The following is a 144,179-nucleotide window of genomic DNA, read 5'->3' as shown; positions in this document are numbered from 1 at the left end:
GCCTACCTTTTGTTGCCAGTGCGTACGAAGTTGTACACAACACGCGCTGCTACAAATATGCCAATACTGTGAGATCGCTGAAGCTGGCAGCAACTGTAAACAAAGGGCGGTCGACACCAGAAGTTTTGGGTTTACCCGAAGAATACTCTGGGCGTAAGAATCCTCCTTCTTTCCGTAATCGTACTGTAGACTAAGTTTTTTAAAAACGAATTTTGCTAACCATTAATTTATCGCCTTATGATGTATAAAATCTTTACTCGTGGTCTCGGCTTTTAATGATCCTATCTGCTTGTGATGGTCCTATCTGAATATTTTACACAAGTTAAAGCAAATTGCATAAACCTTGAAGGCGCAGGATACCTCGGAAAGTGAGGCCATGGTCAGTGGCCACACCTTACTCAGCTTCTGGCTTCAGGAGATTTTATTTCATAATATTTGGGTGAAAGTATAATGAAACATACTTTTCCAAGGCTACACTAACCTTTATTTCAGTTTTGGACTGAAAAAGTTGAATTTAGTTGTGAAAAAACATTTAAGTGATAGTTTCGAAATAGCAATACAGAGATTATCCTTGTGAACTAAACAAAGCTTAAACGCCATGGAAGTAAAAAGAAGGGGAGATGCCGCTACAGACTTACCCTGTACATTATTTCAAGCCGGCGCCGCCATGTTAGATGCCTCAAAACATTAAATAACGTAACGTTAGCGGCAGCCCATTCACCCCCCTCCTCACCAATCCATAGCCTAAGCTCCGCCTACGGTCTGCCGCATGTTCCAACATCAAATTTGTTCGTATCACAGATACGCCAGTAATAACAAGGGAGAAAATCAGTAGTTAGTACGAAATACAGTTTTTACGGTACCATTTTGAAAAGAATTAGAAATATGTACATTGAATATTAGAGTTGAAAAATCATCAATAAGAAATAAAAATAAAAATGGTATCCACACTGTCTTTTTTTATTTCATGAGCTTTCATCTGCAGTATATAAAAAAATCTGATGCTTGTTAACTGCAGTGAGCGCAAATTTCCGTCACCTCGCATAGTGTAAGAAATTCTGTTGGGAAATATTAATTGGTAGTATCGCCAAGGATGCTGTCCATTATCTCGATTGTCTAAAGTCAATGTTGTGCATAAACAAGGCAAAGTTGATGTCTTGGTTTGTTTATGATACCTCATAAAAGTGACAGAATATAAGAGTGAGATAAGGTAGAAATGCGTAATGCAAGCAGTCAAGTATCTATACATGTGACATTCTTCATTAATATTTGCCTGTGTAATGGGTAAATTTTTACTTGTGAACGCTTATGACTGCTTGCTTATAGCAGACACGAGAGCTCCTCCGATAATTGTATTCATTTCCACAAATTTCACACTTAAAACTACTCGTTTTAAATACTTTTAATTACACTAACTGCTAAGAAGTACTAACAGCGCAATACTGCTAGTATGAACAACCGCGGTAAAACAAAAAACCACGAACAAAAACAAGTGCACCACGGTAAAACAAAAGACCATGAACAAAAACAAGTGCACTGCAAAAAGCGGGGAACAAGGAAATTCCAAATTCCCGCGCTCTTGGTTGGTGTGGCGGGGGGTAGGTGTGGAGGGCGGTAAATGGGCGGGCTTGTGCAAATGTCCGGGGCTGTCGCTAACGTTTCCTCATTAAATAAGAGATATTCTTTACACTGAGGTCATTTACGAGTGATTACTTTTTGTTCGTAATTTCTCTCATGTGCACGCTACAGCTGTTTTAAATAGTAAATATTACGGTGCTTATGCTAATAACACACTGACAGGAAGGCATTTTCAAACGGTTTTTGTGGTCTTAAATGATCCAGTAATACAAACACATTTGCCGTTGTAAATATAACTTTATTTTTGTTTACATATTTCAAATAACCAAGAAGACAAGGATCTGATGTGAAAAGGATGCATCCGTAAGTCAGTTAAATCCGCAGTTCTTGTATTTGCTTCGATAGGTGATAATGGGAGAACTCTGAAAACCACACTTTCTTGCGTGTTGGCACTAAATCTTACTCATTACATATTCAGCTTTCATCTAACATGCGCAACGTATTTAATATTCACGTTTGCAAAAAAGTTACCTACAGTTTGTCTCTTAGCTCTTACATGTGTCCAATGAGGAAAAGAGTAAGAGTGGTCATTCTTTAAAGGTCGAAAGAACAGGCTGCATGGAGGTATACATCTATGCCGAAACAAGTTCTTGTTTTATTATCCTGTCAGTGCGTCAGTGTCTTCGTAGTTTACGCAACGTCTCACTTTGAAATGTGAGCAATATCGATCAATTTTCGTGACGAACTACAACATAAGTTTTTAGTACCCCAGTACCGGGATGTGTTCAGTGTGAGACAAAACAGAAAAAAATGGTAAATTCATTTTGCAAAACGTGTTCCAGCATTTCAATAAATGTCACCAAAGAAAGTTCTGATGGTATTATTCACTCATTAATCATACAGAAGATCAAATTTGGTACAATGCATTACTTGCAGATACAATCACGAACACAAGCGTGCATAATGACAAAAGTTATGTATAATTATGAAGAGTGCACGAGAGTAATGATTAGATTCCATCAAAATACAAAATTTAGTTCATATTGCCACCTTATAGAGGAATGGAAGTACAATAAGGCGGCAAGGTTTTTCTTTTGTAAAAACGATCGAAGTACTCGAAAAGTTGTGCTTAAGTTTTGAGGTACATGAGAAAGCGATCAAAGTACACTTGGTACTGAGAAAGAACAATCAAGATCCATTTTCACCTTACATCTTTTTGTCATCCCTTTATGTCTCATCTAAGAGAAGACAAATTGTTCATTTTAACAAAAACAAATCAGACACTCGGTGTGTAACACAAGGTGTCCCACATGGTTCTGTGCTTGGGGCCTAGCTTTTCATAATTTGTATAAATGATTTGTCGAATATGATGCTATGTAAGTCCATACTATATGCAGACGACACCACCTTTGCTGCAGATGATAGTGCCTTGGATATGCTCAAGCAGAAAAATGCAGAACAACTCAGAATATCCAACATATGGATCAGAAAAAAATGAATTAGAAATTAACTGCTCTAAAAGTATAAATATTCTTTTCAGCCTATGTAACAACAACTGCAGTGCTCCAGTTAAGATTTGTAGCATTCATATTGATTCAAAATTAATTTGGTAAACACGCACTAACTATGTATGGAAAAAGTTAGCTGAAGTCACAAATCTGCTAAATAAACTTAGGACTTGTGTGATGGATAAGCTACTGCTGAACTCCTGTTACACCTTTTTTCACAGTCACTTCACACATGCAGTAGTGTCATGGAGCAAAAATAATTTTTATTTGGCGGGAAAATATCATTAGGTGCATTGCTGTAGTAAGAAACCGTGTATGATGGACAGAATACTTCAAAGAGCTCAAAATACTGACAGTTGCATCACTTTTTATTCTCAGTTGTTTGATACATATCAAGAAGAACCAAGAGAGCCATAAACTATTAGAGTCTATACATAACCATGGCACACATCAAAGGCAGATGATGGAGATCCCAGTTACTAGACTTAAAAAAACACAAAATAGTTACATGTACATAGAGATACCATTATTTAATTTGTTTCCACCTACAGCACCAAGTTTATCACTGAATGTCTTCAGAAACACTACAAACAGGTGGCTTGAACAAAAAGTCTTCTATATGATTGAAGAATTTAAAATATGAAATAAAAATGATCTACTCTACTAAAGCCGCTCTATGATATAACCACTACATTACTTGAGATATTCTGAAAATGTTATTGTATCATACTGTTGTGTTTTATTTTCATAATTCATTTATACTTAATGATTAACCTGCATCAAGCATATCTCATTCATATTTTTTAAAATATTTTACTCAGCATATGTTTTGTGTGACACATACTGTTTCTCCTTTCGTCATTCTGCATGACATATTTATATTTAATGATAACTGAATGTGTCCAGTATAAACTATATATATATTCGTTCAAAATGTTAGAAACTTACCACTTATTATTTAGCTATACAATATAAGTAAAATGATGACATCAATTGGGTGGAAAATGCTTAAAGTTGAATTAATAAATCAAATCAAATGGAAATCACTAATCAAAGCCTACCCATCGCGTCTTTCACACTTGTTCAAAAATTCACACAGGAACTACTTTCTGTCTCTACACCATTTTACTTTCATTACCAACAGCGTGCAGGCCATACAAAACAAACCAAGTTGTACACTTGTATCATCCCTAGCACTGCAAGCAATGCAACTAAGTTTAGTGACAAAAAACAAAGGGCATTGTATGCTTTCTCTTCCGTTTGCCCCAGTTTAAATGCTTATTCATAGTTAGAAGTCAAAGATTATGCACATAAGCGAACACCCTCTGCATGGAATATGAATGTGCATTCGAATGTTTTCGTTCGGCATAATGGGGCCTTTAAACTTCCACCAACTTTTACTGTAACAGGAGCTTCTGTGGCGCCCTAGCCATGTACTTCGACCGTGACATAGGTCCCTTCTGCGTCAAAGTTGTAGTGCTGTACAATGTGTACCATTCATTGTAGATTCCCTGACAGGGCATTTCTGGCTCAGTTTTCCATCCGGCGGCCATCACGCTGCCCTCCCTCCGACAATCTTCTCTCAATTAAAAAACGATTTATTCCACCATTCAGCCGCGATAACTGCTGCGTCCCGCTTCGCCAGATGCTAATTATATAGTGACTAACTGTTCCTGGCCACGCTGTGGCTCACAAGGAGAGGTTCCCAGCAGTGGGATTGAATTTTTGAAAACATACAGTTATGCAGGAACCATTCATCCCGGTGAGTCCTCATATGAGAGAAATGGACGAAAGAAATTTCGGAATTTTGTGTGACATTTAGTAGCGGTAAAAAAGGAGTATTACGTTACTTAGATGCATGGTGTAATGGATTAGGTAAGGACAGTAGTACGGCAAGGAGAGAATCATCACACATTGCGGACTGCCTACATCAGGGGCATGTATACGTTCAGGGGCAAACCTATTGTTCTCTTTTGATTGACAGTTCCTGAACCCATTGTTCTGTTTAAGAGGATTGTAGCTCCTCCCCGAGGGGATAATGCATCCTTTTGACTACACGTACTTAACCTATTGTTTGGTTAAGTGGAATGTCCATGTCACCCCTACCCCTACCCATCCCAGCATCACTTCCGATATCAAATTAATTGACTAACTAATTAAATTGATGGAAAGAAATTGGCAGGAAATAGCTCAATTGTACCACTTTTGGTATTCATGATCAATCTGATAGGCTAATTAATTAAATCGATATCTCTCACTTTTCCTTGGCTCATTCTCCCTTCTGCAAATATTGATTTATCGACTGCAGCATATGACATATTGTTCAAACAATTTAGACAATGTGTTGAACATTGTTTATTTAAATAATTTATGGCCGGTCGGGGTGGCCGAGCGGTTATAGGCGCTACAGTCTGGAACCGCGCGACCGCTACGGTCGCAGGTTCGAATCCTGCCTTGGGCATGGATGTGTGTGATGTCCTTAGGTTAGTTGGGTTTAAGTAGTTCTAAGTTCTAGGGGACTGATAACCTCAGAAGTTAAGTCCCATAGTGCTCAAAGCCATTTTTTAAAATAATTTATGAGATAAGATGCTGTGTATAGAATACAGTTTATTTCATCTACATCTGCATTTATACTCCGCAAGCCACCCAACGGTGTGTGGCGGAGGGCACTTTACGTGCCACTGCCATTACCTCCCTTTTCTGTTCCAGTCGTGTATGGTTCGCGGGAAGAACGACTGCCGGAACGCCTCCGTGCGAACTCAGATCTCTCTAATTTTACATTTGTGATCTCCTCGGGAGGTATAAGTAGGGGGAAGCAATATATAATCGATACCTCATCCAGAAATGCACCCTCCTGAAACCTGGACAGCAAGCTACACCGCAATGCAGAGCGCCTGTCTTGCAGAGTCTGCCACTTGAGTTTGCTAAACATTTCCGTAACGCTATCACGCTTACCAAATAACCCTGTGACGAAACGCGCCGCTCTTCTTTGGATCTTCTCTATCTCCTCCATCAACCCGATCTGGTACAGATCCCACACTGATGAGCAATACTCAAGTATAGGTCGAACGAGTGTTTTGTAAGCCACCTCCTTTGTTGATGGACTACAATTTCTTAGGACTCTCCCAATGAATCTCAACCTGGTACCCCCTACAAACACTTAATTTTATATGATCATTCCACTTCAAATCGTTCCATATGCATACTTCCTGATATTTTACAGAAGTAACTGCTACCAGTGTTTGTTCCGCTATCATATAATCATACAATAAAGGATCCTTCTTTCTATGTATTCGCAATACATTACATTCGTCTATGTTAAGGGTCAGTTGCCACTCCCTGCACCAAGTGCTTATCCGCAGCAGATCTTCCTGCATTTCACTACAATTTTCTAATGCTGCAACTTCTCTGTATACTACAGAATCATCTGAGAAAAGCCGCATGGAACTTCCGACACTATCTACTAGGTCATTTATATATATTGTGAAAGGCAGAGGACCCATAACACTCCCCTGTGGCACACCAGAGGTTACTTTAACGTCTCTCCGTCTGTTTGCTAAAAACTCTTCAATCCAGCCACACAGCTGGTCTGATATTCCGTAGGCTCTTACTTTTTTTATCAGGCGACAGTGCGGAACTGTGTTGAATGCCTTCTGGAAGTCGAGGAAAATCGTATCTACCTGGGAGCCTGTATCTAATATTTTCTGGGTCTCGTGAGCACATAAGGCGAGTTGGGTTTCACACGATCGCTGTTTCCGGAATCCACGTTGATTCCTACAGAGAAGATTCTGGGTTTCCAGAAACGACATGATACGGGAGCAAACATGTTCTAAAATTCTACAACAGATCGACATCAGAGATATAGGTATATAGTTTTGCGCATCTGCTCGACGACCCTTCTTGAAGATTGGGACTACCTGTGCTCTTTTCCAATCATTTGGAACCTTCCGTTCCTCTAGAGACTTGCGGTACACGGCTGTTAGAAGGGGGGCAAGTTCTTTCGCGTACTCTGTGTAGAATCGAATTGGTATCCCGTAAGGTCCAGTGGACTTTCCTCTGTTGAGTGATTCCAGTTGCTTTTCTATTCCTTGGACACTTATTTCGATGTCAGCCATTTTTTCGTTTGTGTGAGGATTTAGAGAAGGAACTGCAGTGCGGTCTTCCTCTGTGAAACAGCTTTGGAAAAAGATGTTTAGTATTTCAGCTTTATGCGTGTCATCCTCCCAGATAGCACAGTAAGCTGGTTTCAAACTTGTTTCCAGATGTAAAGTTCAAGTATATAAGCTTGATCAAAGCTGGAATATTCAAGCCTGTTAGTTGGATTCAAGGTTGAAACAAACATCAAAGTTGGCAGAGTTCAAGCTATATTTCAAGCTTGACTTATCAAGTTTGGCTCCAGCTGTATCTACACACGTGGAATACAGCCTGGTATTTACAGCTTGTTTTAAGCTATATAATTATTAAACTGAATTTATTAAACCTAATTAATTAAATAAATATCAGAATGGAAATGGTGTGAAAAAAAAATTATCAAGACATGTACGTTTAAAAATTTTTATTTTTTAAGTGTTTAAAATTGTTTTATTTTAAATTTTAATTATTCTGAAGCCCCTCCGGCCCCAGCACACAGATCAGAGCAGGATCAAATATCGCTGACTTCTGCTGGTACAATGATCCTGTAACAGGAAAAAGAAAATGTTAGCCATACTTAAACACAAAAAATGTAAAAAGTTGAAACTGATCAACCTAAATATAATTTATGCCCCAGATTAGCAAAATAACTTCAAACTCACTGATGTAGTAAGAATCATTAACTAGTATAAACGTCACTGAGTAAGCAGCTGCTTCTGGTGACTTCATTCCAAAGGGTTTTTAAAGTAATTTCAAATAACTTTTTGTTTGAAATTTTTAAAAGTAAAGATGACATTTGGGTAATTTTGCGATGACTTTATGAAGAAGCCACACATCACTATTTCTAACAGTTTCAGGGCCATTTAATCTGAATTATAAAGGAACAAGTACTTGAAATCATATACACCTCATACTGTAAGATTATAAGGAAACTACCGTTTAGAAAAATGTAGACGGTTTATTCTATCCACAATTATATTTTGGTGAGTAAAACTGAATCAAAATGAAATAAAAGATGAAATCGAAATGAATTTAAGAAATTACCAGTTCAGTGGAACTGAAATGTAAAAGAACAAAAAATGTTCTCCTTGTCATATTTTAATATTGCCTTTTATTAGATTTCAGCCACATTACAAATAACAATAAAAGTAAGAAGTACCAGTAGGCCTTGCAGTATTATTTCACCTAGGGAACAACAAAATTAAGAGCAATTGAAGACCAGTCAAAGCTACATAAATAAAAAATACTGACACCTATGTAGTGACTGGTTCTTGATGCACATTTCCCGTTCACCATGTCATTATTATTTGTATTAGCAAAGAAACTTTTCACACTTCACGATTATTCATTCATGGTGTGACACACGCGAGTATTTACAAGTAAACAAATGTAATAGGGCGATATATATAAAAAGGCGAGATTTTAAAAAGGTAAAATAACATTAAGTTTTAATTTATTAGTGCCACGTACTAGAGAGCTAGTTTAAAATGACCTTTTTGCTGAACAACTTGTAATATGTTTTCTTAGCTGGTAATCCATTTCACTTTCATCCAGGTTCAATTTTTCTATGTAAAAGAATATGATATTTCTTTACGTTACGTAATAATATTTAACATTTGTAATATGAGAAAAAATGCACCAGTGTACCTGTAATACACTATATATCTTCTTCAGACCCGGTGTAGCAGTAAGGCAGGGGACGCCACACACTTTCCGAATTATTTTCCAGTATAAAACAAACTTCACAACAGTCAACAATCATTAATGCACGTCACAAAAATAAAATGGCCATAAACCTAGCAGAGTCAGTGCAGCTGCAAGGCTTATAAATGCTTGTGGCGCTTCCTGTGGACGTCTATGGAAGCTATGCTGCACGCGCATCTGCTGTACAGCCTCCCAGAGAAATTACAGTTTATTTCAAGCTTGGGAAAATTATTTTAATTCAAGCTAAATTTTTACAGCTTGATGTAAACTGTGTAACAGGTTGATTTTTCAATCTTGAATTTTCAACTGAACCTAAACTCGATATCCACCTTGAAATAAGCTGTGTAACAGATTGATTTTTCAATCTTGAATTTTCAACTGAACCTAAACTCAATATCCACCTTGAAATAAGCTTGAGTGCTAGCTGGGCTCTGTTTCAATGCCATCATCATCCCGGAGTGTCTGGATGTGCTGCTTCGAGCCACTTACTGATTTAACGTAAGACCAGAACGTCCTAGGATTTGCTGTCAAGTCGGCACATAGAATTGCACTTTAGAAATCACTGAACGCTTCACGCATAGCCCTCCTTACGCTAACTTTGACATCGTTTAGCTTCTGTTTGTCTGTGAGGTTTTGACTGCGTTTAAACTTGCAGTGAAGCTCTCTTTGCTTTCGCAGTAGTTTCCCAACTTTGTTGTTGAACCACGGTGGGTTTTTCCCGTCCCTCACAGTTTTCCTCGGCACGTACCTGTCTAAAACGCATTTTACGATTGCCTTGAACTTTTCAATAAACACTCAACATTGTCAGTGTCGGAACAGAAATTTTCATTTTGATCTGTTAGGTAGTCTGAAATCTGCCTTCTATTACTCTTTCTAATAGATAAACCTTCATCCCTTTTTTTATATTCCTATTTACTTCCATATTCAGGGATGCTGCAACGGCCTTATGATCACTGATTCCCTGTTCTGCACTTACAGAGTCGAAAAGTTCGGGTCTGTTTGGTATTAGTAGGCCCAAGATGTTATCTCCACGAGTCGGTTCTCTGTTTGATTGCTCGAGGTAATTTTCGGATAGTGCACTCAGTATAACGTCACTCGATGCTCTGTCCCTACCACCCGTCCTAAACATCTGAGTGTCTCAGTCTATATCTGGTAAATTTAAATCTCCACCTAAGACTATAACATGCTGAGAAAATGTATGTGAAATGTATCCCAGATTTTCTCTCAGTTGTTCTGCCACTAAGGTTGCTGAGTCGGGAGGTCGGTAAAAGGAGCCAGTTATTAACCTAGCTCGGTTGTTGAGTGTAACCTCCACCCATAATAATTCACAGTAACTATCCACTTCTACTTTACTACAGGATAAACTACTACTAACAGCGACAAACATGCCACCACCGGTTGCATGCAATCTATGCTTTCTAAACACCGTCTGTGCCTTTGTAAAAATTTCGGCAAAATTTATCTCTGGCTTCAGCCAGCTTTCCGTACCTATAACGATTTCAGCTTCGGTGCTTTCTATCAGCGCTTGAAGTTCCAGTACTTTACCAATGCAGCTTCGACAGTTTACAATTACAATACCGATTGCTGCTTGGTCCCCGCATGTCCTGACTTTGCCTCGCACCCTTTGAGGCTGTTGCCCTTTCTGTACTTACCCGAGGCCATCTAACCTAAAAAACCGCCCAGTCCACGCCACACAACCCCTAGCCGCCTGCTGCGTGTAGTGGACTCCTGACCTATCCAGCGGAACCCGAAATACATCAGGAAACCAATTGCATTGTGTGGAATATTTAAACAACTGCTGTGTTTTTTTCATTCTGATCCCGTAAGGAAACACATAATGGCCCTGTCACATGTTGTTTAAACTTTTCTCAAAAAGTTTCTTGCGTCCCACCACCAGTGCAGGCTGCCCCAACCACACATCCTGGGGCCTGGACTGTTGCCTCACTGTGCAGGCCCTTGCAGCAGCGTGCTCTGACTTATGCCCCAGAGACTTGGTACCACCGGTGTCCGTGCTGACTGCTACAGCCAGCAGCCAGATAAGCCCTCCTCGAAGAAAAACACACTTCCTGTCGGCGTCCATCGCCATCTCAAGTGGTTTGCATGCATGAACCAACCTGTCAATACTGGCACATGTGAGACGCTTTCCTTCCAAAGCAAATACCTGACAGGGAATTGATCCAGAAACTGCTGAAGTTAATAAATAATTAATTTCCAGGCACTTGATGATGATGTAGGGGAACTAATGCAAATGTAGTAGCTACTTCACACGCACACATTGATGATGTCCCAAAGCTAGAAGCAGGCTGGCTCGAAATACAGTTTAAAAAATGATCGTTGCATACAGAGAGAGAGAGAGAGAGAGAGAGAGAGAGAGAGAGAGAGAGAGAGAGAGAACTACAGCTTTGCAAGTGACATAGGAACTAGCATGGGCTATTTCATTCCACTATGGGCTCTAACCTGTCCCAGCCTTCCTGGCGACTTTCTGGTGTTGCCATTCCTGAACTGCTTCACGAGTTATTAAATATGGTGCGGAATATCACATCTTGAAGATGTCAAAAAAGTTGCTTTAGAATTCTTGACACAGGAAATGTTAATTAAGTCGTTAATATAGGTGTTTATAAAATTTGTTTGCCACATAGGGTAACCGTGCGGTCTGAGGTACCTTGCCACGATTTGCATGGCTACCCCTGTCAGAAGTTCAAGTCCTCCTTCCGGCATGGGTATGTGTGTTGTCATTAGCGTAATTTAGTTTAAGTTAGATTAAGTAGTGTGTATGCCTTGGGACCCATGACCTTAGCAGTTTGGTCACATAAAAAAATGCTTCATACAGTTTAAAACTACTCGAAAGAACAGTAGTTTGCGTTCATAAATAATAGTGTTAAGTTCTTTGGCAAGAAATTTCATTAAATATTTCAAACCTATTATTATATGACGTGATGATGGAAGTGGTGATCTATGAAATGATAGTTGGAGTTTCAAATTTCGATGTGAATTTATACTGTCATGTTTATAGAGTTTCCAACCTCTACAGGTCTGGTAAGTGTATTTTTTTTTAAGTGTTATAGAATTCCTAAGGTGACTGGCTCTCTCAGCTACATTCAGAAGGATGGAGGAAAGCATCTACCACGTGATAGGATAGTAACAGCAATAAATACTGCTGCAGTGTATTGAGAAACATGATCCACAGATGGCTAGATGCTTTAGATTGTTGACAACAGTCTTACATCCGATGTACTCACCTTCCGGATGCCCACACGCACTGTGCCACAGTACAGGGCCAATGGAGGAAACCACCTCCTTAAATATGGCTCATGACCATAGCTGTAGAAGCACTTCTCAAACAGAGGGAGGGCCGCCGGCCATGGAGGGTTCCCACTCCAGGAGGACCTGGGTTCGAATGCTACCAATACTCCCAGTGCAAACAGTCGTCATATTGAATCTTATCAAACTTCCATGGAGTATACTTGTGATACACGCGGTCCCAAAGGTGGCTCAATGCAATCTGGGCCTTGTATTGTATTGTACTGTATGGAACTGGGGACCTAGAAACGACAGAGAGGCTTCATCCCCACTGTAGCCCTCAGGAGTTCACAACCCCACAACAGGTTACAGCAGTCCACTCATTCCACCGCCGCCCCACACCGAACCCAGGGTTATTGAGCGGTTTGGCTCCCAGCGGAACCCACCAGGAATGTGTAACCCCAAGGTTTGCGTGGTAGAGTAACTATGGAGTACACCTACACGGAGATAGTGTTTGCGCTGCAATCACCGACATAGTGTAACTGAGACATAATAAGGGGAACCAGCCCGCATTCGCCATGGCAGATGGAAAACCGCCTTAAAAACCATCCACAGACTGGCTGTGCATACTGGACCTTGACATTAATCCGCCGGGTGGATTTGTGCCGGGGACCAGCATGCCTTCCCACCCGGAAAGCAGTGCATTAGACAACCTGTGTCTTAGTTCACTATTCACCCATTCAGGGGGAGCCAAATCGTCATAAGCCACGGCAGACTGGAAGCTTTCCGTTACTCAACAAACTGGTGTACAAAAGATGGGCCAGCCCCAGTCCGGAATAAAGACATCCACTGAGATACTGTTTCTGTCCCCGGTTGCTGCTTTGCTTTCTATGACCATCTCCAGATACAAGAATACTGGGAACCAGGCACATATATTAACAGTGTAGCTACAATAATATTTCGATTACTGCTGCAATCTGACATCGAGCGATTTACCGGAAATGTCTCCTCTTGACAGCTGTGGTTCTGGAACGAATCTCATGTTGAAATTTCAATATCTATAGTGCACATAATTTTTCACATAAGCCGGCCACGGTGGCCGTGCGGTTCTAGGCACTTCAGTCAGGAACAGCAGGACTGCTACGGTCGCAGGTTCGAATCCTGCCTCAGGCATGGATGTGTGTGATGTGCTTAGGTTAGTTAGGTTTAAGTAGTTCTAAGTTCTAGGGGACTGATGACCTAAGATGTTAAGGGTCCCATAGTGCTCAGAGCCATTTGAACCATTTTTTCACATAAAATCTCTGTCATACGCCTACAGCTGTCAATGTGCTGAATCTATACTTCCCTCACAATACGACACACAATCATTTCTCTGGACATGCCAGAACATAAGCAACAGTTACTTTACAGTGCAACATATACACATTTCACAAAAGCAGTGCAGTTATCGTTTGTATGTGTACACAACCGAAAAAATTATGGTATGACCTTACTCAAACCAGCGACATGTCTCGATTCTCTTCAGTTCTAGGAAATTATTTGACGTTTAAGTCTTCCAGTCATCGCTTCTGGAAGGTGCTGGATCCTGCCAAGACTCTCTCAAAAAATGGTTCAAATGGCTCTGAGCACTATGGGACTTAACATCTGAGGTCATCAGTCCCCTAGAACTTAGAACTACTTAAACCCAACTAACCTAAGGCCATCACATACATCCATGTCCGAGGCAGGATTCGAACATGCGACCATAGCGGTCGCGCGGTTCCAGACTGAAGCGCCTAGGACCGCTCGCCCACAGCGGCCGACAAGACTCTCTCAAACAAGTGTTGTAAAAACATGAGCACTCAGCACTATGTGATAATCAACACTGCTCCCATGAACGAAAAGGTTGGAAAGACATCACTAATATTGATTGGTGTACTGTAATCAAAATCGTAGTCGATAGTGCAACAGGGAAAACATGGGGACATGCTTAGGGGAGCCGTTGAGGGGATTTTCTGTATATTCATTTTGTTACAGCTACATTACCTGTCCTGCTTGTACAATGTAGCAGATCCAGTTGAACCCTCACATTGCTATATTGTGCAACTGTTTATGAAATCTATCATCTCTTATCTTCAGACGTACTCCTCAATGCGTTTATATCACAATTCAACACATTAAATCTATCCTTTCCTTATGACTAGACATATGTACTTTTTTTTTCACATGAGCGGTTACCTGATTACTTCACACAAATCTCTGTTGGTATGTCAGAACATAAGCCACAGCACATTTACGTTTTAGCGGCAGCATAACATTTTTGACTATAGATATACAGGGTGACACACGGGAGACGGACGGTTTTTAATGAAATAATACTCATCCAACTTTAAAATTAATGCATGTTTATTTACACAAAATCAAAGTTCATTATATGCCATTTTAGCTAACAAAGTTATTTGTGAAAAATAAAGTCGTCAAGGTGATGTCCATCATTTCGAATGCAGGATTCAAGTCTCTACTCAAAATTCCCATCACATGGACTAAAATATCTGCAGGGATGGCAGCAATTTCTTGAATGATTGCATTCTTCAACTCGTCCAAATTTCGTGGTTTGTGGTTGTAGACACTGTTATTAAGGTATCCCCACAGAAAAAAGTCACATACTGACAAGTCGGGAGACCTGGAAGGCCAAGGAACATTGCCAAAACGTGAGATAATCCGGCCAGGAAACATGTGTCTAAGAACTGTCATTGAAGTGTTTGCAGTGTGCGATGTTGTCCCATCCTGCTGGAACCAAACGCGTTTTAAAGGGATTCTTTGTCTTCTTAGCTCTGGTTTCAAGAATGTTTCAAGCATACGAATGTAACGAACCGAATTAACGGTAACTGCGGCCCCATTCTCTTCAAAAGAAATAAGGTGCAATAATGCCAACAGAGCCAAGAGCACACCAGACTGTTACTTTTTCTGAGTGTAGAGGACGCTGGTGGATAAGGTGTGGATGCTCTGGAGCCCAGTGACGTAGGTTTTGATTATTCACGGTCCCGTTTAAATGAAAATGAGCTTCATCGCTCATCAATAAAATTTCATTTTCATTCGATCCCAAAATCACTTGCATTCTGTAAGCGAACTCTTCTCATACAGCAAAATCAGTTTCCTTAAGTTGTTGGTCAATGAGCATTTTGAAGGGATGGAATTTTAATTCCTTATGCAAAATTCGTCTAACCTTTCCACGACTGATTCGTAACTCACTAGCATGACGTCTAGCTGACAGTTCTGGGATTCTGACTGCCGCTTGTCTTATCCTTTCAACATTTTCTGGTGTCGTTACTTTGCGTCTCGGGCCAGAATGCTTCTTATCCAGTATGTTTCCAGTTGATCTGAAGTTTTCGACTCATCTGAGGATTATGTTACGGCTCGGAACAGCTCCATGTCGACCGACATTAAACCGCGCACGAACCAATCGTTGCGTAGGAATAACAGACTCACCACTTTTCACGAAACTGTCATAGACAAACACTCGACGTTGCAAGTCCCACTGCTCCATAGTGAATGAGTAAATGAAATGGCGTCTTGTGTGGATCACAAGTATCCCCATCACGAACACCTCCCACCACCACACCCTCAGTACTACGCAGTTCAAAACCGTTCGTCTCTCGTGTGTCACCCTGTAAATAAACTTTTCTTAATTTTTGATACTTGTAAATACAGCCAATACACACTGTGTGTGGTTTCAGTTGTCTCAGACTGCAGTCGTGTGTGCATGTTGCGTTTGCGTGAGTGTGTGTTTGGGTGTGTGTGTGTGTGTGTATGTCTGTCGTCGATTGTTGACGAAGGCCTTAATGCCCGAAACCTTTAATTGAGAGTGTCATTTCATTGTGCCTATCTGCGTCTCAGCATCTCCGCTATATGGTGAGTGGCAACTTTTCATAATATTGTTACATTTCATCCTGGATTTTCCATTGTTTGAGTCATATGTATATTTAGACCGTCAAGTCAAGGTTTGTGTCAGTGCATTCCATGCATAGCTAGCATAGCCTACCTATCACCACCCAGATCATAAAACTTTCCGCTGATTAAGTAATCACTGCGAGAGTATGTACATTCAGAGTTAATTTTCTGGGGCCAAAAGAATGGGTGGGGAAGCCACAAAACTGTTATAGTCTAAGCACAATTTTAAGTTCCTGTTGCTAAGCACCGTCCCCCTTTAACACTTCGGTGCAGGAGGAGGAGCACTGCAAGATGGATCTGTTGTTGCAGATAGCAAAACTGAGTTTGTTACCAAAAAACAACAAAAAACAAAAAGAACGCGTTAGAACGTCATACATAGATTTAGTTTGTTTCAAGCGCGAGAAACAGCGACTTAATGATACAGACCTGTTTAGATCCTGTAACATGTTTGTGTGGGAACTGAATTTTCAAAAAGGAATACCATGTGATGTAGAAACTTCCTATAGACTTGAATGCAAAGAAAGCTTTATTCAAAGAGTACAATAGCCATCTGTTTGTCCCTTTCAGGGCACAGCTGTATGTAACTGAATCCATCATCATTCAGTTATTCAACTTCAAGTGTGTGTAGGATGTCAGTGAATAAGGTAATGCTGTAGTTGTGATAGTGAATTTGAGCAGTGATAGCGAGTGTATTCTGCAAAGTATATCCATACTTTAGTTATCGCTACCAAAGGATGGATAGTGACTGCACAACTCTGATTATTCAAGAACAGAGCTGTAGCCACACAATAGAAAAAGTATTATACAGATCTTAGTTCCTCAATATGTTATGATTAGCTTTGAGGCCTACGAATGCATGGGGAAAAGAGAATGTAACTGCTTACTAAGTGTTTGAGCAGGTGAAATCAAGAAATTTGTGTAATGTGCACTCAGACATTTACACAGAAGAGTCAAAGAAACTGGTACACCTGTCTAATATTGTGTAGGGCCCCCGAGAGCATGCAGAAATGCCGCAACAGGACGTGGCATGGACTAGACTAATATCTGAAGTAGTGCTGGAGGGAATTGACACCATGAATCCTGCAAGACAGTCCATAAATCCATAAGAGTACAAGGTGGTGGATATCACTTCTGAACAACACATTGCAAGGCATCCCAGGTATGCTCAATAATCTTCATGTCTGAGGAATCTGGTGGCCAGCGGAAGTGTTTAAACTCAGAGGAGTGTTCCTGGAGCCACTCTGTAGTAATTCTGGATGTGTGGTGTGTCACATTGTCCTGCTGGAATTGGCCAAGTCCGTCGGAATGCATACTGGACATGAATGGGTGCAGGTGATCAGACAGGATGCTTACGTACAGGTCACTTGTCTGAGTCGTATCTAGACATATCAGAGGTCCCATATCACTCCAACTGCACATGTCCCACACCATTACAGAGCTTCCACCAGCGTGAACAGTCCCCTGCTGACATGTAGGGTCCGTGGATTCATGATGTTGTCTCCACAACCGTACACGTCCATCTGCTCGATACAATTTGAAACGAGACTCTTCCGTCGAAGCAATACGTTTCCTCTCATCAACAGTCCAATGTCGGTGTTGACGGGCCCAAGCAAAGCGTAAAGCTTTGTGTCGCGCAGTCATCAAGGGTGTATGGGTAGGCCTCCAGCTCTGAAAGCCCATATGACTGATGTTTCGTTGAATGGTTTGCATGCTGACAGTTGTTGATGGCCCAGCATTGAAATCTGCAGCAATTTGCCAAAGAGTTGCACTTCTGTCACTTTGAACGATTCTCTCCACTTGACATTGGTCCCGTTCTTGCAGGATCTTTTTCCAGCTGCAGCAATGGTGGACATTTGATGATTTACCACATTCCTGATATTCAGGGGACATTCTTGAAATGGTCATATGGGAAAATCCCCACTTCACCGCTATTTCGGAGATTCTGTGTCCCATCGCTCATGTTGTAACTATAACACCACGTTCAAACTTAAATCTTGATAACTTATCATTGTAGTAACAGTAACCAATATAACAACTGCGCCAGACACCAACTGCAGCGCCGTATTCTGCCTGTTTACATATGTCTGTATTTGAATACGCATACCTGTGCCCGTTTCTTTGGCTCATCCATATGCTGTATATGAAACTAATGAAGAGTCGTCGCCACATGAACGCTTTTGATTACTACATGTTCCCGACATAACCTGTACCATTACTATGTGAGTTGTACCATCACTATTTGATATATATCACACGGATTTATTTGTAACTTGACATATACAAAAGGGAGGAACACATTTCATAATATGAGCCCTGCTTTAAGCACTATGACTCGAATGCGTTAGGCCACATTGATGGAATACCCCTCTCTCCACCTCCAGTTGACATGTATTGTATTGGGTGTATAACTGATAAGGTCAATAATAATAATAATAATAATGTCTGTTCTGTAGCCAAATAAGATGCTACTACCTTTAAATGGCCTATTTCTTCAATTCATCCTTTCTATGATGATGAGCATAGGCAGTTCATATTTAAAAATATGGCATACACTGATGTTACAGTAATATAGACGTCCTCACCAAACATTGCGTCGCCAAGGTCTTTCAAGGACGTGAAGTGCGCTAAAACACGGAAGAGTGAAAAGTGGTTAACATATTTCTACCATGAATTCACTGGGCTGATCCTGGTATACCCTGTAAAGATATGGTGACATCACTTCGACTACTCGACCATCATCTACATGAAGGGGAAGGAGAAAATCTCATGGATGCGTCCAATCTTCAAGTTTGCTGTTATTCAACTGAAGAAGAAGATGTGTGAAAATAGTGATGCTGTTGTACCTGCGTACGAAAATGTAAAATTTCTTTCAGAAATGAAGGAATTATTACCTCAAAATATATGTATGATTTCTCTTCACCCTGTTCCCACTTCGATAGTATAAAGTTTTGTCCAAATACTATGTCTGTGGTTTACCCACATATAATTTTAGACATGTTTTCTATAAGTGTTTGGAATTGGTTGCGTTCTAATGCCTCCTGCTCCCATAAACCAATACATGTTGCACGATAGGCGTAATTCCAAGCAACCATCAATATATTTTGTTATTCGCTGTCTTAAACTTCACCTACTCAATACGATTATCGGCCGTGTATGAGGATGTGTCGAATTCATTACCTTGGTACCTCATTACTTTATATGGATCACATTTCTTCACCCAATAGATGCAGTTGTCTGAATCCAAATAAAGTAACTTAGGATCTGCGAAAAGAGTTTTTGCAAACTCATAGTGAAAGCGGTACATGTGGAGTTTGGATAGGTCTAGTACGCATGTCTCCACATAAACAGGTTTCGTAAACTCTACTGCAGTCTTCGCCACTTCCACAGCAGCAAAGTTCTTATAGAATATGGTGACCCACTTAAAATTTGGTCTGGCAATGCATTTTATTACGCCATAACGCCCATCCCCTTAGGTTCTAATCAAAATTTAACGTCGTTACTTCAAATTTTCCATTGCTTTACCAAAAAAATGAATTATTCATTAATTTATAAAAATCGTTCTCAAAGTCACACGACTCCGAAGCTCTCTGTCTCACATTCAAATCAATATACTCTTCTGACCAGCTCCATCCACAAGCTAGGACATTGCTGGAGATTATGATAATGAATAATGTATCTCTGCTTATTGCCCAGAGCTGTCGTCAGTTTGGTGTGGGTCCTCCTCGCAGAACTAGTTGCTCTGGACACAGTGGCAAATCGACGTTCACATCATGCAAACTAATAGGGTATGTGAGTTCTGCTTCTACCATATACCCCACAACAGAATCAGCTGCCATACCCCCTATGATATTTCCACCTAATCCCTTGCTTTCATCTTCAGGCACCCATCGAAACTCACCATTGGCACTGATTGTTGCATTGGGTGCCCATATAAGCTACTGACATCCAAGCACATTATGTAACTCGAATCAAGAGATGCATTGAACCTGTCACCCATCAGGGGGTTATTTGCCTTCACATGCCTATGGACACATGGGCGAATTCCCCCACAGATCCCTCACTCAAAGGAAAGAAGCACAATAGCATTGGCCAATAATTCGTTTTCTTGAGAAATATGTCGTTTTGTTGAGCACTTCGTCCCAAGACAGCCCAGTTGAAATGTAAAAAAGGCTGGATCCAGGGAATATGTGGTCATGCATAGACTCCGGAATTTCTCAAAAACGTCTGCAAGTAAGTTCACATTTGTGTCTATGCAAAGCCGTGGCTACTCTCCTAAAGTGAAGACATTGAATTCCTGCCAGACATTCATGGCATTTTCATACTCTGCATCCATTATGGCATCACCTGCAAGGCTGCTGGAGGATGCAGTTATGTTGGGTAGCCTGGTTTCGTTGAGTTTTGTGATACTATCCAGATACTCATATGGGAAAACCCGCTTCCTAGTCACAAGTTGAAGCTTTTCCTTGTTGGAAAATGCAGCTTGAGTGATATGCATATTCTAACAAGTTTCAACGAATTTTTGGAATGGTACCTGCATAAAACGTAGCTTGTCAAGGAAGTGGAGCATAATTCTCGGCGTTATTCACTTGGAGAATGAAATGTATTTCTCGGCGCTCTCAGGTAAGACATTGACCTGATTTTTCTCCCAACCGAAATCATACAAGTACTCAACTATACACATCAAATAAAGTTTTGTATCACCTTGGTTCCAATACATCTGGAACCTGTACAGAATATTGGAATAGAGATCAACATAAACATCATTTGCGCCCTTTTTATTGCTAATGAAAACCGCATGGTGTACCACAATACAGTGAGACCCTCAGAGGTGGTGGTCCAGATTGCTGTACACACTGGTACCTCTAATACCCAGTAGCACGTCCTCTGGCATTGATGCATGCCTATATTCGCCGTGGAATACTATCCACTAGTTCACCGAGGCTCTGTTGGTCCAGATTGTCCCACTCTTCAATGGCTATTCGGCGTAGATCCCTCAGCGTGGTTGGTGGGCCACGTTGTCCATAAACAGCTCCATTCAATCTATTCCAGGCAGGTTCGATAGGGTTCATGTCTGCAGAACATGCTGGCCAGTCTAGTCGAGCGATGTCATTATCCTGACGAAAGTCATTCCCAAGATGTGCACTATGGCGGGCGAGTTGTTGTCCATGAAGACGAATGCCTCGCCAACATGCTGCTGATATGGATGCACTATCAGTCGGAGGATAGCATTAAAATATCGTACAGCCATTTCGGTACTTTCCATGACCACCAGTGGTATACGTCAGCCCCACACAATCCCACCCCAAAATAGCAGTGTGTCTAAGACATTCAGCCTGAGTGGGTTCCCTCCAAACACGTCTCCAACGATTCTCTGGTTGAAGGCATATGCGGCACTCATCGGTGAAGAGAACGTGATGCCTATCCTGAGTGGTCCATTCGGCATGTTGTTGGGCCCATTTGCACTGCACTACATGGTGTCATGGTTGCAAACGTGGACCTCGCCATGGACGCTGGGAGTGAATTTGCTCATCGCGCAGCTTATTGCGCACAGTTTGAGTCGTAACACAACGTCCTGTGGCTGCACAAAAAATATTATTCTACATGGTGGCATTGCTGTCAGGGTTCGTAGGTAGCGATCATCCACTGCAATAGTAGCCCTTGAGTGGCCTGAGCGAGGCATGTCACGAGCATTTCGTGTCTCTTTGTATCTGTTTCATGTCTGAACAACATCGCTTTGGTTCACTCCCAGACAGCTGGACACTTCCCTTGTTGAGCGCCATTCCTGGCACTAAGTAAGAACGTGGACGTGATTGAACGGCAGTATTGACCGTCTAGGCATGGTTTAACTACAGACAACATGAGCCGTGTACCTCATTCGTGGTGGAATCACTGGAACTGATCATCTGTTGGTCCCACTCAGTCTAATAGGCGCTGCTCATGCATGGTTGTTTGGAACCGCGCGACCGCTACGGTCGCAGGTTCGAATCCTGCCTCGGGGATGGATGTGTGTGATGTCCTTAGGTTAGTTAGGTTTAATTAGTTCTAAGTTCTAGGGGACTGATGACCTCAGCAGTTAAGTCCCATAGTGCTCAGAGCCATGGATGGTTGTTTACATCTTTGGGTGGGTTTAGTGACATCTCTGAATAGTCAAAGGGACTGCGTCTGTGATCAATATCCACAGTCAACGTCTATCTTCAGGAATTATGGGAACCAGGGTGATGCAAAACTTTTTTGATGTTTGTAGAAAGGAAGCGTCATACCCACTGAAACTACGGAAGAAAATGGGCATGTGCCTTGGTAGCTAGTACATAAAATGGCATGTATTATGAGCTGCATGGTGGAACTTCCCCATAAGGTGACAGTGGTCCCTGTGAGGAGTTTCCGCTATTCTATCTAATGGTAGCCCACAAATGTGACAATCAACCACGTTATTGTACAAATCTTCATTCTCCTCCAATTTGGTTATGGGAACATTGTCGATGTAAAGCTTATCAACCTTCCATGAATGTTTTCGAGCTCAGTGAGCAGCCAAACCTAGGATTATCCTGACATAAGATTTGTAGTGGTTAAGACTTGAACCATAGGACGATACAATTTGTTATGCTGCCACATATGGGACATGTTTTTCTGTAAAGGTGACATGTGAGGCTGTAGGGTTTCCTTCACAGTGGATCGCAGGAGCGAAGAGGCATTCATAGTCGGCATATACTACAAAATGGCATTGCTCCTAGTGGTGAGCATTTTTAATCTGTATGAATTTGTCTTCCTCAGCAGGCATAATAACATGTACTGGGCCCTTGGAAAGGCAGTCTACTCGATGCTCTGCTAACAAGGGAACCTCCCCATCGCACCCCCCTCAGATGTAGTTAAAGTTGGCACAGTGGATAGGCCTTGAAAAACTGAACACAGATCAATTGAGGAAACAGGAAGAAGTTGTGTGGAACTGTGGAAAAATAAGCAAAATATACTAACTGAGTAGTTCAAGGGAAGATAGGCAACATTAAGGACAATAGGAACGCAGGAGCGCTGTGGTCTCGTGGTAACGTGAGCAGCTGCGAAACGGAATGTCCTGGGTTCAAATCTTCCATCGAGTGAAAAGTTTAATTTTTTATTTTCAGTTTATGTGACAAACTCTTATGTTTTCATCACTTTTTTGGGAGTGATTATCACATCAACAAGAAAACCTAAATCGGGCAAGGTAGAAGAATCTTTTTACCCATTCGCCAAGTGTACAAGTTAGGTGGGTCGACAATATATTCATGTCATGTGACGCACATGCCATCACCAGTGTCGTATAGAATATATCAGATGTGTTTTCCTGTGGAGGAATCGGTTGACCTATGACCTTGCGACAAATGTTTTCTGTTCCCATTGGAGAGGCACGGCCTTTCGTCTACTAATCGCACGGTTTTGCGATGCGGTCGCAAAACACAGACACTAAACTTATTACAGTGAACAGAGATGTCAATGAACGAACGGACAGATAATAACTATGCAAAAATAAAGAAAGTAAAATTTTCAGTCGAGGGAAGACTTGAACCATGGACCTCTCGTTCACCAGCTGCTCACGCTACCACGGGACCACGGCGCTCCTGATCTCTCATACTCAATTATGGTGCTTATGTGGCCCATTCACTACTCAGTTTGTATATTTTGCTTATTTTTTCACAGTTCCACACAACTTCTTACTGTTTTCTCAATTGATCTGTGTTCAGTTTATCAAGGCCTATCCACTGTGCCAACTTACAACTAAATCTGAGGGGGGTGCGATGGGGAGGTTCCCTTGTAAGAACTTGTCTGAGGAAAAGTAATTCAGACACTTTAAGCAAATATGCCATTAACCACTACGCTTCTCAGTTGGGTGGAAAGGAGTCAGGACATGTCTTTGATCCAAACATAGTGATAATTGCGTTTCTCCTTATTTTCCTCATCAGTTAATAAGAGCATGTTTACATGGATCTTACACTCACTGGAAACTTTTGAGAAATGGAGGGGGCTGACGACTATCCTCTTGTTCTGCTCATTTGGCTTGCTTTTCTTCTCCAGGCCATAAACATGGGGACTAGTGTAGCAGGGGATACAACCCGTCGGCTTTGGACAATGACGTCACAAGTGGCCAATCGAGAAGCGATTCTTCTTAGTGTTGTAGCTCCCTTCAGTGGCTGATAAGTGTTTTTTGGCTTTAAAAAAAAATCTCACGAGATAGAATAAACAGATCCACTTTATTAAGCAATCAGTAAAAAAACGACACTGAAACATAACAGCAAAAGCGAAAATGGTAAACTGCTCTCTGGCGACTTGTGACGTCATTGTCCAAAGCCGACGGGTTGTATCCCCTGCTACACTAGACCCTAAACATGAACCGATATTCTAGTATTCTGAGCCTCAAATTTAGGTATGTCCTGGATCTTGATGGGAACTCAATACCTTCAAAGTTATACCCTCCAGGGATAGAATCTTTAGGTACATTGCATTTACCTGTAAGCTGCCGATTTTTCTCGTAACTCATCTCGCAAGTCAGGATTGACCAAGCGAAACAAACCTAATCTTTTCTATTTTTGACATTAATGCATGCCCTCTAATCAGCTACATCTTTAGGTAGCTCTATATAGCTTGACCCTGCATTTACCGGATCATAGACATGTGTATGAATGTCCAGGTGTAGTATTTGGCTGAGTGCTTTAGCTCACCCTTTAACTTCCATCTCCAAAAATCGGTCTGTTATAGCACTCAAGGTGGATGGATCTACGAAACAACTCTGTGATTGATGTGAATCGCATTATAACGCCATTCTCCCCCCCCCCCCCCCCTCAAAGATAATGAAGACTTGTCTCTTCTAACTGCAATGTGGTGTCACTGACCTGATGTCCTTCACTAAAAGGATGGCAGAGGGAACTGTCGCTAGCCATAGGATCATCTCTATTACTAACACTATAACTACAACTAAATGACGAAGCTGCTTGCAGCCATTTGTTGAGGGGTATGTGACAAACCTCGCGAGACTGGCGAGGACGTGATGGTGGTGGAGGAGGAGGAGGAGGAGGAGGAGATGCAGCAGAATCGGACCACTGCGAGCAGTCCCGCTGCTGCAGCCCTGACCCGCTTGCCAGAGAAAGTGTCGCCAATGGGCGCCATTGCGGAGTTGGTATGGGAGAGGTGGCAGGGGTGCCGGCTTCCCGCGAGGCAACTAGCGGCGCCCTTGTGACGTATGTCGCACAGGAAACCGTCTCGATTTTATAGGCTTCGCCGCCCCCGGTACCCGAGCCACGGTATATGGCGGGAATTGTTCCCCTGATGCAGCTGCTGTAGAATAAAGAGAAAAAGTACAAGGTTCTAGATATAGCCTGCTATGCTGCTGCTGCTAGGAAAGAAAGAATGCTGGTTATTTGTAATCAGAATGAATATGTATTACATATTTCGGTCTGGCTCCTCGGCATCTCCCTCGTCTCCTCGTGACGACGAAGGAGTCTCTTCATCTCCTCCACCCACAGTAGGATTTCGCCCTCTCCTGAATTGGGAGGAACCATCGATTCATCTCACGGATATCGCCTACAACATAAATGATCTAATAATAAAAACACATACAGACAAAACTACGCGAACAAACATATTTTTTTAGAATATACATTTACATGAGATCGCCAATGGTGCTCGTGGATATCTGAAATGCTCTAGCACACGACTTACGTACTGATGATTGACTTTATCGAAGACTCTAGCTGGATCGTATGCCTAGTGTTTGTTACTTATGCTTCCATGAGCAGAAGGTCACATCTCCTAAGCAGCAGATTCCATCTATAATACTTACGTTTGGTATAAAACACGTCTGTTCCATTACATGGCGCAACCAATCTGTATAAATTACATTTCTTTAACGCTATTGAGCTCATGCAAAAATCTGAATTTTTTAAGTCAATTACTTGCAAGCAAGAATCCACTATGTTAAATGGTTGCAGGGTGTGATACCAGGGATCCAGGGATCTTAACCTACATCACTGTACTCGTATATTTGGTTTCAAAAAGTCGATCCCATCGCTGGAGACCTCTCGTTGTCAGTCCGGTTTAATGCAAAAGGGAGAAAAGATAAAGCATGCAGTTCTAATGTGAATGGGAACTGCAGATACATGCTGATCTCCTTGTGTCCCTTGTCTCTGTCCCTCTCTTCTTCCATTTCTGTCTGCCCATCTCCTCCTTGTTCCCCCCTCTCTGTCCAGCACCTTCTCCCTCTCTCTCTGCCCATTTTTCCCCTCTCTCCCTCTCCATCTCCTTCTGCCCCCTCTCTCTGTAGATCTCCTTCATTCTGCAGGGAGGAGGTATATGGCTCGTGTTGTCTGTATTTAAACCTTGCCTAGATGGTCAATACCGTGGTTCGACTGCATCCACATTATTACTTTGTGACAGGAAGGGCTCTCAACAACGGAAGTGTCCAGGTATCTTGGAGTGAACCAAAGTGTGGAAGGCATACAGAGAGACAGGAACAGTCAATGACATGCTTCACTCAGGCTGCCCAAGGGCTACTACTGCAGTGGGTGATCGCTACCTACGGATCATGGCTCAGAAGGACCCTAACAGCAACGCCACCATGTTGAATAATGCTTTTTGTGCAGTCACAGGACGTCGTGTTACGACACAAACTGTGTGCAATAGACTGCATGATGCGCAAATTCAGTCCCGACGCCCATGGCGAGATTCATCTTTGCAACCATGACACCATGCAGTGCGGTACAGATGGGCCACACAGCATGTCGAATGGACCGCTCAGGTTTGGCATCACGTTCTCTTCACCGATGAGTGTTGCTTACGCTTTCAACCATACAATCGTCAGAGACGTGTTTAGAGGCAACCTGGTCAGGCTGAATGCCTTACACACACTGTCCAGCGAGTGCAGCAAGGTGGAGGTTCCCTGCTGTTTTGGGGTGGCATTATGTGGGGCCGACATACGCCGCTGGTGGTCATGGGAGGCGCCACAATGGCTGTACAATACGTGAATGCCATTCTCCGACCAATAGTGCAACCATATCAGCAGCATATTGGTGAGGCATTCGTCTTCATGGACGACAATTCGCGCCCCCATCGTGCACATCTTGTGAATGAGTTGCTTCAGGATAACTACATCGCTCGACTAGAGTGGCCAGCATGTTCTCCAGACATGAACCATGTCGAACATGCCTGGGATAGATTGAATGGGGCTGTTTATGGACAACGTCACCCACCAACCACTCTGAGGGATCTACACCATATCACCGTTGAGGAGTGGGACAGTCTGGACCGACAGTGCCTTGATGAACTTCTGGGTAGTATGCCACTACGAATACGGTCTTGCATCAATGCTGTATGGTGGTACAACATGCAATGTGAGATTTTCATGAGCAATAAAAAGGTAGTAAATGATGTTTATGTTGATATATATTCAAATTTTCTGTACGTGTTCTGGAACTGAGGTGATGCAAGACTTTTTTTGATGTGTGTATATAAAGATAAAGAATATGTGTGGGACACACAGTTTGTCTAATGGTTTAAATGCTCCTCTATCACAGTAAAAACTGGCTGCAATAGCGGAAACAAAACCGCACATTTTTGCAGTAGAGGATATCAGAACATTTTCATTCTTGCAGTCGGTTTTAAAGAAAATTTTTACATTTTTTTGAGAAATGTGTATGTATGTCCATCTGAATGTTTAATAGAGTTTTGTTAGAAATTTGAAGTGAACCAGTGAGGAAGTCTTAGAGATATTTGCTATCAGTATTTCATTGTTACATACTTTTTATATATTTTTATAAAGGGTGTCTCTCCTAAGAGTCGTCAGGCACATCTTGTCTGGTGTTTCACTAGGTATTTACATTTTAGTTTTTGCATTGTGTAGCTGGAGTTAGCCCAAACAAATAGTGCACATCAGGTCCTGAAGCCAATCGGTAATCTGTGGAACGATATAAATCGGGCTGTCACGCCATGGACCCTCAACCGAGAAACCTGACACACGCTGGCCACAGCCCTAGAGCCTGCAGGGCTCCACATCCTAGAGCACCTCCCAGAACCTCATTGACTCTCTTCCTGCACATCTCGCAGCGGTCGACACTGCAAAAGGTGATCATTCAGGCTTTCGACAGATGGTCGTGAATTAATGTGATTGGGCAGGGTATATTGCAATGCAATCATCTTACCAATGGCACTGATAAAATTCGGACGGGTAGGGCATTTACTGTCGCTTATCATGTCCTACTGCTTCTGCAAGTTACCCTCTGTAGTACCAGTTTACAAAACTCGTGTGCTCCACGAAATTACAGGACCTTGCGAGTTACTGCTGGGGTATTAATAATTTTCAGCTGGTGGGTTTAACCTACCAGTAAAAATTTGAAGGCAACGGATAATGTAATCTTTATAACAACTACATAAAGCACCTTTGCAGGGCTTAATAGGGAGCATAGTACTTTTAATTATCTTTATTTATTGACCCAGTCTGCGACTGAGGTAGGGATTAATTTGTGGGGGTTTTCCTGTCATCTCTAAGGAATGTTTTATCTATCCTGTTTTGCATATTCTAGGGAGGTTTGGATACTTCAGGTTTCACCTATTCTTTAAGTTGTTAATGATGAAGGGAGGATATAATCAGTAGAGGATATAGATTAATTGATATTTTTTGACTACCTATAGCATTTGAACAATTAGCCGTGTATCTATTGGAATTGTTACTGCCGATTCTTATGCAGCAGCAGAGGCTCTCATATTATACATCATGACAAATGGTCTCTCAAGTCAACAGGATTTACTTTCACCACGTAATTATGGAAAGGGAGATGAGAGCACAGACCAGGCTTCAGTACAATTTTATGCAGGCACACAATTACACATAAACCCACGCCTTCTATTGATATTACACTTAATTGCAATAGGTCACTCAGAACAAGTTCAGCAAACGACACTACAAGTGAACTTGGTCAGGACAGAAGAGTATCTGCCTAAATATTTCAAATTTCATTAAAACGTGCGCCGAAAGGAATAGCAAGTGGTTCATTTGACTGTGACTGTCAAGTTTTATTTAATCCTGCATTCTGAAACAACACCACGTTACTGAGCTGGGGGCGCAAGAACGTTCATTATCATATGGCGGAAAAATTTTGCAAGTCTCCATCCTATCAATAGGCATTAAAATCCGAACTTTTCATAGATACACGAGTTTAACCTGCATATTTTATGTAACTCACTTTATTATAAGAAAATCAAATAGTTATCATAGGGGGCGCAAGAAACATTTACTAATTATCACCTTGATGCTAGTTCACACACATGGCCAAGTTGGGATAGCCAACAGAAATGTAACAATTCTGACACACAAGATTATATCTTCCCTATCTTACACCCACTCAATACCGTATAATTATTCACTTGTACCTTATATCTATTGATGTGACCCACCGTTCTATTAACGACCGTTGACACAGTTTCAGGCCAAAGTGAATACGTGCACATTTCATGAATCAGAGTCCTTATTCACCACACAAATTTACTACTTCGGAATAGAGCTGTATGAAACTGTAATGAAGGTACTGTACGTTTTTGGAATGAAAATGCACTTTACTAATGTAGTGGTGGCCCCAACCGACCACGGGGCGGGAAACCAAGTACACAAAGAAAACATATCAGAAATTAAAAAAATATATATCACTGTGAAAGAAACACCACATTAAAATACATTAAATGGCTTAAGACCCATGGTGCATACCTGAGCAAGGCATAAACGCAAAGTTCTTACTGAAATTTAATCAAATTACGAAAATAAACTCCCTTATGGGGGTTTCGTGGTCATCTCACACTTGATTTCAACGTCTGAACCGTAGTAACTATCAGATTTGAAACGTTCTAATACCTTTGATAATATTACCATAAAATCGCGAGCTAAGTCTTCAGTGTCTGCCCAGCGCCTCTACCCAGGAACGAGTGACCTGTGGGCCACATCGCCTAACCGTTGCACGTTGAAAAGCGGTGGTGGAGGGGTGTTTCGCCAACCTGCCAGAGCCTATACTCGTGCCTTCGCGACCTCTCTGACCTGACTTGCACACTTTGTCTTTGCCAAACATGTTCGCGTTTAGGGGTTGGTACTACACTACCACACAACAAATCTACTCATGCAATGCTACAACCTCTGACTACAGCTTTCTGCTACTTCAAATAATTTCTTATTCATACAGCCCAGGTTGCACAAGGGAAATGATGTAGGGAAACGTGGCACACACAAAATAAAATCAATAACTAAATAAACAAACGCCGTTTGGTCCATTCTCTCCTGCTTGTTACCAAATGATTTACTTCTGCAGATTAAAACACTCTCCCTATCGATTCCCTTGTACCAGAAATTTATTGAGAAAGTATGGAACGGTACAAGAAGTTCTGTTTCAATATAAAGGGGAAACAGAGCAAAAATCTCGAAAAGTACTCTACCGATTTACTTCAAATTTCTAAACGCGACTCTACATAAACGTTTGGATGAATATATAGCATGTCATTTTTAATACAAATGTTATACGGTGTGTCCCTTCCAAGAGTCGTCAGGCGAATTTCATCTGGGGTTTCAGTAGATATTAGCAATTTCGTTTTTACATTGTCTAGCTTGAATCAACCCAAACAAATTCTCCGATATTGGTTTTATCGAATTGTATTAAGAGGGATAAGAGTAACCAGTGCTGTAGCAGCGACATCACCGCCCTACTACCGCCGCAGCGCTATTGTCAGTAAATCGCTCCTGGATTCCTTATTCTTCGTGTTTTACTCTCTCTGTTGACACATATCCACAAAAAGAAATATCGTACCAGATTAATTTGGGACCGCTCTATAATAGGCGTCAAAAAATTCCGCTTTAAAGATCATTTTGTTTGTAACGGGAAAAAAACCGGCGCTTTCCGTTAACGCTGGGCTTCGTATGGAAGACATGATGATCAGTATTTGTTCGGCTGATTCAAGCTACATAGTAAAAAAACGAAATTGCAAATATCTGCTGAAGCACGACAGAAGATGCGCCTGACGACCCTTGGGAGAGGTACTCCATATAATATGTATATTAAAAAAATTAAATGTCCAATATTTCCTAACATTTGTTAGAGTAATGTTTAAAAATCTGAAGTAATTCAGTCGAATACTTTTTGAGATTTCTGCTAATGTTTCGCCATTGTATACACTGTTAAATCACACTGATTCGACCACCTGCCAAATGCCTAAATAACCACCTTCCGCAGCGCGGACCGCTGCGAAATGTGCAGGAAGAGAACCAATGATGTTCTGGAAGGTGCTGACTACGACGTGGAGCCTGCAGACTCCAGTGTCATGCCGTGCTCCAGGTTTCTCGGTTGAGGGTCCATGGCACGACAGCCTGACCTAGATGGTCCGACAGATTCTCAGTTGGGTTTCCATTCGGGGAGTCTGGTGGCCAGGCGAGCACTGTAAACTCATCCTGGTGCTCTTCGAACCATGCATACACACTGTGAGCTGTGACACGTTGTATTGTCCTGTTCGTAGACGTCATCGTGCCGAGGAAAAGCAAACTGCATGCAGAGGTGGCATGTTCTTAAGAGTAAATGCACACTTGTGTTGATCCATTCTACCTTCTCGAATGACAAATCAGAATAATAGCTGGTTGACCAGGGAATGCCACGAAAGCATTCCATAGGCCAGAGAAGCTCAGCCTGTTGATCGAGATCAACCAGTCGATTGCTATACCTTTATGAGTCGATCTTTCAAACCGTTGACTTAAATCTGTGTAAATGAGTTGATTTTGTAAAATACTAGCTTGCTGACTGTTAGTGTTTTGCACAGTATTTGTAGGTGTTAAATCTTGCAATAATGTCTGAGCCTGTTTCTTCTCCATCTGCATTTCACTGGCTTTTAAAATCGCACCAAACAACAGTTTTCTCCTGCATGTCGAGGTTACTACTACATTCCGAAAGCAAAGTTACAGAAATTAGATGCAAAAATACTTTGCTCAAATACAGTCAGAACTGTCGGATTAAAAGACACCATTGGATCAAGTAGCTGCAAAGAAGAAAGAGAAGACACAGTTAAGGCCTGTCTCATGCTAAAGACCTGAGCGTGAAGAGTAAGTATAAGGGGAAATAAGGATATCTGAAGATACAAAGCTAGTTCTTTTTGCTGATGATACAAATATAGTAATCACACCCAAGAAGCAAGAATCAGCTGAGGAAATTGCAAATAAAGTCTTTCAGAAAATTATTAAGTGGTTCTCTGCAAATGGACTCTCACTACATTTTGTGAAAACACAGTTTATACAATTCTGTACAGTGAATGGCATAATACAATTGATAAATATAGACTATGAACGGAAATCTGTTGCTAAGGCAGATACTCAAAATTTCTGGGTGTGTGCACAGATGAGAAATTGAATTGGAAGAAACACGTCGATGATCTGCTGAAACGGTTAGGTTCAGCTACTTATGCTCTTAGGGATATTGCAAATTTTAGTGATAAACATATCAGTAAATTAGCCTACTATGCCTATTTTCATTCACTGCTTTCATATGACATCATATTTTGGGGCAATTCGTCATTAAGAGAGAAAGTTTTCATTGCAGAAAAGCGTGTAATCAGAATAATAGCTGAAGCCCAACCAAGATCACCTTGCAGACATTTATTTAAGGAACTCTGGGATATTCACAGGACCTTCGCAATACATATATTCACTAATTAAATTTGTCATTAATAAGTCATCCCAATTCAAAAATAACAGCAAAGTGCACAGTTACAGCACTAGAAGAAAGGATGATATTCACCATTCTGGATTAAATCTCACTTTGGCATAGAACGGGGTGAATTATGCTACCACGAAAAACTTTGGTCATTTGTCAAATAGTGTTAGAAGTCTGACAGATAGTCAACCAACATTTAAAAGCAAATTAAAAGAATTTCTGAATCACAACTCCTTCTACTCAATAGACGAATTCTTAGATATGAAGTAGTAATTTTAAAAACGATTAATTAATTAATTATTTTGTGTAAAGAAAACTTACGTTAAAGTGACACGTTTCATAACATTACGAAATGTCGTATTCATGATCTATGGAACAAGGATTAGTGTATGTATGTATGTATGTATCATAAGCATATATAGATATACAAGTTATTGAAATTAGCAGAATATCACTTTGCAATCCCAAGCTATAATGCCAGGGTCTCTTTCATAAACGTCCAATGGACAAAGACTGCAATAAATTTGAAACCCTAACAATTACAAAGATGTTTTGACACTTAAAATTATCCTGCCAATGGTTCCACATAGTGATTTCCAAGAGAAATAACTTTCTTGATAATGTGGATTCAAATGAGAAATATTAATACTTAAATACAGATTTATTTATTTCTTTATAAGTCCAATTGAAATGACAAATCTGTTGAATATCTTTCTTTTCCTTCCCAGAAGAATAGATAATTATTTTTGTTTAATGAAGCACTTGCCACCAAATCATAACGCTGTTTACCGGTCTTTTCTTAGCTTAGGCGTGTTTGAGGTAGATCTCGCAAAAAACTGACTGTATCTGATTTTTAATAAACGACTAAAACATTATTTCTGTTTAAAAGAAGTAGATCGGCTTTTAGGGCAAAATGTCTGGCTAAATATAACGCCGAGCCAGGCTTCCGTATTTTTGGACGTGGCGACCCTACCTCGAACATCAGTTGTATTTCAGAGTGGTACCATTCCTCATTTGGAAGCATTTTACGAAGTTCAGTCGCTTTAATTATTGATGAGCTATAAACTTCGGTTTCTGTTGCTTGAAAAAATGATACCATCCGAAAATTACTATGCAGGGAAATTATCAACTTGTGACCTTGCGCTGTCGCTGTTGCCATACCTGTCTCCTTCACCTTCAGAATCTTCGATGGCGACAGTGAGATCCAACTTCTGCTGCACCCGCAGCCTCATATCGATCGTGATCTCCTACTCCTTCACCTTCATTAGATTTTTTCAATATATGTCCGAAATAGACGTATATTATTGAAGGCAATAGCAATAAAAAAAACGAAAATCGGCGGTTTCAGAAACCGGTTGCCTTGCTGGTTGAAAAGTCAGGTTAAAATGGAGACGAAAAGAACCGGAGTAACCTAACCATCAGAGGTTGTGTACAAAATGACCACTGACAGAGACGGTTCACACATCCAATCTGTTAGGGAATGACTGCTGCACACATGCTAGCATTTCAGTGGGGATGTCTGACAGGCTGCAGTAATACTTCATTGCATATCATCGGGTGTAGTTGGTATGTCATTGTAGGTAGAGTCTTCCAGTTTTCCCCCCATAGAAATAAGTGAACAGACGTCAAATTCGGGGAACAGGCTGGCCAAGGTGCAGGTCCTCTGTATCTAATCCAACGATTTGGACACAATTGGTGAAGACATGCTGTAGTACTTCATGCACTATGGGCTGGACAGCCATCAAGTTGGCACCATAGGTTCCTTCTAGTGTGCAGAGGAACTTCTAGCATCTGTGGGAGATGGTCTATTAGGAGGTTGCGATACTTCATGCACGTTCAGTGTTCAATCTTCGAAACACCGGCCTATGAACTGATGGTTCACTATCCCACACCACAGCTTTACACTCGATAGACAATGACGTTCCATCTCATGAAGTCAATGGGGATTGTCAACAGACCAATAGTGCTTGTTTTGGCAGTTTACCTGGTCATGATTAATAAATATGGCTCCATCACTATATGAGATACATGATACACCTGGAGTATCCTGTCTTAATGCCCATGAGCGGAAGTTAACACAATTCTCATAAGCGTTTCCATACAGTTCTAGATGGAGGGAGATTTGGTAGGGATGGAATCTACGTCGACGGAGAATGGATGGGACACTTGCCTGTCTCATACCACTTCCTCGTGTGGTAGCACGGCAGCTAATGTGCAGATCAATTGCAACAACAGCAAGAACATTAATTTCCCCCACTGTTATGTCGTCTAGTTGTTCCACTGCCACTTCCATGTAATTGGTTGAAGAGGTTGATAAATAACTGCCGAGATGGTTGACGTCTACTGTGACATTTTGCCGCACAGATCGTACAAGAACGAACTGCATTCTTCCTACACTTAACCATACACCACGAGCATGTCCACTTTTTCTGCATTGGTAAATCACGTTTCCAGTCACGACCTACTGCTTGGACTGTCGCACACTAACTAAATAACAAGTCACAATGCACTCAAGGAAGCACCGTAAGCAAACATAACAAATGAGTGTAGGTGTGAGAACTTTTCAAAATATGATATCTCTTAAATGACTCGGACTAGAATTCTGCAGCAAACACCACTGCCATTCTAAAGTACCCTATTTTTAGTTTGTTGACATCAGTATGCATAGTTCCACTTAAAAAGTGTTCGTTTGCACAAAAAATACGCTTTTTATGTATCACTACAACTGGTTTATAGGCTAACAATAAGAGCTCCTGACCACCAATCCATCCTGTGAAAACCACACTTCAGTAGCACTTTCCATTTCCACAATATTTGCAGAGAAAGGTTTGGATGATTCACCTATATATATATATATACCCTCTACTGCTAGTGGTGCCACTTGGCGTCTGTGAGGGGTTATTGCATGTTGACGTCGAAAATAGGCAGTCGTCACATTATGGGATTGCATCGTGTGTTACATATACATTTTGGTATTATATACAAGTATATTATAAAAATATAGCCTGCTGTAGGTCTGAATGTTCATTAGAGTATTGTGTAAAATTTCGATTAAATCAGTCAAGAACGTTTCGAAATTTTTGGTAACAATAGTTCCGCTTTGCGTGTTACATATTTATTTAAAAATAAGTACATAAAAACATGCATTTATTCACATGAAAAATTGTAACAAAATTTCAAAGCAATCTACCGAGTACTTGCATTTCTGCGAGCACCAACATACGCAGTCCCAACCTCTATATACTCAATATGAAGAAAGATCACGGTCGGGCGGACACGCATCTCACCTGTTATTTCCGGCTCGACGTTTGCAACTCGTGGAAACTCAGAGTAACTGTTTTTGTTGTACTGTCAAGTTTTTTTCTTAACATTCTCCACCTCAAGTTGTGCAGCGGACTGTTTGAGAACCGACCAATTAATGACTGGCGGTTCCACGCAGCCAACGGCTCATCAACCCTTTCGGTCATGGCGTCCTCATATAAGGACATACTAAATAAATGCTTAGTGTATTGAAATTCGTTAAATTATGATTGTTGTCCTCATATTGTCACACGCTGAGTGTTTATTTGAGAACAGTGTCGACATCTCCTGTTAATCTGTGGTACCACAAAACAAAACTGAATGTGTTCAGTCACATGGGTACTTCGCAGTAATCTTTGTATCTCCAATCAGCCGGTGAATATCTTCTAAGTTTAGTTAAAAATATTTATATGTGCCTAGAAAGGTGTATTCTTGAACGAGAAAACTAAAGGTGCCTTTCAGAACGAAAGATAAGTGATATATTTATAACTTTATACTTGTCTCCAAATGAGGACATTGTGACTGAAAGGTTGTAATAGCATAGAAATTTAGGACATTATTTCACTGTATTTTTAGTCATCTTACGGTGATTTCACAACGCCCGAGTCCAAGATACACGAAGGCCACTTACAGAAGAAGTTTTAGAGCTCCTTAATTCATCTGAAACTGACGATCTATTCGATGATCCTGACGATAATTTTGAACAAGAGGACAATGAAGGAGGTAATGTTAGACGTTTTATATCATACAGTATATTGTAAGCTGAGTAGCCTAGACGCAAAGCCCGCTAACTAGATAATAAGTAACACTGAGATAATCACGAAACACTCGTCCCATTCAAACGACTATGCATTGTCAGCGAGAATTTTATTGTTGTGTACGAATTTCTTTCAGCGCAGCCAACCTTAAGCTGAATAAGAAAAATATCCAGTATAATCCTAACAGACTGAAAGGTAACTTTGAATGTCCAGACTGGTAAGTCTGTCTGTTCACGTGCTTTGCATCCGGATATGGCAGGGCGACAGCCACGCCTACTGGGCATAGCGGGCTTTGCTCCCGAAGACAGCTGTCAGCTGCTATTGAAACAGAACACGTTTTTCGACGGTTTATAGCCGGTTTTGCAACCTGAAACATATTCCATCACTTTCGCGCTGAAAAAATTTATACGGCCGTATGCCCACCTCAAAATCGACATAAAACGAATTTAGCGCCTTTCTCATCTACGTTACCCAGATGTAGGTTTTTTATGAATTTTTCTTTTCGTAATAGTATTTTTTACTATAGGTTCTGGGGAAATTGGTGTAATCGACAGGCCAGAAGTTATTCAAGTTTACACTCAGCATATGGGAGGGGTCGACAAGATGGATCTTCCGATCACAATTTATCGCACAGTCATCAGATCGCGAAAGTGGAAGATTTGCATGTTTGCTCATGCAATTGATATTGCATGTGTAAATGCATGGATTAAGTAGAAGATAAACGCATTAGAATCAGGTGTTCCTAAAAATAAGACCCTTGATTTGCTTCACTTTAGGTCATGTCTGGCCAAAGTACTGACAAAATTACATAAGCCAACTGCCAGGAAAAGGGGGCGTCCCACTTGTGAGAGTCCAATGCCATCTCCAAGAGCCAGTGTGGAAGTTCGTGCAGAAACTGATGTTCGTTTGGACAACGTTGGGCATCTTCCAGTGGTCAGTGGCAAAAAATCATTTGACAGGTGCAGGAAACCGGGCTGCAGAGGCAAAACCACATTTTATTGTGTAACATGTAACATTCACTTATGTCTGGATAGAAAAAAATTGTTTCTTTGATTATCATTCTTCACAATTGTAAAACCATAGTTTATGCATATAATCATTAAATGAGTTTTGTGTAATTTATGAATTTCGGTGAAATAAAATAAAATATTTTGACTTTTCGACTTATAGTGCACCCACTTGAACGCAATGTCCTCACTTGGGGACGCGTTGTATCCCCCCTTGGGGGGCACCTCGGAATATTTTATACAACTGAAAAATCATAATGTAATTCAAAGCATTGGATAGCAAAGCCATGATTTGTTTCAGCAAAAAAAAAAAAAAAAAAAAAAAAAAAAAATAATTCGTGACCGAAAGGGTTGATGAGTCATGGTTCTATTCGGCCAGTTATGAGATAAGCTTATAGTAGAGCAAATGGGGGATTCCAGTTTGGAATAAATGGAAGGGACTTAACAGTTCCGGCATACACCTTACAACCAAGGGAAACCTCCTGGATTCCTTTGTCGAAACTGGAGCATTGATACTATAATAATTTCATTCTTTCGTTATGTTGTGTATGCATAAACTGTATTTATGTTGTATGTGTGTGTATACGTTGCTGAACGGTATGATGCGTGAGTTATACACTGATGGAAAAAATTGTAACACCAAGAGAGAGGTGTGCGACATAAACGAAAGTTGGTAAGCATGTTTCTACATCTGAAAGATGATGCCTATTCAAATTTCTCGCCAGTCGCATAACAGTGGCGCCACATTAAGGATGCAAATCAGGTTTTTTTCAATATATGTTGTAACGGTCGACAGCGTTAGTTACCTTTGAGATTGGTCGTGGTGAGTTGATGTAAGTCAAGAAATGCCTTTAAGGCGACGAAGATGCCATTATCAACACTTCACTGAGTTTGGACGAGGTCGTGAATAGGGCTATGAGAAGTTGGATGTTCATTCTGCGCTATTGTAGAAAGACTTGGCAGGTATGTAGCCACTGTAAAAGATTGCCAGCAGCAGTGGTCATGAGAATGTTCGGCTGCTAGCAGATCAGGCTCTAGACAGCCATGTGGCACTACCGAGAGAGAAGACCATCGTGTTCGGAATATGGCTCTGGCACATCGTACTGCATCTGCAGCAGCAATGTGAACAGCATTTGGCACCACAGTGACACAAAGAAGTATCACAAATAGGTTACTTCAAGGTTCAAGGACAGCTCCAAGCCACATGCCCTGTACTGTGCATTCTACTGACTACAAACCACCGCCATTTGCGACTTCAGTGGTGTCAAGCGAGAGCTCATTGGGTGGGGGGGGGGGGGGGGGGTAGGGTGGAGGTCTGTTGTATTTCTTGACAAAAGCTGGTTCTGCCTCGGTAGCACTCATGGCCATGTGTTGGTTAGAAGGAGGCCAGTTGAGGGCCTGTCTGCATGCTTGACATACTGAACCTACACCTGGAACTGTCGTCTGGGGTACAATTTCGTACGACAGCAGGTGCACTCTTGTGGTTATCCTATGCATTCTGACTGCAAATTTATACGTCATTCTGGTGATTCGACCTGCTGTACTGCCGTTCATGAACAACATACCAGGTGGTTTTTCCAACAAGATAACGCTCGCCCACATACTGCTCTTGTAACCCACCATGTCCTACTGAGTATCGACATTTTGCCTTTGGCCTTGCCCATCACAAAATCTGTCTTCAATCAAGAACATATGGAACATCATTGGACAACAACTCCAATGTCATCCACAGTCTGCCTTAACCGTCCCTGTATTGACTGACCAAGAGCAACAGGCATGAAAGTCCATCCCACAAACTGACATCTGGCACCTGTAAAAAACAATGCTTGCAAGTATGCATGCTTGGATTCAAAATTCAGACGGTTACTCAAGATATTAACCCTCCGCTACACACGCGATTTTTCTACCTCTGCTACACGCGCACGGACTGAGAGTCCGCATTGCGTTTTATATGATTTTCCTGAACAATTCTGACATTACAGTTGGCAAATATAATATATTCGAGTCTGGATAATATGAATAAAACAATTAATTCGTAAACACAATGTATTTTAGCAACAGTAGTGTACATAAAATATTTTAACTCATAATTTATCCGTAAGCCAAACAGAAAAATGATGGATTCCAAAGGACGATCTTTTGCTACTGTCATAAATGGAGGAATTTCACGTTTATTTTTTCGAATTGTTCCAACCATTGTCAGCTTGTCATTTTCCAACAAGTCAGCCGCAAGTGGAATTGATGTGAACCAATTATCACATGTTATATTTCTGCCAAATTTGGATATGCATTTCACCATTCTTTTGACAATAGCATGAGGTATTTTATCACAGAGATAAAGCTCATCCACTTGTTTTCCACAATATATTTCTAAATGGCTGGTATAGAACATCCTTGCATCTGTAAGTGCAAACATTTTTATACCATATTCTGCCGGTTTTGATGGAATGTATTGTATAAATCCACATCTGCCCCTGAATGCATCCAACATTTCATCTACTGTAACTAGTTCTGATAAACTATAATGTTTCTTGCAGTTTTCATTGAACTGATCTATCAAGAAGCGGACAGCAGCTAATTTGTCTGTTTCCTTCCGATGAGCTCTGTTTCTGACGTTATCAAATCTCAGACATGCCAGCAAGAGACGAAAACGGTTTATGCCCATTGAGAGTCTGATGTACTCCACTCCAGTACCATCTGCAGCCCAGAGATCTAGTAAATTTGTGTGTGACGTTCGTAGCGCACCCGCCAAGAAAAGGAGTCCTAAACAAGCTTTGATTTATGTAATGTTTCTGTCTGCAGTATCTCTTTCTCTGGAATATTTAGAACGGATGGTAGCAATTTTAATATTAGTGCAGCGAACAATTTCTTCTAAAATGTCATATGTGAAGAAAAGTTGTAAACAATCAATTGAACGCTTGGCATTTTTTGCTTCGCCTGTGACTCCAGGTAATGCTTGACAATATTGTGTTGAGATCTTCTTACTCTTCTGTTTTGGATTAGAGGTCATGGCTCCATTGCATTCCGTCTTTCCCAAAATACAAGTCAATTTTTTCGATAGAATCACTTTCGTCCAGCGACTGTTCACTATCTGAATAGTGATCACTTTCGAATATTGACTCCAGATCAATACTACATTCTTCATTACCAAGCTCTTCGTCCAACCACTGCAAACCTGATCGTCATCCACCGTTCTTCTGAAAAAAAAGTGTGTAACTTGTTTCACTAATCGGTGTTGGTCAATGAAAAGGCTCATAATTGTATGACAGTGTGGATAATAAATAAATAAAAAAAGTTTATAAAGCTAACTGTCTATGTTTTGTAATATTGTAAAGGATGAAACCTCCTTACTTGCAATACATCGTACAAGAACTGATGATAGAACTGCGCCACACGAATGCACACACGCGGACTGACACTCCGCACCTCACGAGACTGCTGCTTCTGGCAACAATGACTAACTTCAATTGTTGCCAATAATTCGTTACGGAAGGAGGGTAAGGTAGAAAAAGCCGCTAACGGAAATCTTGAATTTATAAGTGATTGTTGATGGAAAGATAAAACTGCGGATTCAACAGTCCGCGGTGCGTGTAACGGAGGGTTAATGTGCCAGCATGTCACATTTGAATGGCTTATCTCTCTGTTACGTTAACCTGTGATTTTGCACTATTAACGAGAGGGACTTGCCAATTCCAGCATTCGCCTTATAACCTAGGGAAACGTCCCAAAATCCTTTGTCGAAATCCGGGGGTTGGAACCATATGCGAGGGTTGGAACTTTAATAGTGGCAACTATTTATTTACAGCTCGTACAAAATAGATACGTGTTTCAAAGTTTTACTGACCTTCAAAGTAATCACCAGCATTGTTATAACCCATGGCCAGCGATGTGGAAGTCGTAGGGCACTCTTAGCAGTGCCAGTTGTGTTGACGGTTCTAGCAGCGCGGTCTATTGCCTGACGAATTTGTAGCAGTTCTGAAGCGAATGCCGTGAAGTGTTCCCTTCAGATTAGAAATCGAGTTGAACTCGCCAGAGCTTAAGTCAGGGGACTGCAGTAGGTGGTATAGCACTTAGCAGTCCCATCAGTCAGTGAATCAGTAACAGCTTGCACTGTATGTGCTTGAGCATTGTCCTGCAAAATAATGGTCAGGTCCTGCAGAAAGTGTCATCACTTCTGTCTCTATGCTGTTCATTTTTGGAACACAACCTAAGGCCAGCTTAGAGACAGAAGTATTGACATTATCTGAAGGACCTGACCACCATTTTGCACGACAGTGCTCAAGCACGTACAGTGCAGGTTGTTACTGATTTGTCTGACTAATGTGGCTGCTAAGTGCTATACCACCTACTGCAACTCGACTTCTAAACTGAAGGGAACGCTTCATGGCAATCGCTTCAGAACTGCTACAAATTCATCGGGCAACTGGCACTGCTAAGAGTACCCTACGACTTCCACATCTCTGGCAACAGGTTATACACAATGCTGGTGACTACTTTGAAGGTCAGTGAAACTTTGAAACACGTATCTATTTTGTACGATCTGTAAATAAATAGTTGCCACTGTTAAAGTTCCAACCCTCGTATGTTACCTAGACAAATGTACTCCTGAAATTGCATTGCTCTACATTATTTATTTTTTGGTGTCACGATTTTTGTCCTTCAATATATGTATGCGCCCATAAAAGTCCGCTTCTTGCATCACACACTGGTTATGCATAAGATTTTCTGACGCTGAACAAATAGGATTAATTAAGATTAATTATGACTAATTAAGATTAATCATAAGATATTTTGTAAAGAGCATGGCATTATTTGTTTTACTAATTACGCTGATCGCCGAATTGTGCTCGAAAACAATTCGCATCTGGTGTCCTCACGCTTGCTTTGGTACACTGCTTTCAGCAGCAAAGCTCATGGTCGTGTTCTCGCTTCCCGAGCACAGGGTTCCGGGTTCGATTCCCGGCGGGGACAGGGATTTTCACCTGCCTCGAGATGACTGGGTGTTTGTGTTGTCCTCATCATTTCATCATCATTCATGAAAATGGTGAGACTGGACTGAGCAAAGGTTGGGAATTTGTATGGGTGCTGATAACCGAGCAGTTGAGCGTCCCACAAACCACACATCATCACATCCAGCAGCAAAACAGAAAATAAAAGCTGTTTCTTCTTTCCAGGTATAGGCCTATAGTAAAATTCCAACCACATTTTGGTTTAATCACTGCTTCATTTCAGTATTAGAATTTTTAGATCTTTTCGAAAAACTTACAAGAAATAAGTGCAACATCAGCTAATCCAGTTAGACTAAGTTCTATTATTATTTGTAATATTATTATTAAATTTTCTATGATTTATGTAATTTTAATTATGTGTATGCTCAATAGTTATAAAGAAACGATACATACCACGCATCCCCTGATCGGACTACGACTGTGGTTGCCCGGGATACTGCCCGCATTGAGGCTGATCCCTCACCTGTGGTAGAGTGGGAGGTCGTCTCAAGGTGTGGCAGGGGGCGAAAGACATTCCGGAGGGCTGAACGGAAAGCCTCTCCAGTTTGTCTGACGAACCGGTTTCAGGCTCTGTCTCAGGCTGATACTGATCTTCGGCCTGACATGGCTGCTTGTCCCGTTCCAGAGGTTGCCCCTCAGTCTGCAAGATCCGGGCAGTCGCAGAGGGTGGGCTTACTGGTAGTTGGGAGCTCCAACGTCAGGCGCGTAATGGGGCCCCTTAGGGAAATGGCAGCAAGAGAGGGGAAGAAAACCAATGTGCACTCCGTGTGCATACCGGGGGGAGTCATTCCAGATGTGGAAAGGGTCCTTCCGGATGCCATGAAGGGTACAGGATGCACCCATCTGCAGGTGGTCGCTCATGTCGGCACCAATGATGTGTGTCGCTATGGATCAGAAGAAATCCTCTCTGGCTTCCGGCGGCTATCTGATTTGGTGAAGACTGCCAGTCTCGCTAGCGGGATGAAAGCAGAGCTCACCATCTGCAGCAGCATCGTCGACAGGACTGACTGCGGACCTTTGGTACAGAGCCGAGTGGAGGGTCTGAATCAGAGGCTGAGACGGTTCTGCGACCGTGTGGGCTGCAGATTCCTCGACTTGCGCCATAGGGTGGTGGGGTTTCGGGTTCCGCTGGATAGGTCAGGAGTCCACTACACGCAACAAGCGGCTACACGGGTAGCAGGGGTTGTGTGGCGTGGGCTGGGCGGTTTTTTAGGTTAGATGGCCTTGGGCAAGTACAGAAAGGGCAACAGCCTCAACGGGTGCGGGGCAAAGTCAGGACATGCGGGGACCAAGCAGCAATCGGTATTGTAATTGTCAACTGTCGAAGCTGCGTTGGTAAAGTACCAGAACTTCAAGCGCTGATAGAAAGCACCGAAGCTGAAATCGTTATAGGTACAGAAAGCTGGCTTAAGCCAGAGATAAATTCTGCCGAAATTTTTACAAAGGTACAGACGGTGTTTAGAAAGGATAGATTGCATGCAACCGGTGGTGGAGTGCTCGTCGCTGTTAGTAGTAGTTTATCCTGTAGTGAAGTAGAAGTGGATAGTTCCTGTGAATTATTATGGGTGGAAGTTACACTCAACAACCGAACTAGGTTAATAATTGGCTCCTTTTACCGACCTCCCGACTCAGCAGCATTAGTGGCAGAACAACTGAGAGAAAATTTGGAATACATTTCACATAAATTTTCTCAGCATGTTATAGTCTTAGGTGGAGATTTCAATTTACCAGATATAGACTGGGACACTCAGATGTTTAGGACGGGTGGTAGGGACAGAGCATCGAGTGACATTATACTGAGTGCACTATCCGAAAATTACCTCGAGCGATTAAACAGAGAACCGACTCGTGGAGATAACATCTTGGACTTTCTGATAACAAACAGACCCGAACTTTTCGACTCTGTATGTACAGAACAGGGAATCAGTGATCATAAGGCCGTTGCAGCATCCCTGAATATGGAAGTTAATAGGAATATAAAAAGAGGGAGGAAGGTTTATCTCTTTAGCAAGAGTAATAGAAGGCAGATTTCAGACTACCTAACAGATCAAAACGAAAATTTCTGTTCCGACACTGATAATGTTGAGTGTTTATGGAAAAAGTTCAAGGCAATCGTAAAATGCGTTTTAGACAGGTACGTGCCGAGTAAAACTGTGAGGGACGGGAAAAACCCACCGTGGTACAACAACAAAGTTAGGAAACTACTGCGAAAGCAAAGAGAGCTCCACTCCACGTTTAAACGCAGCCAAAACCTCTCAGTCAAACAGAAGCTAAACGATGTCAAAGTTAGCGTAAGGAGGGCTATTCGTGAAGCGTTCAGTGAATTCGAAAGTAAAATTCTATGTACCGACTTGACAGAAAATCCTAGGAAGTTCTGGTCTTACGTTAAATCAGTAAGTGGCTCGAAACAGCATATCCAGACACTATGGGATGATGATGGCATTGAAACAGAGGATGACACGCGTAAAGCTGAAATACTAAACACCTTTTTCCAAAGCTGTTTCACAGAGGAAGACCGCACTGCAGTTCCTTCTCTAAATCCTCGCACAAACGAAAAAATGGCTGACATCGAAATAAGTGTCCAAGGAATAAAAAAGCAACTGGAATCACTCAATAGAGGAAAGTCCACTGGACCTGACGGGATACCAATTCGATTCTACACAGAGTACGCGAAAGAACTTGCCCCCCTTCTAACAGCTGTGTACCGCAAGTCTCTAGAGGAACGGAGGGTTCCAAATGATTGGAAAAGAGCACAGATAGTCCCAGTCTTCAAGAAGGGTCGTCGAGCAGATGCGCAAAACTATAGACCTATATCTCTGACGTCGATCTGTTGTAGAATTTTAGAACATGTTTTTTGCTCGAGTATCATGTCGTTTTTGGAAACCCAGAATCTACTATGTAGGAATCAACATGGATTCCGGAAACAGCGATCGTGTGAGACCCAACTCGCTTTATTTGTTCATGAGACCCAGAAAATATTAGATACAGGCTCCCAGGTAGATGCTATTTTTCTTGACTTCCGGAAGGCGTTCGATACAGTTCCGCACTGTCGCCTGATAAACAAAGTAAGAGCCTACGGAATATCAGACCAGCTGTGTGGCTGGATTGAAGAGTTTTTAGCAAACAGAACACAGCATGTTGTTATCAATGGAGAGACGTCTACAGACGTTAAAGTAACCTCTGGCGTGCCACAGGGGAGTGTTATGGGACCATTGCTTTTCACAATATATATAAATGACCTAGTAGATAGTGTCGGAAGTTGCATGCGGCTTTTCGCGGATGATGCTGTAGTATACAGAGAAGTTGCAGCATTAGAAAATTGTAGCGAAATGCAGGAAGATCTGCAGCGGATAGGCACTTGGTGCAGGGAGTGGCAACTGACCCTTAACATAGACAAATGTAATGTATTGAGAATACATAGAAAGAAGGATCCTTTATTGTATGATTATATGATAGCGGAACAAACACTGGTAGCAGTTACTGTAAAATATCTGGGAGTATGCGTGCGGAACGATTTGAAGTGGAATGATCATATAAAATTAATTGTTGGTAAGGCGGGTACCAGGTTGAGATTCATTGGGAGAGTGCTTAGAAAATGTAGTCCATCAACGAAGGAGGTGGCTTACAAAACACTCGTTCGACCTATACTTGAGTATTGCTCATCAGTGTGGGATCCGTACCAGATCGGTCTGACGGAGGAGATAGAGAAGATCCAAAGAAGAGCGGCGCGTTTCGTCACAGGGTTATTTGGTAACCGTGATAGCGTTACGGAGATGTTTAATAAACTCAAGTGGCAGACTCTGCAAGAGAGGCGCTCTGCATCGCGGTGTAGCTTGCTCGCCAGGTTTCGAGAGGGTGCGTTTCTGGATGAGGTATCGAATATATTGCTTCTCCCTACTTATACCTCCCGAGGAGATCACGAATGTAAAATTAGAGAGATTAGAGCGCGCACGGAGGCTTTCAGACAGTCGTTCTTCCCGCGAACCATACGCGACTGGAACAGGAAAGGGAGGTAATGACAGTGGCACGTAAAGTGCCCTCCGCCACACACCGTTGGGTGGCTTGCGGAGTATAAATGTAGATGTAGATGTAGGAGCTGTAGATTTTTTGAACCAATAAAGAAATTAAACACATTGTGGAGAGTAGTGGTGTAGCAGTATACATCTCTCTTGTAGACTGAGGTGCAAAAAGCTATGGGGTACCTCAGAATATCATATCGGACCTGCTTTTGACTGATGTAGTGCAGCAGTGCGACGTAGCATGGACTCAATAGGTCGTTGGAAGTCCCCTGCAGAAATAATGACCCATGCTGCCTCTATAGCTGTCTATAATTGTGAAAGTAATTCCGGTGCAGGATTTTTTGCACGAACTAGCTTCTCGGTTATGTCCCATAACTGTGCAGTGGGATTCATGTTAGGCAGCGATCTCGGTGGCCAAGTAATTCTCTCGTATTGTCCAGAATGTTCTTCAAACTGGCCGTGAACAATAATGGCCCAGCGACATGGCGCATTGTCATCCATAAAAATTCCATTGTTGTTTGGGAACATGAAGTCCATGCATGGTTGCAAATGGTCTCCAGTAATCCGAAAGTAAATATTTCCAGTCAATGATCGGTTCAGTTGGCCCAGAGAACCCAGTCAATTCCACGTAAACAGGGCGTTAGCATTATGGAGCCGCCACCAGCTCGCAAAGTGCCTTGTTGACAACTTGGATCAACGGCTTCATGGGTCTGCATCACACTAGAACCTTACCATTAGCTCTTACCAACTGAAATCAGGACTCATCTGACCAGGTCACGGTTTTCCAGTCGTCTTGGTTCCAATCGATATGTTCACAAGCCCAGGAAGAGGCACTGCAGGTGATGTAGCGCTGTTAGCAAAAACACTCGTATCGATTGTCTGCTACCATAGCCCATTAACGCCAAATTTCGCTGCTCTGTGCTAATGGATACGATCGTCATACGTCCCACATTGATTTCTGCAGTTATTTCACGCACTGTTGCTTGTCTATTACCACTGACAACTCTATGCAAATGTCGCTGCTCTCAGTCGCTAAGTGAACACGGGTTCAAACATGCATCTAATGTGGCGTCACTGCTTGTGGCCTTTTGTGGTGGCATCTTGAGCTACCATTCACACAGGACAACACAAATTCTATGTTGACAGCTTTCAACATGGCGTCAATTTTATCATTTGGTGGCATGAATGTTATAGTTCAGGTTACGGCATTGGAGCTGTGACAAGAGTTAAATACAAGGAAGACAAAACCCAAATGTAGTATCTGAAAACAGATTTTACACAAGGATAAATCAGAGGCTACAAACACATTTATAAAAAAAAGTAAAACATGGAGACAAAAATGCTGTCTGCAATTGCAAACTACCAACAGTTGGCATGTAAATATCATCTACAGACATGTCACTCTTCCAAGACTTTAGACTCTCATTGTATTCGCTGATTAGAGGCATTTTGAATAAATAATTTTTAGTTTAACAGCACCCACATCACACTCAGGAGCTATTTCCTGCATATAATACACAATTTATATAATGTTTGGTCTCACAAATCATGAAGTTTATGCAACTTGCCTTTCTGATTATGGGTATTAAGTTGATTAATTTATTCATCCAAAAATCTTTCAAGGGTGTATGATAAGTCATTGATTTGCAAATATTGCACCTCCCTCCACCCCCCACCCCTCCCAACCAACCCACATTGCTGGAGATAACCAACGTAAGTTGCTGTTCTTGTGATTCTAGAAGCTGCAAAAGTGTACATGCCAACCATTGTTTTCACTTTTTTCAGTAATAAAATGAAAACACATCGAAATCGAGTGGAGTACAGCAGCAATTACTACTCCATGATAACTGCGACAGAATGCCTGTGTTTTGAAATACTGCCACCATGGAACAGTGGTAGAAGGAAAGTGGCATAACCAAATAGAGTCTGTGGAGGATACAGTGGCTAATATTTAGTGACCAAATTTCGTCCAAAGCACTGGGTGAGTTCCAGGGCCGGCGCAAGAAGGCACGTGCGAAGCGTGTGGCCGCACGGGGCGGCGATTCTGCCGTTCCCCCCCCCCCTTTTTTTTAGGACAAACTCAACATTCATGCCCAAGAGGGGACTCGAAACCAAACCTCGGAGGGAGCGGCTTCGGGAACTGTGGCATGGCGCCTCGACTACCTACCGACCGCCCCTGTTGAACAAGGGCAGCACCGTCGTGTTTACGCCGGAGGAACAGAGAGGGGGAAGCAGTCTGGCGTAAACGCCAGTACTCTTGAGTGGAGCGCTGCCAGCCTGTTACGCGCCGTGCGTTTACTCACAACTAATTTTGCTGAAGACGAAATCTAATTTGGAAATTCGAATGCACTGTTCGATACTGCGGTTACATGTTAAGCCTGAAGCAATTTTGCTAAGCCCTTCAATGGCAGTTTCCGAGTGTTTTATTCTTCCCGCATTATGGAAAAAAATGGTTGAACATTACTACGGTCAAACATGTCCAACACCTACAATGGCTAGAAGTATTCCGAATGGGTAAATACGCTGCGAGTAATTACAAGGGATAAAGACATTGCTAATAAGCCTGGCAAAAGTTGGGTTTCGATTTATTTTTGAAAAATTTGCTATCTGTTCCTGAGTGATAGTCGGACGTTTTGGTTTTTGAGCCATGAAACACCTGTCTCCGCTTGCATGAACAACAATTAAACTCTGAAAGGCACTTTTGTTTGACAAAAAAAACTCGCACACTATCACTTTGTCAACATTTATTTACTGTATAATGCGTGTGAATCCATGTTTCATCTTAGTCTTAGTAAACTACTGGTCGCTTTGATTCTGATGAAAACCTGAGAAAGTATGGTATTTTAGCAATAATGTCCTCTCGTCCGCACAAAAAAAACGTTAATTTTGACACCTTCTAAAATGAAAATCCATTGACAGAACATTGCTTCTAAGGGTTTCCTTGCTATCTTTGAATCTCTTTTCTGTTTGACAAAAGTTGTGCAGGTTTCGCAAATTTCGTATTTCTTTCTATTGTTCGTAATGCCATAGAAATTGCTGCCTGATAATACATTTATCCGTACCATCGGTCACATACTTATTGTGAACTTCTTGGTTCTTCTTCCTGGGCGCTAGTTTAACCGTAGCCTCGCTGTACCTCGTCAAGTGACCTAGTTCTTGGCACTGCCGCGTCACCACTTCGCCTTTCCAGGCAATAGGTATTGTTGCGTTCTCTACAACGAAAACTACAGGATTCGTTTCGGTAGTTGGCCGAGGGAGTCAAGACTGATTAGAAGCACTTTCATTGCGTTTCGTAAGAAAAATTGCGACTGATTGCCGACATTTCCTACACATTTGTTTAAATAAAAATCCACAAACGTTTTGTAAAAAAAAATAATAAATAAAAGTATAAATAAAAAACGGGGGGGGGGGGGGGGGGTGGCGGCGGCAATTTTGCAACTCGCACGGGGCGGCACTTAGGCTTGCGCCGGCCCTGGTGAGTTCATTGATTTGTTCTGAAGGAGAGGCCGCAGTGTTTGCCACCTTTCGGCAGGACCGTGATGACAGAATCGAGGTGCACACCCTACTATCAAACGCTTTTACGGGAACTATTTGCTGCAAAAATTTTGTTTTTGTATTACTGATAGCTTTATACATCAGGTTCATGATGTGGCCATCATTTCGTTAATGGCCATAGTTATAGTGATGTATTCACATGGAAGTAAGAGCCTGCGAGAAATTCGAAAAAGTTTGCAATGAAAAATAGGGGTCGCTATGATTTTGTTTTTGGTGCATAATACATAATATATGGCTGCATATGTAATTTAGCTAACATACTTGATTTTTCTTTAGACTTGGGTGGAGGTCTCAACCTGTCACCAATGTCAAGAAAATTGATCTAATGTAGCACACTCATTTGCGATCGAGCCACGTCAGCAATAAAACCAGTGTGAAATATCCACAACATTCCTCATATTTCATAAACAATTTGAGATATCGAAAAGAGATTTTGGCAAATGATAGCACACAAAGAAGCGAGTATTTTGCCGAATGTTTAGTATGCAAAGCTTCATTATCTGACATGTTATTCCACCAATTAAAGACTTTTTTAATGAAAGATTTAATTTTTAAGGGGCACCGAAAGCAGGTGAAACGAGAAATACTTTGGATTTGGGAACAACGTTTATTTTATGTGCCTTTTCTTAAGCTACTGACCTAACTTTTCCTCAGTTCCTCACTTAGTACACTGAATAAACTGCTGTTTCAGAATTCTCTCATAACTGTGTCTGCACAGACACTTCTGTGAAATCTACAAATGATTGACAAACCAGGCGAAAATAATCGCTGAATTTCCAACGGAATTCTTCTTAGATACTAATCAAAGTAGAGGTCATCATGCAAGTGTGGCCGTGGAAGGGCTGAATTACATATTTATAAAAAAATGTGAGCTTTGCCTTAGAACGGCATTTCCCCTACAGCGCCTGCCCGTACCTGTCACCACTGCCGCTCACCCCACATGTGCCCTGCCGACTGCGCATCTACTAGCCACGGTATTTTGCGCGGGCTCTACAATGTTGCTGAACTGTTTGTGGCATGACAAAAGTCGCGTCTCTTAAGTTAAGCCATTGAAAACAGGGAGTTCACATATGCAACTCCTCTACAACTGCGGTATGCCTCTATTGTGGCGACACTTTTATTGCGTGTGTGAACCCGGCTAGAAGACCGTCGGCCACTACATTGTCTGTGGTGAAAGGTAATGCATGAATTTTGGCATTCTCGGCACACGCTTGACTCTGTGGACCTCGGAATATTGAATTCTCCAAAGATTTTTGAAATGGAACGTCGCGTGCGCCTAGCTCCAACTACCGTTCCACGTGCCAAGTCTGTTAATTCCCGCCATGCAGATATAATCGCGGAGGAAACTTTTTCCGTGAACCACTTGAGTACAAACGACAGCTTCGCCAGTGCACTACCCTTTTATGCCTTGTGTACGCGATATTACCGCCTTTTGTATATGTGCATATCGCTATCCCATGACTTTTGTCATATTATTGTAAATAACGTGTACAAGCTATCAGGTGCAACGACTTTGCATCCAGTATAATTCTGTGAACGGATTGTTGTAAGCTAATGCAAGCGTTGAGCCTGGTTCTCGTCACTGTGTACAGTAGCTATTGACTTAAATTGTTGCTATAAAATCTGATTTCTTTACGTCAATAAAAAACTTATTCTTTTTGATGATTAATTTCTTATGTCAAAGTACTCAACTTACAATCCTGTACCTAAATGGTGGAATACTGGAATCGAACTGTGACCAATAATATCCACACGACATTTCTCTCAAAATAGCAGTTTGCCAAATGGGACTGAAGCTCAGAATTTTGTAGTCAGTATATTGGCCTAACTCAAATAATAGCTAGTATAGACTTATACAAGAATAGTTATATACATAACAGGTGCAACAACTGCTGACTTTCAGTATTATAAATCTGATGCAAATGACGAGAACCTTAATAGGCTTTCCCCTCTTTACGGAATATACAAACACTGCGCAGGGAAATTAGAAGACAAAACTGATTTTTTCACATAAATGAAGTAATTTAACTGCTGGATACTTCTGCAAACGCTTTCTTTTATTGATGTTATTTTTACTGGAGTTCGTTTGTTTGTTGTGTACTACTTCACTTAGCATTGCAAAAATCCCTTGCCTTTAGCCGCTTTATGAAGATAACGACGATACTCACGAAAAAGCGTGTAAGGCAAGTTTTACTGTGTGCAAGACCACCTACTAAAATAAAAACCTACACACGCAAGTGGATACTCGTTACGATGGCTGTTGGGAGCGACCGTAAAGGCATTTCCCATTAGCAGTCGCTCCCTTCAACCACTGCGCCAGCCGCCGAATGTCAGCTTTGCGACATACAGTTCTCAAATCCTTGATTTCAAATAGGACGCGTGCGCAGCGCTGTCTGTAGGCGTATGTCAGTTTGTTTACTCAGCTGTTGGCGTCCTATACAGGGAAGAGAAGACTGAGAGTGAATGAAGAAGTGAGTCATCGGCTGAGTAGCGGTATTTCAGGGAATCGTGGTTACATTTTGTGACTGAGTAACGTGTAGTGGTCGCAGTAGTCAGTCATTATTTTCTTGGCTTTCAAGAGCAATCAGACCTACCGAGTAAGCGAACAATTTATCGTGCTTTGTTTCCTCCAAACGAAGGACTTTAAAGTAAAGTACGGGACTCGAACGATTCGCCAAAGCATCATACTTCTTGTGCAGGTGAGTGGCAACAATCTCTCGCTACTGTCGGTTGTCTCGATATACACAGAAATACTTCGTACATCCGCAGTGCAGTGCTAGTGTCAACACAACAGGTAGCTTACACGGTAGCTTTCAGAAATAATGGATACATTTTCTCTTTCAGTAAGCTGAAATGGCAGCTCTGCAAGGACCTGAACATAGACAGCATCCAGAACAGACAGTAGTTCCACTGTACCCGGTAAATATCCTTGTTAGTGTGTTCATGAGACGGCTTACTGCCGACGACTCACAAGGAAATGCTCACGCCCACAACGTTTCATTTCCAGCACTGGCGGGCAGTCTTCAACAAGTACGATCTGGATAACGATGGACGAATATCATTTTCAGAACTGAAGAATATCATCAATAGTGAATCATACGAGAAAGATATACCAGACTCTGCAGTCAGGGAAATCATGAGACGAGCGGATCAGGACCAGAGTGGATATCTGGAATGGAATGAATTTGAGAAGCTGGTAAAACTGCTTACATTTGTTTCATATTGTGTTGTGTGTACGAAAGTGACTTTTTGTGGCAATTTAATTGACTAGAATTGAAAGATGAAAACTCGAAATTATTAAGTAACCGTTGTACAGGTGACAATATATTCAAAAACATTATTGAGGGCATTGGTATATGATGGATGGTAGGAAGAAATGGAGAAACTTGTGAATGTGCCATTCCCTCCTTTAGTTTATATACAGTTTACTGCTGTATATATCTGAGGAAAGGTTTTTGTTTTCATAAGTTCAGGAATCTGAATATATTTTCATTTTTTTCATAAAAATGCTTATTTCTCTTAACACCAGACTGTTTTGTGTGGGATGTGCACTGTAGTGGTGCTTGTTTACATTCATGTTTTCCTCTTTCTTCATCTGGCTTTTCCATCACTTCTGCAAGCATAGTGTGGCTACAGTGTCTGGCTATACTTGGGGACGTAGTGTTTTCTCATGTCTTCATAGGTATCATTGCAAGAAAATGATTTACAGTTCCACTACATAAGAATTGTGAGGACAATAAGTTGTATTACGGCAATATATACATAGTGGTAGTGATAATCAGGTGTGATTGTTAATATTAGTTTATTTATTCAAGGATCATTTTACAGTGCTATAGGATCTGTCAGATTAATACAATAAAATGTACAAGTCATATTTAGAGACATATGAATATTCAAACATCTTCAGTGAGTAGAGGGCAGATGTTCAACTAGGACGTTTTTGAAGGATCCATCCTGTCATTTGCCTGATGTGATTTAGGAAAACCTAAATCACAATGGCTGATCACAGCATAAGCCTCTAGCCTTCCGAATCTAAGGTCGATGTCTGAACGAATGCACTACCTCATTTGGTTATGCCTAAAATAGATTTTTCATGTTTGTACATATGTGTAAAAGGTTTCTTAATGACAGGAAGTAATTATACACTGCTCGTTTAGTCTCTGCACAATTTTGACTGTACACAACCAACACATTAGCAGATGACTTAATGACCATGCATGCCATTCCTCTCTTACATTTCAATATCTTCCCCTGCATCTCTGAAAAACTGACTGATAATCCTTTCATGACGAGTGAGATATTGAACTCGGAAAAAATGGCAGGGCATTACTGTAATCACCTAGTGATTACCTTTTTTTATATTGTTTTTAATAATCGCAGTTGTAAGCAATCTTTAACTATATTGTATGCAATATTTAAGAGGTACACATTGACTATCAGTACCTTTTAAATAAATGTCTTTTAGTTATCTCTTTCATCTTATTTGGCAAATTATTATAAAATTTTAGTAATAGTAGAAATTGCTGTTTAGAGTTTTTAGTTTCTTTTTCTGTACTAAGTGTAAGACCTAACTGGCTCTTTTGTCAACTTTTTTGTCAGTTGCTTTTGGTTTCCAAAGTTATTGCTACTTTTGTTTTGTGAATACTAATTTACAGAACTCGGTTTATAAGTGTACTGAATAATCCCTGTGATTTTTCTGCTTTTGGCTTCAATACTGTTCGCCCGATGGTTCAAAGTAACTGGTGCTGCTACAAAGCAGTATCATATATCTGCAGCTACTACAGATAAATGACACATTGTAATATTTATTTGTAGATATACATAGCGGTGGAAGCAGCCTGTATAAACAGGTTTATGTGTAAACTCTACAGTTACCTATTCTGTACATAATCACTGTAATGTGCATGGCAGCAATAACTTTTTTTGCTAAAAGTTTAGAATAGAGCCAGTGACATACTTACGTGTTTCGTGCAGGAATGTTGTGCTTGCCGTCAAGTTTGATGGGAACAATATAGGTGTCAGCTGTTCATGTTAACCAGCCAATGAGAGAGCAGTCAGCAGACAACGTGTATTGAAGTAATACATATGGAAGAAAGGCTGCAACATTCCTATAAATGAGGATTGTAAATGTAATTGTTCCTTGTTTGATTCACAGCTATTTAAACTGTGCTAATATCTGCAAACGTAGGACAGTGTCACAATCCATTATAGTTTCAAAAACACAGTGAAATATTTCTCTGCTCTATGTTGCTACCCAGTCGATATGCGTGAACACACTAAGTAAGTGGATCAGTGTTTTTTAATTAAATCATGGGAGGAGGTCAGTGGATCAGTGTTTATTAATACATTGAGTGTGTGACTGCATTGTGCATAAACATTGATCCACCTGTCTTCTCCCACAATTTAATTAAAAAACATTGACCCACTTACGCAGTGTGCTCGTGCAGATTGATTGCGTATTCATTTTACCACCACATTTGATACATTTTCGTGTTTCTGCAATTATTCCATGAGACATGGAGCAATGTCAGTCCACTTTATAGCACTTGCTGCAATAATCACAAAATATTTCTCTTGAGACTCACTAGTACACTGGAAAACAGAAAAGACAGTGGTTTCAATTTCGGCACTAGAAATATGTTGCCTCTCTTCTTGCCTATCATTGATTATGTCAAAGAATCATCCCATTGGCTACACAAAACTGACACATTGCCAATGTAAGAGCAATAGATAAGCACAGCAATGACTGCCGCTGGCCCTGATCTAGACATCAGCCAACTAATTTTATCTTATTTGATTTTTTCTTCATTGTAACTACAGATGGGACACAGGTAGAATTATTGAACATATTCCTTTTTGCTTGATACTATTAGTGTAAGATCTTCATGGACTATAGGGCTGTTACATGCGGGGCTGTGATATGTTCACATTCCTTCCTGGAAAGAAGTTTGTATTATTTCCCAAGTGAGTTTTCATAAGAATATTTTTTTAATGATTTATTAAATTTATTGTATTGATCCACCTTAAGTAGTTTAATCATCCTCTGATATTGCTGCATGTATCACATGCTTAGCTGGGCACTACTTTAGACAACTGTTTTTGACTTGGTTTCACAGTCCTGTTGAGTTTTTTGAAGACAATATTTTTGCTATTTATTATGATTTCCACATTTACAGTTTGAACTTAGTCATTTTCAAGTGGTTAAGGCATTGAAAATAAATGCAGCTCTCCCCCAACCTCTCTACATTGGGTCATAGGTTAATAGAGGAGTGTGCATGTGTGTTCTTTATTTTATTTCATTTTATTATTTTTTTTAAAAAAAGAAAGAAAAACCACTTATCTTCAGGAGGTGAAGTTCCTAATACCACTGACAGATGTCAAAATCCAAGAAACTATCCTAGCTGTCAGAGCTGTTAATTTCTTCTTCGGGGAAGAAATAAAAGGTCAGGAAAGACTAGAAAGGAAAAACATATCACTTGGCTCCCAGGTTAAGAAAGATAAATGTGCTCAAAACAGTAGTTACTAAGGTATGTGGCTTTGGGAAAGAGGGAAACACAGCAAGAGGAAAACAGGTAGTTCTAGACGCTAGCATAGTGTCTTGTGATTTTGTATATGCGTATTAGCAGTACTAAGAGTTTTGCCTCCTCCTTGCCAGCAATTTCATCTTAGAATTCTGTAGTTTTCTCCAGTGAACTTCTCCATTGGTGCAATTAAAATTACTGTGAAGAAAATGCATAAAACTAATGTAACAAAATGGGAAGCAAGATGATTTCGCTAATGAAGTGTAAATACTAAGAAAACTTTATTCTTATGGTTTATTGTGAGGGGTTATACTATTAGTGAACTTGTCTAATTTTGTATGCTTATTGTGCTGTAATAATTTTAACTTAGGTGGATTTCCTGTGCATGCTGTTAGCTAGGCCTTATGTGCAAAATAGGTTGAGTTTTCTGGTACCATAAATTTGCAATGTCTGCAGCAGCTTTATTTTTGTTTATAGGTGCACATGAAAGAGTTTCACAGCCTATTTGGTGTAGCCATTAACAAGTACATACATGCAACAGTGGTGCCACGATCCAGGCTATCTCAGGTGGATCAGGTGGATGGGACAGGGGAGTATGAGGAGCAGTACAGCTGCTGGCCCCCTGCTGTCTGCATGATCATCATCAGCATTGTAGAGGTTTGCAATAGTATATTTCCAAACTAGAACATGTTATTGAAGAATGTTTGCTGACAATGAAAGTGAAGTAATTTGACACAGCATGCAGTGTTAAGTATTCAGGTTTGTGTACGAATATGTATAGGATGATTAAGATGGTTGTGAACTGTATGAACCAGTCATTATAGATAGCTACTCACCATATAGTGGAGATGTTGAGTCGCAGACAGGCACAAGAAAAAGACTGGTAAACAAGTGAGCTTGTGGCCAAAAGTAATTTTTCTAAACACACACACACACACGCGCGCGACCAATGCCTCTGGCTGCTGAGGACGGACTGTGAGCAACTGCACAAGATAGCAATCTGGGCAATGCGGGTAAGGAGGAGGTAGAGTGAGGAATGGGAGGAATAGCGAATAGCACAGTGGGGGTGGGGGTTGTAAAGTGTTGCTTCTGGGAGCATACAGAGACGTAGTGAGGATAGGGTAGGGCAGTTAAGTGCAGTCAGGAGGTTTGATGTTGGATGGGAAAGGGTGGGGAGGGTGAGGAAAGGGAGCAGAAAAGAAGTAAGAGTCTGTGGTTGCATTTCTGGACTAGAAGGCTGTGTAGTGCTGGAATGGGAGCAGGGAAGGGGACTAACAAAGGTTGAGGTCAGGGTGTTTACAGGAACACAAGATATATTGCAGGGAGAGTTCCCACCTGTACAATTCAGAAAAGCTGGTGTTGGTAGGAAGGATCCAGATGTTGCAGGCTTTGAAGGAGTCATTGAAGTGGAAAACATTGTATTGGGCAACGTCCTCAGCAGCTGGATGGTCCAGCTGTCTCTTGGCCACAGTTTGTTGGTGGTCATTCATGTGGACAGGTGGACTGTTTGATGTCATGCCCACATAGAATGCAGCACAATGACTGCAGTATAGTTTGTAGATTATAAGACTGCTTTCACAGGTGACAGGATAGGTGATGTTTGTGACCAGACTGGAGTAGGTGGTAGTGGAGGGAGAATGTATGGGACCGGTCTTTCATCTAGGTCTTTTACAGGGATATGAACCATGAGGCAGGGGGATTGGAAGCAAGGATTGAGTAGGTACAGACAAGAATCATAATATTACTTGCAGACAAAGGCTCCACCACTGCAGTTTTGAAGACAGGGATTACCTGGTGGAAGAATTCCACCAGCTGTCAGATATGTCCACCTACAAACTACACCATAGTGACCCCATTCCAGGAATCCAACAAGATGTCCAGTCTCTTCTCAAATCATTAGGCCCAGCTCAGAATCTCTCCCTGATCCTGACTGTCTCCTCACCTGTAACACTCTCCGCACTCCTATCTTCTACATCGTTGCTAAATTCCATAAACCCAATTGCCCAGTATACACCCTTGTTGGTTGTTACTGGCCCCCACGGTGAGAATCTCTGCTTTCATAGGCCAACACCTTCAGGCTTTTCTTTTGCTTTACTACTTGGTGCCCCACTTCTCTTTATACCAATTTCCCTAATGCCCATGGCCTTGTTGCTATTGAACACTACTTTTACCAATGTCTGATGGATTCTGAGCCTACAACTTCCTTCCTGGTCACCATGATCAACTATGTCCTCACTAAAATGCCACTCTTTTATGTGTGAGAAGAGGGAAGCATTTTTAAATACCACTGATGCTGAGTGTGAATAAAATATAAAGTTTTTAGTTCTATCTAATTAGATAGTGGTAATAGTAAATTCTCCATCACACCATCAGAGCAACTTAATAGTTTGAGCCTCCACCATTCACAAGTACGAACTTGAGTGAAAACTAGAAAATTTCAAGCACAGTTAAGAAAACTTCACATAATACAGTAAAACTTCATTTATATGTTTTTCTCACTTATACTTTTTTTCCCTTCCCCTTTCATGTCCCGGCAAAATATCCACACTGTGCACAAGTTATAATGCAGTATTTCAGAGTGTGTTGCCATGAAGTGGATTGGTAAGGCTGATATTAGACTATAATAAAATTTGATAGTGTAATAAGGAATTCTGTCAAAGTTAGGCATTGATCAAATTTTTTTGATCAAATCTAGCACCTCGCCTTAGACTTGATCAAAGGAAGCGTTCGTCTTATGTTTACTGCATGGATAAATAAACTGCTTGGAGTGCTAGCATTGCTGCAGCTGTCTGATACATAATGTTTATCAATATGACTCCCAGATTTACATGGTGCGTCACATATCTAACGAAATTAATAGAAATATTCGAGGTAGATGAAGCACTGTGTAGCTTACAACATCTCGAATACAAAAAAAGAATTTACTTTCCATTTATTTCATGTGCTACTGGAGCCAAAGAACACTTCAAGAAATTATTAATTAATTTGTTTCTTCTGGTAGGCTGCCTTGCAGCTTCATGGCACAGTGTTTCAGACAAACCATTTGGATCTGTTTCCGAAAAGCCGTATTTGGAAATGAAGTCCATGATCATGGTGGAAATGATCATACTGATGATATTTCACCTAATGATGATGAATGGAATCGACTTGAAGAGCAGGCATCATTTGAGGATTACGTGAATGTTGATAAAAATCTCGTCATTACAGAACCCATGACTATCGCTGAGATAGTTCAATGTGCATTGTGAGACATGGACGAGGAAGAAACTGACATTGAGGATGATACAGAAGAGCCTCAGAATTCCTCCATGGTGTTTAACAATGGAGTAAATGCAATATAAATAATAAAACAATTCGTGATGTGCCACAGTGTTTGTGACAAAATAATGACAAGAGTTATCCCATTTTGAGGATACAGTATATACTATTGCTGCATCAAAGAAAAAATAAGCAAGAATTATGAACCTTTTTGCAAAATGATGTTTTCTTCTGTGTAGAGATTTACATTTTTCTTTATATCTTTGTTAAATATGGTACCCACCATATAGCGGAGATGCTGAATCGCGACTCAGCATCTCCGCTGTATGGTGAGTAGCAACTTTCCTTCTCTGGTATTGTTATATTCCATCCTGGATTTTCCATTGTTTGATTAAACAATTGAATACATTGTTAAATGTAAGATTTACGAAATAACAATTAGGGAAAAGTCATTAGATGATTTTCGTTACTTGCACCAAAAAGTGGGCCACATATTGCCCTACATGTTCTGATATGCAGTTTGGAAGAGTGTACTTAATTTCATATACACTTTCAGTGAGTGTTACAGTACAGAAATTTAAATTGCATTTTAGTTAATTATGAACAAATTACTTTGAATAAGATATTGTTATTGGTGTCTGTGATAGCTCTCAAGGGGAGCTATCATTTTAAATAATCATAATGAATAAATATAGTAGCTTTTCTGAAATAGGAAAGGAGAAAATAGTCAAGAATTTGTGGTGCTACATGACTCCACAGTTCATATAACAAAATTTCGAAGCTGAATTACTAAGAAATGGCTTACTTGCCTTAGTTGCTAATATAAATCAGGTAGCAAACAGTAAACTCATTTGTAAAGGGCAGTTTACTACTACTAATATAAATCAGGTAATGTATTAATGTGAAATTTAATCTGAAATAGTAAACTCAATTGTACTAATTTTTTAAAGGGCAGTTTACTACTGGAACTAGGTATAGACATAACAGTATAAGTCCAGAATGTTACAAGTTCAATCTAAAATGAGCTCTTCAGAGAATGTTGACATGAGGAAGAAATTTCAGATAGGAATGGGAAGGTAGTCCCATTTCACCACCAATATCACCTTACCTTTGAAGGCATCACCTACAAAGAAATACGGGGTACAGCAATGGGTACCCGCATGGCACTATCCTCTGCCAACATATTCATTGGCCATCTAGAGAAATCCTTCCTAACCACCTCAACCTTTGTTATTCATTGTCCTTCACCCACCTATCTCCTTCCCTGCTCCCACTCCAGCCCTATACAGTGTTCTGTTCCACAAATACACACATAATCTCTGAACGTCTCTTCTTTTCTACTCCCTTCTCCCATCCTCCCCACCCTCTCCCTCCCAAAATCTAACCTTCTGACTGCACCTAGTTGCCCTATCCTGTCTGCACTATGTCTCTTGCTCCAACAAGCAGCACTCTACTGTCCCTACCCCCAGTGCCCTACCCTGTCCCCACTATGTCTCTGTATGCTCCCACAAGTAGCACTTTACTGTCCTCCGCCCCTACCCTACCATTCCTCCCCCTCTCCATCCCAGCGTCTTCCTTATCCCAACCACTCAGATTGCTTCTCTGATCTTGTGCAGCTGCTTGCAATCTGGCCTTGGCGGCCAGGGACAGGAGAGTGTGTGTGTGTGTGTGTGTGTGTGTGTGTGTGTGTGTGTGTGTGTGTGTGTGTTTTTACTTGTTTAGCTGTATTTTTGTTGTTCCTGTCTATGGCTCCAATGCACTATATGTTGAGTAGCAATCTATCCTATTCATAATGTTGCACCACATATTAGAGTTTCTTCCTGTTCCATTCACATATGGAACACAAGAAGAAAGATTGCTTATAAATGCCTCTCCACTCACTCTAATCAGTCAGTTGTGTATGCCTGGTCCCTATGGGAACGATCGTAGGAGCTTCGGGATCTTCCTCATTCAATTACTGGTTCTCAAAACTTTGTAAGTAGCTCTTGCAAGACAGTTGATAGTTATCTTCAAGCATTTGCCAGTCCTTGCTTTTCAGCATTTTGTGGAAGCTTTTCCATGAGGCAAAAAGCCTGTTACTGCTTGGTCTGGCCTTGGTGGTTATGTTTATATCTACTGTTAGTCACATTTGACATGGGTCTCTCACACTTTAGAGATTTGCAGATAGTCTTCTTTGTAGACTCACTGACTGACTATTTTATGGATTTCCTACCATGGAACTTAAGTCTGACACTTATTTCACCTATGACTGATCCTATATGATCATTCCATTCCATATCCAAACAAACTGTATCAACCAGTTATTTTTACGAGTTGACTAATTCCAGTTTTGAGTAATTGATATTGTATTCATAGGGTAGCATGTTTGAGTGTTTTGTAACATTTTGAACATTTAGAGCAAGTTGCCAACTATAGCACTTTGAAACCTTACGAAGTTCTGATAGAATATTTGCATAGTTTTCTTTTTTCTCTCTTCAGATAGTACTTCATTATAGATAACTTCAGCACATGCAAAAAAAGGCTGAGCTTAATATTAATATTGTATGCCAGTCCATTAATTTACAGAGCATTGATTGTACACACTAGGATCAGCTACAATTTGATTTTGATTTACTTTATTAAAATAGCTGTGTTCCCATATTTGGATTGGTATGTTCATCTTCTGACGGCTTACATGCTTTTATCAAAATATGTAGAAGGTGGTTTAAAGATAAACTGTCATGAAAAGATGACCAGGAACATACTTCTTAATTGTTCTAACATCATTGGTTATCCAGAATGAGATTTTCACTTTGCAGCGGAGTGTGCGCTGATATGAAACTTCCTGGCAGATTAAAACTGTGTGCCCGACCGAGACTCGAACTCGGGACCTTTGCCTTTCGCGGGCAAGAGCTCTACCATCTGAGCTACCGAAGCACGACTCACGCCCGGTACTCACAGCTTTACTTCTGCCAGTATCTCGTCTCCCACCTTCCAAACTTTACAGAAGCTCTCCTGCGAACCTTGCAGAACTAGCACTCCTGAAAGAAAGGATATAGCGGAGAAATGGCTTAGCCACAGCCTGGGGGATGTTTCCAGAATGAGATTTTCACTCTGCAGCGGAGTGTGCGCTGATATGAAACTTCCTGGCAGATTAAAACTGTGTGCCCGACCGAGACTCGAACTCGGGACCTTTGCCTTTCGCTGGCAGAAGTAAAGCTGTGAGTACCGGGCGTGAGTCGTGCTTCGGTAGCTCAGATGGTAGAGCGCTTGCCCGCGAAAGGCAAAGGTCCCGAGTTCGAGTCTCGGTCGGGCACACAGTTTTAATCTGCCAGGAAGTTTCATCATTGGTTATAATTAACATCATTTACAAATTTAATGTTAGCAGTACTCATAAACACTGTAAAATTCCTTTTCACCAGATAGTCTTTTAGGTTCTTTGAAAAATTAGTGTCATGTATGTTGGCATGCAGTTTTTCAGGCAAACTTCTTAGTAATTTGATACCTGAGACTGGGGTCCTTTTTCAAGCATTGTCAGTCGGTGGGGTATGCTTTGTATGTCATTCTTCCTCCATGTGTTGTGGGTGTGTACACTAGCATTTGTAGTCCACTCTGCACTCTCTTTTGTGACATATAGTGTAGTTTTATATATGTACAAGGAGGTAAAAGTTGAGATGCCTAATCTTTTGAAGCAGTTTCTGCATGTTCAGAAGTCTTTCTTCTTAATATGATTCTGACTGTTTTTTTTAATTTTTTTTTATGTGAACGTCCTTTTTATTTCTTGAATGTTTGAGTTTCTTCACACTATCACTCCATTCTGCAGGTATGGTTTGAAGAGTCCAAGGTGTACTGTGCACAGAAGTTGTTTGTCTGCATACTGTGCTAGCTGCCTCATTATAAGTATGGTGGAGCAGAGTGAAGCAAAGCAAAAGCTGAAATCCTTAACTCTGTTTTCAAATGGTCCTTTAGAAAGGAAAATACAGGAGAACTATCCCTGTTTATACCTCGTATCTCTGAAAAGATGAGCAGTATAAGAATTAGTATCTGTCGTGTTGAGAAAGCTGATGTCATTAAAATTGAAAAAAGCTCCAGCACCCGATGGGATCCGTATCAGATTATATACTGAATTTGCGGCTGAGCTTGCCCCTCTTCTATCTATAATTTACCGTAGATCCCTTGAACAGAAAACCATACCTAGTTCTCAAAAAAAAGCACAGTTCACACCTATCTACAGGAATGGTAGTAGAAGTGATCCACAAAACAACTGCCCAGTATCCTTGATGTCAATTTGTTGTAGAATCTTAGTGCATATTCTGAGTTCAAACATAATAAGGTATCTGGGACAGAATGACTACCACAAAGCCAATCAGTATGGATTTCAAAAACATCAGTTATGTAATATTCAACATCCCCACTCAGTGCCACACCTACGCTTAGTGTCAAAAGTACATCATATGGAGTATCTAGTGAAATTTGTGACTGGACTGAGAACCTTTTGGTAGGCAGGATGTAGCCTGTTATCTTGGATAGAGTGTCGTCGTCAGATGTAGGAGCAGCTACGGGAGTACCCCAGGGAAGTGTGTGTTCACTTCACAAAATGATAAAAGACATAGTATCCTATGACTATGATATCAATGTCACTGTTGGAATCGGCCAACTTGTACAAATACCTGGGTGTAACACTTTGTAGGGGCATGAAATGGAATGAACACACAGGCCCAGTCATGGGTAAAGCGGGTGATAGAATTCAGTTTATTGGTTGAATACTGGAGAAGTGCAATCCGTCTGTGAAGGAGATTGTGTAAAAATCACTTGTGTGACCGGTTTTAGAATACTGCACAAGTGTGTGAGGAGCATATTGAATGTATACATAGAAGAGCAGCATGAATGGTCACAGGTTTGTTTGATTTGTTGGAGAATGTCATAGAGGTATGGAAGAAACTGAACTGGGAAACCATTGAAGACAGACATAAACTATTCTGAGAAAGTCTGTTAACAAAGTTTCAAGAACCGGCTTTAAATGATGACTCTGGGAATATACTACAGACCCTTACGTATTGCTCACATAGGTTCAAATGGCTGCTCTGAGCACTATGCGACTTAACTTCTGAGGTCATCAGTCGCCTGCTCACATAGGGATCATGGGGATAAGATTAGAATAATTACTGCATGCCAGAGGCATTCAGTCAGTCATTCTTCTTCTGCTCCATATGTGAATGGAACAGAAGGAAACCCTAATAACTAGTTCAATGAGAAATACCCTGTGCCAACTCCTCACAGTGGTTTGCAGAGTGTAGATGTAGATGCAGATGCAGAAATGAAAACCAATAGGTTTCACTCGCTACGAGACTGTACATGATGATGCAATGTGGCAATAAAATAGAAATATACAGTGTTTTAGAAAAAGAGCCCTTGTATTACTAGTAAGTCAAATTCAGACTGGTATTTCAGATTAAATATGGGGCATTAAACAGAGAAAAAGTGGCATACAGAGATTTTCTATGTTAGTAATGTTTTTTATTTGAACAGTGCTGTTGACAGTTCATACCAAATGTATTATATATTTAGTGCCAAAGAGTTAATTGAGTAGACAGAAAAGTTGCTCTGCAGGTTAGCCAACCAAGGGGCTAACAATTGTTTTGAGGGTGTGTGCATGCGAGGATGGGACCATGATCACTTTCAGTACTTCTTTCTTTTCTGTGCTGCTATCTTTACCTCAGACCATATGTTTTCTCAGACTTGGTCTGGACGATGGATTCCTTCACAACCAGGCTTGTCTACCAGGACACCAATTATGGATTCAGTCACTTTATTTATTTATTTTCTCAAAACTTCACAACATTTGTTTTGTTTAACTCTTGTTTGGTCCTCACAAAGTTGAGCCCTCCATCTTTTCAAAAAAATTTCAGGCATGTGGGCTGCGTGGGGCAGGCTGCCCAAAGCCCTGTGTGGTAGTCAGTCCATGTGGTAGGGTGTAAAGTACTTGCATGGTGGTAGCCCCTCTCTGCATAGGGATCTCACTGTTGATGTCAGAGCTGTTACCTCTCCACGCCTGCCAAGGATTAGGTATCTGTCTTTTCTGGGGCACTGTAATTTTGAAGCAGTGGCACCAAGCCAGATGGTCTCTGCTGTGGCTCAGTGGTGCCAATGGGGAGAGTCCTTGGCCAGAGAAGGTGGAATCGTGGTGGTTATCTCTGTCAGTAAAAAAATCCAAGTCACCAGTCAGTGACCATGATGGCAAGCATTGTTTCTTACCCCCAATGCAATGCTTTAAATGCCAATACTTTGGGTATATTTTCCTCATTGTATGAATAACCCACTTTGTGGTGGCTGTTTGGTTACGTCGTGAAAACTCATCATGTGAGCAATGATAATTCAGTGTCAATTGTGGATTCTGGTGACAGCCCCACTCCCTCCCACGTATTTCCAATCCCTGAAATGTGCTACCTTAGTATGGAATGGAAAGCCCACAAACTTAGTGTTTCTGATCACCTTTCACATTTTGAAGCCCAGGAAAACTAAGATCAGTTATATACTTTCCCATTGGGTCCGAATTTTGTCACTACCTTGGACAAGGCATTAACAGTTCCTCTTGTACTTAAATACTGCTTCTCTCCATTCATTAAGTGTTGCTCTCTGTTAGGTGTGTAACTAAATTGTGTGCTTCCTCAGCACTGTACCTGGGGACCTCGACTCCCCGCATCCTGGCCAGAGAAGAACATCAACCTCTAGCATCAAATGGTGACAGGGAGCCCTTCTGAGTAGACAGTTACTGATGTGGAAATGGCCATCTTCATTGATATCTTCATCAACAAGTCTCTGCCCCCTGCCTTTTTCATCTTTGGGATTTCAGTGCGCTGACCACCTGTGGTGAAGTACCCTGTTGTTTTGTAGGGACCTTATGTGTGCCTAACTTCTTTCTGATCCTGATCTTCGTAAGTACCCCAATTCCCTTTAGTACAGCCCGTTGCAGCTTTTCAGCTGTTGATCTTTTCCTCGAATCCTGTGGCCTCACTGCAATGAGTGCTAAACAGTAGTTTTTGTAACTGTGCAACATCTTAAGCCACATTCTTTGCAGACTGCCCTCGTCACTCTTAAGTGGGCCATTGGACAGGCTCACTGCCCAGCAAATGCAGTAAGAAGTGTTGCAGTGAGTGTTGCGTCCCCTCGTGTTTACCGTGCACCTCTTCATCCTAGGTGTGGGGCCAGCTCTGGGTTCTACTGGGCTGCCTAAGATAAATAACTGTTCTGAGCCTCCTCCTTCATTGTGTTATTTCTGCTGATGCATGGATTCTTGCTGAACACCTTGTGGCCCACTTCCTAGTGCATCACTTGCTACTATTCTTCTGGCCTTCTCACTTCAGTCAGTGTGCATGCTATTCAGTGAACATCTTGGAGTTACTACATTGGGTGCTGTGGTGCTAATAGTGTGCAGTATACCCACACTGGATGCACTATAGAAACAACGTACAAATGGGGGGTAACACTGTCCTTTATCGCTTTTTTTCTGTCTAGATTTGTGAGAATATATTTAGGTGTGATAAAGGAATTACTGTAGATTTGTTTCATTATGAGAAGGTATGTAATTGTGTCAGTTTACTATAGGAAACCATCACAAGGCCTGCATAAACCTGATATTACTTTGTGTTTCACACTCCATTTTTAATTTTGTACTCTAATTATTTATTTCTTATGGTCTTGTCATACATTATGTTAACGCAGTAACATCATGTTATAGGTTTCAGTTTACCAATAGCAGTGGCATGTTGCTGTTTGTCTCTTTGCACGAGCCTAAGTGTTAAATTGAAAAGAGCTTCATTTTAAAAATTTCCCAGCCAAACATGTCTCAAGAACAATATCTTAAAGCTGTATCAAGAACAGATTTCACACCCAATGTAAACTCTAAATTGTATGTTGTGTGTAGGCTTTGTTTTCGAGAGTCCAACTGTCAGTCCGGATTAAAAAAATAAGAAATTGCAGGACGTGTAGTTCCCTCTGTTTCCCAATTTTATTCAACTGACAAAGTTGAACAAGTAAAACAAGAGTGTAGACCTGATACAAACATTCAGTGAACGTAAAATAAAAAATTAAAATGTAAAAATACTGAGCAAACCTATGATATAAAAGCCATTACTTTAAGTGTCTCCTTGCATGACTATCATGACAGCAATAATTGTCTTTCTGATTGTTTGTCTGCTCCAAGAAAATGCTTTTTATTCTTGGATCTAATATTTTAAGCTGCAATCAAGATGCAGTTGTTGTGTCTGGGGTGCTTCCCACTGCATGCTGAGTTAAGGTGGCCCTATACCCTACCTCGTCTGCAAGCCGCCTTAGTCATCCCCCTTCCACTCTGTTTTTAATTACATGTAGACTTGTTTATTTTTCTACTGTACCCTTTTTTACAATTTAAGCGTACCCATTCATATGGCACTCTGATGAATGCAAGACCTGAGCGATTTCTTTTACTTCATACTAGTTGATGGGAAAAGAACAGTTGAACAGGCATTTATGCTTTCTTTGAGAGAGTGAGAATTCTATTCCCATCTTTAGAGCAGTGTGACAGTACCAGACTGAGGGCAATGTTGTAGGGGGAGGAATGCCTCCTGTTTCATACTGAGCCATACTGCATAACATTATTGAAGAACCGCAGCTGTTATTTCACACAATACCATATTATTCAGCATGAACACTTAGCATCCCTGTGGCAGGTCTGAATCTTTGACGACACCTACTTTGACGACCAACCCATATCCTTAGTACCAAGAAATCCTCATATCAGTCACAGCATTCCATGTGAGAACTATGTAGCCCAACATTAATGCTTTTGGATGAACTGTAACTGTTCCAATATGTTAGATTTTGGGCAATCTTTCACCAACATGCTTTTCACTCCATGAATGTTCTTAAGAAGGCAACATTTTCTTTATCACTTGTGAAAATTATTATCACAAACACTGGACTTTAGAATAATAGTGTGTTGCAACATTACAGATAGTGCTGAAAATCATATAAATTTAAATACTGCTACCTACATCATCATTAAAGTGTATCACAGATTTGACATATTTATTAGTGACAGGTTTTAAAGAAATATCAGTCTTTGGAGTAACGTGCCAACAAATACAGTGAACTTCTTGTAGATAGTGTGTGAACATAGTGGAAATTTCTGTAGTATCTTGCTATTTACGATGTAAAACTTTGAGGGCAATTGATGGATGTAACTAAAAGTAAATATTGATAACTGCTGTGACCTATGATGGGGTTTTAAGATGGTGGGGCAGCTGCAACAACAGCTGATTCCCAGTAACCAATAATGTAACAATAACATGATATGCATTCAATAATGGGTACAAATAAGTCTATGTTCGTAATGTAAATCAGTAGTTTTCAGAGCATTGCAAATAAAATTTTCATATCTTGGTGATGTGTTACATATTTGTTTGTCACCTCAGCCAAGATTTAGTACTTCATACTAAATCATTAATAATTATTTCAGCTGAGTGAATGTCGATACACAGCACACATAGAAAGTCACGTAATGGTCATCCAGAAAATGTGAGCAGTTTTCAGTTGTATAGATGATATCAGTTTGTTTGTCATTGTCTACCCCCTCTTACATTGGCTATCTCCAACTTAAAATGATTATATATTGCCAACATTTGCTTTGTACTGCACATGAGTACCATGTGTCCCACAGATGTATTCAGCTACTTACTGCACCCAATTGTTTTCATACTACAGGTGTTGAAGTTAATTCGAAAACAAAATGTCTTGAATTTGGCAATGAGGGAGTTGGCAAGTGTGTGTGTGTGTGTGTGTGTGTGTGTGTGTGTGTGTGTGTGTGTGTTTTTTTTAGAGAGAGAGAGAGAGAGAGAGAGAGAGAGAGAGAGAGAGAGATTTCTGTAAACTGATAAAATGATTATAAACTTTTTGGATGGCTGAAAATAATTTAAATTGATGACTACAATAATTAAACATAATGAACACCTACAGCTTGTATAGGGCATACATTCAACAAGCTTGTGTGTGCGTGTGTGTGGGGGGGGGGGGGGGGGGGGGGAGGCAGGAGGACTGGAAAATAGGGAAGAGGAGCTGGCAGAAGTGAAGCTGTGATGGTGGGTCATGAGTTATGCTTTGATAGCTTGGTGAGTGTGAGGATTGCATATAAAAGGCATTCTTTCAGACTCGAGTGCCAGGCTTTTACACAGTTTCAGTCTGTCAGGAAGTTGTAATACTAGGCTAATACTAACATCCATCATACAATCAGTTAAGCAGTTTCAGATTAGTGAAATTTTTCTATAAAAGTAAATATTTTGTGACGGTGTAGAATTGTGCGAAGCAAATGCCTGTGTGAAAGTGGGAACTATGCCCATCACATGTGGGATACTGCATTAAATCTGTCTTGTTTTTAAGGACACACACACACACGGCATGCACGCGCATCCCATTTCGCCAAGTCATGTTGGGTGTGGTGTCCACTGCTTATGGCCTAGTGGCTAGCGTTGCTGCCTATGGGTTCGATTTCCAGCCAGGTTGGGAATTTTCTCTGCTGAGGGGACAGAGTGTTTATATTGTCCTCATTATTTCATCATAATCATGTGTGACAGTGGCTAGATTGGGCTGTGTAAAATATTGGACTGTATAAAAACTGGGACTTTGTGCAGGCGCTGATGACCTCGCAGTTGAGTGCCCCACAAACCAAACATCAATTCCATGTTTGGTGTGGTGTGGTGTGGTGTGGTGTGGTGTTGAAATGTATGTCCTGTGGTAATTCTCATTTGGTCATAGAAATTGCTCTTTCTTGTTGTTGTTTGTTTCATAGTATTCAGTATATAGCAGTCTTTTTGTTGATGCCCAAAGATTTCAGTTTTGAGAAATACAAATGATGGAGGTGTATATGCCTAGGGAAAAGAACAATTTGTGGGAGATCAAATAAAATAAGTAGATACTCATTTTTCTCTTCTTTCTTTTTTTCTTTATCCCTTTACCCTAAGAAAAGGCAAACATTAGTAGGAGAGATGTTGAATATGAAGACTTTCCTACACAGTAATTTTATGTTTTATCTGTCTTCAGGTGATTACATTCCTGTTTGATGTTGTTACTATGGGAACAACAGCAGCAGACGGTCCTGCTGCAGTGGCACTTATGTATGATCCACATAAACGATACGAAGCCTGGCGCTACCTGACTTACATGTTTGTTCATGTTCGGTAAGTATTCCCAGAAGTAACAGTTATCTTAGTACTTCTTTTTCAGTTCCATTTTTAACATTTAGTGCTATTTAGTTATTTGCTGGATTCAATACTTGTATTGCTATGCTTTTCAGAATATAGGGTCATTACAAATGATTTAAGTAGTTTTGTGTATGTATCCTAATTGTGTTTTTGGACAATACATTAAGCTTTGCAGTCATCCAGAGAAACTCTGTTTCTTTTCACAAATGCTCATTTCTGTCCCTTAAGTGCCAATTTTGCAAATATGACACTCAACCAATGACCCTCCCCTCTCCCATGTCCTGCCTGCACACACACACACACAGTCACGTGGGACTAAGTTTAGTTAATGTGAAGAATGTGACAATAATTGTTGAACTCTTACTTCCAGCATAAGACTGATGCAACAGTATTTTAGTGCAGTCCCTTCTGTCTGAACTGGAGTCCTTCACATTACCACTTCTCCTCGAGGTCCCTTCACATACACTTCCATGGTGTACATCTATGCTGAATATTCTTCTGTACCTTTCGCATGGCCCTAAGGACTCCATTAACCCTGCGGCTCTTCACTATCACTTCCTATCGATTCTCAACATGTACCGGGGCCATGAAGTGGTTTACACATAGACTTTGTGTGTATTCATGGCGGACATACTGAACAGCCCTCCTTGTCACATGACTCCAGTGTTTTCACTGCAGAGCTGGTGGCCATATCTCATGCTCTTTAGCACATCTGCTCATGCCATGGCGAGTCATTTCTCCTGTGTACTGACTCCTTGAGCAGCCTCCAAGCTATTGACCAGTGCTATCCTCGCCATCCTTTGGTAGCATCCATTCAGGAGTCCATCTATACCCTGGAATGGCCCCATTGTTCAGTGGTGTTTGTGTGGACCACAGGACACGTCAGAATCCCAGGCTACGAACTTGCCAACGGGCTGTCCAAACATGCTATGGAGATGGGCATCTCCAAAACTGACCTGCGTTCTGTCTTACGCCGCAGGGTTTTTCGGCTTTGGGAGACGGAATGGTATAACAGTATGCACAACAAACTTCGTGTCATTAAGGAGACTAAAAATTTGTGGAAGTCTTCCATGCACTCCTCTCGCAGGGAATCAGTTGTCCTAACTTTCTCAGCACCCTACCATTGGTGTTGGGTGGCAGTGCCTCAACATCAGCTTTAGTTCTACGTTTTATTTGTGAGGTGGGTATTACCATTTGATCCAAGTTTTAGCACATGTCCTTTGTCCCTCTGTGTCCTCCACCCTAGTGCTTATAGGGTGGAGGTTTTAATGCATTGCAGAGTGGCTGGCTTCTCTGTTTCATTCGCATGGTCAGCCAGCCATGTTAATCCGCTCTCTTGTTTTGAACTCTTCTACATGTTTATTGCATCTCTCTGTGTTTTTCTTGCCCGATATTGTCCATTTTTGTGTTTGTTACCCCTTTATCATTCTTGTGGTTTTCTGCTTTCTTCCAGCTGTGCTTTGTATATCTCAATTATTTTACTACCACCCTTGTGGAATTATTTTAATCGGAACAAGGGACCAATGATCTAGCAGTGTGGTCCCTCCCCCTCTTTTAAACCAACCAACCAACCAAACCCCTCCCTCACCACACAACATTCGGTGACTTGCGGAGTATTTTTGTAGATATGAATGTGGATGTGTCATCCTCTTGACTGTGGAATGTGATCCTATGGTTTCCTGAGAATACAGTGGAAACCAATTGATGACAAAGTGGCTGACTATGGAGTTCATTGTCCAATCCAGTGTTTGAAGTTGGGAGCTTTTGGACAGGATCAGATGACTACAGGACATTGATTAGTGGGATAGAGGAAGTAGTTGTTTTAACTCTGTCTCACATAAGAAAACAAGGATGGTGACCATTATTTAGATTGGTGGCATACTTGTAGCAGAGTATAAAAATTATCCAGGTCTCCCAACAAACATTTCAGTGGAAGTCTGTGGAGCAATACATTGTGTGATTTACCTCGCCCACTGCACGATGCGATGGGACTTCACTGGTGCAACAGAAAATCAGAGACAATGGACGAAAAGGCATGTTTCAAAAGTTCTTGCAAATGGAATAAATGCTGCATTAGCAAAAGAACATTTCTGTCTTGGAAGAAAATTCTTTACAGTAAGAAGTGTACCTTCTTTCAAATCAGACTGATGCTTCTGTGATGCAATGACATCAATAAACTCTTCAGCAGTAAACAACACTCTCAGCAAAGCAAATTAACATATCAACAACTTGGAAAGCAAGGTTGTGAAGTTCAAATGTATTTCACCAGCACTAACATGATCAAATATTCTATGTTCACAACTATGATGTACTATTCACTTCAAAGTCCGCAGCTCGTGGTCTCACGGTCGAGTTCTCGCTTCCCGAGCCATGGGGTCCCAGGTTCGATTCCCAGCAGGGTCAGGAATTTTCACCTGCCTCGAGATGACTGGGTTTTTGTGTTGTCCTCATCATTTCATCATCAGTCATGAAAGTGGTGAGATTGGTCTGAGAAAAGGCTGGGAATTTGTACGGGCACTGATACTGCACAGTTGAGTGCCCCACAAACCAAACATCATCATTATCATCTAATCACTTCAACTTTAAACTCCCTGGTATCTTAGAACATTATTCATGCAGTAACAGCTTCACTGTAATTATGTGAAGGTTGCTTTAAGGTTGCATGGAACCTGTTTATGCTTCTCTCTCTCTCTCTCTCTCTCTCTCTCTCTCTCTCTCTCTCTCTCTCTCTGACTCTACATGTCTGTATGCAGCCCCCCCTCCACCCCCCCCCCCCCACACCCACATACACCCACCTGTGTGGGCAACGGTTATAATTTCCAGCGCACACATACACTATTATACACTATTTGCATGCTAAAATCAGCCTAGAAAGTACTCTTTTTTTTTTTTAATTACCCCATATGTGCTGGTTGCTCTAATGGGTAATTGTCTTCTTTTCAGTCCATTCCACTTGATTGCAAATCTTCTAGTCCAGATACTTCTTGGGATACCATTAGAAATGGTGCATCATGGATGGAGAGTTCTGATAGTTTATTTTGCTGGAGTAATTGCTGGTTCATTGGGGACCTCTGTGTCTGATCCAAGTGTTTACTTAGCAGGTGCATCAGGTGGTGTATACGCTCTAATTACAGCACATGTGGCCACAATAATAATGGTTAGTAAACTTGTCTCAGAAACCTCCAGTAGTATTTATACACCAGTTAATGTGAATATATTGCTTTGTGAGTTTGTATGTTTGAAAATAGATAGATTAATTGTATGTCTTGTATTTTTGCCAGAACTGGAATGAGATGAAGTTTGCGATTCTGCAGGCTCTTGTATTTTTTATCCTTGCTGGTAGTGATATTGGATCTGCTGTCTACAATCGTTATGTCCTTAAGGAAAAAACACAGGTAAGTAGTAATTTTTTAGTACAATACAGACATTAATTTTTCTGTTATTACATCCTAATGATGTCTGATCATCAAATTTTTTTATTTCTTGTGTGTTAGGTTTGTTGAATGGGCAATAAAATATATAAAGACATATGTTACATGCTAGCATACTTTTACAGTATCACTAAAAACAATACGGCACATAAGTACAGGCAGTTGCTTAAGTAGACAGTGATAATGTCTTCGTGTTTTACTTCAGATTTTCTGTTCTTGTGGATGAACCTTGTACTAACTGCAGGGATTTCCCTTTTGCTTGAATTTATGGTGTACATTTCTTTAGTCTTCATAGCCGGGAATGATCTTGGATCCAGTACATACTATAAATTGTCAGAGATGCTCAGTTGGATTGAGATTAATGGTCTGTACCAACCATTAGGTTTAATTAACTTCTGATATTGAAAACACATGGGTGTACTGTTGTGTGATTTACAGCAGCCTAATGATGTTAAAGAAAAGAATTAATCATAAAATTATTGTCCTTGAGCCTGGAGAACTGCCATATTATATAATGTCGACCAACACAAGCTGTATGTTCTGCTACTGGTATTCAGTCCACTCATGAAATTATGTCAACCACTGCAACTAATGTGTTAATCTAGGGGTCTCCAAAATACACACTGCATCAAGCTCACAAAGAGATTTAATCTGGCCTGTGCTACAGTGAAAGTCTTTTTAAAGCAGTGCATGATTCTTCCTGCTTGTTTGACTCTTAAGAGAAGTCACTAACTGTAGATGTATTTCACCTTTGGCCTCTTGCTCATAGTTCTTGTGTCAGATCATTTTTATGGCAATGAAACTTCAGGGTGAAAAAACAACAAAAGCTTAGGAAAGCCACTCTGTCAACTGCAGCTGATTAATAGGTGGCACATACATACTTAACACCCCAGAAAATTGCACTATAGTTCAAATAAAATAACTTTCCAGTTGACAAATGAATGTGGCAAGGGCAGTGATGCTGGCTAGTATGCAACATTCCATGAGAGCTCATGAGGGATCAACAAAAAGCACTGTATAGCTTGACTCCCCCCCCCCCCCCCTCCCTCCCTCTCTCTCTCTCTCTCTCTCTCTCTCTCTCTCTCTCTCTGTCTCTCTCTCTCTCTCTCTCTCTCTGTCTGTTCTCTTCTCCCCCTCCCCATGTTTATTTCTATGTTATATCTTCCAAGAGCCTTTCTTAAACTATGTGTCTGCTTGCAGCAATCCCATCAGTGTTTTAAAGTGTTTTTACCTTGCCCAAACTCAGTTTATCTGTATCCAACGTAATTTGTCAACTTGTTTCCACACATTATAGCCTCTGCCTATAAGTAATATGGTAATGATGTTTTTCACCTCTGCAAGGCACTGTTCTTAAGTTCATTCAGTATTGTAGTAACAGAACAAATGTTTGAAAAAATAATAGTCGTTAACTTAATCATCTTGACTGTAACATTCCACTCCCTGTTGTCCTCCAATCCTTCATGTTCTTTCTAGCAGTCGCCATACCTCTCCTGCCTTTCAAACAGTGTTAAATGTCCCTTCATTTACTTGCAACATAACAACTGATAACTGTACAATTTTGAATATCTGTTTTCACAAATTTATTGCTTTATTTTTCTGTATTGACCTAGACATCACTTTCAGACCTAATATAAACTGACCTTGAAACTTCAGGGTGAAAACAACAATAAAAGATTAGGAAAGCCACTCTCTCAATTGCAGTTGATTAATAGGTGGTACATACACATTTACCACCCTGTGTCTGATTTTCATCATACCGGAAGTGGAAGTCCCACTTTGTGGACCATTCATGGAATTGCACTAATAAATTCTATACAAGGCAATGTCTCTATGAATGAGAGACAAGTGGTTTACTTTCTTAACAGATCCTGGCAGATTGGACTAAAATGATCTTTTTCCGTTATGCTTTCCCTACTAGTTTCACATGAATGGAACTAAAATTCTTAAAACTGTTGGATTATTCACATCTTTTAAGAAAGTTAGCCTTCATGAGGATGCTAGTTTAAGGGAGAACTTTTTAGTACTACTAATTAGTTTAAGTATGGTACCTACTCTGTTACACATTGGTTGTGGACCAAACATCCTTCCAAGTAGTAGAAAACAGATATCTCATGCTTTTCACAGTTATGTATGGCACTGTAATCAATGGACATGACATAAGTATCCACAAACTAGGCATACACAGCTAGCTAGTGGTGCTTAATAAAGTAGTCATTTAAACTAACAGGGTCAGGAAGTTGAAGCTGGGGTGCCTACTAAAAAGAGAAACTCACATCTTTGTATAAAGATTGTCACTTTTAGTTCTTTTGAACTGTCAGGATGCCCAGTGCCCTGGAAAACAAGAAAAATTTAGGGAATTTTTGACTTTTCCTGAAAACCTGGGAAAAGGCATGGGCCCAATTTGCTTTTGGGCAGAGGCTTTTGTTTGTAGTCTGCTTAGCACGGTTCAACACCTTGATTATCATTCTCCGTTAACTCAGTGCTTTGCAAATGCCCGCTATTCGTGTTTTGATATGCCCTCAGTCCAGTGCAACAGAGGACATTGTAGTATGTTGAGAAATCAAAAGTGTGACATCATTATGACATCTACACAGTGTACTGAAGATGACACAATCTGTGTATATACTTTTTTAAATATGGTAGCCACTTTAGCAGATGAATTAAAGGAGCAGCTCATTATACCTTCAATGACTGTATTCATTGCAATTTTGAGAGCTACTGTTGTCTCTTCTTTCGTTGGAAGTGAGAAGCTGTGAACTTTATGGAAAGGATGTAAGAATACGGCTTGTTAATGATGATGTAACAGTTTCAGGTGTTACGTCATTGAGTCTCAGTTGGTAAAATGATGTTGTATGACGGTCAATGTTCTATGTTAGAAACTACTTAGAATCTGATTTTTTTTAAAAATTTTTGTTTATAACATGCCATGCATTTGCACTGTGGTAGGGAGTCTACGTTAAAGTCGATGAGGATCAAATATAGGTTCCAGGCTCCAGAGCAAGTATGTGCACTAGTGCCTTCTTCTCAAGTATCTGCAGCTGCATTACCTAAGACAACTGAAAGCACATGTGGCGGTTGAGATTAATAATTCCTACTTTATGATAACTATTATAGATTAGTTTCTTTTCTTTCTTTCTTTTTTTTTTTTTTTTAGTTGAAGCACAGGTAAATTAAAACATTCCTACATTTTATGACCAATGTATACTCTGCGCTGACAGCTGAGAATGGTAACCATGGAATGTTGCTATTCGAAGTGTGTGATAATATTTTATCCTTGTAAGCACTCTGCCTACCTACTGCAATGCTTACTGTAATGAAATCAAAATCATGAAAGTTTGTAAATTGCATATGATGTGTAAAATGACTTATATGCAGTATTGATGATAGTCTTATCCTAGAGGTGATAAAAAAAAAAAAAGCTACTTATCTTGATTCTGACAGCAGCAGATAGAAGATACATGTGCAGAATAACTTTGAAATAATCAGGTCTGGGTTGTACTTTCATGATTGAAGCACCATTTCATTATTCCACTTTAAATTTTATTTTGACAACATTCCTTCATCACTACATTAAAAAATTAGTTTTTGCAGTCACAGAGCAAAATTTACGTAATCTTGTAACTGGATTTTTAAAACTGTTATATGTAGCTCTTAATATGACACAACAGCCTTCTTCCAGAAGAGAAAACCAACCCTGTTACAAACCTGTCATAGTCAGTTTTTGAAAATGTAGTGTAATTGGATGGATAAAAAATTACTAATTAAGCAGTGTTAGGAGATCACACATATAAAGGCAGTGAAATTTGGAAGCTTTCAGAGCCAGTGACTCCTTCTGGTGGAAGGGTTGAAGGGGAAGGAAGGAAGGAAGGAAGGAAGTGAAAGAAAAGGGCTAACAAGGTTTAGGAAATGAGGAGAGTTTGGAAAAGTCATCCAGAACCTAGGATCATGGGATACACCCTGACCTGAGCTTTTGGGCAACTTCCCCAAGCTCCCTTCATTTTCTAAACCTTGCCAGTCCCTCTTTTTTGTCATCCAGTTCCTTCCCCTTCAACCCTTCTGCCAGAAGGAGCCACCATTGACTGAAAAATTTCAAAAATTGATTTCCACTCACAGAATGTTGTATGAGATATATGCATCACATTTTGTGACCCTAAGACACGTATTATCTCCGGAAAATATGGTCACCCTGTATAGTTGTGAAAGAACGTATTTTATGAGAAGAATTGTTTCACAATGTAGATTTTTGCATACAACCAGTCATGGTACTGTGATATGTGAAAAAAGACAAATGTATTAATTAACAAACCATATTATAAACTGAGCATTTATTTCCTTGTGTAACTTGTTCCGTATGCAAAGTAACAAATGTTGTAAAATTTTTTATTGTTTGTGTCTACAATAGAAGCAAAATACAAAACAACCAACTACATAAAATTTTGAATTTTTGATCATTTGAAATGCACAAAGTCACCTCTGTTTAGTAAATTACAAATGTGTGAATATATACAAGATATGATTAGAATTTATCTCCGAATGAATATGCAAAATATTAATAATCCAGGATGACCCTACAGGTGATCTATAAGTGATAATTTTGTTTCTTTGTTTAGCCAAGTGAAGTTTCAAAATTGGTGTTGTATTTTAATTAACTTGAACCTAAAAAGGTTGAAAACTAAAATGAAGTACTGAAAACTTTTCACAAGAAACTTGACTATTTGCTAATTAACATGTAAGTACCAAAAGAATAAAGACAGTATGGTAAAATTGTAAGTGTAATCCAACATAGTACAGAATGATACATACGTGATGAGAGAAAACATCAGATAATAGCTGTTGATTTAAAACTTAAGCCATTTTTGTATGTTGACTATATTAACACACAGTCTTGAGATAACAGTCATATAAACAATAAATAGTCTCTGCATGCACTTTCTTACATCAGTTCACTTAAGAAACATCTCTAAGAAAACACAAATGAAAATGCTGAAATGTCTTGCAGGTCGTTCCACAACAAGGTTAGTAGTAATAGTTTGTTTATAGTCCATGGGGCTTTTTATATAAAAGTACATTCCTGTTTTTACTACATAGATTTTGTTTGAAAAATATTAAGCAGTTTCTCTTTTGTCTACACACTTTTCCACTGTTTTAATTATTAGCTCTTTTATCAGTCATCTTTTGGTTTAGTGTTGCTCTCATTCTCAAATCAAAATCTGTCTTGCAATGTCCTCTAGTTTACATTGCCATACATCTTATACACCATTATCTCTGTAATACTAGTTGAGCATGGCTTACATAAAAACTGGTTAAAGGGGATTCATAAAATTAACGTGTAGAAAGTAAATGTAGCTTCTACAGTGAGAATATATAAATGTGGTGTTATAAAAGTACTCTATGCAAAAATAATGATTTGGAAATAGAGCTAAAAATTAATATTTACATAAAATCCCAATTACTACATTGATTATACACCTCATTTTGTCATTGAAACAGAGGAATTATCAAACCATGGAAAATCCAGAATGGAATAATGGACAGTATTATGAGAAGGATAGAGTGCTGCTCACCATGTGGAAGAGACACTGAGGCACAGACAGGGAGAACAAAGAGACTGCTATACATTTGAGCTTTTGGATAAAAGGTCTTACTTACACATGCACGCACACACACACAAACACACACACACACACACACACACACACACACAGACACACACAGACACACACACACACACACACACACACACACACACACACACACACACTCTCTGTCTCTAGCCACTAAGATTGGATTGCTAGCAACTGCGTCTAAAGGAAGAAGCAATCTGTGGGTGGTGGTGTGGAGGAAGTTGGGTTGGGGAGGGGAAGGGTTACTGGGTAGGCAAAGGGGGGTGGTATAGTGCTGCTTGTAGGGGCATGCAAGGCCCCTTGATGGGGAAAGTGTAGAGTAGCTGAGTTTAGTTGAAAGGTTATTTCCCCTTTTTTTTGGGGGGGGGGGGGGGGGTGTGAAAAGGAGAGAATTAGAGGAGGGGAAAAAGACCAGTGGGTGCATTGGTGTAATAGAAGACTGCGTAGTGCTGGAGTGGAAGCAGGGAAAGGGATTAGTTGGGTGAAGCATAGGGACTTGTGAAGGTTGAAGCCAGGGAGATTATGGGAATGTAGGATTTATTGCAGTGTGTTCATACCTGCACAATTCAGAAAAGCTGGAATTTACGATATTGATATTCCTCAGTGCAAATCAGTTAGAATAATTAATGACTCCAGAACAAGTGTTTTTAAGAATAGTTTATGAGGGATGGTCTAGGATGAAATATATAATGAACCAGACAGTGTCATTTAATCTGTTTCATGATAAATTCATATCATTATTTGAAAGTAGCTTTCCACATAAGGTAATCATAGAAGACGTTAAACAGTCATGTAAAAAATCACTAGAGGGATTAAAGTATCTTAGGAAGGGAAATGCATCTGCTGGCAAGAACAAGTCAAGATCCTGCAGTAGTTGCACATTACAAAAACTACTCAAAATTACTAAGAAAAGTTAGTAAAAATTCAAGGAACATGCACATCATCAGAAATCAGTAATTTCAACAACAGATTTATTGCTGTACGGAATGCAGTGAAACAAGAGGCAGGACAACCAGCCAGAGAACAGGGTAACATCAGTATTGAATTGAGTGGAAGGGCCATAAATGATCAGTCACAGGCGGCAAATAGTAGAAAGCATAGGGACAAACACTTCAAGCGAAAAATCACAGAAGTACATTGAAAAAGCAACTCTTGTAAATGCAGCCATATGAATGTATCACGAATTTCTCCATCTGAAATTAAGAAAATTACATATTCTCTCAAAAATAAATGCTCTTTTGGATTTGATGGTGTATGGTGTTTTCAACAGAGTGCTAAAGCTTTGTTACTGAATCATAAGTCTTATCTTAAATATATAATGCATCATAAATAAATGCATTTTTCCAATGAGATTCAAATATTCCATTGGTAATCCCCTCTATAACAAAGATGGTGGGAAAGGTGATGATAAACACTGACCCATTTCACTACGGACATAATTTTTCAAAATTTTTGACGTGATGTATTCTAAAGTAGTATCCTGCCTAGGAACAATAATATCCTCAATAAATCACAATTTGGGTTTCAGAAGAGATGCTGTACTGAGAATGACATTTACATCATCACTCACTAAATTTTACAAGCACCAAGAAACAAAACCGCTTTGGTTGGTATTTTCTGTGATGTATCTAAAGCATATGACTGTGTGAATACAACATTCTTCTTGGATAAACTGAGGTTTTTATGGAATTGATGGTATAGACAAAATGGACAATGTCATATCTAACCAAAAGAATGCAGAAAGCTGAACCTAGTAATTCAACTAATGTAATCATGGGAGTTTCTTCTGACTGTGGAAAAATCACATACATGGTTCCCCAAAGCTCAATCTCAGTTCCTACATTGTTCCTCATATATGTAAACTATCTTCTTTCTAATATGCAACAAGCAAAATTGGTTGTTTTTGTGGATAAAGGCTGGCCAGAGTGGCCGAGCAGTTCTAGGCGCTTCAGTCTGCAACCACGCGACTGCTACGGTTGCAGGTTCGAATCCTGCCTTGGGCATGGATGTGTGTGATGTCCTTGGGGACTGATGACCTCAGAAGTTAAGTCCCATATAGTGCTCAGAGCCATTTGAACCATTTGTGGATAATACTAGTATTGTAATCAGTCCAAGCATATGTGCAGCAACAGAAGAAATAGTAAACAATGTTCTGAAATGTATCATTGACTGTTTTTCTGTGAATGTTCACATTCTGGTTTAAAAAGACACAATATGCTCGGTTCAAATCAAACAATGGAAAATCCAGGATGGAATGTAACAATATTATGAAAAGGAAAGTTGCCACTCACCATATAGTGGAGATGCTGAGTCGCAGATCATTTCTCAAAAATGTGCTGTAAGAATAACTGTGGTGCTCACCCACTGTCTGAAATCTGTTTAAAGAGTTAGGCGTTTTGATTACAGAATCACAGTATATTCTTTCGCCCCCATGAAGTTCATTGTAAATAATCTGCTACTGTTAAAAAAGAACAGTTATGTACATAATTACAATACCTGAAGGGAAAATGACATTAATTAGTACACATTAGGGTTGTGTTCAGCATGAAAGAGGGGCACAATGGCAGTGTCCTAAATATATGATCATGCAATCGATGATACAAAATGTCTGGAAGAAAGCAAAGTAAAATTTGAAAACAAACTGAAAAAGTTACTTCTTGACAACTACTTCAATTCTGTAGAAGAATGTCTGTTGTTGTAATGTGTAAAAAGGGGTGGGTACTAATTGCTAACTCACATCTATAAAATAAAATAAAATGCTTACGAATATTCAGTGTGAGACCACATTTTCAAATTAATTTGTGACGTGAATGTAAAATGACTCACTCCACATCATTATGATTTATTATGCAAATGATCCATCAAACTTGTAACTATCTAACTCTGATTAACCGTAAAACTTGAATGGGAGTTTTCACTCTGAGGAATAAAAGCAATGCAAAGTAGAAAATAATGATGACATTTCCTTATATGTACAGGCAGGAAAAGCAATGTGTTATTCAAAATTACTCCCACAGTAGTCTCAGAAATTTGCTTTTAATTTATGTTTACCAAAACTAGGTATGCTTTGTTCATCTAAATTACAATGTTCTAATATCAAAAATCTCTCATTTTATTTGATCTATTTTTCTAATTTTTAATTTCCCCCTTTACCTTTTATGCTCAGTTGTACTTCCATTTTATCTCAAATATGTCAAACAATTATTTTGAGAAACTAAATCAGTTACAATATTAATTTATTCAACATTAGCTGTCATCCTTCACTTCCTTGCCATTTTTTTGGGTAAGCATAGCTCGTGATGTCTGACCCTCCCTGTGGATGGGTGTGGGTAACAGCGTGCATCTTTGCATTGTGCTACTGAAGTATTATACGTTATACTGTATATAAATTATACAACAAATTCAGTAACTTTTAACATGGTTTATGTTCGGGGATGTATAAAAAGATGATCCATTCCTACCTCACCTGCTTAGTGGTCGATTTTTCTTTTTTACTTTCTAAAGTTGCCCTTGTTCCTCTCATGGTGCAAGTTATCTCCATACTGGTATGTGAAGTACGTATCCTTAGCAAAAAGGGTGACTGATTGATTGAGTTCAGGTTAACAGTAAAACATTCATCCATCTGCTGATAATGTCAGTAAATATCATTATACAGGTGTAAATATTATTTGTTCTGAACAATAAGTTACTGACATTAAACTGATTTCAATTGAATAGTATGCTTCCTGGCTTACATATTGCTTAAAAAATGTGATAAAAAAGGAATGATAAGACAATATTTATTTTAATTTAGCACCATGGCCAGTATGTTATAACATAGAACAACATGTCTGTGCAAGCAAATTCAGAATTATGAAGAGTCCAAATAAATCTAAAATTTACTATGTGTAAAATTGACACCAATTAAAGAAGATAAATACAATATACAACAATCTTTTGCAGGAGTTTGGTGTCTTTCATCTGAAAACTGCCATTACATACTCCTTGGTACATGAACCTCAGTTGACTGGCACATTCATTGCACAAGAAGTACCTCAGAAACTAACCTGAAATGGCTCAGTATTAGAAACAGAAAACAATGCTAGTAGTAACAGCGACTACTGCTGGTGCAACTGACCAGTAAGACGGTGGTGCTAATCAGGATACACACAATCTAGAAAGCCAACTCTCCACTGACAATATACTCTTGTTTAAGGTCTATAAAATTATACAGTAAACACAAACCACTGTGGACCACCAGTTCATTAGAAGCAATTACTAACACAGTCTATTGATGCACTGCACATTAGTAGTTGTTAGATAATACTGGTTACAGCACCCATTAGATTACAATTAGTGTTCAGAATTGAATGCTGCTTGCCACAGTCAGTTATGCACACATCATGGCTGCTTTCAAACTCCATATGTTTGATGTATGTGGAAATATATGCTATTGGCAAATTCATAAGCCACTGGTTGCAGTGCCTCCAAATTCCTCAGCTGTGCTGGCCCAAAATAACTCAATGTGTGCACTTTAACAAGTCAGTTTTTACAGTCAAAGAGTAAAATTCACATAATCTTTTAAATACATTCATAAAACTGTTATATGTAACTCTTAATCATCAGAACAGGCTTCTTCCAGAACAGAAAACTGTTACAAACCTACTGTAATGCCATCATAGCAGTGACAATGTTTAAGTATTCATATTAGTATGTATGTGCTGTGATTCTGAACGTTGAGAAGAAAATTACTACTTATTTATTGATTTGTTGCATTGGATTATTTTTTTAATGAAATATAACCATTTTTATTTGAACTGGATCTAAAAAAGTATTGAGATGACTTAACTTTTTGTAGTTCTTGTATTTCTGCACAAAAACCTAGCAGATGTTCTCATTAACCTAAACACAATGAATGAATAGTAATAACTGAAAAACTTGTTAGTAAACCAAACTCCCCTTCAAAAACCAAGAATCGCAGAAATATAACCAAAAGTGGTATCAGAAATATAACCAAAAGTGGTATTGGACTCATAAATATACAAACATCTATTAATCATTTCAGTTATGTAAGATACATTGTTCAGAGCTTTCATTGATGCTAACTATATTTGAGCACTGAAATGTATTCATGCTAACATGTAAAAATTTGTGTCTGAGTGTGACTCAAAACTGGATCTCCCACTTTACATGAGTGGTCGTTCTAACTACCTTAACATCCTAGCAAACTTCCATCCACCATGACTCAAATTGCCTGCCTGTTACATACTACTGACAGTGCCACATACCCATGAACCCCTTACTCATGTATCCTGGTTCCCTTAAGAGATCGGGCTTGCTGTGCATCCACACTGAAGGAAAGGATCATTACTCATTTTCACTGTATTGATACGAGTAAGGGTTTCATTTCGTGGGTACATGATACTATGTCATTAGTGAGTAACAAGCTGGGACTTCAGCACTGGGGGGGGGGGGGGGGGGGGGGAGTGTGTTCGGATGGCAGAGGCAGTTTAAGGCAACAGATCATGTAAAGTGGGAGATCTGGGCTGGAGTCTTGGTCCAGCACCAATTTTCAGCTGTTGCCATTGATACATTTAAATTCCCAAATGCAACTAATGTAAGTGAAAACTTTGAACAATATTTTTAAATGGCTGCTGGATCAATCAAGGTGTCCATTCTTTTAGTCATATATTTACTCATTAACAACTTGATTTTCACTTATTATCAGTAATTGATGTGAATTAACTCATTAGCCATTCCAGTACTACATTGACAGCAGTGCTATATTCAGGGATATTTATGGGAGAAATATTGTACAATTATTAGACAAGCACAGTGTGTGTCTTTTGCCACCAAGCAGAAGTGTTCACAGAATCATTATCCCCTATCAAAAGCTGTTATCTCATAGCCAAGTCATTGGGGCAACAAATAGCCCATCTTGGTGAGAAAACATTCATGTCGTGATCACCTCACTCAGTACTGTAACAGTGAAGCTTGCTGATAGTACATTCCACAGAACAGCTAAAATTTGGGTGTCAGAAACAGAAAACAATATATTCAAAACTTTACAAAAATTGTCCTGTGATCAGGACCTATTGCAAACTGGGAACTTGAAGTTGTTATTGTGCACCCAATTATTTCACTCATTAGAATGAAGAATTAAACTGTGACAGTAGGTCAACTTACTGTATGCCTTTCTTTATGCTCTTGAGTCTGTAGTGGAATTGACTTGCTTCTCTTTGCTTTTGTTTGGTGGCACCACTCTTGATCACTGTGAAGTTGAAAGTCTAAACGAGTGTGGGATGGTGTTTGATGAAAGACGCTGGTGACACCGTAATTTAGATTGCATTAACACACACATTTATTCTTCACGAAGTTCGATTATTAGGAATGGTGATCAGCGTGTTAACTACAAAAATTTATAAGCACATTGACCTATATCATCCCTACAGCTACTGTGAGAAAATTAATTGTTCAATTGTGGAACAAAAACAGTTCACCCTTTACTTGTGCCAATGTAATGGTTCAAACTTAACACTGTCCTGTGGCAGTTTATTAAAGAAAAAGATTACACTTTGATAGTTAAATTAATCAAGTCCACATATCAGCAACACAGTTCAGTTAAAATTTTCCTTAATTTGAAGTACTAAAATTGTTCAAAAGCTATTAAACATCAAAATTATTTAGTTTCATGGATGTCCTGTGCACATATTTTTGTCTACAGAATGTGCATGCCTATGGTATGAGCCAAAACTGAGAGTGCATGCAGCATAGGTCTTAACTCATGAGCTTTTTAATCACAAACTGCCAATTTTGTGTGATGGGAAAAACACCATGGACAATACGATTCTTATGCAATTTGAATATCCTTATTTGCATGTAAGAGTGCCATGTTGGAAATACATTAAATTACATGAAATTATTAATTGGTGAATTAATTAATCAGTGCTGTATGTAATTCTGTACAGTAACATTAAGGCAACAAAAATATGTAGTCAAAGATCAGAATGTAACAGTGGTTATGCTGAAATCAGTGAAGGAAAATGGGGCTGTTTATGACTTTGATGTTAATTATTACATAAGATATAAAATATGTCACTATAAACTTGGGATGCTTAGTTTTTGAAGGGTATTTGTCATTATATAGAACTACGCTGATTATCTCGCAAAATTCTACAAGTGTTGAACTGTAATGTTAATTTTATTTAATTGTAACCTTTAATTACCATGCTATAAAGCCAAACTATTGTTACTCCTGGAATCAGTGCAGTGAGAAGAATAAAATGAATAATAAATCTAAATGAGGGGGAAACTTAATTACACTTTTGTATTATCGGTGCATACACCTCATATTACTTATAAAACAGTATTGGAAACATACCAGAATATTAGGGAAAATAAAGTAGAATTAATTATTGTCATGGATTGATAACATAACAGATGGGGAGAATTCACCATGCTCTGTCACAGGCCATTTCAAATATTCATCACCTACGTAGATACATTTTTGGCACATTGTGTTTTGACTCCCATTAATTAATGTATTTGGTGTATTCTTGTTCCAGACATTTCCAGGTTGTGTGCCTTTACCTACTGTTGCTGTGTGTCATCTAGTGTCATGTAGTAGTTATAATCACTGACTGGTAACGTGCAGGTCATTTGTTTGATTCTTGCCTCATACAGTTATTTATCTTTAAACACCTATGATATATAATGACATAATTTCAGAACTGTACTGGTCTTGTACAAATGTGATTTTATGTTTATAGACTGAAGCAGTGAGTGAAAATTTCTACCAAGGCCGGGAATCAAACTTGGATCTGCTGCTTACTACACAGTTGCATTAGCCACTAAGTCACCTTGGCACAGCGGTTCAGACAACTGCACTGATCATGTGTAAGGGGTAGTTTCAAGTAGACTGGGATGGCAGTGGGAATTTACATTTGAGGGAGGCACACTAGAGTAATCCATGCAGTTGTGTGAGCCACTGTTTTGATTCCTGGCTTTGGTACAAATTTTCACTTGTCGCTTTATTCTATTTCCATAAAATCGTATATGTAGAAGACCAGTAAAGTCTCTAAAATTGTGTCATTTCATTTGGGTAAGTACCTGGACCTGGGTTTGGGCTGGATTCTCCATTTATGTTTGGTGTTGATGTATTATACTTCAGGTAGTGACACCACCACGACTCTAATGCTGCTTCTCACAACTGTTACTCTCACAGGCAGGAACCTGAGTACAGACACTAAGAGGGTCATACTGAGGGTCATGAACAACCCATTGATAAAATTGAAATAACAACAATGTAACAAAGACAACTGCAGGCTTCTAATTTACAGTCTTTACACCACATGCTGTCATATTGTGACATTGTTACCATCTATTGTGTGATCACGCGCAGTACTTCCAAAATAGCAGTCATCGATGTTTTGTTTCAACAGTGCGCTATCATTGAATTCCTTGTTAAAGAGGGAAAATCTGCTGATGAAACTTACTCAGATTTCAATGTGTCTATAGAGATGTCTGCATGGGTGCTAGCGGTGTTAGATGGGTGAAGCATTCCCAAGTTGGGAAAACGAGTATCCAAGATGAGTCTCGTAGCAGTTGTTTGTGAACTGCCTTCAAGGAATTCAACAAGGAAAGCTCATTAGAGAAGACAGTTGTGTTGCAGTAGATGAAATCGCCACATTGGAAGCTCTGTCATGCATTGTGCAATAAGCACCCTGAAAAAGATAGTTCTGCAACAGGATGATGTACATCCTGTCCTCACACTGCCTGTGTCACAATGAGGGAGATCGGAACATTTAGGCGGGGAAACTCTTCCGCATTGTCCCTACAGTCATGATTTGACACCCTCTGACTACCATCTTTTTGATTCCGTAACAGGACAGTTGTGAGGCCAACAATACAAAACTGTGGAGGATATTCACAAAGAAGTGCAACCATGTATTCATACAGCAGAATGTTCTATCAGAAGGCTGTTTTTAAACTTGCAGAATGATGGGGAAAATGTGTGCAAAGAAATGAGACTGGGTTGAAAAGTGAGAGAAAAGTCTGTAGATTATGATGATGTACTTGGCTTCTCTAAAAAGTAAGAGAACTGAAAATTGATTGTCACTACTTTCAGTTTGACCTCCTACAGTCTTATTACTGCCTACATTGTTAAGATGCCAGTTGATGCAAAAGCATTGCTGAGTTAGTTGAACATCACGCATCCAGCTGTTTCGAGAAGATGCTGGCAAGGATCCAATGAAATGAATATAAGAATTAAACTGTTGTTGTTGTTGTTGTTGTTGTTGTTGTTGTTGTCTTCAGTCCTGAGACTGGTTTGATGCAGCTCTCCATGCTACTCTATCCTGTGCAAGCTTCTTCATCTCCCAGTACCTACCGCAACCTACATCCTTCTGAATCTGCTTAGTATATTCATCTCTTGGTCTCCCTCTACGATTTTTACCCTCCACACTGCCCTCCAATACTAAATTGGTGATCCCTTGATGCCTCAGAACATGTCCTACCAACCGATCCCTTCTTCTAGTCAAGTTGTGCCACAAACTTCTCTTCTCCCCAATCCTATTCAATACTCCCTCATTAGTTATGTGATCTACCCATCTAATCTTCAGCATTCTTCTGTAGCACCACATTTAAAAAGCTTCTATTCTCTTCTCGTCCAAATTATTTATCGTCCATGTTTCACTTCCATACACGGCTACACTCCATACAAATACTTTCAGAAATGACGTCCTGACACGTAAATCTATACTCGATGTTAACAAATTTCTCTTCTTCAGAAACGCTTTCCTTGCCATTGCCAGTCTACATTTTATATCCTCTCTACGTCGACCATCATCAGTTATTTTGCTCCCCAAATAGCAAAACTCCTTTACTACTTTAAGGGTCTCATTTCCTAATCTAATTCCCTCAGCATCACCCGACTTAATTCGACTACATTCCATTATCCTCGTTTTGCTTTTGTTGATGTTCATCTTATATCCTCCTTTCAAGACACTGTCCATTCTGTTCAGCTGCTCTTCCAAGTCCTTTGCTGTCTCTGACAGAATTACAATGTCATAGGCAAACCTCAAAGTTTTTATTTCTTCTCCATTGATTTTAATACCTACTCCGAATTTTTCTTTTGTTTCACTGCTTGCTCAATATACAGATTGAATAGCATCGGGGAGAGACTACAACCATGTCTCACTCCCTTCCCAACCACTGCTTCCCTTTCATGTCCTTCGACTCTTATAACTGCCATCTGGTTTCTGTACAAATTGTAAATAGCCTTTCGCTCCCTGTATTTTACCCCTGCCACCTTCAGAATTTGAAAGAGAGTATTCCAGTCAACATTGTCAAAAGCTTTCTCCAAGTCTACAAATGCTAGAAACTTAGGTTTGCCCTTCCTTAATCTAGCTTCTAAGATAAGTCACAGGGTCAGTATTGCCTCACGTGTTCCAACATTTCTACGGAATCCAAACTGATCTTCCCCGAGGTCGGCTTCTACTAATTTTTCCATTCATCTGTAAAGAATTCGCGTTCGTATTTTGCAGCTGTGACTTATTAAACTGATAGTTCGGTTATTCTCACATCTGTCGACACCTGCTTTCTTTGTGATTGGAATTATTATATTCTTCTTGAAGTCTGAGGGTATTTCGCCTGTTTCATACATCTTGCTCACCAGATGGTAGAGATTTGTCAGGACTGGCTCTCCCAAGGCCGTCAGTAGTTCTAATGGAATGTTGTCTACTCCGGGGGCCTTGTTTCAACTCAGGTCTTTCAGTCCTCTGTCAAACTCTTCATGCAGTATCGTATCTCTCATTTCATCTTCATCTACATCCTCTTCCATTTCCATAATATTGTCCTCAAGTACATCGCCCTTGTATAGACCCTCTATATACTCCTTCCACCTTTCTGCTTTCCCTTCTTTGATTGGAACTGGGTTTCCGTCTGAGCTCTTGATGTTCATGCAAGTGGTTCTCTTATCTGCAATGGTCTCTTTAATTTTCCTGTAGGCAGTAACTATCTTACCCCTAGTGAGATAAGCCTCTACATCCTTACATTTGTCCTCTAGCCATCCGTGCTTAGCCATTTTGCACTTCCTGTCGATCTCATTTTTGAGACGTCTGTATTCCTTTTTGCCTGCTTCATTTACTGCAATTTTATATTTTCTCCTTTCATCAACTAAATTCAATATCTCTTCTGTTACCCAAGGATTTCTATTAGCCCTCGTCTTTTTACCTACTTGATCCTCTGCTGCCTTCACTACTTCATCCCTCAAAGCTACCCATTCTTCTTCTACTGTATTTCTTTCCCCCATTCCTGTCAATTGTTCCCTTATGCTCTCCCACAAACTCTGTACAACCTCTGGTTCTTTCAGTTTATCCAGGTCCCATCTCCTTAAATTCCCACATTTTTGCAGTTTCTTCAGTTTTAATCTACAGGTCATAACCAATAGATTGTGGTCAGAGTCCACATCTGCCCCTGGAAATGTCTTACATTTAAAACCTGGTTCCGAAATCTCTGTCTTTCCATTATATAATCTATCTGAAACCTGTCAGTATCTCCAGGCTTCTTCCATGTATACAGCCTTCTTTTATGATTCTTGAACCAAGTGTTAGCTATGATTAAGTTGTGCTCTGTGCAAAACTCTACCAGGCGGCTTCCTCTTTCATTTCTTAGCCCCAATCCATATTCACCTACTACGTTCCCTTCTCTCCCTTTTCCTACTACCGAATTCCAGTCACCCATGACTATTAAATTTTCGTCACCCTTCACTATCTGAATAATTTCTTTTATTTCATCTTACATTTCTTCAATTTCTTCGTCATCTGCAGAGCTAGTTGGCATATAAACTTGTACTACTGCAGTAGGCGTGGGCTTCGTGTCTATCTTGGCCACAATAATGCATTCACTACGCTGTTTGTAGTAACGTACCCGCATTCATATTTTCCTATTCATTATTAAACCTACTCCTGCATTACCCCTATTTGATTTTGTGTTTATAACCCTGTAGTCACCTGACCAGAAGTCTTGTTCCTCTTGCCACCGAACTTCACTAATTCCCACTATATCTAACTTTAACCTATCCATTTCCCTTTTTAAATTTTCTAACCTACCTGCTCGATTAAGGGATCTGACATTCCACGCTCCGATCCGTAGAACGCCAGTTTTCTTTCTCCTGATAACGACATCCTCTTGAGTAGTTCCCGCCTGGAGATCCAAATGCGGGACTATTTTACCTCCGGAATATTTTATCCAAGAGGACGCCATCATCATTTAACCATACAGTAAAGCTGCATGTCCTCGGGAAAAATTACGGTTGTAGTTTTCCCTTGCTTTCAGCCGTTCGCAGTACCAGCACAGCAAGGCCATTTTGGTTAATGTTACAAAGCCAGATCAGTCAATCATCCAGATTGTTGCCCCTGCAACTACTGAAAAGGCTGCTGCCCCTCTTCAGGAACCACACGTTTGTCTGGCCTCTCAACAGATACCCCTCCGTGGTTGGTTGCACCTACGGTACGGCTATCTGTATCCAAATTATGACGTGTGTCTTTCTAATGTCTACTTTTACTTGGTTGGTACAGCCCCACAGTGATTTGAGAAACATTAAAACTCAAAAGCTTAGGAAAATTTTAGATGGATTTTGAGAAAAAAATTTGGTGAGCACACAACCAGAGACCAAGTGAACCAACGCCATGGGGAAACAACATACTGTATTTCATGGACTATAAGACACACTTTTTTCTTCAAAAAATTGCCTCCAAAATTCAGATGCATCTTATGCTAAAAATTATTTAATTGTATCTAAAAACAAAGATGATGTAACCTACCAAACAAAAGGCAAAGAGTTTGGGCAGTTGCCTTTACAATGTCTGCTTGTGTCTTTATATGTGCGGATGGACGTGTGTGTGTGTGTGTGTGTGTGTGTGTGTGTGTGTGTGTGTGTGCGTGTGCGCGCGCGTGCGCGCGTGCGTGCGCACGCTGTTTGTTACATCATCTTTGTTTTTAGATATATTTTTCCCACGTGGAATGTTTCCCTCCATTATATTCATATCATAAATTATTTAATTGGATAGATAAAAAATCTATTTACTAAGCAGCAGCAGAATACACACATAAGACTGTTGTGATTGGCAAGCTTTCTTGGCCAATGACTCCTTCAGGCAGAAGGGATGAAGGGCAAGGAAGAAGGGTGAAGGAAAAGAACTGGAGAGGTCTAGGAAAAGTGGAGATTTTGGGAAAGTCACCCAGAACCGCGGATCAGGGGAGACTTACACCATATGGGATGAGAAGGAAAGTCTTTCCTTCTCAATCCATATGGTAAGTGTCCCCTGACCCGCTTCCCCTCCAGCCCTTCTGCCTGAAGAAGGAGCCACTGGCTCCAAAAACTTGCCAATCACAACAGTTGTTTATGTGTGTGTTCTGCTGCCACTTGCTGAGTAGATTTTTTTTATCTATGCAATTAAATAATTTCATCAGTAATTGATTGTTTTTGTTGTTATACTAGAAAGTAATATAAAAATGTCCAGTGTTTGATTGAAAATTCCTGCCAGTCTTAAAAATGTCCATATATTCGATGCTGCGGGAAACCTATCTCTATATAGTAATTTTGGATTCAACTGGTAGCAGTAGTGCACAGATGTGACGAACATGAGCTGCGGTGATTCACAAGCTTGCTAACACTGTCTCCCTCCTGCCCCACCTTCACAGACATGGAACGCTGTCTGGCCTGTGATGTGTTGCTGCAGTCTACGGTGCCAGTGAACTTGAATTGAAAGTGATTTGTATTATCGGTAACAATACAGTTTTTTATTAAGAGCTAGTTTCATAATCGAAAAAAAATGAAGGGTATTAATATGATATGGGCTATAAATTGAAGGTAATAGAAGACTAAATGTTCAAATAGAGAATTGAATGTAAAATGGCCAAAACTAGGTGATGAGGTATTGAAATGGATTCAAGGACACTGTCAAAATGGCATCAGAGTTAATACAAAAATGATTCAAATACACGATCATTAAGCCAGTGCTATAGTGGAGGGTGGAGTTGGTTGGTGCTACAATTTATCAAGCATCATGGACTTAGCGTGCGAACCAAAACCAAAATATCTTAGAAAATGCCACAAAAGTACAAAGAAAAAATATTACCTTTCCATCACTTTACTATTCAGCAATGAAAGAAAACCAGCATGGAACTAAGCCAAATAGCAATTATGGATGAAACTCCTCTGACATTTGGTGTGCCGAATAACAGAACTGTTGCCATGAAAAGTGCTAAAACAGTAACTATAAAAACAAGTGGACATGGGAGAAAAAGAAAAAAAAACACTGCTGCTGTTCTTTCATGTTGTGCTGGTGGTACTAAACTTAATCTAGTGATCATTTTCAAGCCCAAAACAGTGCCAAAACTTCTGTAATTCTGCCAGGTGTTGTTCATGTACATGACAAGGGTTGGATGGACAAAGCTGGTATGAAAGCATGGATTAACAGAGTGTGGGAGATAAGGAAAGGTGATTTATTGAAGGAGAGTTCTCTTCCTTTGATAGATCAGTTTAGTAGTCACTTGAAAAATTCTGTGAAAGAGAAATTGAGACAGTGAAATACAGAGCCTGCTGCTGTTCTGGGAGGACTTACTCCATAATTGCAACATTCTGGTGTATCAATAAATACACCATTTGAGTATATACAAGAGAGGAATGTAACAAATGGCTGATGAGTGAAACTCAACATTAATTCACACTGAAGAGAGCTTTAAAATGACCTACAAACAAACAAATATGTCAGTGGATAAAACAGTCATGCTGTAGAGTGAGAGAAGACTGTTGAATCTTTCAAGAAAAGTGGCATAAGTAATGGTCTCTATGGCAGTGAAGAACATCTTATATATATACAAAGAGGACAACGATGATGAATAGGAGGAAGAAGAAAGTTCGAATGAAAATTTTCAGGGAATATGAAGGTCAGTTTGGTTTTGTAAACTAAGGATTTTTGTAGTCTAGCTGTGCAGTCTAAAAATAAAAATAGTAAAAAGTCATTTTAAAAAATTGTTTAAAAATTAAGGTCCATAAAATACTGTAGTCATGTATGTGAAGTGTTTTTGGCACTGTCATAGTGAACCTAAAAATCACGAAAACCAACAAAGTTTCTCAGAGAATGAAAGGTGTTCCAGAGAACATCTATCAATGTGTCATTCTGAAGTATGTTAACATGGGCTAGCAACATGGACAGAATGCGTTTTTGCTCATTGTGACCACTGACAGCGAGATAGGCTGCTGACATTGTCAAACAAGAAACGTCCAGTCAACTGGCACTTAATTGAGCCACATTGACAACAGCGAACAGTTCATGTGTGATGCTGCAATCTCTGACTGGGGGGACATAAGTTTGTGGGCATGAAATGTCAAGTAATTTTAATCAAACCATGACAGCTGATAGATGAGAGGCATGCATAATAGCACACAAAATTTCATTAGCTTTTAGGCTACATTTATTTTTCCAATTCATTTGCTTTAAGCACAAATAAAGCAGTTTAATGATAGTTTATCCTTAGCGCAGTGTATATAACTGATAGTAATTTCTAACAATGGAAAATCCAGGATGGAATGTAACAATATTGTGAAAAGGAAATTTGCTACTCACCATATAGTGAAGATGCTGAGTCGCAGATAGGCACAACAAAAAGACTGTCACAAATTAGCTTTCAGCCAGTAAGGCCTTCATCAGAATTGGAAGGCAAACACATACATACACACTCACGCAAACGCAACTCACACACATATGAGTACTGTCTCAGTCAACTGAGGCCACACTGTGAGCAGCAGCACCGTTGCATGATGGGAGTGGTGAATGGGTGGGGGTAAGGAGGAGGCTGGGATGGGAAGGGGTAGGGATAATAGGATAGGCATGACGGACAGTGACATGATGTTGGGGAGCACAGAGGGACGAGATGGAAAGAGGGTAGGGCAGCTGTGTGCAGTTGGGAGGTTAGATGACTGCACACAACTGCTCTACCCTCTTTCCACCTTGACCCTCTGCCCTCCCCAACATCACGTCACTGTCCACCATGCCTACCCTACTATCCCTCCTCCACGCCACCCCAGCCTCCTCCTCTCCTTACCCCCTCCCAGTTGCCATTCCCACCATGCACCAGTGCTGCTGCTCACAGTGTGGCCACAGTTGCCTAAAATTGCAGCCGTGTGTGTGAGTTGCGTTTGCTTGAGTGTGTATTTGTGTGTTTGCTGTCTAATTCTAACGAAGGTCTTACTGGCTGAAAGCTAATTTGTGACGGACCTGTTGTTGTGCCTAGCTGTGACTCACCATCTCCACTATATGGTGAGTAGCATCTTTCCTTTTCATAATATTGATGGTAGTTTCTATCTTTTAATGGATGTTGTCAATGGCTCTTTCTCCATCCATCAAGGTTCTCCATCATGTTGGGTTCTGCAGAACATGATCGATTGAATGAAATACCAACCAGCCATCCTGATTTAGGTTTCCTCTGGTCTTTCATAAATCACTTTGAACTGAATCATTCCCTGAACAAGTCCATAACTAATTTCCTTCACCACTCATCTCCAATTTGAACTTTGTTCCCATCTCTGATCCATTCTGTGAATTGTTTAAACTTTGTTCTTGCTTAAGTAGAATTTTTCATTCAGAATTGTACTTTATTACACAGTGCATCTTTCACCTTTTTGTGTTAATTATCAGAGATAAAATATTTTAAATACCTAGTAATTTTGACCCTAGTCTGGTAGAAGTGTGTGTGGATGTGTGGGTCAGTTCACATTGGTGTCATACAAGATATACAACTTTGCTTCCGCCATTTTTTCCCCAGCATTTGAGGCTTTAACGAAACAAATAGGTTACATGTGTATCATTAAAAATATTTTTCATCACTGGCCACTACTTTTTCCCATCTTTTGGGCACTGTCTGAATCCCGCGTCGAAAAAATTGTTCATCTTTTGAAGCGATCCACGAACCGATTGAACTTGTGACTTCTTCATGAGATCAGGAGTGTTGGTCAGCCAGGCCATGCACCATTGATCTAAACAGGTCATAGTCAGAGGGAGCAATGTCTGGAGAATATGGCGGGTGGGGTAGAACTTCCCATTTTAATGTTTCCAAGTACATTTTGACCTCTTTTGCAACGTGGGGTCGAGCGTTGTCTTGCTGCAGAATCACTTTATCGTACGTCTCGCTGTATTGCGGTCATTTGTCTTTTAATGCTCTGCTCAAATGCATTAATTGTGTTCGATAACGAGCACGTGTGATTGTTTCTCTTGGTTTTAACACCTCATAGTATAGGACGCCAAGCTGGTCCCACCAAACGCAGAGCATGATCTTGGAGCTGTGAATATTCAGGCCGTCGATGTGGAAGCATGGCCGGGATATCCCCATGATATTTTGCGTTCAGGGTTATCGTAATGAACTTATTTTTCGTCCCCGGTCACAATGCTATGCAGAAATCCCTTCTGTTTTTGCCTCTGAAGCAACATAAACGTCATTCAACGTCTCTTGGTTTCAGCTCACACAGGACCCAAGTTCCTTGTTTCTTTAACATGCCCATAGCCTTGAGACATTTTGAAATGGTTTGTTGTGTCACTCCCACTAATCGTGCCAATTCTTCTTGAGTTTCATCTACATCTACATCCATACTCCGCAAGCCACCTGACGGTGTGTGGCGGAGGGTACCTTGAGTACCTCTATCGGTTCTCCCTTCTATTCCAGTCTCGTATTGTTCGTGGAAAGAAGGATTGTCGGTATGCCTCTGTGTGGGCTCTAATCTCTCTGATTTTATCCTCATGGTCTCTTCACGAGATATACGTAGGAGGGAGCAATATACTGCTTGACTCTTTGGTGAAGGTATGTTCTCGAAACTTTGACAAAAGCCCGTACCGAGCTACTGAGCGTCTCTCCTGCAGAGTCTTCCACTGGAGTTTATCTATCATCTCCGTAACACTTTCGCGATTACTAAATGATCCTGTAACGAAGCGCGCTGCTCTCCGTTGGATCTTCTCTATATCTTCTATCAACCCTATCTGATACGGATCCCACACTGCTGAGCAGTATTCAAGCAGTGGGCGAACAAGCGTACTGTAACCTACTTCCTTTGTTTTCGGATTGCATTTACTTAGGATTCTTCCAATGAATCTCAGTCTGGCATCTGCTTTACCGACGATCAACTTTATATGATCATTCCATTTTAAATCACTCCTAATGCGTACTCCCAGATAATTTATGGTATTAACTGCTTCCAGTTGCTGACCTGCTATTTTGTAGCTAAATGATAAAGGATCTATCTTTCTGTGTATTCGCAGCACATTACACTTGTCTACATTGAGATTCAATTGCCATTCCCTGCACCATGCGTCAATTCGCTGCAGATCCTCCTGCATTTCAGTACAATTTTCCATTGTTACAACATCTCGATACACCACAGCATCATCTGCAAAAAGCCTCAGTGAACTTCCGATGTCATCCACAAGGTCATTTATGTATATTGTGAATAGCAACGGTCCTATGACACTCCCCTGCGGCACACCTGAAATCACTCTTACTTCGGAAGACTTCTCTCCATTGAGAATGTCATGCTGCGTCCTGTTATCTAGGAACTCCTCAATCCAATCACACAATTGGTCTGATAGTCCATATGCTCTTACTTTGTTCATTAAACGACTGTGGGGAACTGTATCAAACGCCTTGCGGAAGTCAAGAAACACGGCATCTACCTGTGAACCCGTGTCTATGGCCCTCTGAGTCTCGTGGACGAATAGCGTGAGCTGGGTTTCACATGACCGTCTTTTTCGAAACCCATGCTGATTCCTACAGAGTAGATTTCTAGTCTCCAGAAAAGTCATTATACTCGAACACAATACGTGTTCCAAAATTCTACAACTGATTGACGTTAGAGATATAGGTCTATAGTTCTGCACATCTGCTCGACGTCCCTTCTTGAAAACGGGGATGACCTGTGCCCTTTTCCAATCCTTTGGAACGCTACGCTCTTCTAGAGACCTACGGTACACCGCTGCAAGAAGGGGGGCAAGTTCCTTCGCGTACTCTGTGTAAAATTGAACTGGTATCCCATCAGATCCAGAGGCCTTTCCTCTTTTGAGCGATTTTAATTGTTTCTCTATCCCTCTGTCGTCTATTTCAATATCTACCATTTTGTCATCTGTGCGACAATCTAGAGAAGGAACTACAGTGCAGTCTTCCTCTGTGAAACAACTTTGGAAAAAGACATTTAGTATTTTGGCCTTTAGTCTGTCATCCTCTGTTTCAGTACCATTTTGGTCACAGAGTGTCTGGACATTTTGTTTTGATCCACCTACCGCTTTGACATAAGGCCAAAATTTCTTAGGATTTTCTGCCAAGTCAGTACATAGAACTTTACTTTCGAATTCATTGAACGCCTCTCACATAGCCCTCCTCACACTACATTTCGCTTCGCGTAATTTTTGTTTGTCTGCAAGGCTTTGGCTATGTTTATGTTTGCTGTGAAGTTCCCTTTGCTTCCGCAGCAGTTTTCTAACTCAGTTGTTGTACCACGGTGGCTCTTTTCCATCTCTTACGATCTTGCTTGGCACATACTCATCTAACGCATTATGTACGACGGTTTTGAACTTTGTCCACTGATCCTCAACACTATCTGTACTTGAGACAAAACTTTTGTGTTGAGCCAACAGGTACTCTGAAATCTGCTTTTTGTCACTTTTTCTAAACAGAAAAATCTTCCTAACCTTTTTAATATTCCTATTTATGGCTGAAATCATCGATGCCGTAACCGCTTTATGATCGCTGATTCCCTGTTCTGTGTTAACTTTTTCAAATAGTTCGGGTCTGTTTGTCACCAGAAGGTCTAATATGTTATCGCCACGAGTCGGTTCTCTGTTTAACTGCTCAAGGTAGTTTTCAGATAAAGCACTTAAAAAAATTTCACTGGATTCTTTGTCCCTGCCACCCGTTATGAACGTCTGAGTCTCCCAGTCTATATCCGGCAAATTAAAATCTCCACCCAGAACTATAACATGGTGGGGAAATCTACTTGAAATATTTTCCAAATTATCCTTCAGGTGCCCAGCCACAACAGCTGCTGAGCCAGGGGGCCTATAGAGACATCCAATTACCATGTCTGAGCCTGCTTTAACCGTGACCTTCACCCAAATCGTTTCACATTTCTGATCTCCGTCAATTTCCTTCGATACTATTGCACTTCTTATCGCTATAAACACGCCTCCCCCTTTACTGTCCAGCCTGTCTCTGCGGTATACATTCCAATCTGAGTTTAGGATTTCATTACTATTTACGACTGGTTTCAGCCAACTTTCTGTCCCTAGTACTATATGAGCGTTGTGACCGTTTATGAATGAGAGCAGTTCTGGGACCTTTCTGTAGACGCTCCTGCAGTTTACTATTAGCACATTAATATTGTTATTCCCTGTTGCATTTTGCCTACTCCTACCTTGCTGCGTCTCAGGAGGCGTCTTGTCGGGCCTAGGGAGGGGATTCTCTAACCTAAAAAACCCCCATGTGCACTCCACATGTACTCCGCTACCCTCGTAGCCGCTTCCGGCGTGTAGTGCACGCCTGACCTATTCAGGGGGACCCTACATTTCTCCACCCGATAGCGGAGGTCGTCTGAGCCTCGGGTTTAAGCCTTCCACTCGGCTCCAAACCAGAGGACCGTGATCGGTTTTGGGAACGATACTACAAATAGTTAGCTCTGACTTCACCCCGCGAGCGAGGCTTTCCGCCTTCACCAATTCCGCCAACCGCCTGTACAAACTGAGGATGACCTCTGAACCCAGACGGCAGGAGTCATTGGGGCCGACATGAGGAACAATTTGCAGTTGCCGCCGGTAGGGCCTCCTCCACATCTCGGATGAGACCCCCCGGCAAGCAGCAGAGTGAACACTGGCCTTCTTCCCCGATCTTCCCGCTATTTCCCTAAGGGGCCCCATCACCCACCTAACATTGGAGCTCCCAATAACTAATAAACCCCTCCCCCCGTGTGCCTGCTCGGACCTTGCTGAAGGAGCAGCCACATGTCCACTCACAGGCAGAGCGGGCGATGCCACACGGCCAGCCTCCACATTGACCCTCCGCCTCGTGCGCCGCGAACGCCGCTGAACCCGCCACTCCCCTTGGGTAGAGGGTGGCCCAACCGCGCCCAGTACACGTGAAGATGTCTCGACAGCAGGGACAGTGGGTGAAGCATGTAACACCTGGGGTGTACCTTGCGACGCACCAGACTCCCCACTGCCGCTACACTCCGAGGCAGCAGCCTGAAGACAGCTGACCGCGGCCATCAACACGCTCAGCTGTTCGCGAACAGTGGCCGGCTCTTCCTGCGTCCGTACACAGCAGTCACACATCCTATCCATCCTAACGAATCAATTTACTGAAGAGAGTTAATCAACATTTAACTAGACTGCTAATTCACTAAAGGTGGCTGTTTATTCACTAAACTGTGGTTGCTAGGCACTTCTTGTAGAAAACAATGAAAATAGCACTATCTGTCTCTGGACTGTATTGCAAACAAACACTAGCACTACTGACTAGCACTTGACTAAAGGGACTCTCTCTGACTGTATTCAAAACAAACACGAAATCTATGGAACTATTAATAGCACTCGACAATTAAAGCTTCCTAAAAGCAAATGCACATGGAAGAAGAAGTGACAAGTAAGAAAAATACAGTTAATACTTAAATTAAGGTAGCTCGCTGCACAGCAGATGTGAAGCAGACGGCAGTTACGACGACACTGACACTATTGGCACTATGGCTGACTAAAGGGACTCTCTCTGACTGTATTCAAAACAAACACGAAATCTATGGAACACTATTAATAGCACCCAACAATTAAAGCTTCCTAAAAGCAAATACACATGGAAGAAGAAGTGACAAGTAAGAAAAATACAGTTAATACTTAAATTAAGGTAGCTCGCTGCACAGCAGACGTGAGTTTGACGCGAGTCTTCACTCAGCAATGTCTCCAATTCTGCATCTTCGAAAACGTTCTCTGTTCCACCACTATGCCAGTGTACAATGTTAAAATCACTGTCTTGAAGCATTGAAACAACACATTCTTTCACTAATAGTGTCCTTATCATATGTACTTGAGAGTATTTGATGAGACTCGTCCTTTGTTTTCTTCATATTGAAATGAGAATTAGGCTCGTAAACTGACATTTTCAATCAAGAACAACTTTATGATGCAGACACAAATTGACTAATGTTTGAATGAGGTTACGTTGACCGTGGTCCAAGCTAACTGCCTGATGTCTGCGATCAGTTTCTTTCGACTGCTATTTACCGTTGTCGCCACCTATTGGCAAATGGCGGAAGCAAAGTTGTACACCTTTTATTTATTGTTTGGTGCTATCCATGTATTATATTTTGAAAATAGGCTGACCACTTTACCCTCATCAACTTCAAAAGACTTTAAAATATGAAGGTTTGACTCTTCATAATACCTAATGGCCATTATCTTTAAAACTTTGTGCTTTGCTTATTCAGTTTTAATTGCTTTCTACAAATATAGTGCTCTTAGTTTTTCATGTGTGTTATTACTCTGTCACTTCTAGGTGCTAGGTTTCCCAATTTTAAAACTGTTTGTGTGTTGATCTGCCAGTCTCACAGGCACAGCAGGGAGGGGGGGGGGGGGGGGGGGGGGTGGAGGAGAGAAGATATTTACAAAACTTTTCTGTATTAACATCCCACTTCCATCCATTTGTCACTCTCATTTTTATTCATTCTCTGCCTAAGTGTCAGTTCCATTGCCTACCCTGTGTGTCTTTAACCAAGTTTTTCTTCATATGGTTAATCAATACCCAGGTTCTTAATTTGAATGTATGTCTGTGGGCATGCGAAAGCTGTTGAAAAATAAAAGTATATTCAGAATTTTTCGCGCACTATACGTGATGTAATGTATTTGAGTTGTTTTTTAGTAAGGAAATCTCGCAAATACAATAAAATATTTTTTTCTTTCTGTATTTAATGTGAAGGGGTGTACCAATTTTAATATTCTCATTTTCTTTTTCACCAGATTGGGTATGCTGCCCACCTTGCTGGTGCTGTCGCTGGATTGCTTGTCGGAATCAATGTTCTGCGCAATCTACAGGTGAAATACTGGGAGAAAGTGTTGCGTTGGACTTGCATAGTCCTATATGTTGCACTGATGCTTGCTGCCATAATCTGGAATGTAGGATTCCCTGAATATTTTCCAGAGTCTGCGTACAGCACATAGTGCTTTATAGCTGCGACTGAGACAGAAACATCAGCTGATGCAAACAGTAAGTCAGAAGCGTAAAGTTTTTTCCTTTCAGACAGTGCACAAGACGACTGTCCACCCTGGTTTCTCTCATTATGCCTAGCTTTTTAGGTGATGTTCTGGCCAATTGGCAGACATTTTGATTAAAAATATATTCAACATAATTTCTAATTGTTGGTGATTATGATTAACTCACGTTGGTTGTGAAAATAGTGCCCATTGGAATTTGTGTGAAAGAACTCAAGTTAGGAAGACAAGAAGAAGAAAAGCTGGATGCAAGTATGGTGAAGAGACCCTGTGGTGATAAAATCATGGGGATGGGTACTTTGGGTGAGTCTAAGATGCATCAGATAACTATGCGATCAAAACCACTGCCTATAGAAGTTGGTATTCACAGTTCAAGGTGTATAAGATATACCCATTGTTTAGAATACAGATTTAAATTTTTTTACATGTCCAGCACAGATAGAGCTTCTAAAAACTAGTTGAATAGTAATTAAATTTATTACATTCAATGGATGTACTCTCTTGTTTGCAAAGAAAATAAGAGACAGTGTATTACAGACCCCAGAAAGGAAAAGAAAAATAAGAAGAAGATCAGCACTTATTTTTAGTTTTATAACAGGTATGTCATGATTCAAAATACAGCTCCAATGGTGTAAGTCCAATTTTGGAATGTCGTCAGTGAAACTACCCACCAAAGAATATAATATTCAGCACACACACACGACAATAGTAACATGTTTAATTTTGTGTGCTGAATCTATAATTCAGATTAGTTGTCCATTTTTTCCAATTTTGCAGACTCAATTTTAATAGCTGCCTAATGTTTCTTGTTCTATATTGTGTAATCAGTGTTGCTATATTTTTACTCTTATATATTTTTGATACTGTTATTTGTATACAAGCTAAAAAATGTTATGTAATTTATGAAGAAAACATTGAATATGTGCACTTAACAGTTGATGCGTGTTATTTACAATGTTTGTAATGCGTATATACACAATAGCACTTAAATGAAACTGCTTACTTTTTTATGAATCTCTTCTTTATTTATATATTCTTTTTTACATATGTATATTCTTCTACATAGCATTGAATCTATTTACAGTATTAACTGCCTCAGACATCAAAGATGTTTGAAAATGTGTGAAGCATGTATTGTAATGTAACTTCAAATTTTTGTGTGCGCTTCATGTTGTATTGAGTTGTACCTACAGTCTTTGCTGAAATGTCAGTGCCTTGTCTTAATACTTGTCTGTATAAATCTGTTTTACATAAAAGATTGTAGTATTTTAAGTATTGAACAGAAATATGCAATGTAAAGAAATGTATTTCCCCAGCTGCATAATTTGGGCTCCTATTTCTTTTAAAATTTTGTATTGAATGTGCCTTCTTAAAGTACCATTCTGTGATAAAAGTCTTTGTAGTATTGTCAACAATATTCTTATGTGTTGCAATCTTAAAGATTTAAGAATATTTTTCAAACTATAAAATAAGTACAAACTATAAACAATGGATAAATGTATTTTTATTGTATGTAAGTTATGGCTTAGCTTTTTCAGGCCTTTCAGGACACGAAATATTTTTATATATGATGATTCATGGCTAACATTGTATATGAGAGTCTTGTTGGAAACACACACACACACACACACACACACACACACACACACACACACACACACCATGTGACACCCTTTATTGTGCTATCCCAGTTCCAGTCTAAAATATCATCATCAGGACACAAAACATAACTGTAACATATTTGTGTACAATCCGTGGTGATTTTGATAAGCATTCTTGTTGGAAACACACACACACACACACACACACACACACACACACACACCATGTGACACCCTTTATTGTGCTATCCCAGTTCCAGTCTAAAATATCATCATCAGGACACAAAACATAACTGTAACATATTTGTGTACAATCCGTGGTGATTTTGATAAGCATTCTGTTTCGAGTTTACAATCTGTAAAGTCTAATTGGTGTCTAAGTTTGAATCTGTGTCTAAGTTTGAATCTTCGAAATGTCAGATATGAACAAAACTACATGTAACTAAAAAGCTTGATTTTAGAAGGCATCACCTACTGATACATTTCTTTGTTGTTGTCAGATATTATTTGCACATATTACTTTCTAAGAGCAAGATCTACATGTCACCTGTGCCGTTATGTGGAATGTATTATGCTCAAATCTAATTATAAGTGCAACTGTTCTCAGTATTAGATTTTCTCACATCATGTGATAGGAATTTAGAAGCAGATCTGAGCATACACATTTCACACTTGAAACAGAATGGTAGTCTTCAAAATCGTGTTATGTGTACATGTAGTTAAGTGATGATGTTTTGTTACCTGGTGATCTTACAGATTAGCACCAAAGAGAGATTTATTTAGCAGATGTCAGTAAGTTTTCCAACAGGATTTTCTTTTCAAACCTGTTATAAGGCTATAACAGTTATAAGGCTATGATGACAGTCTAAGCAAGTTGTTTGTTGTTGTTGTTGTTTTATTATTATTATTATTATTATTTCTGTTGATGTTTATTATTATGTTATAAATTCTTACTTTTTGTTCATGTTTATACCTATTTTATTACAAATGTTGGAATTATCATCCAGAAACTTAGTTTTTATGAACACTTAGAGAGATTGTTGCCAAGTCTTTAAAATACTTTGTGCTCTCTTGGTTTTGATTGTCGTATTTACTGTACTAGTACTCGAAATGCTTGGAACAGTGCAGTGACTACTGGTCCTATTTTGCTTTTCTTCCTGAGAGTGGTTAGTTACTTTCTTGTTCCATTTTATTAAGAGAATTGTAGTTAGTGTGCATGAAGCTCAACCCTCATTTTTAGGTTTGTATAGGTATATATGTTAATTGTCACACTGGCTTGATTGGAGTACCTTCTCCCAAACCCTTCTTTGTCATGATAGAGTGTACTCAAAAGAAGCCAGTTTGAAGATTTCTTGTATTGGATGACTAATAATTGCAGTGTTGAAGGACATATTGTAATAGTTATTGTGTCAGAAGGCAAGATGCATTTTGTCTTCTTCAGGTGCCCACATTTAGGGAAGGTGTGTTTTTTCTATTGCGTTGAGTGTATGGTGTCTTTTGGTGCAAGATTTCTCAAAAACCTATGATGTACACAAATACCCAGGACAGCGTGTGTTATATTTACTTGTCATTATTGCTTTCCCCTCTTCCTGTGGTTGTGTGACTTGAAGTTTGTGTATTAAAGTTTAATTATTAGGTCAAAAATAGTAGGAAATATGTGATGCAGTTTTACAATCTAATGCAGGAGGATATATTTTTATGGTCATTATAGAATATTTGTGTTGAAGCTAATATGCACTTTCATTTCTCAACACTCATCTCATGAAGAGCAAAAGCTATCCTTAAAATATTTCTCATAATGCTAAACAGTCCATTCAAAATACAGGCTCTCTTATCAAACTTATATTCATTTTGTATCATATGCACAAGCTGCCACAACCCCCCCCCCCCCCACCCCCCACCCCCCGCCCTCTTACCCCACGTACACACACACATGTGCAGAGAGAGATAGAGAGTGAATTTTGGTGAATTGGTTTCAACCAAACAATTTCTAACTTAATAGGGTTCTTTAATTAGATTGAATTTTGTTGTGCGGGTAAGTGAGGTAAAAGATCTGAAGATGATTTTTTAAGAGAACCAATAGTAGTCATAACAAAAAAATGTGCTTTGTGATTCAAATGGAGAAGAACTGTTATATCTTTATTTTGAGTAACATAGAAATTGAAAGCAGACTGAAGTACTCTACTGATTTTACAACATTTTGTAGTGATGAAAGCTTAATAAAGAGTTCTTTCTATCTTCTGCAGAGTACAGTATTTAATGTAAGTATTTAGGATATATGACTGTGTTTAAATTTTCTGTCTCCTCTAGAATTCTATTCTGAGATGTATCACTTGACCTTTGACCATGAAATACGGCGATGAACACTTAAAATTTAGTGAGTCATCCTGTTTCTGTGGCATCATAGTAAAATCGGGAAAGACGAGGGTGAAGTATTCCCCATTTATTACTGTGGGAGCATTGACTGTTCTCCTTGGGGCTTGAATTTTATTTGCACACTGTTTATTTGAGTGTTTGATCTGTCTTATTGGTATTGTTCAGTTGAATTTATTCTACTTTTGCTTCCTCTTGCTTGTACATACTAGTTTTTGTTAAGGGGAAGCAAAACTATCTCTCTTACTTGCACTGTTAGCTGTCTCTTCTGTCACTTACATATCATAAAAATGCATTCATTGTGTTCTTATTGTTAGTGCTCTGTCCCTCACATATCCAACGCATGACAAAGGCTGACAGATTTTGACTTTTAGTCTGAGGCTTGCATGAAAATATGAGTATCTGACTAAATAGATGGCACTGATCACAAGCTGAAGCTTGTTTTTCTACAGCACATTGGGTTTTGGCACCACCATCATCATCATCAAAATCTGTGCCCAGTGAAATCAGGAATCAATTACAGGAAGCTGTAGGCAAAATGGAACACAAAAATGGTAATAAAGTAACGTGAGAGACGTGTGACCTTTAAGAAGCAAATATGGTGATTTGGACTCTCACTGGATGGAGGTTTTGCTTCTGTTAATCCTTGATGACCTTCCTTGTGGATGTCGCTTCTTCTTCATGTGTGATACACCATCAGTAGTCAGACATGTTTATTCTGCAACAACCTTGGTAACAACATTCCAGAGTTTTAAGTTCCCAGTGGAACCATTCACCTGAAATTTCTAGTTGTGACATTCAAAAAATTATTTTCGGGAGACTTTGTGTCCTACCTGTTTAAATGACTAGCATATCTTCCATCATTTCCTTGTAATCAAGCTGCTTATTCTGGCCAAGGAAATGATCCACAAAATTTTTTAAACTTCTACAAAGTTGCTATCCTATTTCCAACATTATACCGTCAACGTGTTCATCAGACATCAACTTGCATGTATCTGGTCCAATAGATATCCTTTCTTTCACATACTACTTCATCAGTCCTAATTTGATGTGTAGCTTAGGCAATAAAATTTGATCTGGATTAACCAGATGTTTGTTAACAATATTCTTCGATCCCATTCTCAAGTTTTTGCTTTTAAGTCACTGTCTCATACTCCAATGGTTACGATATCCTTTCCAGCCCCATTCACACATATAGTGGGCATCTTGGTGAAGCCTGTTCACTGGCTGAGAAGAATGCCAATCACTTTAAAGTCACTGCATACAACCCACTAGTGTTCTTCATACTTCAGATTTTGAAGGAGTACGTGTATAGTAATGTATGGCCCTCTTCCGTGTACTGAATACACAATCGAAATTGAAGTTAACTCATTTCCAGTATGTAGAAATACTGCTTTCAAACTTTTTAAAAATCTGTACATAACCTCCATTGCTTACTGCCATACATTTGAGCCCCCACTTTCATCAGTAATCTGGTGATGTCTGCAGAATACAATTAAACCATTTAAAACAAAAGATTCTCTAAAGTCTTTATCACAATTTATGTACACAGAATATGACATATTGTGTGCAAGTGAATTATTTTCACTGAGACGTGATCCTAGAAGTTGTGTTGTGTCTTTTCAAGAGTCCCAAGACTTACACCAAATTGTTAATTTCTGTTTGAGTAAGAGATTTTGGATTACTATCAGTACCACCCTCAGAACAGTTAGATTCATTACTTTCTTGACTTGCCTTCAGTTTAGATAATTTTCAAATGATGATGATGGTGGAGAGAGGATCGGTAGCCCTGGACCGAAAGGTGTAATCACTGAAAATGTATCCGGGCTATTCACACATTCTCTTTCTGACATATTAGACACTGCACTGATGAAATAATGCAACTCAGTGCACATAATCACCTTTTAGCTCTCACACTCGCTCAACTGTTGATTTCTGCAGTGACAACAGAACATCTGCTTCAAATTTCATTCTCCCCCCTACTTCTACTTCACCATCTTGTAGTACAGATATACAATGTTGGCACATTTATATAAATTACACTACACAACATAGATTTAGCAACCAGTAGTAAATAATAAATAACCCACAGTAGCTTGGGAGGAGGGGCAGCTGTGCAGAGAAAACTGAGAGTGATGGGGAAAAAACTGATATCATTTTCATGTTCAGGGGTGCCAGATTAGTGCAGAACACCACTTATGTTCTAGGCTCCAGTATCCTTGTCGACCTCTGATGATTGTCCCACAATTATTTCTGCTGCTGTTTCAGTTTGGTGCTCATTGCAGTAGTGTCTTACTGCAATCATCTCACTGTGCAATGTATTCATCAGCAGTTGCTGTAACTTACTTGACACATTCTTTATTTATTGAATTTCTCTTTCTTTAGTTTATATTTAATTATAATATTCTGTTGTGGCAATGGCCTCATCTAGTCAATTAAATGCTGAATGGTGTGTAGTTTTCTTGCAGCATGTTACAATTGGTCTGAAATTATTTGAATTTAATTCTCTTCTGGAACAGCATGTGTAGGAGAAACCAAGTGGCAACATGAAATACTCATATTTTCTGAGATGTTTTTCTTAAAACTTTTTACACATTTAGATTTTATTGTCCTTTAAATTGTAGTTTTTTTGTTATGTGAATAGTCAACATTTTCATATAGGTCGTACTCTCATGCACTGAGATGTTCCACAGTATGTTACAAATCACATAGTTGCGTTTTACACTAAGTTGATTTTTGTTTCTATGTGAATGATGGGGTAATAGTAACAGTTGGGTGCCACTAAATGTTATGTATTATTGTGTGTGGTGGCACTATGTGCAATAAACATGGATGAGGATGATTGTGAACAAATTTGGAACAATTTGTGAATGAATGATACAATGAATCATAACTGTCTTTTTTGTTTTACGGCCTCTTTCCTGCAGTCACAATTATACAGTATATATAGATTAACACCATCTTTTCAACTATAATAAAAGCCTTTTTAGACCAAACCCGTTTTGCATTATTTTAAAGCAGCTTCAGTGGTCAGGCTTTTTCGTTTCTTAATTTATTCTTAATGTTCTTGTACATATAAGTGTTAGATTTTTGTGTGCAGCACTTTCACTGTCATGAAACATATTTGTCCCTTTTATTGTGTAGGTCAACTGCCATCTTGCCATTTGTGTACTTCGTTTTGTAGTACATGAAATGGTGAGAAGGCTATGTTCCTACACAACATACAATTTTAATTATATTTCGTATTAATTTCGTATTAGTGAAAGTGCAGTGTATAAAAAATCTTACCCATTTGTGTAGAAGATCATTAAAACAAATCTTACCATTGAAGATGCTTTAAAATAAAGCGAAATATTTTTAGTCTTAATAAGACTTTTATTACAGTTCCAAAAGACAGTATTAACCTACATGAATTGAATCATAATTGTTCCATAAACACCTCTCAATTAAAATGTGCCCCTCATTGTATTCTAGTATCAGAGTGGAAAGTGCTCCTATCGTAGCACAAAAAAATGTGAATATGTCCTGCACAGATTTAGGGATGTAAAAAAATGGAACTAACTTTTTGACTAATCTGGCAGCTTTAAAGACATATAAATGAAAACATCTTGACGTATTACCACTTTTTAGAGTTAGTACCTATGTCATTTAATGCAATGCTCTGTGTCAATTAAAGTAACATGATACACGATATCATGTCGTATAACATGACGCGTGCCATTATGTCACCCAGCATGGCATTTGTCATGTCGTGCAATATGATACATGTTGTTAAAGTTTAGGAATGCTTCCTATTACAGTTGCACCCCACATTCATATATGTTCTCTTGTAGATGCAGCCCACTCTCTAGATGCACATAAGTTTGTGTCTATTCATTCTTACTCCCCTCACCATACATGTAACAAGATGTGGGTCTAAGAGAACTCACTGGCTGGGGAAGTAGGTTTAACTCATAAACGAGCATGAATATGTCACAGTGTTTTGATTTAAATGTCTTTAAACCTGCCTGGTAAGTCAAAAAGCTAGTTCTCTTCTCTTACATTCCTAACTTTGCCCAGGACATATTCGCCCTTCTTTGTGCTTGGACAGGAGCATTTTTTAGTTTGGTATTCAACTTTTACGCTACCATAATTTTGAGATTAGAAGCCATAGCTTGGCAACCAAGGTAGATTTTTTTTATGACTCATGCGATGACTGATCCAGTATAGGTTTTTTAATTGTCATTCAAACCACGTTGCTTAAAATTGTGGCAACTGATAAAGCTTTTACAAAACAATAGGATTACAATTAATTACTTGTATTTGTCCATTTTCTTACAAAATTTGAACAGAATGAGATTTTCACTCTGCAGCAGTGTGTGCGCTGATATGAATCTTCCTGGCAGATTAAAACTGTGTGCCAGACCGAGACTCGAACTTGGGACCTTTGCTTTCGCGGGCAAGTGCTCTACCAACTGAGCTACCCAAGCACAGGAAGGTAGGAGACGAGGTACTGGCAGAAGTAAAGCTGTGAGGACGGGGTGTGAGCTGTGCTTGGGTAGCTCTGTTGGTAGAGCACTTGCCCGCGAAAGGCAAAGGTCCCGAGTTCGAGTCTTGGTCTGGCACACAGTTTTAATCTGCCAGGAAGTTTCAAAATTTGAACAGATTCACACAAGTTTGAAAAACAGGAATGGCACATTTAAAAAACTAAAAAAAAGAAATTTTTTTGCACATAAAATCCAAATAAAGCTAGATTTTTCAAAGTGAGTTTTCAGTTTTATTGTAAGAATGCATTTTTTATTTATTTGATTCACTTTAAACTGTTCTGCATATTCAGTTAATGTAAGAACGAATCTTATGTGCTACATTTAGCTCGACTTTAAACCACCATGTCTTGACAATGGATAAAGATTATTGGATTAAAAAATTTGTCTTAACCTTTGTGCAAAGCTTCAACCAGTACGTACAAGTTTAAAGTATAGAAGTGATGCGCTTCAAAAACCTCCCAGAAAAATGTATTCTTTGTGTATAAAATCCAAATGCAGCAAAATTTTTGTTAACAGTTGGAACTTACTTTAGATCAAGATCCAATACACTGGTGGCTCAAATCTGAACCATCTGTCTTGCTTCAGTATGGAGTTATTTAAAGGTGTCTGTTTTTGCACACAAAATCTGAATGAGGGTGACTGTTTTTGCATGTAAAATCCGAATGGTGCACGTAAAATCTTTTGCAAAACGAATTAATCAGTTTGCATAATTTGCCGCATGCCATCTCTGGTTCATCGTTCAAACCTTGCTTGGTGTACTATAACATAGCTACAGTAAGAAAGACATATTCAAATGGCTATATTAATGGCTGCTGGTTCAGGCTAAATAAAAAAGTTTTCACTCCATGTTCCTAGCTAAAATTGGAACCAAGTACTAGGAACACCTCCCCCAAATCACGATTCTGTGCACAGACTTTTCAGATGTACTCGTATTTGTTACAGTGCTTGTAGATGCAACACAGGTCATTTTCAAAGTTTATATTAGACATGTGGATGCAGTTTGTTTAAAAATTTTGTCTAATTACCTGGCAGTGTAGTGTTTGTCTCTTTTTCCCTACTTTATAGCAATTAATCTGACTGCATGAGAGATTAACTTGCCAGTGTACAGAAGTAAAAGTTTTCAATAAGATTATTTCATCCAGTGTGTGGTGTGGTGTGCCACCTTTATACGAGTAGTATACACTGTGCAGGTAATGTTCCACATGTCTTATATCTCTAAAAAATGACATCTTTATTGATAACTAGGTCTAATCAGTCCTCATCTGTTTACTCTAATATTATTAGTGTTTACATTGATAATATTAGGTCAAACAAAGATACTCCCAGAGATAGAGACTATTTGTCAGTGAAGAATGTTGTGAGTATTTCTTATTTTTATGTGGAAAGTGGGTTATTTTTTATATTAGATGAACACTCTTTTGTGTTCATTGTCCTTTTGTATGATTCAAAATATTGCATTAAAATAAATTTTGTGAATAAATTGTTCATAACTTTTATACACTGTGTTCATTTTGTACAAATGTGTACTGTATGTATTTTACCTTTTTACAGTGTAATGCTTTTGCACAAATTATATTTATATCATAGTTTATGTATTGTGTGGTGCACTGTACTTTCATCATTCTCCATCCATGTACGCTTTAATAGTCTGAATAAAACCTTGTATTTCTTTAAAGATTTGTAATTTTTTAATGTTCTAATGGTACCCTTGGCTACATGCAGAAATTAAAATCAAAATTGTTGTTGTTGTTGTTGTTGTGGTCTTCAGTCCTGAGACTGGTTTGATGCAGCTCTCCATGCTACCCTATCCTGTGCAAGTTTCTTCATCTCCCAGTAAGTACTGCAACCTACATCCTTTTGAATCAAAATTATTACAGTCTGTTAAATAAATAAATAATTCTCACTTTCAAGTGAAATGTTTGTGATAATAGTATCAAACTCCTTCTATTAAATGAAATCTATTACAATATTTCAACTGTTGGTCTTGTGGCTGAATATGCTTTTCAGTTACTTTGACTTCAATGTGCATACTAAGTTATCTTTACATGTCGCTGGCATCTCCCAAGCAGAAAAATAATCATCTAATCAAAATTTTTAACATCTCATTCGCTAGAGTTCAAAATGAAACACATTTCCCAATGACTTTTGGATTTTGCAGTAGTGTGTATCCTGTTATAAACTCATCGACAAATTAAATTTGATTGGTGTACTGGATTCTTTGAAGTAGGGAAGAGGTGTTCTTAAAAATGTTTGTTGTGAATGTGATTTTGAGCTCAGTCAGTAGAAAGCATTGATAATGAAAGGAAATGGTTCAGGTTTGAGTCCCAAACCCCTCACAATTTGGTCAGAAAGCTTTAGAAACTTGTGATTTTCACAGAGGTTGAAGGAGATACAATCTACTTCTCAGTTTAAGAACTGAAATCTCTAGCTTTTCAACAGTTCTACACTTGCCAAAATTGTCTACTATTAACTGCATTTGATGATGAAAAGCGTGCTGTTACTGAAAAAAAAAGCAGCCAATGAACTGCCGTGATTGGCTTTATGTTCATACTTTTTGTAGTGTAATACTGTAATTACTAGAAAGACAGTGCTGTATGTGAGCATGTAAGTATATTAACTTGTTCATTGATACACTTTATTGAAACAGCTCCCAATAGTAGTTTTTTGTCATCAATTACTTTTGAGACATAAGGCTACTATTGAAATGGATTCGTTGGGTCCACAATGAAAATTTATTGTTGTTTGTGGGTTTAAGACACTGAATAGCACCGTCAATTGTGCTCTTACTAAAACGCTGTGAAACAAAAATGGTTAAAATCTTTAAAACACTTAAATTGGGGGTAAAATTCATTAAAAAAAGGCCATTCCTCAACTCCCATCCAGTATAAAACGGATACACACACAAATTTACATTCTTGAACACTAACATTAAAACTATTCCCATGAATTTTTCTTGCTCTGTACTGGTAAAATACAAATTAACTAACAGAAGGGATAATAATTCAGGATATTGTGGCTGGCTGGTAAAGTCTTAAAAAAGTAAGCCAACAACACTGAGAACACACTAAAATCTGTCCAACAGTTTGGTTAATCTGACAAGACAAAACCTTATAACCTCATTGTCACCTAAAATAGAGGGTAGATCAAATGATTTTTTTCCTGTCTTGTCATAAAACACATGTAGGGGCATGGGTACCTATAGATGAGTCAGTTGTTCTGCTTTTTAGTGATTGGTCTCCTTTGCTCCTAAAGCATATTCAGCTAAAATATGTCAGATCAGAATATAAAATACCACGAGCTTTTTGCTCTGGTGGTCATCTTGCCAGAGATGGGATTCATGCGTCATAACTCAGTCTGGATTACTTAATCATCCCGTCACTGGATAATAAGTTTTGCTGCATATGCTGGTTCCAAACTTAGTCACTCTTCCTCTCTCAACACTTGGCCCTGTGTCTCAACATTAAGATGACTGCACACAGGAGAGCTGCAACTGTAAATACTATGAATGCCCACTTGGCTGCTTCATCTTCATCATCATCATCATCATCATCATCATCATCATCATCATAGTTATCAGTGCCCCAAATTTCCATGTGTTTCTGTGTGTGTGCCTAGCATCTACATTTATACTCCATGAGCACCCTATGGTGCATGGCAGAGAGTACTTTCTGTACCACTGTCACTTTCCCCTAATGGTTCATGGGAAGAACGATTAATAGTGAGCCTCTGTGTGGGCTCAAATCTCCCTCATTTTATCTCTGTTGTCTTGTCTTCAGGTATATGTAGGAGGACCAGACAGTTGGTGGGATAGGTTGTATGCATCAGCGATACAGATAGCTGTACCGTAGGCACAACCACAACCAAGGGGTATCTGTTGAGAGGCCCCAAGGTTCCTGAAGAGGAGGAGCAGCCTTTTCGGCAGTTGCAGGGGCCACAGTCTGGATGATTGAGTGACCTGGTATTGTAACACCAACCAAAACAGCTTTGCAGTGCTGGTACTGTGCACAGCTGAAAGTGAGGTGAAAACACAGTCGTAATTTTTTTGGTGATTCGGCTCTACTGTATGGCTAAATGATGATCTCCTCTAGGGTGAAACATTCTGGAGGTCAAATAGTCCGCCATTGGATCAGGGTGAGGAAGACTAGCTTTCTACAGACCAGAGTGTAGAATGTTGGATCTCTTAATCAGGCAGGCAGGTAGGTTAGAAAATTTAAAAAGTGAAATGGATAGGCTGAAGTTCGATATAGTGGGAATTAATGAAGTTCGGTGGCAGGCGGAACAGGATCTCTGGTCAGGCGAATGTGGGGTAATAAATACAAAGTAAATAGGGGTAATGCAGGAATGGGTTTAATAAAGAATAAGAAAATGGGAATGCGGGTAACCCACTACGAGCAGCATAGCGAGTGCATTGTCATAGCCAAGATAAGACATAAAACCCACACCTAATGCAGTAACACAAGTTTATATATAACAACTAGCTCTGCAGATTATGAAAAAATTGAAGAAATGTATGATGAGATAAAAGAAATTAAGATGTTAAGGGAGACAGAGAATTTAGTTGTGATGGGGAACTGGAATTCAATAGTAGAAAAAGGAAGAGAAGGGAATGTAAGTTTTTTTTTGTTTTTTGTTTGTTTGTTTGTTTGTGGGAGGGGACCAAACAGCGAGGTTGTCGGTCCTGTCAGATTAGGGAAGGATGATGAAGGAAATCAGCTGCGTCCTTTCAAAGGAACCATTCTGGCATTTGCGTGAAGTCATTTATGAAAATCACAGAAAACATAAATCAGGATGGCTGGACATGGGTTTGAACCCTTGTCGTCCCAAATGCGAGCCCGGTGTGTTAACCACTGTGCCACCTCGCTCAGTGAAAAATAGATGAATATAGAGTGGGGGAAAGGAATGCAAGAGGAAGCCACTTGGTAGAATTTTGCACAAAGCATAATTTAATTATTGCTAACACTTGGTTTAAGAACTGTGAAAGAAGATTTATTCTTGGAAGAGATCTGGAGACAATAGAAAGTTTCAGATTGATTATACATGGGTTGTCCATAAAATAATACACAACATTTTTTTTTCCTCAGCCTAAAACAATGCTACGAATGCAAAACATTTTGTATGTATTATTTGAAGTGTCCTGAGTGAGCGCTCTAAGTTTCCGTCTCTTCTGATAGATAGCATAGCTGTGGAACACTTTCAAAATGTTGTCTGTAGATGATGTATTTTACAAGCAACATGCCGTCATTGAATTTCTCACTGCAGAGAAAGAAACTCTGTGGAATATTCACAAATGCTTGTGCAATGTCTATGGAGCATCTGCTGTCGACAGAAGTACAGTTAGTCGCTAGGCATGGAGGGTGAGGTCATCAGAAGGTGGTTCAGCAGAGCTCCACAATTTGCAGCAGTCAGGGAGACCATCCATGGCTGTCACACGTGACATGTTGCAGCGAGCTGATGCCATTTGTGAGAACAGATGTATTACGAGATGGCAGTTGGCACTGCATCTGTCAGTCAGCAAAGGAAGTGTGGATGCAATTATCTGCACTCTTGGATATTCAAAAGTGTGTGCAAGATGGGTCCCACAGTATCTAACAGTGGGTGGCAAATCGCACAGAAAAACCATTTGTCTTGATTTGTTGCTACGTTTTGAAGCTAAAGGGGAGGCCCTCTCCTTATGGTTTGTGACAGGTGATGAAACTTGGTTCACCATTCTGACCCCAGAACAAAAGGACAGTTAATGGACTGGCACCATCCCCATTCACCACAGAAGAATAAATTCAAAGCAACTGGTAACATTGTGATCACAGTCTTCTGTGACTTTGAAGGTGTGATTCTCATTGATGTGATGCCAAGAAGTGGTACCATTAATTCAGAAGGATATGTCAACACATTAACAAAACTCAAGATGTGATTCCAGTAACTTCAGCACCACAGCAACCCCCCCAGGAGATGTTTTGCTGCAACACAATAATTCTCTGCCCCACAAGAGTCTGAGGACTGCTGCACACATTGCAAAACAGGGTTGGACAGTGTTACCCCAACCACCCTACAGACCTGACCTAAGCCCCTCAGGCTTCCACTTGTTTGTGCCATTAAAGGACACCATTCATGGAAGACATTTTGAGGATAATGAGGTGGTGATTCACAAAGTGAAACACTGGCTCTGCCACAAGGACAATTATTGGTACTGACAGGGCATACATGCCCTTGCTTCGCGCTGGAGGAAGACCATAGAATGGGATGGAGATTACGTCTAAAAATATGGTGTGCAGATAAAATACCATTCTTTCATGTGTTTAATTCTCATTATGTTCAATAAAGAGTTGCTGAAGAAAAAAAAAAGTGGTGTATTATTTTCTGGGTAACCCTTGTATGATAAGACAGAGATTTGGGAACACGCTTGTATGATGATAAGACAGAGATTTAGGAACCAGATTTGAAATTGCTAGACATTTGAAGAGGCAGATGTGGACTTTGCCTGCAATTTATTGGTTATGAACTGTAGATCAAAACTAAAGAAACTGCAAAAAGATATGAAATTAAGGAGATGGGATATGGATAAATTGAAAGAACCAGAGGCTGCTGAGAGTTTCAGAGGGAGCATTAGGCAGCAGTTGACTAGACGAGGGGAAAGGAATAAAGCAGAAGAGAAATGGGTGGTTTTGAGAGATGAAATAGTGAAGTAAGCAGGTGATCAAATTGGGAAAAAGACAAGGCCTAGTAGAAATCTACTGGGTGGATATTCCATTAATTGTCTTCATTGAATACATGATATGGCCGGTGCTTGATAAGGCTTTTGTCGCGCATCAATGCGTTTAACTGTACTGTACTATTATTGTTAACCTGCACTGCACCCTCATGATAGCATGTACAGTTTCCGAATTCGGCCTATGTTGTGGCGTAACCTGTTGCAGTACAACACTTTGGCTGCCGTAACTCCGTTCCCTAGGTGTCTCTGAATAGCTCGCAGGTGAATTTGATACATTGCGTGGATTCTCAATTCGTGTTGTTCCATTACACCGCATTGCTGGCCTTTTGATATTCTGGTTTTCTAAACATAACGCTTGAGCCTCTTCCTTATGAAATTGGGATTCGATATCTTTTTGCATATTGCCCTGTATAGAATACACAGTAATGCCCAAGCTCTTAAACTGCTTACGGTATCTAAGTTATTAATTTCCTGTTGCATAGTATCAAACCGAATTGGAACATCTTCCAGAGGTTTAATAGTCCTTTTGACAATATCAATTTCTTTGTTAAACTGTTCGACAGTAGCCTTGTCCCGTTCAACCAAGATTTGACTGAATTTGTTTACTAGATCTTTGTCTCTCTCAACAAATGTTTTATTGATTAAATCCAGAAATTTTCTTTCTCATTCTTGCTCTTTGAACTCACGTTGTTGTTCCCTTAATATCTCTTCCTCCTTTCGCTTTTGCTCTGTTAAGAGTCCTAGCCTCCCTACGTTCTTGTTCCATAACATTAAGTCTTCGGAACAGAAATTTTATTAAGTTACTGTCAGACGGGGTTGTAGTTGGCAAAGTAACAAGGTCCACCCCCTGCTCTGCTACATTACCCTCAATAATATCGGCAACTTTTGTCTGAGGATTGTCTGTTATTTCAGACTGATCCTCAACTTCATTTTCGTTTGGTAATTTTGTTAAAATTTTGTCATTAATTCCTGACGTATGTCCTAATAATTGCACTGAAGTGTGTTCTATTTGTTCGCTTTGACTCTCTGATACTGCATCAGTATCTACATTAACATCAGTAAATTCAGTGGCCTTAATCTGTTTCTTTGGCCTAACCATTTCAAAAAATTTCTTTACTCACAATGGCAATGAGATAAGCACTACTTTATGATATTGGCAGTTCTAGTTTAATTATCATTTTAACTCGCAGCAGCTATGTAATGGTAGCTACTCATAAGGCTGCAGCACATGCTGAATGAAATTAAGATTTATTTGTACATCCCTGTTTGTGGTCTCTCTTCTAGATAACTGGTTTTATCATTTGCCCTCCAATCAGTATACATGAAATAAAGTATGACAATCCATTAATATATTTCAGTGGTATGATACACCTGAAAACATTTAATACATATATTAATTCAATTTGGTGATGTTACATATTCTTTATAATATATTTTTACATCGCACTACGCGTTTCTCGCCAGTGTGCTGTCTTTTAAACCATGTTCTGAATGCGTAAATTTAGCAGCGTCCAACACAAATATTTAAATATGTCTACAGTTCTAAATTGTCATTTAGTTACTGCATTACCCGGCTAGAATATGACATGAGCATGAATGTGAACTAAGTTGAAAAACACAACCGTTTTCATATGTTGTCTGTAAAGAAATCTATCTGTTTAAAATTATTCAATTAGGTTCGTTGACTACTTTCACACAAACCCAGTTCACTCTTGAATATCACTTCACTTTTATAACTCAGAGACACACAACACTGGAATCGGCGAATTTTACTGAGAAGATTTCCGAGCTTTAGCTGAGAAAATTTTATGCTCCGACACCAGCAAATAATGGTAGAAGTTAAAATAGTTTCTCATAGCATAGATTTTGATTTACAATCAAGCTACCTTTACGCAGATTCTTTTTACAATGGCAAATACACTCCTGGAAATGGAAAAAAGAACACATTGACACCGGTGTGTCAGACCCACCATACTTGCTCCGGACACTGCGAGAGGGCTGTACAAGCAATGATCACACGCACGGCACAGCGGACACACCAGGAACCGCGGTGTTGGCCGTCGAATGGCGCTAGCTGCGCAGCATTTGTGCACCGCCGCCGTCAGTGTCAGCCAGTTTGCCGTGGCATACGGAGCTCCATCGCAGTCTTTAACACTGGTAGCATGCCGCGACAGTGTGGACGTGAACCGTATGTGCAGTTGACGGACTTTGAGCGAGGGCGTATAGTGGGCATGCGGGAGGCCGGGTGGACGTACCGCCGAATTGCTCAACACGTGGGGCGTGAGGTCTCCACAGTACATCGATGTTGTCGCCAGTGGTCGGCGGAAGGTGCACGTGCCCGTCGACCTGGGACAGGACCGCAGCGACGCACGGATGCACGCCAAGACCGTAGGATCCTACGCAGTGCCGTAGGGGACCGCACCGCCACTTCCCAGCAAATTAGGGACACTGTTGCTCCAGGGGTATCGGCGAGGACCATTCGCAACCGTCTCCATGAAGCTGGGCTACGGTCCCGCACACCGTTAGGCCGTCTTCCGCTCACGCCCCAACATCGTGCAGCCCGCCTCCAGTGGTGTCGCGACAGGCGTGAATGGAGGGACGAATGGAGACGTGTCATCTTCAGCGATGAGAGTCGCTTCTGCCTTGGTGCCAATGATGGTCGTATGCGTGTTTGGCGCCGTGCAGGTGAGCGCCACAATCAGGACTGCATACGACCGAGGCACACAGGGCCAACACCCGGCATCATGGTGTGGGCAGCGATCTCCTACACTGGCCGTACACCACTGGTGATCGTCGAGGAGACACTGAATAGTGCACGGTACATCCAAACCGTCATCGAACCCATCGTTCTACCATTCCTAGACCGGCAAGGGAACTTGCTGTTCCAACAGGACAATGCACGTCCGCATGTATCCCGTGCCACCCAACGTGCTCTAAAAGGTGTAAGTCAACTACCCTGGCCAGCAAGATCTCCGGATCTGTCCCCCATTGAGCATGTTTGGGACTGGATGAAGCGTCGTCTCACGCGGTCTGCACGTCCAGCACGAACGCTGGTCCAACTGAGGCGCCAGGTGGAAATGGCATGGCAAGCCGTTCCACAGGACTACATCCAGCATCTCTACGATCGTCTCCATGGGAGAATAGCAGCCTGCATTGCTGCGAAAGGTGGATATACACTGTACTAGTGCCGACATTGTGCATGCTCTGTTGCCTGTGTCTATGTGCCTGTGGTTCTGTCAGTGTGATCATGTGATGTATCTGACCCCAGGAATGTGTCAATAAAGTTTCCCCTTCCTGGGACAATGAATTCACGGTGTTCTTATTTCAATTTCCAGGAGTGTATATATGTCTGAATTATTCGGTAATTTAAACTCGCCGCGTAAAGCTTTCCTGATATGGCGGTAGATAAATGAACATCGATCTGTTCCGATAACATGAAAATAACTTCAGAATTCGATTTGGAAAAAAAAAAAGAAAAGAAATTAATAAGCATTAAATAGTCCACCCCCGGTAGCTGGGTGGTCCGCGCGACAGAATGTCAATATGTCAATCCTAAGGACCCGGGTTCGATTCCCGACTGTTTCGGAGATTTTCTCCGCTCAGGGACTGAGTGTTGTGTTGTCCTAATCATCATCATTTCATCCCCATTGACGAGCAAGTTGCCAAAGTGGCGTCAAATCGAAAGACTTGCACCCGGCGTACAGTCTACGCGACCGGACGCCCTATTCACACATTTACATTTAGCGTTAAATAATTGTTCTCAGCATTTGCAGTCTGAAATAAAACTGTAACTCTTGTCAATGAGATCATATAAATTTATTACCGCTAACGGCGGCGTTGCAGCTTGTCCGCAGTGAAGCAAAGATAGAATGCAAAGTATGAAGATAAGTAGTATTCTTACAGAAAATATGAGACAAACTTGAATAACATTATTGTCTATTTTTCTCCAATAATTTACAACAGGTAGTTTACATAACAGTAATAATACCAGACCTTATCATGGGCAGCAGATTAAAGTGCGTCTTGCTAGCGTCATGGCTACTCGAACAAGAATAAAGAATGCAACAGAAAGTCAGTGATGATAATAACTGTTCTTATAATTAAATGATATCATTGTTTTCAGTCTATTTTCTGTGGCTTGTGAAGATACTGTTACACCGTCTCTGCACTAGCGAAACCAAACTGTTCCTCTGACAACACACTTGTCTCTCATGATATCACATATTTAAAAAATAATAATAAATGTTTTCATCAACTATAAAATAGGGGCATGGCTGCTATAGGGGCCACCATATAATGTTGTGTTACTTCAGAACAGTTAAGCTGAGTCTTGTGAACAACAAAATGATGCACAGTATCAGTCCAAACTGACTGTTGCATCCTTTGTGGAGTGAACATATATGAGCAGATGCTCGTTGTATGTGTTCCATTAACAAAAAGACAGGATGGCACTGGACAAAATACGGAAAAAAATACATTGTGGAGGGGGTTCATTTACAATGACAGTGTTTGTTTATGTGAGAGAAAATGCAAAACTGTCCTACTGTTGACACAAAAGTCTCCATACTATGTTGACAGACTGATGTTGTGAGAAGGAATCAACACTGATGAAAGTACAAATTTACACATCACCTGTAAACAATTCTCTGCAGATAGAGAGATAAGAACACCCAACCTTTAATTCTTCGCTAACCTACTACCACTCACAACTCTTTTCAACAGACAGCTGTACCCATTCAGACAAAATGCTACGAAAAGAAGAGTAGGGGTCTTTGATGAGGCCATTGGGGGTTGAGAACAAGGTTGGAATGGGGAATGAAATGGACTGTCTCGTTTAATAGAAACCATCCCGACATTTTCCTTAATTGATATAGGTTAAATATAGGCCAGACAGGTATCTGGAACTCACTTCTCTGAATGTGAATCCAGGTTGTGAGGGTATCACTCGTTTGCTAAAACCAGCATGCTCCCCAGACTTGAATGCTGTTGCATTTTCCAACACCTCCGATGACTGTTTCATAGTTGGGGATTTCTCTACTTGTTGACTGATAAATGTTCGTTTGGGACTAACAAATAATGTCATTCAGTTTGTGCCGACCATGTGGAAACCAGGGTTGTAGACTTTTTCTAGTGGAGTCACACCACGTTAGAAGACAACAATTGTGGTTGCTTTATTTTTCTTCTAGTGCTGTGAAAATTGAGTCACATATACACAACAGTTACTTTAGGCACTGTAGTCGAAGTCATGATATGTCATAACACAATCAAGTCTTAATACGAATGTACAGTCATCAATGGAACACAGCACTTAGCACTGAAAGCACATGTATTATGGACACTAATATAGAGCAGAGTAGAACTGTCTCCTGGACAGAGAGTGCTGCTATTTATACAAACGTCAAATATTCCACAATATACAAACATTACTAAAATAATAAATTTCGATAATCTTTAAAAATGGTAAACACTAAATAGGGTAATAAATAGTTGTTGGTGATCAAATCTGAGCTGGTGCCAGGTTGCAATGCTTACTGCAGCACAGCTCGTAGCATTGCTCCCTCTCCCAGAGAAGTTCTTATTGGAACTAAGACAGTATCTTGACAGTGATTCTCTCTATGGAAGTGCTAGAGGATCCTTGCATTTGGCTTGTGTTGTCACATCCTAGCCGGCCGGTGTGGCCGAGTGGCTCTAGGTGCTTCAGTCTGGAATGGCGCGACCACCACGGTCGCAGGTTTGAATCCTGCTTCAGGCATGGATGTGTGTGATGTCCTTTGGTTAGTTAGGTTTAAATAGTTCTAAGTTCTAGGGGACTGATGACCTCAGATGTTAAGTCCCATAGGACTCAGAGCCATTTTTTGTCATTTAGTGTGCATCATAGGCAGCCCCTTCTGTCATACCTTTGTTATCATCGAGTGGGGCTTCAGTTTTCTTGAACGAGGAGGTCCTATCATCGATAGGTCTTCATATGGAAGACGTGGACGACATCTTTGTGCTTTTGTATTCTTGATGTAGGGTCATAACAGTCGACTTCGTATGTGATGTTAGACAACAATGAAGGAAATATTACGACCAAAATAGTGTTTTAGTAATTTCTCTGATAGTCCTGCTTTCTGCGCTGGCTTAAAAATCCATACCAACCTTCAGCCTGTATCTTACAGATCAACATTTGGCGTTGTAGCGCTATTGGTCCTTCTTCTGGGCGTCTAGGGACTGTATGCGAGCCAGCTCTTTGCTCTTGGCGAAAAGATGTTTCACATAACCATCCTTAGTATAGTCCACTTGCAACGGGAACAGTGCATCCATTGTCGTTTATCCATCGATTCTCTTTTGTTGACGCCCCAAGGAGTCGATTTCAATCCAGTGGAATAGCGCTGCTGCAGAAGAATTGGTATAAGATACCCCGAAGGTAGGCTAACTGCGGCATGGGCTTCGGCATTGCCATTCCTTACAGTGGCTCACATAGTCTCAAACTGATCGCTAGATACCTCGCCAGCAGTGTGCGATTTGTGCTTTTACCAGTGGGTGTGTGTGTGTGGGGGGGGGGGGGGGGGGGATGTCCTAGGGGGTTAGTATAATTATATATGTTACTAGCTTGGACCGTGGCGTTACCCATGGTTAAACAGTTATTTATAAATAGATGTTAATGCTGAAACTCACTATTCACGCGTATGCACTATCAGAAAAGCCATCCCTTGTTATATCTTTAAAAGTACATTATAGGTAAAGCTTATTTACAAAATCATCTACATAGAGGTATACGAGGGGAATTCAAAAAGTAAAGGTACATTTGTGAATAGCTGTACTAATTCTGATGATAGAAAACTGAAACATGCGTTATTTTTCTACGTAACATCCCTCGACTTCAATGCAGTTTTCCCGACGTTTTACGAGTTTTTTTTATTTCATCAGAAAATACGTTTATCGGTTGCATCTGTAACCAATTTTGCACCGCAGCAATGACGTCTTCATCACTTTTAAATTTTCTTCCCTGTAGTGCTTCCGTTAATGGTCCAAACATGTGAAAATCGCTTGGAGCCAGGTCTGGACTGTATGGTGGATGTTCCAGCACCTCGAATCTCAACTCCTTTATTGCTTCGGCTGTCCGTTTGGCAGAATGTGGGCGAACGTTATCTTGCTGCAGGATGACACCTCTTCACAGTTTTCCACGACGTTTGGATTTGATTACAGGTTTTACTTTCGTACGCAACACATCACATCCACCATACGATACAGACCTGGCTCTAAAGCCAGGGTTGACGTCTTGCAACATTGTGGCATTCTACGGAAATGTGGCGTGCGTCGTCTTGTCATTTAGTTCTAAATGTTTTGAAATGCTTACCTACTACATAACACTTTTTCAAAATTAATAAGCAAACATATTAATAGTATTAATAGTAAGACTGTATTAAAAACTTTCAGTGTTCGGCTCGACAAATTTAATTGTATGTGAAGTTTTACTCCAGTGCGTGGGAAATAAACATCCCAGGGTGGGATGCATAAACTAAAACCAGAGGAGGGGATGGTCTGATGCAGAAGGGGGGGGGGGAAATCCCCCCCCCCATCCCCCCTGCAAATCGCACACTGCTCGCCAGTGATGTTTGCGTCTGATTCTCTCTAGAATCTTCATGAATCCAATGTGACCATGTGTTGGAACACCGTGCAAATAGCTGCCCATAGATGAACTGGGATGAGAAACAATCATTTATGATCCGTCAGATGATAGTTCCTCTTATACAGTATTTTTGTTTATTAATTTGAACTCTCCTTTGATTGGTTCGTCCTCCTTCAAGGTCTCTAGGGTTTTCATCAGTGCTGGATCTTCTCATTGTTCAGCACCAACGTCATTTAATGCAGTTGTGACTGAAATTTCATGCACTGTGCTATGTTCTGCTAAAAGATTTCTTTAAAGACAGTTGGCGTCCTTGTGTTTTCGTCAGATTTTGTAAACCACCGTTTGCCTCATCCCGCCAATCGGTCGACCTAGCGGATCCTTCAGGCTAGTCAGCCAGCTTAGAGAATGATACTCCGTAACAAGTGTGAATGCTTCGCTAAATTAGTATAGATTGAATATGTTGGTGGCCAAACCAGGTGCAAGGCAATCTTTACCGATTGTAGAGTAGTTCATCTCTGACTTGGAAAGTACTCTGGAAGCATAAGCTTAAGCACCTCCCTGAATTTGTGCTAGGAAAGCACCTATCCCACAAATACTAGCGCCGATGTGAAGTTCTGTCTTGGAATTCTCGTTTTACAATGCTATGACTGGAGAAGAAGTTAGGACCCTCTTAAGGACAAGAAAAGATCTTTCTTGCGCCTCGTTCCGGGAAAATTTGGTATCTCTCTGCAGTAGTTTTTGCGTGGAACATTTATTGGTACAAAAGCCCTTTATGAATAGCTGGCAATACGAGTACATTTCGAATTTGCTATGAGTCGGAAAGTCAGTGACTTCTTTTTTCGGGATCGAAGCAGAAACCACCGCTATTATCGAGGTTTACCGAGATTTTTATTACTGGGTGACGAAGGGTCATTTTTTGGGACTGAAGCAGTGGTATGCGGCCTGAACACACTCCAGCATGTTTGTCAGGCGACTTCGATGTTCTTTAAGCGTCTAAAGACAATATCATCCCGGCAGCAAAGATACGTCTTCCATTTGTGTCGAAATAGGATGTCCAACGTATGCTCGAAGGAGACTGGAGCTAACTTTGAACTCATAATGGCTGTCAACTGTTAAGAATGCAGTCTTTCTCCCAGGTAGCCTAATCAACCTTGGCTGCAACACCTATGATCGTCACTGGAATGTAAATTTCTTTTGTGAGCCAGAATACCTGTTACAACCGACAAAAGATTCACAGTTTATCGAAGCGCCAGGTCGATGACTGTAACTTGTATCATTGATGACAGCAGTATGATGACGTCCTCAACGGTAAACAACAAGTCACAGCCATCTTTGTTATGTGTGCTTTTTGGAGTAGCTTCTGCAGTCTGGAGCTCTGGCCTTCCACAGTGTATGACTGCTTGCGATTTGCGATGCCTGCAAGGAGTTCCATCCGAGAATAAAATGACATTATGAAATATAACAACATAATGACTGCATACTGTTCAAACGTCAAGTTAAAAGGGCTGTTTTCTGTCATTGATAGTTACTTTTGGAATGCATGCTGCTGTCAGCTGGATGTATTTCCCATTTTTGACCTCTATCAAAATCGCTTTCATATCATTGAACACAGTCTTCTGTAGGAGGTGTTTGATAAACATTTGACATTACAGGAAAAGAAGCCTCTGAATTGACTAGTGTCGGGACAGGGTGGCCTTTGATGATGACATCGATGATATTCCCTGGCATATTGATAACAGTCGTCAATGGAGGATTCACTTCTGTGGTGGCACCACCTCCATTGATGATCGTCTGGCTTAGTTTTTCTGAATTCGGCGGGTATGCGAGTGGCTAGTACCTCTGCACAGCGACGGAGAATGGCTTCAGCGTATTGGAGAGGAAACTCGTCCAGGGTATCATGATGGGCTCCGTCCCACAGCTCAAATATAAACGTCTGCAGTTGACTGGCATGAGCAGAATTGCAATGATGTTTGACGTATGGTGGCATAGTAGTCGCCGAAAAGTCGCCTTCTTTCCCTGCAGTAGCATACAAAGTGTCCAGGGCGTTCGTGGTGGAAACATACAGGCATATTGTCCTCCGTCCTCTAAATGTTGGTTCTTCCGGTGGGTGTTGCACTCGGCGGAGGAGTTGGTTATGCCTCTGTTGGTCGGACGCTGGGTTGTCATCTGACACCTGCGGCATAACCGGAGTTGACCACGTCCATTCTTCTTGATATATCTGACTGGTAGCAGAGATTGGTGCTAACTCTCGATACACCTCTTCTTGCACATTCTCTGTTATCTCCTGACAGCCGGCCGGTGAGGCCGAGCGGTTCTAGGCGCTACAGTCTGGAACCGCGAGACCGCTGCGGTCGCCGGTTCGAATCCTGCCTCGGGCATGGATGTGTGTGTTGTCCTTAGATTAGTTAGGTTTAAGTAGTTCTAAGTTCTAGGGGACTGATGACCTCAGAAGTTAAGTCCCATAGTGCTCAGAGCACATTCATTTCATGACTGCTGTCTCTTGTGTACTCGGTCCGACATTTCTGGCTATTATAAACTGCGGTGTCTCTTCTTTTACCTATTGTATGAGAGAAGTGATGTCATTGTGGTCTTCCAAAACTGTCATAGGGACCACTTTGCGTTGCATTTCCTCTCTGTACTGACATCACTTGATGAATTTCTTTGTTGTGATATCCTTTACCAGAAGAGCTTGTATTTGTGCCATGATGCGGGATTCCGTTTTTCAATTGTTCATGTGCTGTGTGGACTTGCTGCTGATTTTCACCAAATATTTTCTTCAGTTTTGCCTGAAATTTGTCCCATTTATAGGTAAAATTATAAAAGCCAGCCAAGAGAATGAACATGGAACAACATATGACATTAGGTTTCTGAGACAGAGTCATAAAATTGTATTGAAAAGTTACTGGCCTAAAGTAGCTGTTGAAAGAACTGTTACTAAAAAAAGGTACTGTGAGGTCACTGAGTGGTCTAAGTAAGGCTAGGAGAGCATTTCCAATATTTGTCGAGAAGGAGCTAAAACGTATTAGAAGAATCGCTAATAGAAACAACATTTCTGGTGCATGCTGTTCTGTAGCCTCAACAAATTGTATGAAATGCATAATATCGTAATCATAATCCACCAGAGCTGCGTTTTTATATTTTATTTGGAACAAGAAATGTTTATTATAAATTTCCAAAGAGTTTAAATTAATTGTTAAACTGTTTTGTTGTTATTATATATTTGTGCACGTGCATGTTTAATTTATTTTGTGTATTTTTGTATCTAAAATGTCACTAATATTTGTAGTTACCCATTTCCTTTGCAACTTTGAACATCAGTATGTTCAAAGGTACCATTATCACAGAAAAAGACTGAACAGTACGTTTTTATTATTTTAACATAAACAATTGTTACATGAGATCTATTGACCCTTATTATCATTTCACCTCCATAGAGCCTACCACCCCCCCCCCCCCCCCCCTCCTCCCCTCCCCCCATCCCACCAGATGCCCGTACTTTGATGAAATAAGGGAGGTGAATGCACACATAATGAGCTTCAAATTGTTGTTAAGAGTCTAAAAATGTCCAAAGGCCTCCTTATTTACGGAACGTTATCCCACCTGTGACATCTTGTTACTCGGTCGAATCCTCTGAGCCATTTCATTGTGACCTGATGAGCGTCTTCGAGGAATGCTAATGAATGCCTGTTGTGCAACTGACTACTGTTTTGGAATCCACTGGCCTCCTGAATCAGACCTTAGGAACGATGTACTGCCTATGTTCTGGTTCCTGTCCGTGTAGGCGACAGCTTTTACTTCGCCTAGCTGGAGCTACGGTGATGTAGATGCTCCGAATCACCCGGCGTCGCCGCGCGGGATTAGCTGAGCGGTCTGATGCGCTGCAGTCATGGACTGTGCGGCTGGTCCCGGCGGAGGTTCGAGTTCTCTCTCGGGCATGGGTGTGTGTGTTTTTCCTTAGGATAATTTAGGTTAAGTAGTGTGTAAGCTTAGGGACTGATGACCTTAGCAGTTAAGTCCCATAAGATTTCACACACATTTGAACATTTGAACACCCGGCGTCTTCACCAAACAATGTCACACTGTAACCGTATGAAGTCCAAAACAAAACCAACGTTTGATTTAAACTGGGTGACATTGCCACAGACACTTTTGAAGTGATACAAACTGTTTGAGGTAGTGAAGCAATGCGTTTTTAAGTGATATGCAAGGTTTCCTGATAGTAGATGATCCACGTTCGATCGTCGACAGTTCGAGTCTATGAAATTTTTCAAAAAATGTAGTAAAGTCTTCTAAATTATAGTTGAGCATTTAACTGGTTAATGGAGAAGCTAAGTCTAATTCCTAAAACAATTGTGCTTCGCATTTTAACTGGCGATTGGAGAAAAGAAAATCTGCTGTCGCTTTGTGCTCCACTTCAAAGATTGTAGAGTGGAACACTGTAGAGACGTGAAAAGATCGGTCGCTAGAGAAACAGACTTTATGAACAGGTGATAAACACTGTTTTTTTATATTTTTTATGGTGTTTGTTGGACGACAATACGCATGCGCACAAAAGCAGATCGCACGTATTTCTTGGCTCAAAAATGTGTCATGGTGCTTGAACACTCTCCTTATTCGCCTGATTTGTCTCCGTGCGGCTTCCAGTTATTTCCAAATCTGAAAATGGTAATGAAAGAAAAGCGTTTCGGTCTGATTTCAGGTAACCAGAACGCTACAACGATGGAAGTAAATAAATCTGTACGACCTTCGAACGTAGGAACTGTAATGTAATCTTCGAAGAAGCAGTTTCGGGAGACAGAATTTAGAACTTCAGCCTTCATTTTAGCATATTTAGTTATGGCACCATCGTGACTAGCCAGCATTTAGACAACGTCTTCCATGCCTTTAGCCACTCGTGTATCGCCATGTACCTTACCTATAGTACATCGCTAGCATTCAGTTTAGCCTCTCCCAGCTTATTCTCGCTAGTGATGATGTAGTTTTGTCAAATACTAATGGTCTACGAGCACGTCGGTTCAGATAGTGGCGGCGTTAATGTTGCCAACTGTGTGTAGTGTACGACTATAGACAACGTGGAGGTTAAGCATCTGCTGTCTGGTACCGTGCGGCCTGGGACATCAGCCGAACGAATTAATCGGCTTATTTATTTCCCACCATAACAATGAGAGTGTGCCGTGCAAATGACAAGTGAAATGTGTGAACTATTATGTCTGATGCTGAGTTTTACGATCTTTATTGGCCGACGATCGGAAAAGCATTATAGATTATGTGGCAAGCAGTTAGAGGCAGGCTGTAGAATTGTCGCCTGCAGAAGAGACTATAATTTCGGGAAAAGTTAGCGCCAGAAATTCTTAGAATATGTTTTGTTTAGAATGAACGAAGAGTAATAAGTCGGTTTCTAGCAAATCCTTTCCCGTCCTTCTAGTTATGAAATGTAAACTACTCGAACATGTAATGGTACAGAGGACATCTCACAAATAAAGTAAGCACATTTTTTAAATATAATAATGGCATATCTCATCTTCAGATCCAAATCTAACAAAAAACAGTAGAAAGGGAGAATCTAGTACAAAGTACGTAGGCAATTTCAAAGGTTAATATTTATATAGGCCCCTGTTCTAGAGTCAGTTTACCACTGAAACAAGGGAGCGTGCCATGTAACTGCACAAAGGAGCAGGTCAATGCAGTTTACAAGAAATGTTGCAAGACGGACGCGCTAAAGTATCTCCCTCACTGGCGTCATGAACGTCACGTAATTCCCGTAAATGAACGAAGATATTGTTTGACTACGCATTGCGTGATGAGCCGCTAGAACCAATCACAACCTTCAAGTAAGTAAAGTTTCTGTCTGGAGCCGTAAATATCGCCATCGAGAAAGAAGATTTCAGACTCAGTCAGATTCATTGAAGGCATCCCACAGAAAGTTAATTCACGCATGAAAGACAGCGGTTACAAAACACTCATTCGACCAACTCTGAAGTATTGATGGTCGATTTGAGATCATTACGAAGTTAGAGTAATGGAATTGAAAGTAAAAAAGAAGGGTTGCGCAATTCGTCATTAGACTGCTTAGTCAGTATGTTAATGTCACAGAGACATTCAACACACAGTAAACACGTGATCAAAAAATACGGTGAATTAATTTTTTAGCAACAACTGCTGACATTACGACCATTTTATATAATTTATCCGACAGTCTGATCTGTTGAGACAGGGAGCGTCATGATGGAACGCTTTCTGACTTGTCTGTGAGTGTCCAGAGACGTTAGAGTGAGGTTGCGTTTAACGTGTCTCACTCGAATTAATGGATTGTGAACATTAAGTTCTGCTTCAAGTTACAAAAAAGTGCCAAAGACACTTATGAAATGTTGAAACTGGTCTATTGCGATAATTCTGTAGCTATGGAGACTGTTTACAGGTTGTATTATCGATTTAAAAGCGGAAATGAGTCGGTAGAAGGCGAGCAACGTTCAGGAGTCCCTTAACCTCAAAAACAAAAGAAAACGTGCAAAGAGTGGCAAAAATTGTTCATTAGTATCTCACATAGTCAATGCAAAGCATTTTAACCGATAATTTGCAAATGAATGATTGAGTGCGTTGTTCCCAGACTTTTGATTGTTGAACAGAAAGAAAATCGTGTGTCAGTTTGCACATAGTTGAAGGACAAATCCGGACTTCATGTCCAAAATTGTAACTGTAGATGAAAATGGGGTCTGTGGGTATGACTGAGAGACGAACATTTAGAGTTTCCAATGAAAAACCAGTGAATCTCTTAGACCTGAAACAGCACATCAGTCAAAATCGAATATCAAACTCATGCTTATTGGTTTTTTAAATATTGAGGGATTGATTAGTGCGATCAGAGTTTGTTCCAAGGGAAACAAATGTAAACGCCGAATTTTACAAGGGCGTACTGCAACACTTGTGGAACGATGTACGAAGAATGAGACAAGAAAAATGAGCCAATGGCTCCCTTCTTCATTATGACAATGCGTCGTCCCAGACCTCGCTTTTGGTTTGCGGGATTTTGGCCGGAAAAAGCCTTCCTGTCTGTCCACAACTGTCTTATTACTAGATTTAGCATCACAGGGTATCTGGCGCTTGACAAAAATTAAAATTGTGCTTAGAGGATACCGTTTTGACACCATTTCTGCCACTGAAAGGGTCACGACGGAGCAGCTGAATGCCCTTCCAAAAGAAGCCTCTAAGAAATACTTCCAGTTATGGATTCAACACTTAGGATAAGTGCATTGTTAGCAAAGGACAGTGTGTTGAAGGACATTAAATCAAATTCCATTTAAGCTTGTCATTTTGTTTCTAAGAAAATTGTTGACCGTATTTTTGTATCACAACTCGTAAATGTCTATGGCATTATTGGTTGGAATATCCCAAAGCACTGGTTCAGCTGTGTAACGAAAAGAGTGTTATTCCTCCACGCTCATTGGCCCCTTACCTTGCTGGTGTGTGAGTGGTGTCTTACATGTATTTGTGAAATGTAGGTGAGCATAATGGATAAGTGTGTATTGTTATGTATGTGTTGTATGATGGGAGAAGGGAGAGGGTGTAACCTGGTGCCGACAAACACCCAACTTCTCTCGAATAGCACCAAGGGGGCTAATGACCCCAACTGATAGTCGTGTCACCATCAACCGTGTCGCAGTCCATCACCTCATGAGACACTGTGGAGATTTTTGGAATTTAATCCAGGACGTTGCCACAAAGACTTATGATCAGGAACTTTACACCATCATTTCTCTTCCCCTTGCTGCCCAAATACTGGCAGTCCAAATTTCATCCGAATCGGCTTACTTCAGAGTCAAGTGCCATCTCGGATAAGAAGCTGACAGGAAGTAGCGGAAGACGTTACAAGAAAGACGTTGTGTGTCTCGGAGAGCCTTATTCACACCATCCCAAGGGCCTACAATCCAGACGTGGGCATGAAACCTACTGTTTCCTCCGAAATGTAATGAACACGACAAATGGGAGAAAATCAGACCGATACGAGGGGGATGGGGCGGGGTAGCAACAGTTTTTCTTTCCTTATACTATTCACGAATGGAACAAGAAGGAGGGAAAATTATACAGGTAAACATGAACACTGCGCTATACAACTTACTGTGGTTTATGGAGAACACACGTAAATATTATTTCTGACTTTGACAATTCAATAAAATGAGGAGTCCATAGAGCATACGGATGTGGTGGCATGAGATCAGAAGGGGTATGTCAAAGGTATGTCTCCATGGGTGGTTTTTGTATGCGATATCGCAAAGCTCAGCAGTGATTACCAGAGGCCCTGGAGACAACTTACCAACCAACCACATCCCACAAATGCGTGACGGGCGATGTGTCAGGCAGACATGCAGGCCAGGGAAGCAGAGGCGCTTGTCATTAATTAAGGAAGGTTTTACCATTGCACACGTTGGAGATGGTCCACCTGAAAAATAGAGCATAAAGTTGCCAGGGTCAGAGGCAATATCTTACGCCAAAAGACCTTCCTGTTGTAGAGGCTGCGTGTCTGATTGCTTTCAAAATGATGCAATCGAGATTGGATGTTGTATCACATTGCGCTCCGAGCCTTTACAGTTGGCATTTGCGCACGAGATCTTCAGCAACGCATGCTGCCAGATTGTGTCCACCACGCTAGTGAGTAACACTTGTGCAACATATGTTCAAGCACAACTCGTCCCAGTACTCGGCATTTTGTGACACAGCACGTTCCGTCGAGTTTCATGAGTGCCCATTGCGATCGGAGGAATCTGTTAATTCTGAACACCAGGGCTGGCACGGTGGTGAGACTGCACTTATCGCCTGTCTATAATACAACAGATAATGTCGAACCATCAACACATGTTCGCTCAAACCTGTTTTAGTGCTCTGCATGCTCGGTCTGATTTGGAGTGTCTCAGTATGAAAAAGTCATTTCTTGACGAACGGAGTCGTTAGATTGTAGATCGGCAGAAGTACAGCCGAAATCGCCACCTGACTATTCAGTTTTAGGTTTCTTATGGTCAATACCAGGATGGTTTCTTTGAAAAGGACATAACCAGTTTCCTTCCCTATTCTTACCTAATCCAAGCTTGTTCTCTCTCTCTCTCTCTGATGACAATGTCGTCTTCCGAACGTTAAAATATAAAATCCCTCCTTTTCTTACAGTAACCGATTAATTAGCTTTTGTTAGCTGCCTCAAGTGGAAGACGTGATATGCTTTTCGCTGTTTTTAGTGAGATAAACTGGTGCTATGTGGTCCTTCTTTGGCATGCTATAATAGTCGGTATCACAAAAGCAGATATTGGCAAAATCTGCTCATTTCGAATGTTGATTGACATACGAGGGTTGGTCAAATGCAAACCTTAAATATTTAAAAAAAAAATATTATTTATTGTGCAGAAGTGGTACAAAGCTGTATCACTTTTCAACATAATCTCCCCCACGCTCAATGCAAGTCCTCCAGCGCTTACAAAGTGCATAAATTCCTTTAGAAAAAAATTCTTTTGGTAGTCCGCGCAACCACTCATGCACCGCGTGGCGTACCTCTTCATCAGAACGGAACTTCTTTCCTCCCGTTGCGTCTTTGAGTGGTCCAAACATATGGAAATCACTTGGGGCAAGGTCTGGTGAGTATGGTGGATGAGGAAGACACTCAAAATGCAGGTCTGTGATTGTTACAACTGTTGTACGGGCAGTGTGGGGCCTTGCATTGTCATGTTGCAAAAGGATACCTGCTGACAGCAATCCACGTCGCTTTGATTTGATTGCAGGCCGCAGATGATTTTTTAGGAGATCTGTGTATGATGCACTGGTGACAGTGGTCCCTCTAGGCACGTAATGCTCCAAAATGACGCCTTTTTCGCCCCAAAAGAGAGTCAGCATAACGTTCCCTGCTAATGGTTCTGTTCGAAACTTCTTTGGTTTTGGTGAAGAGGAATGGCGCCATTCCTCACTCGCTCTCTTCGTTTCCGGTTGGTGGAAGTGAACCCAGGTTTCGTCCCAGTAACGATTCTTGCAAGGAAGCCATCACCTCCTCGTTCAAAGCGCCATAGAAGTTCTTCACAAACATCAACACGTCGTTCTCTTATTTCAGGAGTCAGCTGCCGTGGCACCCATCTTGCAGACATTTTGTGAAACTGGAGCACATCATGCACAATATGGTGTGCTGACCCATTACTAATCTGTAAACATGCTGCAATGTCATTCAGTGTCACTAGGCGGTTTTCCTTCACTATGGCTTCAACTGCTGCAATGTTCTGTGGAGTCACAACTCATTGTGCCTGACCTGGACGAGGAGCATCTTTCACTGAAGTCACACCATTTGCGAACTTCCTACTCCATTCGTAGACTTGCTGCTGTAACAAACATACATCACCGTACTGAACCTTCATTTGTCGATGAATTTCAATAGGTTTCACACTTTTACTACGCAAAAACCGAATAACAGAACGCTGTTCTTCCCTGGTGCAAGTCGCAAGTGGTGCGACCATCTTTACACTGATACTGCACTATGTTGCCACCTACAGGCCATTCTGCACTCTGTTTGTAGCACGCTTACCAACTTACAGGATAACGGCGTGAACTTTCGATTTGTTATTACAAATTTAAGGTTTTCATTTAAGTCTCCCTCGTACATCAGTTGAGTGTGCGTGGGAGAGAGGACACGTGCATCAGAGAAATTCGCGTCGAAATTTCAGATTTTTAACTTTCACTTACGTAATGCACATGATTTTCATGCCATTTACCGACGATCTTTCACTGAATGTATCAACAGCTGTGCATTTGTCGTAATATGTAAGGTGTTTTCGAAGTGCCACAAGAAACGTAATTCGTACTACAGTGATGAGCCAAAACATTGTGACCACTGCCTACTGCGAAACGGAGTGCCGCCTGGAGGTGTTCCGAACAGGTGACACGGTAATGAAAATACATAAGCAGAGCAAGACGGATGGGGAAATCCACTGACATAAGCGACAGTCATAAAAGGCAGACTTTCATGGCCTTGCGCCTGGAAACGAGCATCTCGGAAACGGCGAAGTTGCTCATATGTTCGTGAGCATCTGTGGAAAGTGGTTGAAGTATTGTCCAGAACACGAGTAGGCGACAAGGTGCTGGACGACCACGGGGCACCACAGAAATATAGTCTGTAGGCTTGCCTGTTCTGTAAAGCAGGCTAGGTCGTGATCTGACAACTGAGTGCAAAGCTGATGCAGGCACATGTGTTTCGAAGCATGCCGTTCAGTGCATGGGGCTCCACAGTAGACGACCCCAACGTGTTCCCATTTTGAACCAGTGACATCCACAATTACGACTGCAGTAGCCACAGGATCATAGCGACTGGGTCGAGGATCAATGGAAACTTGTCGCCTGGTCGAGTGAATTACGTTCCTTGTTACACCAGGTCGGTGGCAGTGTCCAGATACGCCATTGTCCAGGCGAGTGGTTCCTAGAAATATGCTTTACACCACAGATGCAGACTAATGGGGACAGTTTCACGCTATGGGGGATATTCGTTTGAGCTTTCATGAGACATGTGGTGGTAATCGAAGGCACCATGACTTCTGTGGAACACATGAACAGTTTTGGGGACTACCTGCGTCCTGGCATGCTTGATGACTTACCTGATGGTGATGCCATCTTCCACGGGATAGCTCTCTGCTTCACAAGGCCAGAATCGTGTTAGTGTGGTTTGAGGAGCGTGATAATGAAGGCACATTGACGTCTTGGCCACCAAATTGGCCCGATCTTAATACGGTGGAATACATCAGGAACGCTGTCAGGAGACACTTCCGCTCCCACAAACCACCGGCCAGTAATTTAGTGAAACTGTGTGACCTGTGCAGAGATATCTGGTGACGCCAACCTCCATAAATCTACTAAGGGCCTGTCAAATCCATGCCACGCAGATTCGCTGCTTAATTGCGTTCCAAAGGTGGATCAACACGGCGTTAAGCAGCTGGTCATAACAGTTTGGCTTATCTCTGTATATCGTCAGTTCTAAACTACATTGTGCTTTCAGCAAACTTTGTTTCGTAACGCTGTGGCATCTACGTTTCTGCTTTCCTTGCTCGAAGGTTATGTGACAGTGCTCGCCTTGTGCCTCACCGTTCGCTACAGTTTTGCTCTGCTGTCAGCCTGGAATCACTAGGGACTGTTAAAAACCATTCGACAAAATCTGAAGTGATCCCGATCAAGAAAGGTTTCACACTCTTTCTCATCCCTCCTTTACGCGCCGTTCTATGGCGTGATGACGATGAGGTGGAGGGGGGGGGGGGTTGTAACATTACGATCTACGTACGGCAAAAGGTCCCTCTGAGACATCTCCCCATCTCCCCCCCCCCCCCTCCCCCCAGTTCGGCCATTCACGCACCTTAGTTGCAGATATACCTGTTACAAAATTCGGCACACATTCAGCATCGTAGCTGCTCTAGCGCCTGAGGGTCAGGCAAGCCTTTCAACACCCCTCAGCTACTGTTTGCCTGCCTCAGGGGCTAGAGTAGCCACGAAGCAGAATGTGTGTCAAAGTTGCAGACAGGTACATTCGCGATAACTAAAGTGCGTGGGTGAGATCGAGGATGTTGCCGAACTGGTGGATTTTCGAGGGAACCTTTGCCGTTCTATTCACACAAATCTTGATGTTGCACCCCTCCCCCATCTCCGTAATCACGGCATAGGAGGGTGCGAAAAGGGGGGAATGTAAAAAGCATTTGAGTCCTTCCTTGCTTCGGATGAAGTTCCGATTTCGTCAAATGGTTTTTAAGAGTCCCTAGTGACTCCAAGCTCTACAGTATGGCAAAAACTGCGGTCGCGTTACTTTCCAAAAGGGTCATATCACGTTGAATGGGGCTACTGCTCACGATACCCTTAGAGTAGGGTTGAAACGCCTGGGAGGGGGGGAGGCGGGGAGGGGGGGGGGAGGCAGCATTGTTGAACGTTGTCAAGAAAGTCATTCTGTTGCTCATTGCACTGCAAATAGCCATTGTGTGTCTGAAATTATCTCTTCAGCCACCCATAAAAAACCGTTTGATTTCAACGCTGGGCGTCGAGTTTCTGACCTGCATCGCTGAGACGTCAGAAGAAGGGGAGAATACGAGTTAGAGGGGCTGTAACGTCCTTCCCATCGTGTGATACGTGCACGGAGGCGTTTGTCAGGATTGTGGTGAAGTTAAGTGCCAATGTGGCATCATTAACCCGCATTTCACTTCACATAAACTTCTGAGCTGTGGCCTTTTTTTCTGCCTGTGTCGAAACCTTTCTATTTGAAGCGCCGCCGAGCTCTAGAGTGCCGTTGCTGAACTCCACCTTTTTTGCATCATTACAGAGGAAGGTTGCAGGAATATTTGAGACAAATATCAAACTTATGCGTTGTAATGGGAGACAATTACGGCGTTTCGAAAAAGTGATCCTTTAATTTAGTTGCGCAGTGTAGATACAGATTTTTCATCTTTACCAATACATCATAAGACGTACACAAAAACACTTCAGATATGAATAGAAAGATAGTCCACATCACTGAGACCCCCTCCACCCTCCTGGTCATAGACTCCCATTAAATTTGATTGGGTTTCAACCTTAGGTTATCGATTTCCTTTGTCAGACAGTCAGCAACATTCTTCTCGCTTGCAATACTATTCATGCCTTGATTATCGGCGAAAATCTTCATTGGCTGTGACAAAAAAACAATCTTGACCATTCTGAGAAAGCTGTTCATCCACTTCGCTTCTGTTACAGATTCACTAATAGCAGCAAACTGCGCTTCAACAGCACTTAGCGCCACAGTTCGTTGCTCTAGTTCATAGCCACATTCCCAAAAACTGTCAAATGAGGAGCTTAGTACCAAAGGTGGCCAAGTCCCCAATTTCATTTTAGTGTCTAGGTCTTGTTCTTGTTCCAACTTTGACTTTGTGGCAGCATCTTCTCAGCCCATTAAGAAGTGCCTGTTTATGCTCTTCGGACAAAGGTCCTCTCCGTCTTTTGGACGTTGATGCCATTTTAAAACGTTGGTAGTTGTTTACCAATTTCTAAATTTGTTCCATTCAGGAGACCAATCCGCCTAAGATCTTTTTCACATTCTTCGAACCATCTCGGCCTTGTTTTCTTAGATTGGATGAAACTCCATATTCTTTTTGTTAGTCGATCACCGTCCATCCTCATGAGATGACTATAAATTAACAATCGTCTTAATGGATGCTGTGGTAGATTCTGTCTTGCTGTACAAGTCCTCATTTGCTCTCATTTGCCATTGTCTATCAACCCATCTTTTACCTAGGATTTTCCTTAATATCCTACGCTCTCGCTTTTCCAGGCGCTCAGCTTGACCTTGTCCATTCATGGTCAAAGTTTCAGACGCATATAAGACCTCAGGCTTTACAACTGTATTATAATGTCGGAACTTGGCCCCTATATTCATACACTTTTTGTTTTAGGCATTCTGTGTCAGTTGGTATGCCTGGTCTGACTTCCTCATCCTGACATTAACTGCTTCTTCTTCTAATCCAGTCTCCTAGAGGACTTCACCGAGATACCTGAAATTCTTAACTCGTCCGATTTTTTTTTTTTTTAGATTTTCTGATATAGACGTTTTCTTACAGCATTTTCCTCGCTGAATCGGATGGTAGCCTCACTGAGTGTGAAAAACGGATGAAGATGGTTTAAAAAGCCGTTGAAAGTGTGACTTTGCTTCAAACACGGCCAAGCGCAAGCAGGTGTTGCTTCAGAGGTGACCAGATCCATTAGCAGCCAATAATAACACAGGACTCGGTACGCGGTATCCATCCTGCTCTGTTTACTTGCGTGCTGTTTGTTTTTTAGCGTTGTTTATTATTGTGTTTTTGTTCAATTTCGAATAGGGTTTTAGGGTTTTTCTTGTGGAAATTGACATTAATGTGTCAGAAGCCCCTCCAAATTAGGCACGCGGAAGAATGATAAACGAAGCTGAATGCCAATGCTCCAAAGAAAAAGTTAGCAAGGTAAAAGAGACGACCTAACTTTTTCATGTGGTGTCTATTCAGATTCTCTGAGTGTTTAGTTCTAACAATCATAATTAAGTTATTTTATGGTAATATTTTACTAGTAATTAAATATTGAAGATCTGGGATTCTGTTTACTCCAGATTCTCGCCTAAATCTCCCCCTACCTTTCCAAGTTACAGCCACTGAGGACGTAAAGATCTGTGCCGACTTCTAACAGTGGAGGACGTTCAGAGTTTTCGTACAGCTTTCTACAGCACAAAAGATAAACGTTTCAAGTAAAAGTTGATCTAAGAAGCACGTGGATACTCTTTGGTTTAGTTTCAGAAACGGTCAAATCCATTAGTTAGTATCATAGCCGGCAAAGTCCAGCATTTAACCCATTTGTAACTGAGTTTTACGTAAAAAGTCATTTGTTCGCCAAAAAGGGAACAGACAAATATTTTACAAGCCTGGGTATTTCGCTAATACGGTTTTCAGTTTTCTGCCTCTCCTGTAAACAGCTTCGAAAGCAGGCACGGCCGTCTTTAATATTAGGCTCCTCAGTTTTCCGTGAAGGGGTTTACGTTGATTTGGAACAGATTTCAAGTATGCATGGAAACACATTTCAATCTTCTTGCCAGGTAAGTGAGCGGGCGCGTTATTTCTTGTGCCTCGCAAATAAGATAGAGTGTGATTGACGGCAAGCAGTTGCTCCTCGCTTGGACTGCTACTGAACTGGCTTAAATAAGTCGCTTGGGTATGCTTAGAGTGGACTTGCACTCGTTATCAAGGATGGAAGACTTGCAACTGCAGCCGTATGTTTTGATGCATAGTGTTCGCTAAGTCGTATTCTTCCGTCGCATTTTGTATCTTAACATTTATGACGAGAGGTGTTTTCGCAGGTTTGCAGTTCCCCTTTCGGAATTCTTTTAAGATTTCTTTTGTATGTTCTGTGTGGTCTAAAATCAGTGCTCGATATTCTCTCGTAACTTGAATTGACCGTAAATGTCGTGCTAATCCCAGGTATTAACTTCAAATCTAGTGTTTAAAATATTATTCATCTTGATTATTTCGCTTTTCTCTCCATACAGTGTTACATCGTCCACATATACAGCTACTATGAGTTCACACTCTTGATTAGCTATTACACGGGTCTGCTACTGACCGCAGCATCCTTGTTTGCTCAGGAACTTGTCGAGTGTTTCACTCAATATTCTGCCGGAATGATGCAACCTACAAGTGCACTTTTCAAGTCTGCAGATCCACTCGCCATTGCTCAATTGATCTTGCTCTGGTATTCCACTGAAGCGTCTTTGTAGGTTGTCAGTATCATCTATTCCAAATCTCGTTCAGCTGCTGTTCCCATATGTAGTCATAGTTTTCATTTATCGAAATCAATTCCTGGTTCTTTGCTCATTAGCTAGAGCCACCACTCGTGTTCTGTGTCTGGCATTTCTTTCATGCTCATCATTCGGATCGTCTTTGTGTTGTTAGTACGTGGTACAAACCCCCAGGTTCAGTTTTTCAGTTCTTCTGTCATTGTTTCTGTTCATTTCTGACACAGCTTCTAGTACACTTCCTGGATCTTCTTCTCTTGGTGTATTCTCCTTTTCGACTGCACAAGCCTTCTCCTTCCATTTGTCTTGTAGTCCATCAGCCATTTCAATGGTTTGACTTGTCGCCCAGAAAGTGTTTTCTAGTTTTCATTTATTGTGGGTACTTGTATTTCATAGTTGTTATCATTCGTTGTGGAGTATGCATTCTCAGCAATCTCAGTCTCTCCTTCAGTCTCCTTTTCTACGTCGATGATTTCAGAAGGCATGCATGTTTCCAGATCTTCATTTTGTTCAACATTAGTTGTTTTCTGTTCTGGTTATGATCTTCAAATCGATCACTTTGGTAAAATCTCTGTTCAATTTTGCAGGAAAGATTATTTCATGAAACGCATTGTCTCTGGCAACTGTTACACTTCTTATTCCAGGATGCGACAGTCTGTAATCTTTCATGATTTCCGAATATCCGATCATTACATGATGTTGTCCTTCCGCTTTAAATTTGCCACATGGGCTTTTTCATTTTTGCCCATCTAAGACATCAGCATAATCGCAGATGATCAATGATTTGTTCTCTCTTTTTCTACAACTTGTTTTATGTTGTCACTACACTTTGAGAAGTTCCGGATTGTTACTACCAGATATTTTACAGTCTTCGAGATGTGGTGCTACCGCAGAATTCTCAAGATTTGATGGAAATGCCGTGTGGCTATGGCATCCCGTCGGATAGACCGTCCTCTTGGTGCAAGTATTTCGAGTTGACGCCACTTCGGCGACTTTCGTGTCGATGTTATGTGACTGGATTTGTGATTTCCTGTCAGAGAGGTCACAGTTCGTGGTAATTGACGGAAAGTCATCGAGTAAAACAGAAGTGATTTCTGGGGTTCCCCAAGGTAGTGTTATAGGCCCTTTGCTGTTCCTTATCTATATAAACGATTTGGGAGACAATCTGAGCAGTCGTCTTCGTTTGTTTGCAGGTGACACAGTCGTTTATCGACTAATAAAGTCATCAGAAGATCAAAACAAACAGCAAAACGATTTAGAAAAGATATCTGAATGGCGCGAAAAGTGGCATTTGACCCTAAGTAACTAAAAGTGTGAGGTCATCCACAT

The 144,179-nt window shown here is 40.5% G+C and overlaps 1 protein-coding gene across 1 annotated transcript; it reads left to right on the top strand.

The window, feature by feature from the left end:
* The first annotated feature begins 52,931 nt into the window (after positions 1-52,931).
* LOC124545271 (rhomboid-related protein 2-like) lies at positions 52,932-104,549 on the top strand. Its single transcript, XM_047124153.1, has 8 exons — positions 52,932-53,129; positions 53,275-53,349; positions 53,438-53,626; positions 57,429-57,608; positions 71,262-71,398; positions 74,366-74,579; positions 74,704-74,817; positions 103,502-104,549. The coding sequence occupies exons 2-8, from the start codon at positions 53,284-53,286 to the stop codon at positions 103,700-103,702; spliced, it is 1,101 nt and encodes a 366-aa protein (XP_046980109.1). The 5' UTR covers positions 52,932-53,129; positions 53,275-53,283; the 3' UTR covers positions 103,703-104,549.
* Positions 104,550-144,179: the final 39,630 nt, after the last annotated feature.

This window comes from Schistocerca americana, chromosome 8 (genome assembly GCF_021461395.2).
Source record: "Schistocerca americana isolate TAMUIC-IGC-003095 chromosome 8, iqSchAmer2.1, whole genome shotgun sequence".
NCBI classification, from domain to species: domain Eukaryota; kingdom Metazoa; phylum Arthropoda; class Insecta; order Orthoptera; family Acrididae; genus Schistocerca; species Schistocerca americana.
The sequence above is the reverse complement of the archived record's forward strand: the minus strand, read 5'-3'. Positions and strand labels throughout refer to the sequence as shown.

Coding starts and splice junctions, on each gene's coding strand:
- LOC124545271 (XM_047124153.1), top strand. CDS start 53,284: ATGGCAGCTCTGCAAGGACCTGAACATAGACAGCATCCAGAACAGACA. Junction 57,609..71,261: donor TCATCATCAGCATTGTAGAG/GTTTGCAATAGT, acceptor ATCTGTCTTCAG/GTGATTACATTCCTGTTTGA. Junction 74,818..103,501: donor TCCTTAAGGAAAAAACACAG/GTAAGTAGTAAT, acceptor CTTTTTCACCAG/ATTGGGTATGCTGCCCACCT.